We start from the raw sequence: 102,764 nt of genomic DNA, 5'->3' as shown, positions 1-102,764 counted from the left end.
TCAAACTTTACACTCAAATTGAGATGCGAATAGGAATGAGACGATACGATAATTTTCATCTACAAGTTGTCGAGGAGCACTTTATTTAAAGTTATAACTTTGTAATGTTGTCGAAATTGAAATCGGTGTTTAAATCGAAATCGGAGCTTGCTGCATTCAGGGAACGCGACGCGAGCCAACTGCTTGTCTCAGATTTTGGCCAGCTGCTTTTATAGGGCTCCAGTTGAAGAGGAATTTTATTGCGTCTGCGCGGATAAATATCAGCTTGGACGAGGAACAATCATAAAGGATGCAAAATGCAATGCATAATGCCGGTTGCTCTTTTTATCCTTTCTTTGTAGTCTCTGACTCGTTTGTTTACATGAGAACAGCTGAGGCTGAGGCTTAAGACTGCGTCTTGAGACTTGGCATTTCATTTCAATTTTGTTTGCGTGTGTGTGTGTGCGTGTGTGTATGTATATGCGGGTATTACATTGAAGTTTTAATTGAATTGCGGCTGCAAGTTTTTAACTGCATTTTCGCACTGAGAACGCGCCATGCCACAAAAGGTGTAAGAAAACTTTTGCCGCAAACTTTACAGCTTTAAAGTTTTTCACTTTTGATGTGTAGAAGCGATTGCTGTCTTGAGTATTTGTTGTTTTTGTTGCTTTTGTTTTTTTTTCTTTTCCCCAGTTATTATTGGAGTTACTCTTTTTTAACCAATTCAGTTTAACAAATGCTGGCTTAAACAACAAAAACAAACACATAACACGCATACGCAGCGTGTGGCAATAGAAGACTCACATATGTTTGTAAACGTGGTGTGTTTGTGTGAATGAGTGTGCTTTTAAATAGCGTGTCGAACACCTGTTGTTATTGTTGTTGTTGTTGCTTCTCAATTTTGCTTCTTCGTTTGCCTTTTTCTCCAGCAGAAAGTTGTGATTTCGCTTTGTTTCTGTTGCTCTTCCATTGTATTTGCTACTCTTGTCGCTCCATTGTGTTGTTGTTGCTGTTATTATTGCTGTTGTTGTTCACCTCAGGAGTTTTTAAGCACACTGCCAGGTGTTTTGATTTATTGCGGTTTGGTTAAGTGCACCAGGTACCAGCTTCATTTTAATCCCTTTTAGTTTGGCAGGCGTTTTGTGTACTCGCATCTTTTGTTCTAGCTCCCCAGTGAGAATGGCAAACTAAAAGAGCTGAAGTGATTTTAAAACGAAGATTAGGTATAATCTAAGGGAGCTTATGATAAAATTCAAAAATATAGTCCAGAGAAAAGTTCTTCTAATAGTCGTTTAAAGACACAAAATGAGAGATAGAATGGAATTGATACTATACACACAATAATAATCTAGAAACAAAGAATACAGTCAACCAAGCTCGATTTTAATAGACCCTGTAGCTATTCCTTAAATATAAATGCATACTTCAAATTAAAATATTCAAATGATAAGAAAACTAGTCGGCCGGTGCTACAGTCGAGCATACTCGACTGTCGGAGACCTCGAACTTACAATGGCAAAAACTAATAATGGGAAAAATTAAAAAATATTTAGTTAACTTAAATGTATATTCAATCAGATTGGTTACGATGTCTCATAAAACATAAAAGATTTTCATACTAAGACTTGATTTTCGACCGATTGTTCCTATGGGCGCTATATGATTTAATGGTCCGATTAAAAAAAAAACAAACTTGATCTACCTGCAATATTAATTAATCTACATACCAAATTCGGAGTCACTAGCTTTTAAATTGTTCTTATATTTTGGATATGAATTTTTTTGTGGGCAATAAAGGGGGCGTGGCCAAATTTTGAAATAAACTTGATCTGCTTGCAATATAGAGGAACCTACATACCAAGTTTGGTGTCTCTAGCTCTTATAGTCTTTGAGATCTAGGTGTTCATACAGACAGACAGACAGACAGACAGACAGACAGACAACCAGACAGACGGACATTGCTATATCGACTCGGCTATTGATGCTGATCAAGAATATATAAACTTTATAGGGTCTGCTACGCCTCCTTCTGCCCGTTACGCACATATTCGTTAAAACAAACCCAATAGACCCCTGTACTTTTTTTAAGTACGGGGTCTAACAAGTGGGAAAGGCAATAGTTGAGATCCCGACCATAGGATACCCGTTACTTATTTCAATATATATAGAAGTACTGTAAGGAAATTACTTGTATTACTTTTAATTCAATAAATCGCCATAACTACCGTTCTACTTGGCCGATCTTGTTGCGATTCTGTGGGATAAGAGATAATACTAATAGATAACGTTAATAAGCATAACATATCAACGAACACAATATACCCTTTCACTTCTTTTTTAAGTAACGGGTATAGTAAAGTATGCAAAGTGTTTTAGTGTCTGAAGCTCTTATAATCTTTGATTGCTAGGTGCTCAATCATAAAGACAGACATGAAATTATGATCATGATTATGAATATATATAAATTCTGGGGTATGCCGCCTTCTGTCTGTTGCGTAGTCTTTTCTATTGAAAATCTTAATGGAATCATTTGAACATGCTGAATACACAGTCTAAAAATGGGCAACTGTTGAAAGAGAATATTCCAAAACTAATATATAAAATGGCAATTGAATGGCTTATAACCGCTTTCATAGCTTCAGTTTATGGTAAAACACAAGGCTCAAGTCCCAAATCATTTTATATGCTCTTTATCTGCTGTGTGTTAACCCACTTAGAACAATTTGAGCACTGCGCCAATTTCACACCCACAATAACAGATACAGATACATTTGCAGCTATAGATACAGATGCGCTTAGGCTAGTCATCGAGTGGATACTTTTATGCGGTTGATTCGTTTCAACGCTAATTACAATTACGCTCCCAATTCCCAATTGCTAATGCCAGAGGGGAAAAGAAAGAGAGAGAGAGAGTGAGAAAAGGGGGGGAGGTGGTCTTTTAGTCGCCCGCAACACAAAGCAATCGCGTTTCGAAACATGCCTATGCATATTTTATTCACTGTAGTTTTTGAAAAATATCTGGCAAATTGCCTACAACATTTCAACATTTTTCATTTCTATGGTTTCTCTCTCTTTCTCTGGATTTTCGTTTATTTTTTTTGTACGCTTGCATACTTTTTGCTCTGTCTATGACTCGTTTGCCGTTCTGCAAGTGTAACTTAATTTGTTACCCCGGCGGAAAGCGAAGTTGGCCAAAAACCATTTGGAACATGCACAATTTTGACACCACCCCAGTGACTGCCAGCACGACCTTCCGCCTCCTTGCCCTCTTGCCCTGTTGTCCTCTTGCCATTCCATTGGGGCACGCCTAGTTACAAGTACATATGTCCTGGTCTGGCGTTTTCATTAGTACTCAATTAATGGACCATGATCTTAATGGGTTTTCAACAACAGGCAGCCCATATCGAAAGCCAAAACCGAATAAGCCTAACATCATGCCACGCCTCCATTGTGGGCGCGCCAACGAGGCGTGCCGTTTGCTAAGTGCGCCAAATCAGCACAACTCTAATTGGAGGCAGCATGAGGATACACACAGGATGAGGCGCATATCCTGTCGAGCATTGTGCCTGCCAAAAAGTTTATTACTGCCCCGAAAATGTGAGAAACCTATTGACCACTCCTCCTGCGATATCCCGTCTGACCCACCCACCCACTGACCTCCCGCTGTTCCAAAAAATTAGAAAAAAAAATTAGTGCCATAGGCTACATTGGAGCGAAATGGACTGCGACAGACCCTGTACTTATTGTGTACAAACCCATTTTGGTTAAAATCAAATAATGTCAGTATGTCTCTCAAGTAGAACCGGTTCGGTTCGGGTTTCTAAGCAACCTGAACCGCATCTTAAACCGAACCCTTGAAATTATTTACTTTGCGAGCCCGAACCTAAGCCGAACCACTTTCTAAAAAAAAGGTTCGGTTCGAAAAAAAAATAATTACATAGTTATTTTAATAGTTTTCTAATATTACGGAATTATTTGAGACTTCGGATTAAAATAAGTCATATTTAAATCTTTAAATAAATTAAAATTATCATCAAAATTTAATTTATTTAAAAAAAATTTATTTTGTTTGAAATGTAGAGAAAATTGTATAACAAAAAAAATTTTTTTTTATGAAATTGAACCAAGGCTCGAACCCAAACTTTGTGTTCAGGGGGTATATAAACCAATTCGCGAACCGAACCGATGTCTTGCTCAATGGTTCGAACCGAACCTTTAACAACATTTTGGAGGTTTGCAGTCGTGATGTCTATGTATGTTACACATAAATTAACACAACATTCCGTAAGCAAACAAACAAAGATGTCACAAGATTTGTATATTTTTCATTTGACCCTTTACTGCGTAGCATTGATTCTTAAATTATCTTCTGAGTTTATTATCCGATTTTTATTAAATTTTGATCACAAATGCAAGCTATATTAAGCATTAATCATATGTGCCGAAACTAGATCTCAGGTTTTGCTTTTAAAGTTCGTTTCGATTCGAAATTTAACTGCCAAAATTCTAGAATCAAACTTGATTTGCTAAGGACATAGAGATACTTACATTTTAAGCGCGGTGTCTCTCTTATGTCTCGTATGTGTCTTATGCGTAACATATTAAGTAAGTGACAAAGTTATACAACTCTCTGCAAGGGTAAACGAATCTGATGATTTGCTAGACTTTTGTTGTTGTTTTGTGTGCGGCTAACGTTTGCCCCAATTATTGTGTGGCAAACCTCCGTCCTTCTCTTCCGATTACCCATTACCCATTCCCTATTCCCCCACCCCTGCTGACTGCTTGAGTCAGCCAAGTTGAGCTGTTGATTGCTTCATGTCTTTGAAGTCTCAGTGGATGATTGATAAGGGTCCTCGTATCAGCGAAATGTGCTTAGTTGCCATATTTTTTCGCAGCTCCATTGCAATTATCAAATAAAAACCTATCTAAATAATATAGTACAAGTATTGGTTACATAGGGCTACTCCCTCCCTCTTACGCTCTATTTTTATGTATAGCTGGGAGATTCTACACTTTCACTAATTGGTTTCATCTTTAACCATCCCATAGAATTGTTGTCGCTGTCTCATCACAGTCCAGATTCGGTTGCTTTCTTTATATGAAGTGTTGACTTCTTTTCGTATCTGCTTCCTCAGTCGCAAAGTTTACCAGTAAAAAAAATTAAAATTAGTATTTTTTTTAAAATTTTCTTACATTTTTTTAATATTTAAAAAAAAAAGTAATAAAACACCAAATTTCTATAATTATTAATTATGAATGCTAATTTAATTAAGTTTTCATTACAATTATTAAGTGGCTAAACATAAATTTTTATTACTTTTAATTTTGAATTAACGTTAAATGTAGTCAATGCTAATTAAAATGTATTGATAATTCTAATAACTTTGACTGTATAATCAAAAGAATTACAACCTTGTTTGTATTTTAAATTAAAAAATGAACAAAATATTGAAATGCATCTTAAAAAAAAATCTTTCTATATTCAAATATTTTGTTCGATCAAATGAATATATCCATCTGTTTATCTACTTTACCTGTCTCTATCGTTTAACATTTCTTTTTGAATCTTCATACTAATTTGGTCATTATATGTTATTTGTTTAGATAAATTTTTTTCTCAGCAATATTGCTAAAATTCTGTATATGTTTCTATTTATTTTGAATTATCTATCTTCTTAGCTGCAAATGTATCAAAGTTAGGCAGCTTCCCCAAAAAGTCGTCACTGTCTGCGAAACCCTAATCCCTAATGCTTAAATGGCAGCTCATCGATGATGCGTTAATAAAAAAAAATTATATCGGGTATGATTTGTATATCTAATCCAAATGGTTGTTTTTTTTCTCGAAATTCCGTTTGCATACAGAAAGCAAGGAAGAAAAGGAGAGAGGAGAAAGGGATAAAAGGTGGCTCGCACAATTCGCAATTCGCTTATGGCAAATGCATGTTTGAAATTGTATTTTATCGACATCGGCTGCCAGATGCTTGGCAACAAATACGGCCCGTAAATATACACAATAACCGGAAAGCAATTGCTTCACGCCATTCGAGTCGCTGAAATATTAGCCTCGTTTGCCCCAGAGCCAGTCAGAGAATGTGGACCAGCACCAGGACGAGGACCAGTTGTTATCTCCCCTCATGAAAATGCTTTTGGCCACGTTAAGGTGGAAAGGCAGCGCACGTTGAGGGTTCTTCTTCTTTATTTTTTTTTGTGTACACTGATTGAATATGGCCAGACATCTGTTGGGAGTCAAGCACTGAGCTCCAAGAGAGCCCAAAGAGGTATTCAACATTTTGCGCACGAATTGCCAAAATAAATATTTAAATTTTCAGCAGCAGCTCCTCCAACTTTTTGTATGTTTACTTTCACAATGTAAGCTTTTGGGTTTTAAATTTACGGTGGTAATTGAGAAGGAAAATCAGATATCAATGGTGTTGGGGTCCAAATGGGGGGAGAATACTTATTCTAGTCACATACTCATATGTATTTATTAAAATTCGACAGCTAATTGAACTGAAATACAGCAACAAAAATAAACGCCAGTTATTTTAACCGAAATATATGAAGCATTCAAGTAGTTTTTAAATAAACAAGTAATTACAGTAATTCGACAGATCAGATAAGAATAAGATAAAGAAACAGATTGTTTTTTTTACAGTTTAAAAGTAAATTCCAGTGTCTTAGGCAGTAACTAATTTTGAACAGCAATTCTTAAATAAGTCCTTTTTCAAATTTACTAAGTCTTTTTGACATTTTGAACATCTTCTCTTGAGTTCTGTCAAGCACAAAAGACTGTCAGCAATTTTTGCACTCATTTTTCCCATCCTGTTGTCTGAGTCACGTTAATGAGATTTATTATAAGAGATTGCTACAATATTTTTGTCGTACTCACATTAGAAAGAAAAAAAAACAAGACAAGCAATTTAATTTTTAATTTTCCAAATGAATGCGCTCAAATTAGGCTCATTACTGTATAGATTATCCCCAAGGAGAAGCATGTGATCCGCCCGTGCAAGTCCCTGTTTCCTAATGTCTGTTTCCTGTCAGAAGCTTTTTTAAAGTTGCTTAAATAGTGTTATTTTTTATTTATTTTTACTGATACGAAAGTTCCTTTAAGCTGCTGCCCAGATGTGAGCCTAGTTGAATTTTATCGCTTTCAAGCCGTTGAGCAAAGTCTCCATTATGGACAAGGATGTGGCAGGAGGGCAGCTTTTAGAAATGGAGAACGAGAGGGGGAGTAACATATTCCTGTTCAATTTCGTAGAATTCTTTCACACTTGACCAACTTTCAATTACTCTACAAATACGTGTATTCTCTGTGGACAATCGGACATACACTTTTCAACAGTAGTTCTATGTCTTTTACTTATTTTTTGACTCAAATGATAAACAATTTTAAATATTTTTAAATTTATAAACACAAATTCGATATGGTATAATTCACGTCTTTTTTACATATTTACCTGCAAAAAAAATATCTAATTTAAAATACTGTTTCAGAAAAGCATATCTTTATATAAAATCAAATTCGGAATTTAAATAGGAGTTTATTGTATATGCTTAACATGAAATTACTTAAGTAATTAAAACTAGTTACTGAATAAGTTTAATATATTTAGGTAATAATACCATAAATGATTTAGTTGAGTTATTTTGCGTATTAGAAGTAATTACTAAATTATTATAAAATATATTTCTTTTTGATTAAAAAGAGTATTCAAATATCATAATGTTGAAGGTATTTATGACTGCTGTTTTTTAGTAAACTTAATATGGCTGGGTGTCTATTATTTGTTGGTCATTTAAAGCTGGATCCGGTGCTTGAGCAACCCAGCCTATTGGCCAGCTAGTTGCTGACGTTGCTGTGCGTAAAATGGCATAACAAATGATGTTTAATGCTTTGGCTGATGAAGCTGAAAAGGCCCCAGAAAAGACATTCCATGTGGCCAAACATGCGTGTGTAAATGGAATGCCATTCCCTTGCCCCTCGTTGCTCTCTCCTCTTCCCACCCACTGACAAAAACCTTTTGGAGAAACCTTGTGGGAAGAACCGCTGCTCATTTGGCTTGATAATTTATTTTCGCATATTAATTTTGCTCGACTTGTGCAGCAGCGAGAGAGAAAGAGAAAAGAAAGCGAGAGGCAAATGAGAAATGTGTGATAAATGAGCAGCGCTTAAATGATTCAAGGATACGAGTACAGCTCGCCGTGGGGCAGCAGTCGGAACAATTATTATCCTGCAACACATTTAGCTCTGCTGCGCTTAAAGATTCTCGTATCAGCATAAATATAAGATATACATATGTGTATTATATATTTTATATATACATATGTACTCTTACTTATATACATATACATATATATATATGTATGTCATATATGGTTTAATTGCTTTTGGAACGCTTTAGGGCATTTATGTTATGGATTCGGGACAGTGTTCGGGGGCGTCACTTGACGAAAGTGTTGAATTTATCAGGCTTACTCAGTTGAACACTTGACAACAGCCTACAAAATTAATGACAACTCAAATGTTGCTAATGGTTAGGATCCAGCTGAGGCTGGATTTCAGTTTTCGTTTGGTGTTAAGTAGTTCTAGCGGAAACCCGAAAAAATACCACTCAAGTATGTCTATAAGCTACTAGTCGGCTATTTTCGCGTTTTTATAGACAAACTAGAATAAACATGTCAATGCTGAAGGCATTAAACATTCTAGCAGGGACTGTAGTTATTATAATTTTTATGTAAAAAATTTAAATATAATAATTATTTTTGATTTTTTTTGAAAAAAATCATTTTTAAATATTAAAATAAATTTATATAATAATAATAAAAATTAATAATTATATTTTAGTTTTTACATAAAAATCAAACAATAATTCTTATTGTCAATTTTTAGTACAAAAATTTATAAATAATTATTATTTTTAAAATTAAAAATAAAAGGGTAATTTATTCAATAATAATTCAATTTTTCTAATAAAAGTTGATAAATAATTCTTATTTTTGCTGCCAGATCATGCCACCTCGGTATAGTAGATATTTTAATTAAATTTTTATCAAATTAATTTTGTCAATTCTTATCAAAGATAAGAATTACTAATCCATTTTTATAATAAAACTTGAAAATAAGAATCATTGTTTGATTTTAATATAAAAATTTAAATTTAATATCCTTATTTAATTTTTATTATATAAATTCCTTTTTAAAAATGATTTTTTTTCCAAAAAATAGAAAATAAAAGTTTATCATGTTTTCGAATTTGGCGTACAAAAATATATTGTGTGTATTTTTTCCCACTCTTTTTGGAGGCTTTTTGGGCTTCAATTTTTTCAAACTCTTAATTATAATTTGCAGTGCCTTCATTTTACAGATACTTTGGTTCGGCAGAATAAGATTTCAGTTCAGTTTACGAATAGCTCTGAGAAATCTTTGAACTAGAAGTTTTTGCTCATACAAAATAAATAAATTTATTTTCTAAATGGTTTTTATTAATTTCTCTTGATTCTTAATTTATTTGAATTTTTCTTAATAAGTTGAAATTTCTTAAATAATTTAATTTTAGAATATCGTTTATTATTTAAAGGTTTTCTTTCATTGAGAGAAAGAACAGAGATGAAGACTTATGTTAAGGGTCTGACTGCTGTCGCTGCTGATGTTTGCTGTTGCATGAGACGACATTTTGTCAATAGAAATTACAAATGTGACTTCGACCTTTTGTCCAAAGCTCTCATCAATTTTGTAGTTCACCTGCCACATGAAAGTCAATGGAGATGCCGAGTCAAACATCAGAATCATTTGTATATGTTCTTAGCCTGGTCCTTTCACAATTTGCAATTGGAAACTAGCCAATTATATTGTGCAAAGGGGCATGAATAATACTATGTATAACATTAGTAGTACATAGTATTTGCTGAGGGTGTTGGCAAGAGAAGGAACTGACAGTGGTGCTTGTGCCTTAAATGGCACTTGAACTAAGTGCGAGCAGCAGCTGCTTCATCATCGTCTTCAGCTGCATATCCTTCGTCATCATTATAGGATTTCCCGGAGCCTCTTGTCCCCGGCACATATTTCCAAGTGTTTTGTTTATGTGCCTGGCACACACATTTCCTTGTTTCTCACAAGTCTCTCAAATCTAGACTTTGTGCTGCAGCTCGTCGTTTGCATAATAATTTAACTCATTACATTTACGTGGACGGGGAAGGGGCAGGGGATGGAAGATGGTTGGCACTTGCCACATCTTGTGGCACTCAAACTAAATAAGCATAAGACTTACATGCATACAATTCGTCAGCTTCTTGCCCCAAACGGAGGATTTATGCTTGACATGCGGCAATTCCAAAGGCAAGATGAGGTCAAGCTGTGGCAACACACACCTAGTAGAAAGTTCTTAAATGTTTTGGTATTTCAATTACTGCATGTTGCACACCTGTCTGTCGATTAAATTAGACAATCAGTGGATTCTTCTGCCTCTCTTTGATTGATGAACTATATTTTAAATTTAAATTTGCCCACCAAGTACTTGCCCCACTGTATGGCAACTTTGTGGCGCTCTAACGAGCCACATAAATTGTACCACTTGCTACTTCGCCTAGCCAACTTAAAAGTGTTGCAGCCAAAAGTTTTTGGCCTTTAGTCGTTGTTGTTAAATGTTGTCTTTGTTGGTGCTCGGTTTTGGTTTGCCCACTTGGCCAACTTTAGTTGGGGAATTCGATATTCAGTGAGTTTTTACTGTTGGACATATAAATTCGTTTACTGATAAGTACTAAAAAGTGTTCAATAAACATAATTATTGGCTCACAACTTTCATTAAAAAATAGTGAATTCTATTGTCAAGTGATTTACCTGCAAAAAGTAATAATTTATATGAATTATTCCAACTCATATTCTTAGTTATTATGGAAAATATCGTTTAACTATTTTTTTTATAATTGAAGTTTTAAGTTCGACGTGTAATTTGTTTTAAAATTCAAAGTAAATTCAATAATGACTGGTTGCTCCTATGATTGCTATATGATATAGTTTTTCGATTTTTTCCAAATTTGTTTAGGGTGTATACCATCTTTTAATATTAAATACAGTGCTCTGCAAGGGTATCCAAGATAGCCGTTGTTAACCTTTCTTACTTAATTCTATATCTTGTTTTATGGGCAGCTCCTTTCAACGACCAATTCAGTAGTATTACCATTTTTTTGTTCTCCTTTTTTTTAATCTCCTTATCGCTTTCGACAACGAACTTAAAGATTATGTATTGTATTTATGTATCTCAAAGATGAATGTAGCCATCTTTTAGTTACTGCACTTCCTCTTAATACGTTTATTTAATAAATAGTCGTCTTCATCTACGGATGTTGTTTAACCTTTATGCCCTATAGCTAACTTGCCTGAGGAATGCATTTGCTGACATCGTCGTTCACTTGCCCGTCATCTATTTTTATGCGATTTACTTTATTCTTTTTGCCTCCATCCTTGCTGCCATCCTTGCTGCTCTTTAATCTCTTCCCATTCCCGACTCTTCCTGCTTCATGGCGCATTTCCTTTGGCTTTGCTGTATGCAGCAGTGCTTGATGCAACAGCAATTCACTTAACTTACTCAAGTCGTTGTCGGCATAACTTCCGCTCCGTATTCCTTTCCTAATACGCGCACAAAATAAAAGACGAAATCTAGAACGAAGATGGAAAAAGAACTTCAATCCAGACTGCTGGATAGTGGATAGATCCCACACACTGAGCTCTGTGCTTAGTGCTTAGTGTTTTAATGCCATGCCAATGCTTACACATTTTATACAATTTCTTATATGTAATCCTTCAGTTCATACATTTGTATGTTTTATTTACCCATTGGCAGAGTCAATTGTGGGTCGAGAAGCTGTTAACTGCCATAAGAGTGTTACGATTCTTAGGCGAAGACTCCCATGAATGTGCAAAAATATTTACATGCTGCATTTAAGACAAAAACAACAGCAACAACAATAAATTGAATGAAGCTGCAAATCTGTGCCAATGATGTAAAAACGTCGGGAAAATCCACTAGAGAAATGCCAAGTGGAAAGTAAACTAAACGTCTTCAAAGTGTCTCAACAATTATAGCACACAAATGCCTTTTCCTTTATTACAATGCAAAAGTAGTTTTGTTATTTTTATTAAATCAAATTTATATTTCTTGCAATTAAATTTTTTTTAAAAATGTTTTATTAATTGAAAAAATTTTAAAGAACGTTAAATACAATAAAAGTTCCTATAACTGTATAGAGTGTTTCATTGGTTGTTTTTTTTTGCAAAAAAAATATACCTATAAAGATAAATATATCATTTAATAGTACATATACATATTTCTGTACATATTCAAATTAAAAAGTCTATTTTTAATTTATGATTGACCAATGTCGTTGTCGATTATTCGACCGGCCTGAAATTAATTTAAATTTTTGATTTTTTAATAGGTTTTAATAACTATATATATATAAAAACTCCTTGATATATTATTGACTTCACGTTAAAATATATATTGGCACAAAATTAGAGCCTTACAACACAGAGACGGAAAGGAGTTTATTTCAATATGATTGACCAATGTCGTTGTCGATTATTCGACCGGCCTGAAATTAATTTAAATTTTTGATTTTTTAATAGGTTTTAATAACTATAAATATATAACAACTCCTTGATATATTATTGACTTCACGTTTAAATATATATTGGCACAAAATTAGAGCCTTACAACACAGAGACGGAAAGGAGTTTATTTCAATATTTTTTTATTTCTATATTTAAGTAGACTTGCTTCATTTATAAGAATTGGCTACACTTCCCAATATACAGAACATTGTTATTTATTCAGAGCAAAGTCTTGATATAAACCTTGAAGATATTATTAAGCCTTAAAGCTATAAAACACTTTATGGCTTAAACATTAAGAAAATAAGTTTATTTACAGTTTCGTTTTTCTAGAAAGCGTTAAATTCTTGTAAATGCCATGCTAATTCTTTAAGAATTGATCGTTTATTTTATGTGTTTTCGTTAGTGAAATTGGTTTAAATGGATCATTGTGAGTTGTAAGTAGACTGCTTGACAGAGAATACAATTTGTCAAGTGGTTGCTAATTGATCTGATTTAAATGCGACTTCCCTTTCTCTCTCTCCCTCTCTTCACACCACGGTCTCTCTCTCTCTCTCTCTTTGTCAACAAATGGAAAGTATAAGGAAAGTGACTGCAACGGTGGAAGGTGTGAGAATTCTGGGGGCTCAGTTCAATATTAGATGTTCAAGCGAAAAGAGGCTGCTGTCATGCAAATAACAATTATAGTCTTCTACTTGACAGTCGTTGCACTCATCGGAGCAATTGGCACCAACTACCAAAATGATGATCATCTAAAACGGTTCAGCAGATCACTGTTATTCCCAGCAACATCTCCGACTCGAGTGCAGTTCATTGGCGGCATTGGCATTCCCGTGGAAGATCTACCTTTTGAATCAGTCACCTCCGGCTATGTCCTTAAGACGGAGTACTTTCTGCCCACCACAGCTCAGGAAATAACTAGAGTTTATCTTAAACCACAGCCCATTACGGATAGAAAGAATGACAACGATGAGTCCAACTATGGATCTATCTATCGCTGGGTTATCTATCGAAGCATCGAAATGGTTTTACAGAACATGGATCTACCAGGACACAGCTGTCTTCTGCGTGTGATCTGTGAGCACGCGGCGCATCCTTTGACCCATGAGAGTGGTTTACTTGGAGAGTTGCTCCACATCGTTTTGACACCTTCCAGCTCATCTGATCACTATGCTCTACATACGGACCGGGAGTATCTGGCTGCTGAGCGTTTCGGCAAACGCGGTGGAAATTGTAAAGCTGCCTATGGCCGAAAGTGTCCAAGATCTCCCATTGAACTGGTTACCATGTTGTTGTGATATCATAAAAATCCATTGTAGTTTAAGCTACCATATTGTGATAAAATCTTATTAAAAAAGAGTTGCTAATATTGTTGAAAAAATGTGTGTGTAACTGGCGTTGTAAATGAGACGAAATACACTCTTAGAGAGAGTATACACGTAATAAATAATTATGTGTATAATTAAAATATCTATAATTATTTTAAATACAGAGATGGGCAACTCTTATAAAATGTGAATCATATAAAATCATATATATATAATTCATATATATATGCATATTAATGCTTTCAATTAATATGTTTGATACATTGTTATATATGTTAATATATTTGCGATTTAATTAAATTAAAAAAATTTTGATTTGAATTAAACTGAATATAAAGACATCAATTACATTTTTTTTTTAGAGATTTGGTGGATTTTTGATATTTTGATCTTCTAACATCGATAACTTGTTCTCTTTTACCTCTGAAGAGTATGTCGTAGTCGAGCATTCGTAAGATACGAATTGTAGCTGTTGCGTTCTCACACATTCTCTCACTCATTTGATTCTTTGAGCTTTAATCTCTCACTGTTGAAATGTATATTTTGTTATACGTTAGAGATATCCATTGTGTTTGTATTTTAGGTGTGTAAATTCAACTGTGCAAATAGAACTCTCTCCACAGATGTAAAGAATCTTTTACGGTTAGTTCTAGTCAAGATCTTTAATGGGGAACAGCTCTGCCTTTAAATGCATCATTCAGCATTTTTGGTCATTTTACTGGAAATAATTGCTCGGATTAATGGAACAATGATATATCCGGAGCTGGCGCCGACTCCAGTCACATTCCTTTGCGCAATTGGAATACCCGTCGAGGATCTCGCCTTTGAAACTGTCATCTCTGGTTATGCACTGAGAATGCAGTATTTTCTGCCCAATAACGCGTCGCAGTTAACCCGCATTTATCTAAAGCCGCAGCCTCTGACGGACAGAAGATACATTAATAAATCCAACTTGGGCTCCATGTATCGCTGGATCATCTATCGCGCCATTGAAATGGTGCTTCAGAACTTGGGTTTACCAGGACATAGCTGTTTACTGAGGGCAATCTGCGATCATGCAGCATTACCTTTAACTTACGAAAGTGGTTTACTTGGAGAAATCCTCCACATTATTTTGACACCTTCCAGCTCAAGGGATCAGCTAGGAGCGCCCAAAGATCGCGTCTATCAAACAGCAGAACACTTTGGAAGACGAGGAGGCAACTGCGAGTTGGCCTATGCCAATAGATGTCCCAGATCTCCAATTGACTTGATAAGCATATTACTGAAATTAAATTAAAAATGCATGTAATAATTCATTAAAACGTATAAAAAACAAAACAATAAATTAGTTTATGCAGACTGTTTCTTAAAAGCTTTTAATTCTTGATATATTTTTAATTTGACTATCCAGCTGTTTACAACGCATATGAACGTCGATTTTTATGCTAACTACTCTTTACATTTTTAGACCAATTGCATGAAGGTTAATAGAGCTCTTTCAGCTCAGATACATTCGTAAAAAAAAATCACACTGAAAATTAAAAGTTCGGCATTAGTTGCTCTAATTATCTTGAAAATAATAGTTCAAAAAATACTTTCTGCAAATTTCTGATATGATATTGTTTAAAGTAACTTACTCGAAAATTTGTAGAGGGTAATTTTTTTCCAGAGAAAAGGAAACGAAAGGAAACAGAATGGAATTTGTTTAAAATTAAAACCAAACTATAATTAGATATCTCAATATGGTCCACATTTCCTGGTTAAAACATTTGAGCAAGGGATTCAAAACTTTCGTATCCCAAAGATACAATAATACTCCTACGTGTTATGACAACACACTGAATTCTGTGCTTCAGTTTGTTTGTGCTTACGAGCTTGTTACAATTTGACAAAATTGTCAGTTGACTTTTGGCTTACATTTCGGCCAACATGTTGACAACAATGCCAAATTGCGCTAACTATCTCAGGTTGATGTAATGATTGTTGTTGTTGTAAACACCACACAGAGCTGAAGGTGTGATAATTAGAGTTGATAAACATTTTAATTAGCTTTCGCACTCTTTGGTGCCTGATTCGCATGGCAAATCAGCATCAATTGTAATTATGCATGCATTATTTTTCGGCACACGCTGCGTATGCGTTATATGCGTGACTCTGTCTATGACAGTTAATCATGTAGCTTAACGCACTTAAATTTAAATGACAAATACAATTTATATGAATTATGTGGCAGCAACATGCGAATAGTCGTCGTACTCGTAATACAAATTTATTTCCATTCCTCATTCATTAGAGCACCCTAAGCACGTTCCAATCTCTGAACCTGGTCAAAACGCCTACTCGTAATGGGCTTAAATACTTTATATGGCACGCAATCAGCTTGTACATGTCCATGCTCATGCCCAGAACTCACAGAGCCGTAAAATAATTACACACATTGAATGAAACGCGACATGAAACAGTAACAGAAACAAACGAACAAAACCCTTCCAAAGCAACAACAAGATAATGAACTGATGAGTGGGATTGTATTGTATCTTGGGTGAGCTTGAGGCAAACTCAGATGGCTTGCTTTTGGCATTTCAATGCCGTTGACCAAATGAGTTTAATATTAATTAGTTGGCTGACAAAGCAATCGTCCTAAATCCCCTAGCAAACGCATTGCGCATACGCCATGTTACTTGGGGCCAAAAACACAGTAAATTAAAGAAAAATATAGTCAAGGATTCATTCGCTCAAACATTTTATATAATTATTTTGATTGCCCCAACACATTTGCCACAAACTTTTTACAGTTCTCGCAACACAAAAATAACAATATATTAATTGAAATCAACCAGCTAGAGCAAAAGTTATAGAGTTTTCGAGTTCAAGTTCACATTCGGAGTCAGATTCGGGATTGGGTGTGGGTTTAGCTTTAGTTAGACCATCTGGGATCGTTTGTCTTTAATTTAGTCTTGTCCTGAGGCCACTCAAAACAAGTGGGTAAACATATTTACTAAATAATTTCTAACAAATTCAAATGTAATTTTGCTGTCGGCTTTGTTCTCCATATGAAAGTTGCTTTTATCGCAAGGGACAGAGAGAGTAAAAAGGGAAAGAAACATATACAACTTAACTTTCAAACTTTTGTTGCTTTAGTTTTTAATACAATTAAAAAACCACAAATAACAAAGAAGCTTGTGTGAAGTTTTCATGGTGTGTAATAAACAAAATAGGTACAGACAATTTAATTTAACTTTTCTTTAACTCTAAAATTAGTTTAAGGCTGATAGGACAGTCATTTTCCTGTCACACATTTCCTATAAATACTGTACATCCGATGTAGTTTTTTTTTATTATAATATACTTATAATAGAATAGTTTTCCAAACATTTTTATTTACATACATTTGATTTGAAAAATATCAGAGTAATAATTATAAATATAGCCTTTTGGCTAATTTTCAGCTTAAATTGGACAAAAAACATCTTAAATTATTCCACACTTTGGTTCGACAGATGCAACTTAAATCCAAGTTTGACCTCATGTCTTAAATATGTCAAATCTGAAAATGGCTGACTAAACACAAAATCCCTTAACGCAAAACAAATTTTTGGGGCAGGTCGTTGGGCGGGTAGCTGGGGGGAGTCTGTCAAAGATTTGCAATTTTGTAGTGTGAAATTTATGGGCAGACGTTAAGATAAACGTTGTGTCATTGATTAACGAGTCCTTGTCGGAAGACTGACTACCACTATGTATGTTTCGGTTTGAGTTTGAGTTTCAGGTTCAGGTTCGGTTTTTTTTGGTAGTATTTGAAAACATTTTGAGTTGAAATGATTACGCCCAGAACTTAACAGATAAAGTCCTGGCAAACGGAAGCGCACATAAATCAGTAAGAAAATGTGACTTCCTCCGGCTCACTTCAGTTTCGGGCAAGGACTTTGTCGAATACTTAACGCGCAACAGGACGACAGGACAACGCGACGTTGGGCTAGCCATGTGCCCTGACCCTAAGTGTTGAATGGACATAGATGAAGGTAAAGTCCAACTGCAGCCAGTTCAGATATTCAGCGAAGTTCTCGACTGAGCAGAACAGGAGGCCTCTTCTGCTTTATGGCTAAGTAAAGGCAGCCGTTGCAGGACGAAGGACATAGATTGGCAACATTTGATGGTAAAAGTTACGTTCGCATTTATCTTTCGTGCACTTGTGTCACTTGTGAGTTTCTTGAACCACAGCCAAGCGACTAGAGTGACAGATAAGAACAGACAGAGAAATAGAGAGATATACAGAAAATATAAAGAATGTAAGAGAGAATGAAAAGTAATTCAAACAACACGTCAACGGTTATTAAATTTTGTAGCTCAACCTTTAAAGACTGACTTTAAAGTTGGCATTGATAAATGAACTGACGCAGTCTTCTTCATTCGAACACGAAACTCTCGACCGCAAACAATAAACAAGTATTACAAGTAATGCTACGATCTTAATTGTTGTAAATTAAGCACACAGCAGCCCATACAATCCAAGTTAATTGCGGGATAAATTTGCCAATCCTTTACACAGTTGATTCATTCTTGGCTTTAATTGATTGCAGAATCAATTAACTTGTTCAGCTTCAAAAGGTGTACTAAGTGCACTTTATTCGAAATGCTTTCTTACCGTTTAATCGGCGTGATGTATTTATCGATATTTTAGTAGTGCTAGTATTAAATTGATGGTGAAATGCTTATCCTTAAGGGAAGAAAATCGAATATTTGAATTAATATTCGTCAATTATCGAGCACCATTGTTTCGATAGATTATCGATTACACCATTTTGTTTTTATTTCACATAACCTCCAATATTCAACGATTCATCGAAACTACAGTGCTCGATAACTATCAAATTTAATAAGAAAGATAGGGATAAGAGACAGTTTCTTTAAAAGTATATTATGTATCGATTATATAATAGTATATTTATCATGGAGCAAGTATTAAAAATTATCGTTTGTACGCATGTAACTCTTTCGATAGTAATATCTGCAGCTGTCAAACGTTTTCGATACACAACATGTAAACTACACTCGTAACTCTCAAGCTGCTACAACTCTGGCTGCCTTTCAATGCAATTCATTCACCGATTTCACCAGCTTCGGCTTACCTGAAAACCGCGTCATCAATTTCCGCTGCCACAATTGAAACTCGTCGTTGTCGCTGCAAAGTTTTCTTCCGTTCCCGCCAATTTGCATGCATGACAAGGTAACTTCCCCATCCCCTTTTCCGCCGTCCCTTTCCTAGGCTAGTCAATCCACCAGCCGAGATCCTGGCAGTTTGGTAATTGTGTTGCATTGATGTAATGACAAAATGTTACAACTCGAAACTCAACGTTTGCCATTTACGCGGTGCGTTGACAAATTGGCTGTCGCTGCCGCAGTTGTTATTATTGTTGTAGTTCTTGTTGTTGTGTGTCTAAAGTGGGCGTGTCTGGCGAAGTGGGCGCTATACAGTTCATGTTTATGTTGATGTCAGCGCTCCTTCTCTTCCATCTGAAAGTTGCTTTTGTGTGAGCTGTCTGATTTATGTGGCGGTAAATAATTTACAATCAAGCATTTTGACAACTCTGGCAACTCTGAAGATACATGTCTAGGCATGACAGCTTTACCTAAATTATGGATTTGCTGGTAGATTGACGCAAAGTTAACTTCCATCCACTTAGCCAGTTTATCATTTTTAAAGACATACGTTTTCTATAAAATATGTCTATAAACTCTATAAAATACATGGATGAAAGGAGTCCACATTAAAAAAACTGTTAACTGTCCCTAAATATAATTAGTAGAATCTAGTAGATTTAGGTCTTTAAAAATTTTCTTAGAAATATGAGTTGAATAATGAGTTGTATGCAATTGCTTTCTGTCCTTATTAAGTGTAATTTCATCTATTTACCTCTAATAAAATGATCCTTAAACTTGTAACATTTCAGTTATTCTCATATAGATACGCAATATTGAAGTTATCTGCACTGATTTTATGATAATGAAGTGAAAACTGATGGAATTTCTAGTTGCGACATTACGTGCAGGCAGCCATGTCGTATGAGCAATATTAATTATTCAATGAATACATGAATGAACCGAATATCGTGCGCAAAGCAGAGACAAAGCATGTAAGAACTCGCTCTCATTCTCATATCTATTCAGTTTGGCGTGTTGAATTTAAAGTTGAATACTGAAGACAAACACGCGACGCGGCAATAAACGTGCAATTTTCACAAAATTACAAAAATGTGAGCAAACATTTTATTTGCGCTTTTAACTTTGTTGCCAGTTGCGAGTTGACTTTTCCCTTTGCAGGAGAAATGGCATAAATCTTTGGCAATTCCTACAGTCAGCTTCGTCTTTTTTTTTCTTTTTTTTTTCTTTTCTTTTATTTTCATTTCATTTCATCTCGGCAGCTTCTTTTGACTTTTTTTTTTGGTTCTTGTCTTCTCTTATTTTCTTTTGGTGCGTGTTGCAGTGACAAGAATTTGAATAATTCGCCAAATGTGCCAAGTTGAAATGTTAAAATTGCCAACGACTTTTGCCTGCCCTCACAGCAGTCAGCGGTCCGGACTCTGGAGCAAAGAGTCGGGATTCGGGAGTCAGACACTGCTGTCGGATGTTGGCAAGCGTTTGGCTGTTTCCGGTTTGGCACAACTCAACTCACGACTGCCAAATGATTGCAAATGAATGGGCACAGAATGTTACCCCCGAGACAGAACTTTCCTCCTATTCGCTTAGCTTAATGCATCGTTAAATTTATAGACGCAACACAAAAATTATTTAACACAATTTTCGCTAATGTGTCGCAGCCATAAAAGACAAACATAAACAAAAGTTGGGCTCATTAGCGAAAGAAGGCAAATTAATAGGAGTGCCATTTAATTTAATGCAATTTTAGAACATGAGCAATAGCTCAACAGCTGCAACACCTGTGTGAGTTGTTGTTGTCTTCTATTTGTCTTCTTCTTTGCCTGTTGCTTTTGATGATGCCTTAAGAATTTTTCAATAAACGAACCACGCACAAATATGTCATCTTTGGTATTGTCTTCGGTTGCGCTTGTTGTTGGTGCTGTGTTATTTAAAGAATTAATAAGCAACAGCAACTCCGTCAACAACTCCAGCATCCTCAGCAATGGTGGTCTGAAGGAGGCGTGGCTGCTGTGTGACTCCTTTATAATGTCACCGCCACAGCTGCATTCCTCAGCGCATTTTAAAATGTAGAAGCATTTTATGGGTGGCATTCTTTAAGGCTCACAACTATTTAGCACATGAAAGAAAGTTCCAACGAGGAGACAGCCGTTTGGAGATTGCAGGGTAGAGGTGAAAGGATCGCATAGCTGCGGCCAAGCAATTAGTTTTAGTATTAAAAGACACGAATCAATTGCTGTCTAGGTGGAAAGTGCAAGACACAAAAGCATTCAATGAACATGGTATTCTTAGACTGGGAATTGCAAAAATCTATAGATATAGCTACAAAGCATTTGAAAAAAAGGAAGATTATTGGTAACTAACCAATGTCAATTTATTGTTAATAGTACAAAAAAATAGGTACAACATTGTGTTTTTTTAATACCATTTTGATAAAAAAAACTATAAAAATGTCAATTTGTTAATTTTTTTTTTAAATTACATTGTTTAGTTATAATTTTATTTGTGTTATTTAAAATTAAATGATTGCTTCCAGCTGGTTTTAAATAAATCAAATAAAAGAAATTTTGATCAAAGTAAGTCTATAAATGTATTATATTTATTTATTTTACTATGATTTGATAATATAATTTTCAGTTGCATTTAAAATTATTTACTTTTACTTCCTCCTCATGTCGTACATATTTTCATTGGTAATAACACAACACAAATAAAATAAATCAGTATGGAATTTAATCAATCAATTGTTAAGCCTTTTATTTGCTTACACTGCAAAAAATACAGTTTTCAAATTAAATTTAACGAGCTTTACAGTGATAAACTGGTTACCTTAAAGGCCAATGTCAGTATTTCTTTTGTGGCAACATAAACAAGGTGAAGTTACCTTAACCATTACCATATACACTTGCATGTAAAATGGAATTCAAGTTGCCCAAAACAACAGACCCTAAAAGGAAATCAATTTGCTGGCACAAATATTTGGTCCATAATAAGGACCCCAAAGTGGTCTAATTATGCGTGGTCATATGCGGGTCAGCAGCTTGGCAATTCAAATGCAAAGCCTTATGGGTCACTAACTGACCCTTTAAAAAGGGTGCACACGTGTACAAGTGTGTGTATTTAGCAAATGGCAAATGGCGAGTGTAGGTGCAAGTGTATGCGTGTGTATGTAAATGGCCAAAACAAAGCAGAAACAAGCTAATCGACAGTTGGTTTTTTGTTGTTCTTCTTCTTCTTCGTTTTGTGCTAGTCTCATGCATATGTAAATTCTGTGCCAATTTTTTAGTTGTCAGCCATTGAACCCATCACAGTCTGAGTAAAGTCATTTAAATGCCATTTTTATCACCAAAGCATTGACTTGTCTCCCTTTAATTTCAGCCAGATAGAGAGAGTAAGACAGATTAATGACTTGATCATACCTTTTATTAAATAAATATCGCATAAAACAATTTTAAAGTGGGTCAATCTTAGTAAATATACTATTGCAACCTTAGAAATAAATTTTCTAAGTGACTTGAACAGCTTGTGAACCGCTTATATTTAAGACACCAAAACAGCTTGAAAAATTATATAAACTTCGTAATCCTTACAAATATAAACGAAGGGCTTTTCACTAAATTTTTTGTATTTTTATTTTATTTATATTTTTGTTTCATTTGAATTTAACGCAAGTGTAGTTTCAAGATTAATATTAATATTAAATTGTTTTAAATTTCTAAAACAAACAAAAATTTAATGTTTAATTTATGTGTTAATGAATACTAATGTATAGACAGTTGGTATTTGAAATGGTACATCTCTTAAGTACAATTTTCAAATTCCTTTTAAGCCCGATTTCGACTAAAAACAAGCTCAAGTGAATCATATCGAAAATAAGACTCCAAAAATATGTGCGAGTTACCTCAAATAAAATAATTGAAATAACCCAAGAATGAATTGCATATTATAAAAACAAACAAGTTCACAGAATTAAGACCATTTTAAGCGCGCTTCAAAAACCATGAAAACTATAGAATACATTGCTTAAATCTTGTTCAATTTTAGAGATCCATTTTATATGAAACGAGTTGGAAATAAAGGAGAAGGACAGCTATTAAGAGCACGACACAAAAAATAAGAGAAACACTGGCAACCCGTTTGAATGTGTTTAATCCGCAAAAGGCAGACAAAGGGTGTTCACTGTAGGAAGCCGACAAACACAAATTCGCACACACAGGGACACTCATACACTCACACAGAATGGTAAACAGCTGCGTTCGTGTGGATTATTTTATTTGGCTGAAAGAGAAGTGAGAAATTGAGGGCGAGCCTCTTCCCAAAATCCCAACTGGTTGAATTGAGTGGGACGTGGCTTGGCCATGCCGTGTTTAATTGAGTTTGAAATAGGTGCCAGTTTTTTGGCCTCTCTGCTGAACAAGGGATACGACGACGCATGAAATTGGCTTAGTTTTAAGTGCTACCCATGTGTGCGTGAGTGTGTGTTTGTAATTGTGTTAGTGTTAGTGGGTTTTGCCCTTTCTGTAAACGCACCTTTTGCGAAAAGTTAATTAAGCTGTAGTACTGAGTTGTCCTTTTGCATTTCGATCTGAATTTCATTTAAATTATTATTTTACAAGAAATCTACACTTTATTTCATTCCATATACATTTGTATATTTACAATTGAATATCATAGTTTTGGGCAGCAGCCGGAAAAATTGATATTATTTTGCCTCTCCGTTGCCATATTGTAATATTCCAATTTATGTGCGCACTTCCCGAAATCCTTTCGGCAAATTCATTTATTTCAATTGTTGTCGAAGCTTTGGCAGCATCCAGCAAAGAGCCGAAAAGACAGTGAGAGCAAAAAAACGTAGTCTTCTGTACGGCGTAATAAGCAGTTTTTATGCAGCGCGCATTGTGCGACCGGCATTTTTATTGTTTCCGGCCGCATTCGAATCGTCAGACGCCATGGCCAAAACGACAGTGGTGACAAGTGGCTCCTTGGTTAGAGTCGCCGACCTGTCACAAAATGTGAACTTAATTTTGTAAAATAAATCTATACTTATCTTGTTTAAAATTCTTTCATGAAACTAAAAATGCTTTATTTGGTATATAAACTAAATAGAGTAGACTTGAGCTTTGCGGCGAATTTATTTAAGATATTTAAGACTCTTACCTTAATCGTTTGACAGATTTGTTGTGAATTTCTCATATTTCAGGAAATTTTATAGGACGTAGGAATGCTCTAGTATGTGAAAGCATGTTTTAGTAATTTGTAACATATTTGAAGCAACAAAATACAGAGATCAATGCAGATCAGCGTTTATCGATAACCACAAAGATGTCTGAAATATTGACAATGCTGAATTTTACTAACGAAAATGATGATAGAACACAACAATCATAAAAATTGTGATAGACTTCTGGTGGAAGCATTGTTGGATTCTTTAGACAAAATCAAAGTTGTCATTTCTTTTAATGTCACAGCTGTCAAAATTTGTTTAAATTAAAGAACCATTTGGCGCAAGTGTTTAGTAAAATGAAATCGAAAACAGCAACTGATTATATTTATGAAGCATTTTCTAATATTATGTACAATCACAAAATATTGACATCATAATTGTACATTGCTACCGTTCAGCAGAACAGTAATTCAAGTTGAATCGGTTGATGAGTTCTGTCGAACGCACCCAATGATTTGTATCAAAATAGATCGATTGCATATGTTCCATAAATCGATAACAAATAAATAAAGTAGTCATACCAACATAAATTACACGACGGTTATAACTTATTTTATTGTTTAGTTTTATACATCTAAGAAAGTTATACAGATAAGCGTAATGATGGATCGAATGTATCCTTTATTTTTGCCACACTGTGCGCTGTCTATCAGCCCACAACTACAAGCAAGTTCACTCTATGCGGCGTCAATGGGCGTGTCGGGTACGGTGGGAAGGGATGTGAGTACGGGTATTTGCGGACTTTCAAACAGCGCAAACTTTTGTCTACATTCATTTTTATTTTATAACCCCCAAAACCGAATAAAATGAAGCAAAACAAAGCAAAGTCAAAACGAAAGTTTTTCAACTTTTTGCATTGTGCGCCGCCTTTTGCTGTTTTTTTTTTTTTTTTTGGGTGCTCGCAATTCTGTTTAGCATTTGAATGGCATCGTTTCGAGGCCTGTCTCTTGACTTATTTTTATGAGTGTGCCTGTCGATGGGCGGTAAGTCAGTTACGCCTCCATTTTCCTTCCAAATTACTTACAAAGTACTTATTTGCCTATTTTAAAAGCTATTCCTATAAATGGCAACAACAACTTAAATCTGACAATGATGGTGAGATAAGAGGGAAATTTTAGGGACACAGGCAGGGTAGGAAGAGTTTTACAAAGAATTGTAATAAAATTAGTTCAAAAAGTGCAGCTGTCTAAACAACTACCTGATAAACATAAAGTGCGACAGTGAAAGCTGCTGCCTAAAGCAAGACAGAAGGAGAGGAAAATACGCGCAGCCCTTTTACACATAATCTCAGAAGTTTCTCCAAGCCCAGCTCTCTTCACCATTTCATATCTCAATCCCATTCCAAATTGAAACACTCAGAAAATGCGGACACAACAATTTGCATAAAATGTTGCAAGGCACATTTTCACGTGCGTCGTCTCTGCGGAACTCCATTCCACTTGGCATTTTTTATTAAATTTTATTATTATGCTTTGCATAATTTGCTTCGAAACTCATCATCCTTCTTTTCTCTCTTTTCCGGCCAATTCCTCCCATTTTGTATAGCTTTAAAAATAGAAGTCACATGCGAAAATTTTGTTCAAATTTGCTTTCAAAATCTTTAAATAAAAATATTAACAAATACTTTAAGTTTTTTTTTACGGAAACCTTAAAAGGAGTACCTTGATTTGACTATTTTTTTTATATAGGTTAAGTTTCAGAAATGTTTATTATTAGATATTATATTGATATTTTCAATTTCCCACCTTTCACCCCACTGCAGTCGTATATGTAAAATGCAAATAAATAGATAAATGTGCTATTCAGCTGAACAATTTTCTCTTCAAACTGCTCTTTTAATTTTTGTTCAACTCTCTAGAATTAATTGGCATTCAAATATGATTTATATTGAAATGAATTTATTTGTAAAGCGTTTGCAAAGGAATTTTCAATTACGTTGTATAAAAAGAAAACTTAAAAAAAATAGACTGTAAATAATTCATTGATTTTGGTTAAAGAGTGCTATCAGTAAAAGTTAGTTTGGCCTAACAATGAGCACTTGGCTTTGAGCCTAAACGTGACTTTAGCTCAACCTATGCCAAAACTCATTTGGCAAACAAACTTGAGATATTGCAAAATACTCAGCTTAATGGAAAGTCACACGAAAGGACTGGTTGGACTGCATATCTGCGGAAATGGAAACTCGACTCTAAGTTAGTTGAGACATGATAAGCCCAAATCGAATTAAACTTTGTGAAGCGAGTTTTCTTATTCTCGTCGAAAATAAGAGCAGTCATGCCATAAATAAAAAACTGAAAAGCGAATGGCGCTGTCATCGATACGAATACGGGTAACGTCACCCCTGAGATCTAAGAACTACAAATTTCAACAAAAGCCAACCGCAAAAAACTTGAATGCGACAATTAATTTCAGTGAATTATGACCACAGAGTCGGAAAATGGGGCTAATGTGATGTCCGCCATTGGCAGCAAAACGGAAAACACGAACAGCTGTCAGTCCAGACACACTCACATACACATACACACACAATGAGCGTATTCCTTTATGTGAAAATGTCCAAAATGTCCGAAATGTGGTTAGAAAGTTGCTGGCTAACATCGTTTTGGCCTAATGCAGTGTAATGCAACCGCAGCACAACGAGCTTCATTCCCCGGCGTGTCATTTGCCATTCGAATGAATGTGACAATTTTATTTCAAAGCGACTCAAGCGGCGACGTATACGTGATATTTGCATAACAGCTTTAAAAACCCGGCACAGTTATGACTCGCCATGAGCCATCATATCTAAGGCCAACTGTCGCCACGTTCGCTCTGACATTGCCCATTATTTATGGCCAAACAATTGAGGCTACCCTTGCTTCAAACTATTGTTCGATGCTTGCGAAATAAAAACAGCAAAACACAACAACAAAATATATGTGAAAATGCAAACACGACTGCACGACTATTAGATACCGTGCAATCAGCTTTAATAGCCACAGCTTCAGCAAAAAGCTTACAATATCGTTTCCAATTGAATATTTGAATATGCACTGAATAAACTAAAATTATTTTGTGTAAGTCGCGAAATGTCAGCAAAAAAATGCCTCTGATTAATTCTACATTTATCAGAAATTATTTTGAATAATTATTATATTGTCATAAAGCTGTACTTCCCTGCTTTAGCCATATTCAGTGTTTACAGGGTATTTGAGATCCGAACGCAAACACAGACACACAAAAAGCGAATGACAAAAACCTAACAAAATGGCGGCAAAACAACGCGGAAGTCGCGAGAGCTCACAGCTCGGTGAAAAATGCTCGTAAAGTACAATGAACCGCAAGAGTTGCATTCAATGTGTGTGCAGCTCTGTGAGTGTGTGTGCGAGTGTGGATGAGTGTGTGTTTTTGAAGTTGAGTGGATTTCAGTAAAAGAAATGCCAGAGAGAATTGTGCTGGCAAAAAGCAAAGGCGTATTGTTATTGTTTTGCAACATTTGGCATCATTTATTTTGTGGTCCAAACAATGCAATAAGTCGGCTGAAATACTAAAATGTGCTGCAGACAATAGATACATACGTACATAGATACATAGAGACAGAACTGTCAGTGAATGCCTCAATATGGAGGCACATCTGTTGTCAGAAGTGAAGTTATTACTAATGGGTCAAGAGATTTGTTGAGACACTCTGATTTAAAATTCTCTTGATTCAATATTTCTCAAAAAATACTCGTCCTATTTATTTACTGAACCTTTGGGGAGATCACTTGCAAAGTGGGCAAATTTTAAAAGATTACAAGTATAACAGTACACTTTGTTACTTACGTTATATTTATTATATTAAGAATTTCATTTTTATTATATTTATTTATGTAGTAGTTTTTATGTGCCACAATCGTGCGCACATCGTAGGATATTTTTAATTAATTTCTCAGTCACACGCGTCGTATACGTGATGCGATTTAAACACACAAACACACTTTGACGATTGTTCTTTTCACTTAAAAGCCTTTTTGTTGCTACTACTGGTTTGGTTCAAGCTTTCACTTAAATATTGAATGAAGACCACAATGGCTGTAAACAATGCATGTTAATTAAATTGTTATTACTTTTTGGACATGCATTTTATATTGCTTAATGCATGAGCATTATGTTGAATCTATCTGAATTTTATTGAGCGGACTTAAATATTAAATTAATTAGTTATGTAAATTTTAAATATTATGGAATACTGTTAAATGAAACATGTTAATTCTTAAACTAGCCTAGCATGTATAAATATATTAATAACAGAGCAAATGTTTAATTGATAATTAATCATTTAATACACTTTAAAAATTGGTGTATTTGGTCAAGTACTTGCAAATCTAATCAGCTAAGTTTGAATAAAAAAGTCACAACTCAAAAGGCAACCGGAAACGGCGAACAGGCTGTGAACGATAAGCAAATTACGCAATCAACTTAAACTCGACCTAAGGTTGTAGACCCACCTTCGGAGGGGGTTTCGGTCCTTATGAACCGCATAGAGTTTATAGCACCCGCAGTTGGAAACTTTTTCATTCAATTCACTTAAGTTTTCCTTGCATTTTGTTGCCGCAACATTTTCAACTTGCACTTCGAGGTGCTTTTCTTACTCGTTGCTTACCTTGTGGCCTCGATTCCTGTGCTACTTTTGTAGCAAAACTTTCGTTGCAAAGTGTAACATGAAAACATTGCCAAGTCCTTGGGTGTCCTGCTGCTCCTGGCTGATGCTGGTCGTGGATCTGCTGCTGAAGCCCTTCGTCGTTGCAGCTAATGGTGTTTATTGCATTTACTCTCCTGCTGGCACTTAAATCGGCATCAGAAGGACAGAGGCGCCATTCAACTGTGACACTGTTACTCCCTGGCCAAGACAAGGTAGAAAGTCAGAGAAGGAGGCAGGCACGCAAATAACCAACAGCCACAGACGAAGACAACTCCGAGTTCAAGTCAACAGCTGACAGAGTCGTCTGTGTGGAAGAAAGTGCTAAGTAAATTCACAACACAAAGTCTACAATGCGGCAGGTGGCTGGGTCACAGTTCCTGCGGCCTTAACAAACCCCACAAAATGCGCAGTCAGTCTCCCTTCAATCCCTTTAACTGGCGACGATTACGAACGGAATTTGGCTGCAGCAAACTTTGATTAAATCACATGACAAACTGAGCAAAATGTTGAGCCACAGACTCCAAGACTCACTTCCTCCCACTCTCTCTATCTCGCCCTCTCTCTCTCTCTCATTCTCTCTCTCCCTCCTCTCTCTCTCTCTCATTCCACCTTCTGGGGAATGGACAGACTCAAGTGGATTGCCACTGAGCCAATTGACTGACAGCTGGACTGGGCTGGGCTGGGCTGAGCAGGTGGTGACTAAACACCTGCAGTTTGGGGGTAAATAAATTCATTAAGCTATTAGGTTCGCCTTGCAGGTGATGCACAATCCCAGCTGCTTTTCTCCTTGCATGTTCTTTGTCTTATACTGAAATATTCAGTTACTCGGATTAAGTGGATTTCATGTCAGCTATTATAGACCTTGTTTTTCCTAGACTTTGGGATAATCACATTTAAATGATCCAAGACAGTGCAGTTATACACAAATATCGATTGGTATAACCTTAAATTCCTTTAAATAAATAAAAGGCTGACCTTGATTAATTTTAATTATTAAATAATAGAAAAGCCAAATGCCCTTATTAAATTTTGATAATTTCGAGAGTTATTAAATTAAATTAAATGACTCAAACTTATAATAATTGTTGTACATTTTTTATTTGTATCGTCATACTCTTAATCCCTTCTACATTTCGGCAAGCTCCTTATTGTAATTAGCCCATCTTGTGGGTTCATTAGCTATTATTTGTAATCAAAATGCATATGGCGACCCTGAACATAAACCAGTTTGAAGTCAAAGCAACTCATGCCCTTTGATCATGCACGCAATTTATCTCAATTAAACTTGGATTACAAATTATGAATATTGATTTATGAACGATGCGCCTGCTCTAATCCTGTCAGGTCCTTGCTAATTTGATTTGGGACAAAGGTATGTGAACTGTCCAACCCTATTCAGATATTAAGTTCAAATTATGACGGAGCATGCGAAGTTAGCGCTTTATTTTCCTTTGCTTGCTGTTAATTCATTAGCACAAGTTGCTCCCTTTACGAAAGACTAAATGAAAAGCATCATGAAAAGTGCACTAGAAGATCTAGGTTGATGAACGTATCCATAACTAAGCTCGCATTCACAACAAATTCCGCCTGGATGCACTTTTCTCTTTTCCAATTATAGACGAGCAACAAACTTTTGTGTCATCCTTTGTGCGAATAACAATTTTTGCCGTCTTTATTTTTGATTTTCTGATTTTTATGGAGCAGAAAGCTAAGCAAAAACTAAACGGAAAAGCTGAGTTCGAAAAAAAAAGACTGTTAGATACCCTATATTTAATATGTACTAAACTGTAGTTTGGAAGAAAATATTTGTTGTCTGTTCTTATTAAATTTCGGGAACATTTACTTGGAGAGGTATTTTTGATTTTTATTTTAAAGTAAGGAGTTACGAACTCAAATGTTAACTAACTATATCAATGTGTAGGAAACATGATAAATACATCAGAATTCCTATTTTAGTCGTAATTAACGTGATTATCAGGCAAACATTTTTATTTACGATTTATATATTCTAAATCATTTTAAGTTATTATTTTCAAGTTTCTATTAAAAAAGTGCAGAATAATTATCAAATAACTTTTAAAATCGAAGCAGGCATGAATATGTAAAAAGCATGTAGACAAACAAATAAATAAATTTCGAGTTCATTATGAGTTTAGTCACAACTTTATAGTCTCTAAAATCTGGGAGTTTAGAATGATGATGATCAAGAATACATTTATTTTATAGTGTCCTTCTGCCTTTTACGCACATACATATGTATACTATAACTTATGACAAACCTAAAAGACCCGTTATAGATGCTTTAGAAGTACGGGCTCTAAAAAAAGTTAAACTTTATTTTAAGCACAGAATGTTATAGTTGTGCAATTGTTTCCTGTGATAGCTGGACTCAGAACACTGGACAAAGGACACAATTTAACGGTTGACAATAAAAGCAAGAGCAACATCCAAAGCAACAACAACAACAACGTTGACCTAATGAGCTTCAAGCCGCAGACGCCAAAAGAAATTGACACGACGCAGCGGCATTTCATTTAATTGTGCAAACTGTGCCACACTGCGTCCAGTGTCCTGTGTCCAGTGTCCTGTGTCCAGAGTCCTGTGTCCTATGGACAAGGACAACGGCAACGGCAACGACAACGAGTCGGTTGCTCCTAATGAACGCTGGCTGTCAACGCTGCTAATGTCGATAAGGTCATTTCGGGGCGTGCCTCATAAAGAGGCGCCATAAAAGCAAACGACACTTGGCCGAGAGGGGGGAGGAGCGCTTATCAGTGTGCCCTGTAACAAGTCAAGGATATATAAGTATATACATAAATACCACAGATACTCGCGTCCTGCTCTACGAAACATATTTCATCAGCCATATTTCGTAACCAAACTTAGAAGTCCAAGAACTTTGCCCCTCTTGTCGACTTTTGCTCCTTGACTTTGCCCTCTTTTTGTGTAGAATGGGGGACGAATTAACTGTCGCCTTATTTTTTTTTGAAAGAAGGGGACCCTGTGGGGTTAATGTGGTTGCTCATTAGCAAAATAATTGCCACCTAATTGGCTCAAGAGAAACAGAGAGCCAGGCCCAGCGTTGCCCGGCAACTGGATTAGTCGCAGTCTGATTGAAACTCTCGAATTTAGAATTTAAAATTCATTCCTGATGATTATTAATAAAGTACAAGATTTAAGACTCGAGGTTATAGAATACAGTAGTGAGCTGGATTTAAAATTAAGTAAACTCTTGCTTAAATCAAAAATTCACCTATTATGAATTTTATAAGTTTTATGTTATTAATATGCAACATTTGATTGTTAAATTCGGTACTTATATTTAAGTTAGCCACAATTAAGTTGATATAAATGGCTTGTAAATATTAAATAAACTTGTAATTATTAAGTTTTCTTGCCTACAAAAATATTGATTGCATTATTAGCTGTACTATACTATGCTGAAAATGAGCTCATTGACTGCTTTTCATAGATAGATGAATCTACATTTTAAACTTTGTTTTGAGCAGCTACTTTCATTGTTCTTTTTGTTTCCACTTTTAACTGCTCCTTTGATGCTTATTACATTCGAAGATGCACCTTTGGCAGCTTTATGTCTATCCTTAAAATAAATTATTGTATACTTTGCTCTTTTATTATCGCCCTTTCATCGAGTCTCACCGGTTGAGTATCAAAAGTTGCCATAAAAAGGTAATCAAACTTTACTGATTAAAGTGAAAATGCGAAAAATTATGAATCAATTTTTCACTCAGCGAGCGAAAGTGCAAAGTCATCAGCTGGATGCATAAGTAGGAGGAGGATTGGGGAGTTGAGGAACTGCAGGTACGCAATTGCACTTTCGAAATTAACATAACTTGATTTCTTTTTACTACGAAAGAAACGTCTTCATTTTTCGAGGTGCTTTAAAGCCTCTTAAAAGGGAAAATTACTTTTCGAGCGTGTCTTTAATTTTTTATGTCCGGTCTTATGGAAGTGCTTTAAAACATTTGAGCATGAGTTGGATTTAACAAAATTCGTAGTTAAATATACAGATTTAGATAATTTTTTTGTTTAAACCATATTATAAACTTTAGCTTTTCTAAAAGCATTTAAGCTTCATAACAAGAAAACTACATACAAAAAGTGCAGCATAATTTTTTTTCTTTTTTTAACTTCTAGCTATTCAACACATGTAAGCTTTGAAGCTTTATAAAGTTTTCACTTTTAGTGCCTGTTTCGTTTTGAGTGAAAAAAAAACAAGTGCATCTTTGAAGGATAGGCTATATTCTACAATCAAGTATCTATAGAAGTAGTACTAATAATTAATATCGCTTGGGTGCGTAACATTGCATTTGACAAATCTCTAAAAAATTTGTCAAAAATTAAAAAGGAAAAATTAGAGATCCCAGTAAGCACAAAAAATTTGTTGTATTATGTCAATTTCCCAGTCGAGTTGAATACTTTTGTATAGTAGAATAATTCAGTAGTTTTTAACATATCATAGGGAACGGTTCGTGTTCATTTTGGCAGTAAAAAATAATTTTTTTTTTTTTTTTACCTGTTTTTACAAACAATGGACTCTGCGACAGTTGATTCGGTGTATGAAAATCTTTTTTCAGCTCAAAATTTCTTTGCAATGCACGAGCAACAACAAATAGATAAACAAAATTCGATGATGGCCAACAACTCGCTGATAGATCTCGATATGTTTCGTTATGAGGACGGTGGTGGTGATGCATGCGGTTCGCTGCTGCTGGGCGAGGATTATTGCAGCAGTTTCAAGGATGACGCCCTCGGAGGGGCAGCAAGCAGTGGCAGTAGCAGTAGTGGCAACACCGAAGGCAACAACACCACCAACGACAGCAACAACAGCAGCAGTACTAGCACCGGCATTGGAGCAATAGAAACAGCAGCAGCAGCAACAACAACGACAACAGGAGGAGCAGCAACAGCAGTAACAACAAAGACAACATCCTTGCTGGATTGGCAGGCGCAACCACAGCCGCTGGACAAGGATAAAAATGAAACAATGAAATCTCTGAATGCATTTCAAATGCATTCCTCAATGACAGACAATCGAGGAGCACCACATGACTGTCTCTGGTCCTCACAATTTCGACAGCTACGACCACCACCAACAATTCAGATCGGAGAAGAGAAATTCGTACTACGCACCGATACCATATTTGTATTAGGCATGCGACTAAATGTGACTAAAAACGACATAATCGTCTACTTTGGCAAGATGGGCCACATCAAAATGGACGATCTGACGTTGAAGCCAAAGATCTTTGTGTACAAGAATAAGCTGACTGGTCGCTCGAAGGGTGAAGCCACTATCACATACACAAGCCCCTATGCGGCGCAGACAGCCATATATTATTTAGATGGCGCCAAATTTTTGGGTCAAGTGCTGAGTGTTGTACCGGCTTATCTTTCCACACGGCCGGGCAAGAGCGTACGTTTCAGTTACGCCCAGGATCCGGTCATCGATCAGCAGCGTCGTCAGCGACAGAAGAAATGGAAGCCCGCCATTGATAATTGGGTCTGTGAATTGTGCAGAAACAGCAACTTTGTGTGGCGACTCAGCTGCAATCGTTGTCGTGTTAGCAAAAGTGAAGCCATCACAATTAACAATGCGTCCGCATCGTCATCCGCCGCCTCAGCCAACGGTGGACAAAACAATTGGCGTCCACGTAAGCACGATTGGACCTGTGGCTATTGCTTCAATGTGAACTTCTGGTATCGTCAGAAATGCAATCGTTGCCGTGCACCCAAAGCAGAGCTGCAAGCTAGCTCAGAATCAGATAGGGATAAGTGGGAGCTGGTTGTCAGCCAGACTTCCGTGGTTTAACTTGACCAATTAACAAATACTTCTTTATAGGCACACCTCTTTTTTTAAATTGAAAGTGAATTATGGTTCCAGTTATAGTACTGCCAATTTTTTTTAACCTTTATATATTGACAAGGAGTCTAGTCGAAAGTCTCTAACAATTTTGCATCACATTTTGTACAGTTTTGCAATAAATGAAAAGTGGCGTCTTTACATGTTTACCTAAATGCATTTGTATTATTTTTAACATTTAATTTCACAAGCAAAAACATAAAAGTGTCTGAGCAGTAACATGTTGCAATAACACTTCTGTAAACAACAACAACGAATTGTATTGAAAGTTGTCAGCGGTTTATTTGAAATTTAAAAAGTTTTAGTTAAAGTACTCACTTCTATAATTTTTTTATAAACACGTGATTATTTTCATTAAAAGTTGAGCTTAACTATCAAAAACCTAATATTAATCGAAAACACAAATTTCTTGCTTTAGCGATGTTCACAGAAAATTAAAAAGATCATTAAAATATAATAAATGTTGGAATATGTGCAATTTGTGTAAAATTGTTACAAAATTCTCATTGCATACTTTAAGGCTTAAATGAAGAATCACTTTAATTGAAATTGCAAATGGTTTGATTTATTGCTTGCGAATGGGAATGTGAATGCAATACTACTATTATTGGAATGTTGCCGTCTGCGTACAGCTGGCGGGCACTGTGTCGTTCAAACAATCTGCTATTACCAAGCAGATGGCGCATCCCCGGGAAAGGCAACAAAAGGATTTGAATTTAGCAACAGCCTCAGACAACAACTGGCAACTGGCAAGAACAAGGACACTGCGAAATGGCAACTGCCAACTGGCAAAAACATTAACCAACACTTGAAATTGTTGTTGGGGTTCATCTTGTTGTTCTTCTTATTGTAGTTTGAGACAAGATGTCAGAGGTGGGGGATTTGTGCTGCAGCTTTTGATGTTTCGCAGTCTGTGTGCTCTTCATATGTGTGTGTGTCTGTGTGTGTGAGTCACACACCAACACAGCCACAGATTGTCGAATGTACATGCAATAAAATATGTACGTGTCTAAATTTTAATATGCCTGCGTGTCTGTTTAGCATTCGCCTCAATCTTCAGTCTGTTTTCCTCTGACTCTGCCATTGCGTCTTTCTTTGCTCTCTCCCTCTCTCTTTCACTCTCTACTTAACTCTGTTTATTTGACTTGCTACTTATTTATTACCCTGCATAATGAAATTTCACGTAATCCTTATTAAAACCAAAGCAAACAACAACAAAACCCAGAACAAACAACAACCTGCTTATTGTTCTGAGGTTGAACTTTGAAGTTACATCTACATATCTTAATGAATTCTTACCAAAACTGGGACACCTAGGGATAGACTCCTTTTACTACTTGAAAGCAGTCTCGATCATCGAAATTCGGACAATTTTAATAAGTAAACACTCATTTACTTGTCATTTATCAGTATTTAGTACATTGTAATCAACATCTTATTTTTATAAATCAGTCTATTAAAAAGCATCGTTGAAAGTGATATTAATTTATCAGCTTTTGCAAAACTGAATTTAAAATTGTTACCGCTCAGACACTTTTGTGTCATTTGCGATTAGGGTTTCAAAATTTTATGTCTTTGAGTTTTAAAAATATAGCTGAATGCAAAAAGTAGTTATCATCAGCATGATTTCTGATAGACAATGCTGCTTCTTCACTCTTTTCCAAACTAAGCAATTAATCTCTTTCTTAACGTGTTTCAAAGCTGTTGAGAAACCCATTAAGGAAATATTGTTACAGCTACTTAGCTGTTGCTCTTGTCACTTTTCACTCGAAACATAATCATGAGTATTATCGAATTTTGAGAAAGCAGTCGGTAAGCTCAGTCGTCTTATGCCGTCTGCACGTACAATACAAATAACTCAGACAAAAGGTTCTAAATTGTATCGCATTGTAGCGTATTTTGACTCACCTTGTGCTATTTCATTGCAAGTCCAAGTCCTTGGCATTCTATTTCGCTTTTGCTCAACTCTCAATAGCACTTGAAGCTGCATCGAAATCTGAAACGAAACTGTTGTTGAAATAAGACATGAGAGTGTGTGTTTATCAAATGGGCGGGGGGGCGGTGACTGTCAGTTCAATTGGCTGTCACGTTGATTTCCCATCGATTCTGACTTTCACTCTACACCCTTTTGTGTTCTTTAATCCCCTTGTCAGTTACACTGCTCACTCGCTTCTTTATAAAAAGAAAAAGGGTTGCGGTCCAGCACAAGTGCTGACAGCGCATTTATTTTGCACAAATTTCAATATACTCGTACACGTTTATGCACAAGAACTAAGAAAACTTTAGAAACCACCACGAAATTGTCACATTCAGGGGATTTGTTTAAATTAAAGTAGCAAAAGCTCTTGAAGCGGGGAGTAGCTGTTTAAATTAAGTCCAGCTGCTACTTTATGTAGAAAAACTTCTTAAGTAAGTAACTTTTATAAAATAAACAGCATTCTATTTATTTTAAAATGTATGAATTTTTTTGAGAACCTTTAGATTTTTAAATTTGGATTTTTTTTATATCGTTTTATTTATGAATTTAAAGTGAATATTAATATTATTAGTTCACATTAAATTCACATTAAATAAATAAATTAATCAAGCGTATTTTAAAACTAATTTATATTTGATATAAAAAGCGTATACTTAGCTAAAAGATCATTTTTTAAACAATGCTTAAAGACCTTAACTCCAAGTATATGACAAACATAATACGCATTAAATTTTCTTTATGCAAACAAATGGCAAAATGACGTCATAAATAAAATGCATCTGTGTGGAAAATTAGGATGTTGCAAACGATGCAAAGAAATTCTGCATATTTGTACATCTGTTTGATATAGTAGTGGAGGATATATGTACAAATAGGAATCCCCAACAGGGTTCACAATGAGCATAAATCTTTCAAAGTGTCCGGATGCAGACAAAAACAAATCGTCACTTTTCTGGGAAGTAAAAGGGTATTTCCAAGACGTTTGGTTTTGCTTTTATACTTAAAAAGGTGTCATATAAGTTTATTAAAATGCAGGTTCTCCATATAATAGTTTTTTTTATTTGAATTCAATTGAACAATAACGATTTGACTATAAAGCCTTTAATCTGACTAAGAAAACTCAAAGACAAGAATATTTATCCAATTTCAAGTTATTTACTCATGAACGAACTCTTGAGTGTTTGAAAATATACAAGTTTTTTCATCAATAGACTTGGTTGTAGAACTAAGCCAACAAACCACAAACTACACTTAAATAAATTTAAATTAAACTTTTCAATGTAAACAGAAACGTTTCCCTTTTCCTTTGTTGGTTTCATTTCCATTTCATTGTTAATAAAATATTTAAGCCAATTCTATTTTCAATACTCAGTTAAACGTTTAACATGTGCCAACTTGGGACATTCAAAGTAATAAATAGCATCATGGATAAGACGCTTTGCCAATTACTTTAAAGCAAGTCAAACTACTCAAATTCCATCTTCTCTTTCAACTTAAGAGCAAAAAGACCGGCAATTCTATCCGCGTCGGCGCTCCATTTCTCCCTCTCTGTCAGTGAGCGAGTTAAAAAAAATATACACAAACATCTCTCTTTCAGGACAGTTTGTTATGTATAAACAAAAGCAAAGCATGCAACAGTTTGAAAGCAAGCACATTAGGGGTATTCAGTTGCTTGATAAAATTTTATAAAGAACTCGTATACTTACGTCAAAGTCTTTCATATAAATAAAAATCTTGTTTGTTAATTTTGAAATAATAAAATATCTCAAGATACCCTATAAAGTACATTTTTTTTAGGAAAAGGTAGGTTCATGTGCTTTAATCACTTGAGAATTATAAATTATAAATGAAATCTGGTACTCGGCTTTTTTATAAACTTATACTTGAATTTATTTCTGATTTTAATTATAATGTGCTTACGGTCTTATGTATACAAATAAAATGTTTAATTGTTATTGTTAGATGAACTCGAAATACTTTCGGATGCAGAATAACATTTAAACCTTTTATTCCCATACGCGTCTGAGAAATTGACAATTGGGGCTGACTCTTATTCATAATACAGTTACTTCAGGGCTTGGTAAAATCAACAACCAAATTGAGAAACTTATCTGGTTGAGACACGTGGACTTTGTGATCCGCATCCAAATACTCGACCCGCAAATTTGGAAAGTATTTCTTCATTGTTTTAATATTCGATGGGGTTACAAATGTTGTTTTCTTTGCAGCAATGAGGAGAGTTTTACCATCATAAGGCTTCAATCCGCTTAAAGTTTTCTCATAGTTGCACATTGATTGCTCCCAGCCATCGAGAATGGCCTGAGGATTAGATTTCCAAGCGAAAGTGCCAGACTCGGTCTTCTTTAGGTTATGAGCAATCAGAATCAAATCTAGATCACTTTTTACAAGTTTTACGAACGAGGGCAGAATGAATTTGCGTCCTTCGTGCAGGGGTAACTCATTGGGTATGGTCGGTAGCACTTCCACCATTTTCTCAAACAAATTCCATGCTTCTTGGACATCCCGTGGTAGTTTTCCCGGCGTGATGTCCACAAAGATGGCGCACTCCACTTGCTCGGGCTGAGTCAGTGCCAAAGTCATTAACGCCCTTCCGCCCATGCTGTGACCGAGTGCAACTATGCGATTCAGCTTATGACCCACAATAAAGGCAGCCGCATCCGCTGCCATATGTTTTGGCGTATGCTCCGAACTGTGACCGCTCTCGCCATGATTCCGGGCATCCACAGCGATCACAGCCCGTGGTCCCCGTTTGGCTATAAACCGACCCGTACGTCGCCAATTAGACCGACTTACATTTAGACCATGCATTATCATGATCGGAGGCAAATTTAAATGACTGTGCGGCTTTTTGTAAATAGCGTAATCCATTTTTACCGTCTGGATGGACTCGCCCCCGAAGCTAAACCTGCGTATCAGGAAGGCTATTTGCCATGGCAAAGACATTATATCGCCTTGTTGCGCACGCCGCATGACTATTGAGAATTTGGAATTTATCACTGACAACAAAAACAAAGATTAACAATTAAAAACCTATCAAAGCGAGTAAACCGAGAAAACGAGGATATCCGAGTAAAATTAAAAGTTTAATTCATCACCTCTGTCGTGTTTGCTGTGGAGTATTGGCCACTCTCTCATTTAATCATTTCTGCTCCCACTTGATCAAAGCTCACTCAGCATACTCGTATAAACGTTGGATGAAGAACATCTCCTGCTGAGGCTTTGTCAATACTCTCTCCCAAAGACCTTTTGGCAGTTTTATCCGTCTTATCTCGTTCCCCATCTCTCTCCCGTTCGCTGTGAATAATAAAAAACGATAAAATACAAAAAACTAGTGTTATTCTTATAAACATAAACAATAAATGCAACAGTTAGACAGGGATATTATCAAAGGTTTTTTCAAAACATTACGCATTTAAGTGCTAGGAAATTGGGAATTAATTATACGTTGATTACTGTATGTTTATTATTGATTGTCAAATAAATAAAAACTATAAGTTTAAATTATAACAAACTTAGAAATCTAGCCTAGTGTCAAATTAACTAGTTCTGGCAAAAATAACTAGCTCGGGCAATTTTCGAATTTCTTTTGAAAAAAAAAATGGGAAAATTGCTGTTAGCCTGAAATCTGGCCTTTAAAAAATATATTTTCAGTTATCTTAAACTGTGCAAAAGTGCCCACAAAAACCAATTTAGAAACTTATCAACCAGAAACTGCTTTTGATGCTTTTAATTAGACTTATTATTAGACTTTTGTCGTTTATTTTATATTTTTGTAATCAAATTTGTAACTTCTCTCCCCTTGGGGCGAAGAACTTCAAAATTTCATTAAAAAGTTCACGTTTATTTTATATAATTTCCAATTTTAAATTTTCATCAAATCATTAATTTATTAAATTTTTGCAATTTTCATTACCTAAAATTTAAATTCAGCTACGCAGCGCCATCTATGTCACATGTGCGACATACGAACGTAGCTGGATACAAATGTTGGCGCCATCTATGAGTCAAATACGAATATAGCGAATGCAAACCAACACAGCTTGCTCAAGACGACCGCCAAAGTCGATAAATTTAAATTTGGTTGAATGCAAATTTCAAAATTCAATAACTTTGAAATAGCTTAATAATTTGATGAAAATTAAAAATTCGAAATTAGATAAAATTACGGAAAACATTTTAATAAACTTTTGAAGGTCGTCACCACTCGGGGAGAGAAATTACAAAATTCAATTCTAAAATTAAAAAAAATATATCAAAAAATTTAGAAAATTCCAACAAAAGTTCTGCATAAATTTAAAAAATTCAAGCTTTAAAATTAAGAAAAATTCCAATTTAGTTGAATTTTCAAAGTTGCTACTGAATTTTTTTTTTTATTAAATTAGAACAAGTTGCCAGATCGGTAAATTATGCAGGGTGGCAGCCTTTGGGACCAGCATTGTGAAACCGTCGAAAATAGTTAATTTATTTATATTTGTTGGACAAAACGCTTTATCCTGAAATGATAATTCCACTCTATACGTAAGAATATTATGTTATTGGAATAATCTGTAACCTTTACTGATAGATATTTGTTAGTTGAGTTGAAATGAAACCGTTGATATTTCATTGCGCTGAACCCTCGTCCGGCATTAGCCAATCAGAGTGCCGCAAACTGCTGCCAATCCAAAATGGCCGACTGTTCAGCCTGTGGCAGATGCTGCTGCTGTTCCATGGCAGGGGGTTGGCATAAATCCAATAAGTTCAGTTCTGAGCATTCAGAGCAATCAGAATTTATTCCAATTCGAGCTTCCAAGCAGAACAGACCCAAGGTCCTTTCAGTCGTATCAGAATAGCATCATATCCGACTGCAGCCTTTGCAGCCATGCAACATCCGAACGATCAACCCACATATATGCCAGAGGTGCCATTTCAGCCACTGTGGGGCCAGGAGGCACCGCCACCCCCGCCAATTGTACCCTATCAGGAGCTAATTGCTGGATTTCCTTGTACCGATTTGTGTAAGTTTTCTATTAAATTCTGGTGGAAGTCTTCTAATCAGTTTGGTTATCACAGCGCTGTGGCAAAGATCGCAGGTGGCACCGTTAGTAAATCAACGTTCGAGTTCAAATGGACGCACCAACGGTTCCTCCTCATCGTCCTCGAAGAAAACCCGTCGGCGTGTTGCCTCCATGGCCCAAAGACGTGCTGCCAATATACGCGAACGCCGTCGCATGTTTAATCTGAATGAGGCCTTCGATAAGCTGCGTCGCAAGGTTCCAACCTTCGCCTACGAGAAGCGACTCTCCCGCATTGAGACCCTTCGTCTGGCCATCACCTACATTGGCTTTATGGCGGAACTGTTAAGTGGCACGCCCTCCAACTCCCACAAATCCCGTTCGGACATCTACGGTGGCATGAACGGACATCATCATCCATCAGCTGTAGGACCTCCAGGTCCTCCAATGCATCCACATCATCTACATCCATCAGCCTACCAACGGGACTTTGCCTCGCCCTACAATCACAGTCTGACCTAAAACACTTCTCCCAACTAAGGAGAGGGGTGTTTAATCTTGTTCTGTGTTTCTGTTGCCATGTCATGAGTTAAAGCTTAAGTTTAAAATAAATGTTAGTGTGTGTTCTGTGCAATATTAAGTGTATAGTGTTTCAGTTCGTATGGATCAATTAATGTGATTTGAGTAAAGACCAACTTGAGGATTGCAAACTACTAAACAAAGACAAAGAATTCTAAACAAAGAGTCGTAACCGGAGATTCTCCATCTGCTCAGTCACAACAAAGAATTTAGCGATAAATAAGGAGCTGAATCCGAAGAACTATGTACATTAGTGTGCATCGATTTGTATGAACCAAAATTTAATTTAAAAATGATAACCCAAATTCGTAATCTACTGTCAATTCCAAGAGGCTTTCACCAAGAAACTATAGTTCTAAAATCAATTCCAAGTCCCCGATTTTTGAGTTGAAAAACGTATTTTTTTGAACTTTTTAACCATGCATTATTAGCATATCTTTAGTGTTTTTAGTCCGATCCTGACAAGATTGGTATCAAAACTCTTGTTAGGACCAGGACCAAGACCAATTGTCTTTATAACAGAATTTTTGTCCTTGCAAGGACTAAAAACACTAAACTTGTAAACTCAAAAAGCGGGGACTGGGAATTGATTTTAGGGTTACGTTAACTTGGTGAAAACATCTTAGATTTAACCGTAGATTTCGAATTTAGGTTACCATTTTTATTGAAAAAAATCGATGCACTCTAGTATACATAGTAGAAATACTCTCTTCGGGTTCTCTTATTTTTTCCTAATCGAAAATCGAAAGCAAGACAGAGATATCACTATCTGGCATCAATAATAGTGTGGACAAGGTCGTAGGCAGCTTTGAGCGAAGGGGGATGAGAAAAGAATTCATTATTATAGCAACTATTGAAAAAATGTCGAGTTCTTTAAATGTCAGAGACTTTAAGTTTTCGAGCATTTCTTCGAAATCACTAAATTCTACTAATGACTCCTCCCTGCCTACGCCCTTGATATGATTTCCAAGCAAACTCCTTATCAGTTCAAATACCTCAGCCGTTATCAATAGCCTAATAATACTCGGTAGTCGGTTTTTAGGTTGTTGGGTTTATCTAACAAGTGCATAAATCTGCTCAGTATTGAATTGAAAGGCCAGCGAAAATGTCGAAGCCGGTATTACGTGTATTATCGCAAATCTCTGGTGATGCCAGTGGACCACCCACCTGGCTGGATCAACAGGAGCTGCAGCGTTTGATAACTGAGAATAGTCCGAAGTTCCAAAGTATTGTTGGCATAAGCACAAGATCGGAGCAATTCCCTAAAAGTGCGCTGCGTATGCAAATTCAAGTGAAGTTGGCGGGTGAGCAAAACGATTATGATTGCGATAGCGATAATAACGTGATAACGATTAATCAAATAAATAGAAAACACCATTCAAACGATGAACTTTTTGGTAAAGTCAAAGGAACAAACCAATTATGATACACTAAAGTTTCCACGGCCCCACAGCTTTGAACTGGAGATGCACATGTACAATGAAGTGTTGCCAGCTCTTGAGGAACTCTACAAGAATGTGGGGAAGAGCATAAATTTCAGTCCGCACAGTCATAAGCCTAAGCTAGTACATCCAGCAAAGGACTCCAAATGTCTGTACCTTGACTATCTGCAGGACAAGGGATATAAGTTGGCTAATCAGCCCAAAGGACTAAGCAAATCAGCCATGGAGGCAATCCTCTCCAAGCTGGCCGCTTATCATGCCGCCACAGCCCGGTATCTTCAACTGAATCCAAACCAATTAAGGGAACTATCAAATCGCAGTTCAAGGAAAGAATCTGATCATAAAATAGCTGAACTTAAGAACTTTCTTCAGCGTAAATTTAGCGAGAGTTTGCGATCAAATGGTCTACAGGATTATGAGGATAAGGTGGTCAGTAGATGAACTTTATCTTTAGAATTTTAAATATTCCCAGAAAGATTTTCCGTTTAATTCACAGAAATGCTACCTAAAAAATTTAGCTGATTGCGAGAAGACGGATATAAAGAGATCTTTTAATGTCATCTCAATTGGTGCTTGTTGGCCCAACAATTTACTTGGACATTTCGATGCCTTTGGCAATGTGAAGGATGCGATTTTTATTGATTTTGGTAGCGTCAGCCATGGACCTGCTATCTATGATCTATTCCAACTGCTTCTAACAGCACCTGCTGAAAAAACTGAGCATTTTGATGCTCACTTGAGATATTATCAAGATGAACTTAATGCCAACTTAAACTTGCTCAATTTCAAGGGAAGTTTACCTACATTGACAGACCTTCAAGTGGAGCTATTAGATTTTGGACATTGGGGTAAGTCTAAGTACTTTCTGTAGTTATGAAAACTTTATGAGTTTTATATCCATATAGGCGTAGAAGTGGTTATGGAAATATTACCATTGGTCCTAGCTGATTTTGAATCTTCCGATGTGGATGATATATTCAAGACTCGAAAGTACTCGGAGGAAATCAAGAAGCTTCTGCCCTGGCTGGAGAATCGTGCCTATTTTGAGGTTGAACCAGAACCCATTAATTACTATTAAAACCGATTGAATCCATGTTTATAATCTGATTTTATAAACAATTCTTGAAGTCAAAATAATTCGACCAACATCCACCTGATAATCTTGCAACCACAACTTGTTTCTGTATCTAACAACATTATTATAGCTTGATTTGTGTGCGAATTCTTGCAGCTGCCGCAGCAACAACACATGTTGATGCAACATTGAAGTCACAGCCCAAACAGAAACTATTATACGAAATTTGACAACGCAAACAAAGCGTAAAATTATTATTAATAAATTAATTTTACAATGGAATGGGCAACAATACATTGACAATTGTAGTAACAACCCTCGAAGGGATATTCAAAACAAGTGTAACACTTAAAGGGGCGTGATTGCAATGACACCCTGTGTAGGGTATAGTTGGGTAAAGATATACATGGCCAAAAAATTAGGTTTAAGCCTTGAGCCTTACACATAAATATTATTTTAATTTCTCCATGTGTTTTTCATTTATTGATTATATTTTAGGTCATAAAAATAAATTAACAACAATCTAACTTAGGTTAATGATTAAATAAAATTTGCCACACCTTTAAGTAATTATTTCCTTCAAAACGAACATTTTAGATATAAATATAGATAATTTATAATTCAAGAGTATTATCGATTATAGAGGGTATCTTCCAGTCGAGTACTCGCAGCTGATTGACTTTCTCCGGACTGCCTAAATACCGAGGAATTTTTGCGTTCAACGCCCATTTTCAACAGATTAGCTTCCCCTTTTTTTGCCACATCAAATTAATTTTGAGCCCATAAATAGGAAGGGGGAGGGGGCAAATAGAGCTACCTGAGGGTATTCCGGGGGTTGTCCTCGTCGAGACATCAAACTGTAACATGCTGCGACCCTTTGCCATGTGGTTGCAGTTGATGTTGCCTTTGCTCTTGTTTTGGTCCTTTGGTCGTTTGGTATTTTTTTGGTGTTGCAATATGTTTTGATGAATTTGTGACACTTCATGCCGCATTATGTTGCACATTTACTTACTTACCATCCCCCTTCCATAGGGGTTGGCTTATCGCTTGACATTTGCTTATGAAGTGCGATCACGTGTCTGTGATTAGCTTAGACTTATATCAACAGTCAAGTAAGTGTCTATTTGTAGACTCGACTTGACCACCTGCTGTGTGAGAATTTTCGTCAAAGGCTTGATTCTTAACTTATTATTTAGATTAATATCGAATTGGATCGCTATATTTTCATATGAAATTTTGTCATGCCACGTGCTGCTCATTAAATGATTCCCATATTAAATTCGATTCCAAAAAGAATCCCTAACTGAGATTCACTAAAGCAGTACAGCAGCGCATCCCCTAAACATTCTCTCCTTCTGACAATCTATTGTGCCCATGTCAAATCGCGATGACAAATTAATTGAATTTTGTTACAATTTTCAGCACATTTTGCGCAAAATTATCGACACTTTCCTTAGCCTATTAGACTGAAATCTAATATATATCGCAAGGCATGATAGATGATTAACTCAAACTGAACAGATGTTTCTAAAATAAACGTTGCATGATATTTTGGAATGATATACGAAAATACTTAGTTCAACACAAGCAATAAGCTTTGAAAGCTCTTAAAAGCTCATCATTAATCGAAATGCGTAACGTGATAAGAGGGTATACTGTTAAAGCTCAATTAGAAAATGATATACCTCTTATTTAATTAATTTGATGTGGTGTTTGGAGCAAAAAAAATGTGAATTATATATGTTTTTTTTGTCTAAATAAAATTACTTAAATAAATACAAAAAAAATTCAAGTTAGGGCAATTACATATGTATATATCTAGACTGTTTGGTTAATATCTGAAAACTAATTAAAGCCCTGTGCTATTTATTATTGATTGTAAAGCATCATTAATTAGCATCATCTAAAACATATTAAAGGGTACCAAGGATCCGACTTCTCTTTAGCGTTATACTACATTTTAACAAGTGGCGTAATATCAACAAAGCTTTTGACATAAAAGCTCTGTATGTAAAAAATTTATAAATAAATTGCCGACAAAAGTCGCTCACAGTGTGAACCGAACTTCTCATAGTATCATAATAATGGACCAATCCAATAATGAACCAGAGTTGCCAGACTGGTTAGACCCGAATATGTTTGTAGAATTTCTGCAACGCGACTTTAAAGACTTTAAGACCATAAGACAATTTGAGGTAGAACAAACCTGTGGCAAAGGCGAGAACTTTACAACTTTGGTATTACGTGTGAAGATTCTTGTGGAACTAAAAGGTAGGAGATTCCTGAAATTAAAAAATTGACTTAACTAAAATTAACCAATTTAAATTTGAAGATGATAGCCAAAAGGCGACTTCATACATTGTGAAGTTGCTGCCAACGACTTTGAGTACCCGCGATATGATTTCCAGCTGGAAGGTTTTTGATAAGGAGAAGCTTTCTTATAGCAGCTATGTGCCAGATTTCGAGCAAATGTATGAAAAGGTCAATAAAAAGATCTCTTTCGGAGCCAAGTATTATGAACCGAGCAGCCCAATAGCTGACGAGCTGATCGTCCTGGAAGATCTGGGCAATCGAGGCTTTAAGAATGCCAATCGTCAAAAGGGTCTAGATATGAATCATACCAAACGAGTGTTGGAGAAATTAGCTCAATTTCATGCTGCATCGGCAGTACGTTATGAACTAAAGGGTCCTTATCCGGACCTCTACGATCGAAGTCTTTGCAGTGATGAAGACAAATTTCAAGAGTTCCGCGAAACTCAAGCCAAGTCCCTCATCAAGGCGTTGCCTCACTATAAGGCTGCACATTTAGAGAGCGCATTGGTAAGAAATTTTTATTAAATATACCAGATAATATCCATTTAACTTACGTCTCCTCCTTTAGAAAAACTATACCTCATTGGCGCCCGATATGTACCAGGCATTTGCTCTCAAATTTGAGAATGAGTTCCGTTGCCTCAACCACGGTGATTTTTATTGTAATAATATAATGTTTCAATATGATGCGAATGGAGAGATTGCAGAAACATATTTTATAGATCTGCAAATGAGTCGTTACTGCTCGCCAGCTCAAGATCTGATTTATTTTCTACTTTCCTCCGTTTCCTACGATCTGAAATTATCCAAGTTTGATTATTTCATTCATTATTATCATAGCAAACTAATTGATAATTTAACGCTATTGCAATATCCAAAGCAACTTCCTAAGTTAAGGGATCTACACTCATCGATATTTAATCATGGAGACTGGGGTAATACTTCAGAACTATAAACCTTTAAATAGACTGACTAACATAACTCTTTTTTTGTAGCTTATCCAGTAATTTCGCTTTTACTGCCGCTTGTCCTGATCGATCCCAACGACAAATCCAACATGGACACGCTAATGGATCAACAAGATGAAGGCGATCAGTTTCGGAACACAATGTTCGAAAATCCACGCGTTATTCAACATTATACGCATATTCTGCCTTGGGCTTACAATCGCGGATTGTTTGAATATAAAAAACATATGAAATAAAAGAAATCGATTCTTTAACCGGTATTAACCGAATGAAATTGGTAATCGTCACTGAAACCTTAACTGTTTAATTACTTAAACAACAATAAAAATTTTTTATATTAATTTTAATGAATTTATTTTAATTTAATTATTAATTTTTTAATATGGTTATTTATTTTAAAAAGAGTACAACTTTGTTGACAACATTTAATATCGATTCCTAAGTGATCACAAGCGAATTTAAAATAAAGCCTAGTTATAATTATCACAAGCAAACCCTTTCACTTCTCTTTGGGCATGTTTGCTAATATGACAATTTCTCTGACAACATAGATTTTTTTCCAAGGATTTTAATTTTAAATATCTTTCAATTAAAATGAATTGCGATAAACAAAAAATTTAACTTACATTTTATAGTCAACAAATCAAAAATTACCCACAAATAAATATAATTTCCTTATTTATATAAAAGAAAAATTTAAAACAAACTTGACCTGTGTGGGGTCTATAGAAATCTGCGTGCCAAATTTGGTTGTTCTATCTCTTATAGTCTCTGGAATCTAGGCGCTCACACGGACAGACAGACACACATGGCTTTTTCGACTCGGCTGTTAAAGCTGATCAAGAGTATATATACTTTATAGGGTCAGAGATGCCTCCTTCTACCTGTTACATATATTCCACAATATTCCCTTTAACTCTTTTTTTAAGTAACCGGTATTAAAAGTCAGTTTGATATATCTAAAAGGTATGTACAGAAGAGTGGGTCAATTTGTATGTTGTCAAAATCGTAATCTACGACGAATTCTTAGGTTTATCCAAGAAACCATGAGTCTTAAATCAATATCGAGCTTTAAATAAAAGATAAAAGTCTTTTGTGTATTCGTGATTTTCTGGTAGCGACCTCTAAAAAATAAAAATAGACCTCAAATATAGAGCGATTTATATTGAATGTATACTTACAAATTTATAATGCACGTACTTAAATCACGATGATTTAATACTTACACTGTTAACTTTTACACTCAGAAAAACATGTCATCCTAAAATTAGGTTCGACCGTACTTGAATTTATACCGTTTCGTTCTTAAAATTTTAAGATTGTTGTGTACTAAAAATCTTGAATTAAGTATGAATCGATCTTAAATTTAGAATTCGGACTTCACATTCCTATGGCAGCTATCCGAAATAGAATTCCGATTTTATCCAAACTTAGTCAGAATATATAAGACAATGAAAAATATATAATCCGTGAGTCTCGTAAAGTAACCTCCAGAAACAACTGAGTTATTTGTACTTAGCTAGTTTAATATTTTTTTGTACTTAAAATAGTTTTTTTCAAGATTGAAAGGAAGTTAAAAATATGATCGTTTCGTATTTAAAACAAGTACGTTTTGGGATATTTCTTTTTCATTGTCGCACCTTAGAATTTTCAAGTGGTTCTAGCGACGCAAATATGACGTTAAGCTTGGATCGCTAGTAAAATCAGCACCTAATTTCGAACACATACTATAGTATGTTTTTAAAGTTAATTAATTATGACAATGTTTTGTACTAAAAACAAGTACATTTTGGGTTCAGCTTAAGATTTTTTTGTACTTAAAGTAGTATGTTTTCAATTTTAAATTAAACCCAAAGCGTACTTAAAATATCCCCAAAAAATCTAATTTTAAGATTTCCGTACTTGCGAATACCGAACTTGAAATAAGATTTTTGTTCTCAACTTTAGAAATTCCGAATTGAGACAGCTTTTGAGATCGTTTGTACTTGAAAATGGCCTGTTTAAGTACGGAAATCTTGATATTTTTCTGAGAGTACGATTTAAACAAATTTTTTAAAATTTTATGCAACGAAGAGTGCGGGAGGCAACTACAGTTTCAGAATAATAATTTCTGGGTGTGCAGTTAGGCGTAGACTCCCAGAAATTGGCTAGATAAAAAAACAAGTTCATAACTGATAACAGATTGATAGCTAGTTTATAATACAATTTCAAAATATTGCAATTCCTTGGCGTGTGCCTACAATCACATTAAATGTTGTATTTTAAAGCTTTTTTGATAAGATTGTTGACATCTTCATCAATCCATTATTTCATCAGCTGTGAAAGCTGTTTGATTAACTGATTTCATTAAATTCTTCCAATTCATTGCATACGTCTAGAAGGTTACCATGTGGTTTATTTGCTTTATTCAAAAGCTTAGGCATGCTGATAAAAATGAGCTTTTTATTATTCAATAATATTGAGACCTATGACAACAAATTTGGTATAAATATGAAACCGAAATTACAAGTTACTCAACAGTTTAAAGGCATTTGTTTAGTCATTCAGTTAAACAGGTCTGTTCTGCGTACAGTTCAAAGTTTGCGATGGATCAAAGAAGAGCAACAACAAAAAAGAATGCTGAAAGGAGGCAGGATAAGACCTCCTTGATGATCGCCAAGGAAGATAAGGATCTAAGGCTTGCAATGACCCCTAAGAAGTCAGCGTTGGAAAAAATTCCTTTTACTCAAATTGAGGAAATACTTATTATTTATAAATAGATATTAATTAACATAATCAGTAGGCTACAAAATGGAATAATAAATTACAAAGATTTAAAAAAAAATTATAAAAATTTCAGTTATAGATAGATTAGCCAACTCATCGGCCAGAAAACCATGGCAGATACGTAAGTGTGAAGTGGTATTTAAGCATATTGAGATGAGTGGGAACAGGATGCCATAATCGGAGATATTTTGTCGATTAGCTTAGGGTGTAAGTATGAAAAGACGAATTACAATTTCAATATTGATGTGAATTTAAATTATTCCAATAATTACGTTCGCTTCTCTAAACATCTGGCAATATACATTTAAATATTATTCTTAAAGGTCGCATGAGCAATGATATTTTTATATATTTTATATCTGCATTGTTTACGTGTATTTAATTTTAATTTAAAATCTTCTTTGATCCAATTTATCAATTAAAGTACTCTTATTCGTCTTAAACATATATCTCAAACTTTAGTCAGTGAAATAACAAGATAATTTATCTATTTCTGTATCACCGATTTTAATTCATACAGTTTCCTTGTGATATGAATTGAGCAGCTTGCAATGATAAAATTTCATGGCGAAAATGGCGAACTGAAAACAAGAAAATCCTTTGAAGACTTTTGTTGGGTATAAATATAAGCTTTAAATTTCTTTACGAGTAAAGTCAAATAATCAGCTAACGTTTTGCTAAATCTATATCAAGAAACGCAGTTCGATGTCGGTGATGGGTCAAAAAAGCTCTAAGCCTAGACATTGTTCTAATATGGAACCAAAGGTGGATCGGAATCACACTGACTTGAACACCACTCGGGACAATGATAAGGACATTAAGTTAATCCCTAAGCAATGCAATACAAATGTTGATTGCCCATTGGTTCCGGAGTGGATTCATAAATCACAATTTATCGAAATACTCAAAGAAAATGTGCCAGAGTTTTCGAGAATTGAAAATTTTTTTGTGAAGCCCGCATTAAGTGCTAAGGAAAACTATTCCTCGCTAATTTTGAGAGTAACTATTGATGTAGAGTTAATAGGTCAGTAAAAATCGATATGTGAGATCTATAAAACTAAATCTTTAACTAAACCATGTAGATAAAACCATTAAGCCCTTATCGTTTATGATGAAAGTGCCCCATGAATCTGCAAAAATGCAACAAATGCTTAAGACTGTCAACTTCTTTACTGTGGAAAATGCTACCTACACAGAATTGATATCGAAATTCGAGAATCTCTACAAAACGAAAGGGATGAGTATTAGCTTTGCTCCTCGCACTTACAAGTTCAAGGAGAGTCTGAAAAAGGAACCCAAATTGGCCAATTCAGTGCTCATGTATGATCTGGGCCAGGATGGCTACAAAAATGTAAATCGCTTAGAATGTCTCAATATGGATGAAACCAAGTTTGTACTCCGTAAGCTAGCTCAATATCATGCAGCCGGAGCACATTGCAGGATCGTACATGGACCCTATTCGGATGTATTCACTCAACCCACATTTGGTTCAAATAAGGAGAGGGCTCTTTCTATACTGAACGGCATTATGGGACCCTTTAAAAAAATGTTTTTAGATAATCTAAATGACTTTAAGAATGGCGAGAAATACTATGATAAATTCGTAAGTTAAATAGAAATTCTAATTCAATTTAACTTTTATTCCATTTGTATTTAATTTAAATAAAATTTATTTTTTATTCATATAAACTTTTTTTAATTTCTATTTATTTGTATACCCCCTTTTAGGAACGCCTGTTCTCCACAATGAGTCAACAGTTCCTCAAGCTAAGCACCTACGATCCCAATGAATTTAATGTAATCAATCATGGTGATTGTTGGATCAAGAATCTGCTCTTTAAATTTGGACCAAAAGGGGAATTGGTCGATTTGATGTTCGTTGACTTTCAATTGCCGAAATATGGACATCCCTCGACAGATTTGCTTAACTTTATCATTACATCTGTCCACATTGATTACAAACTAAAGGATTTTGATTTTTTTATCAAATATTATCACGATCATCTGATTGAGCATCTAAAGTTATTGGGCTATAAAGAGCGTATGCCTACCCTGAGGGAACTTCACTCCCAGCTCTATAAGTATGGTATATGGGCAATTACTGCGTCTGTGATGGTGCTGCCTATCGTCCTGTTGGACCCGAATGAGGAGACACTTGAGAGTCCTAAATTTAAGAACATGCTGTATACCAACTCCCGCTATAAGGCTCATATTAACAAAATACTGCCGTGGCTAGATAATCGAGGTCTTTTAGATACCGATTAAAAACTATAGTAACAACTCATTATTTTCATTGGCCTCCTACAAAACATGGAAGAACGATTTGCAAATTGCAAAATTTATTGCAATTTCAATCGATTTCATCGAGATATTTACGAAATTAATAAAAATGTTATATACTGAAAACTGTGTGTTTACAAGAAGTAAGTAATGTGTTTCTACCTTTTGTTAGTTAGTTCTTTATTGATAATAGGGACTTGAAAGTACTTTATCGATAGTAGACTCGTATAATTATATTATCAATAGTCCATATATTCGATATATTCAACTAAACAAGGCGCTATACTTCGAAGAATATTTTGTTACTCTATCAAATCGTAATATTGTCATTATTTGAGCAAGTACTGTGTATAAGCGTATCTTTCTGTAAATTCTGACTTAATTATATATAGAGATATATTGTATAATAACCATCGAAATTGTATATATATTATAAGGTTTCAATAATTAATTTCGTTAATTGTTCGGTCGGGGACCTTTTATAATTGCACTATAGCGTGATTAATTGTAATCTTCAAATTATTCACGTAATATTGAATTAATGCATGTTCATACAATCGATATAGGAACTGATTGTGGTCAGATTTGATAAGTTGTGGCGAACAAACAATATAAGAGTCATTGTGAATATACGAAAGATAAACTCATTTTTATACTGGATTTTCATTAATAAAAAGTATTTTTGGGCCAGACGACTTGACTAGAAAATACCGTGTTAGCAAGCACCTGCAAATTTTTTTCTTTAATAAAATGGAAATTATTTCTAACAAGAATATATATATTCTAAAAATAGCAAAATTAACATAAAGAAAAAAAGTACATAAAAAAACACAAACATATGAAGTATGGAAACTGTTAATAACAATTATGGAACCAAAATAGTAAATAATATTATTGAGAAATTTAAATTAGTAATAAAAAATTCAAAAGCCAACTTTCAATTAAATATTTTTGACTTTAGTATTTTTTAATACTGTTTAATTTGTATTTGGGTCAACTATCTTGAAAAGGATCCAGCAAAATAACATAACCTTTTAACGTAATTTCAAATCAATTGCTATATTTACAATTTAGAATTGCCTACATCTAAGTATTGACTCTTTTTATCTTATAATTTTGTTAAATTTCCTTATTTATTTATGTTTTCTTTTTCATTCCAATTATGGATTCCATAAATGTTTTATCTTAGTTTAATTTTTTGGGTTTTTATAATTCTTATGAAATTATTCGGAATTAGTGTGTAATATCTAGCAAATACCCTGTGAATTTTTTATAAGTATTGTAATATACTCGTACCTTTGAATGTAATACATTTGTAATAGCGTAATTGCTACTTTAATTTTTATTCCTACTGTAAATTTAAATAGTTTTTGTTATAATAAATAAATGAGAGTCCAACGATATATATAAAAGTTAAAGAGTTTTTGATAGAAACATTATTGCATTAACATACCCTACTCTTATACATACAGGGTAAAAAATGTTTGCGTACGTTGTGCGAGAATTTCACAGTTTTGCTTTGAAATTGAATAATAGTCGTATTTGCTTTTAACTGATCGCCAATTATAGAATTTATGAATGTGTATACGAAGTTAAAGTGGGTAAAGTGTATAGTATATTTGTACATACATATATACTAATTCATATCATTCGAGCAGTCGTCAGTTTTATTCAGTTCGCATTCCGAGTACACCTGTCGAGTATGTCGAGCGCTTGTCGGCACACTGATAAAAAATAGTTTAGTTATCAGCTTGAATTGTTATCAGTAACGATTTTCGTGTATAAATATTCACGTCGATTACAAGGCACACGATCAGTTGAATTTTATTCGTGCATTTGAAAAGACGTATTAAGATCAGTTAGAGCATCTACAATGGGTACTCATAGTTCCAAGCCAAAAAAAAATAGCTATAAAGTGTCAACTTCCGAGGAACAGTCGCAGCAAAGCAGCACCAGTAATAGCGCCAAAGCTCGGATGAATGACACGAAACCAGAGAACAAGGTCGTTCCGTCCGACTCCGCACCAGCCCCTGCCTCTGTTTCTGCACCCGCCTCCGCTCCCGCCCCTGCTGTGCCAGAAATTGATAGTAAACTAGTGCCCACATGGATTAAAGAGACACATTTTGTGGAAATACTCAGAGAGACTGTTCCACAGTTCTCAAAAATTCAAAGCTTTCGCATAAAGCCCGCTCTCAGCCCCGGAGAGAACTATGCAACGCTTATGCTGAGAGTAAGCATCGAGGCAGAACTAACAGGTGAGTGCAATTACTCAAATGACGTCACAAAACTTTAGTTTATTTAAAAAATGAAATTCTTTAGCTATATTCGTTTTAATTATCGTTGTGAGAATTTTGCTGGTAATCGTGACTATTTGGGGGTGTACGACTATATTTAGCACACGCCTTTAAGTTAAGATAACAAACCTATATTTACCACTGCGCTTATCTAACGTCCATTTATGGCCAAATTAAGCAATCCAATTCAAAACGTAAATCAATCGTAAAAATATTTTGGTGTAATAGGAGAACTTTATCATTTTAAAATGTGTCAACCTTAATAGTATATTGGTTCCATAGAATGATATGAATAGATACGAGTATTTCAAAAAGATAGATTACTCTTGTACTCCAAATAAGAGATAATGGAAGCAAGAACAAGATGCCGCAACTGTTATAATCTTTTTAATTTTAATTGTAAGCTACGCAATAATAATAAAATAAATGTTAATTCGTAACTGTTATTTTGAAATCAAAAAATAAGAATTAAATAATTTAATTTATGTTTAAAAGAAATATATTTAAGCTTTGGTGTTAACCACATTTTTTTCCTTTGTCTTTCTGTTATTAGACAAATCCGTCAAATCCGTTTCGTATATGATGAAAGTAGCACACGATAATCCGGGAATGGAACAAATGCTCGCCGTTGCCAATTTCTTTCCAATTGAAAATGAGGCCTACATCGATCTATTGCCGAAACTGGAGGAACTATATAGAGAAAAGGGTGTAGACATAACCTTTGCTCCGCGAGCCTACAGGTTCAAAGAGGCTCTCAAGGAAGAACCTAAGCTCGCGAATTCGGTGTTGATGTATGATCTTGGTCAGGATGGTTACAAGAATGTCAATCGCCGGGAATGTCTCAATTTAGAGCAGACTAAAGTGGTGCTAAAGAAGATGGCGCAATATCATGCCGCGGGGGCGCACTATAAAAACGTTCATGGGCTCTCGGATGGAATGATGTATGGAATGATGGGCAAAACTCTTGAGAATAGCTTGGCTATGCTAGATGCTATAATGAAACCAACCCAGAAACTGTTCTTAGATAATCTAAAGAACTTTAATGACTGCCAGAAGTATCATGATAAATTGGTAAGTACATGATAATTCTCGAAACTAATCCGTTTAAATAAAACTGTTGTGTATTTTTAGGTGAAATATTTCGCCGATGTCCGCGAAGTATTTCTGGATATAGGCAGTCACGATCCAAACGAATTTAATGTGGTCAATCATGGCGATTCTTGGGTTAACAATCTGCTATTTCAGATTGCACCCAATGGGGATCTCACTGATATGATCTATGTTGATTTCCAGAATCCCCGTTATGGCCATCCATTTTCCGATTTTCTTTACTTTATCATGACATCTGTTCACATTGATTACAAGCTCAAGGATTTCGACTTCTTTGTTAAGTATTATCACGATCAACTGATAGAACATCTGGAATTACTGGAGTATACGGAGCGTAAGCCAAGGTTGTCGGAGTTCCACATCCAACTCTACAAATATGGAAGCTGGGCAATCACAGGCGTCTTTATGGTGTTGCCCTTGGTGCTCCTAGATCCGACCGAGTCGGCAACCTTTGAGAATTTTATGGGCGACAGTGAAGCGGGAGCTGATTTCAAGAATCTGATGTACTCAGGAAAACGCTATAAGCATTATATCGAGCAGATACTGCCCTGGCTGGACAATCGTGGACTCCTAGAAGCATAGTAAGTGTAATTAAAATATGACAATTGAATAAGATTCCTTATTCTTATCTTGATTCAATTTTAGTGCGCCACTACCAAAACAGATTGCAGTTGCCAAATCCCAAGTGGAAATCGAGGTGGATCCCGTCACGCCTGATTGGGTCAATATCGAACAATTCAAAGCTCTGCTTAAAGCTGAGAAGACCGACTATAAGGATATAGAAAGATTCCGAGTAAAAAAAGCTACAGAGTCTGGTGACAATTACTTCTCGATCATGCTCTCAGTGGACATTGATTACCTAACCGTTTCCGGTGACAAGTCAAGCATTTCCTTTATGCTGAAGGTGCCGCCAAGTGGTGATGCCACCAAAGAATTACTGGACGTAATGCTCACTTTTAAGAAGGAGATTGAAATGTATTATGATGTCATACCAGAGCTGGAACAGCTCTATAAACAGGCTGGACAACCCATCATATTTGGACCAAAAAGCTACAAATTACCAAACGCTCCAGATGCAGAGCACATTCTCCTTGAGAATCTGCGCCCAGCGGGATATAAGAATGCGGATCGCCTACAAGGATTGAATATAAGCGAAACAGAAAATGTATTAGCCAAGCTGGCCAAGCTGCATGCAGCCTCTGCGTATTTATATGTTACCAAGGGTCCTTTCTCCGATTGTCTGGACAAACCACTGTATAATGAGAAGTCCCGTCCAATTTTTGATAATCCTCAGAATAAGAGCTTCATGGATTTAGCTACTGAGGCAATTAAGGGCTTTAAGGGCAGCGAAGAATATGTCGATAAAGTGGTAAGTTCTGGACCAGAATGCTCTTACTTCAATTGAACTGATCAATATATAATTTAATACAATTTTTAGATCAAGATAATGGATAATCTCTTTGAACTTACGTGCAAAGCGGAAGAGTATGACAAGGACGAGTTTAATGTCATGAATCATGGCGATTGTTGGACCAACAATGTTATGTTTGCCTATAATTCCCAGGGGGAAATTACAGACACACTGCTTATAGACTTCCAGCGATCGAACTTTAATACTCCTGCCCAGGATTTGTATTACTTGCTGTTATCCTCGCCTAACTTTGACATCAAACTTGACAAGTTCGATTACTTTATACGCTTCTATTATTCGGAACTCCGACGCAATCTAGAGTTGCTCAAGTATCCACGCCATATACCTACCTTGAGGGAACTTCACACCATGCTCCTGCAAAATCCTCTTTGGGCCATAACAACAACTTCCACAGTGATGTCCGCCGTTCTGTTAGATCCCACGGACAATGCGAACATTGAAACCATGATGGGTAACAATAAGGAAGGGGACGAGCTCAAAAGGAAACTCTTCAGTGGTGACAGGTATCTCAAACATGCCGAGGCTATCTATCCCTTCCTCAACCATAGAGGACTTTTGGACCTTGAATAAGTTCACCGACACCTCTACTGTAAATAAAAGTTAATTCTGTTATATATTGATTACTTTCTAAACAAATAAATATAAATGTTGTAAGTTAATAATGTACTTTTCTCTTAAAATGAAGAAATAATGTTGAAATTTATTTAAAGCAGGACTTTTTAAGATTGTCTCTCTAAACTAAACTTGGTCAACTTGCGAGCCAATGGAAATTGTGCGAGATTAACTTGTAATTTATTGCCTTTGGTTAAGCGGTTCTCAAACAAGCGTATAAATATAAATATTTTGAATCTAACAATTAAATATATATGTATAATAATTGGAGTAGACTAAGGATTAACTGGAATTGTAACAATTTGATTATTTGACAGCCAATTTGAATGCCACATATATTCCGGTTATAAAGACAACAACAATAGCCAGCTTTCTCAGATTGGCACGATTCACACCCTTGACTGTGCGCACAAGCTCCAAGTTCATGCGGAATAGGTTGCGACTCTCCTCGATGTACTCGGCACGCTTCTCATCGTCCAATTTGCCGTAGACCTCATTGAATATACGCCGTAGCTTGTTTTTGAGTATGGGAATTCCTACTGGAAAGTATGTAGCTTCACAGCCAACCTGGCATATGGTAACCTGTTCCGGCATTGGCCTGGCAACCAAATCATTGTCCTCGTCCGCATTGAGAGCTGCAGCAGCTTCGGTTGCAGCCGCAGCCTCCGCTTCGGCCTGCTTCTGTTTCTGCTCGGAGCTGCCTTTAGGAAAGTTCCATAGCTTACGGGCAATCATGCGTTTCTTTTGCAACAATTGGCCACCAGACATCAATGCCATATACATTTGAAAGGCATACGCGAAGAGGAGCACCTCATCTTTGGCCGCCACCTTCTCCAACGCCGCCAAATACGTTTTGACAGCGGGACGCGGTTCATACGACTTCTGCCAGTCGGCGCCATAGAAATATGCAAAGTCACGTTCAAAGGCAGCTACACGATGAAGCTCCTTAGGAAGCAGACGCTCGGGCAAGTTTGCCTCGAAGAATTTATATAACTCGTAAAAGACCAAAAGTCCATCGTACCAAACTTCATCATCCGAAAGTGCTACAAACAATTACACATTAATATTTATTATTCAAAATCGCATAAATCTAATTACCGAAAGCGAATTTAGCATTAATCAGGACGTCCGTCAAATTATGAACATCTTTAGTTGCTTTGCGAACTTCCTTTGTAAACGACATATCCACACATCCGTCATCATTACTTTTAATTTCAGTACTTTTAGCTGCCTTTGCGTCTGTTGTTGCCTCGTCCGTTGACATTTTGATTTTGTCCAACAAATATAAATAAATTTATTATTATTTTACGTTTTTGCGTTTCGACGGTTTCTTTGTGCTGGTCCAAGGGCTGCCACCCTGCAGAATTTACCGATCTGGCAGCTTCAGTTGCAACTTTGAAAATTCAACTAAATTGGAATTTTTCTTAATTTTAAAGCTGGAATTTTTTAAATTTATGCAGAATTTTTGTTGGAGTTTTCTAAATTTTTTTATATATATTTTTTTTTTTTAGAATTGAATTTTGTAATTTCTTTCCCCGAGAGGTGACGACCTTCAAACCTTTATTAAAATGTTTTCCGTAATTTTATCTAATTTCGAATTTTTAATTTTCATCAAATTATTAAGCTATTTCAAAGTTATTGAATTTTGAAATTTGCATTCAATTAAATTTAAATTTATCGCCTTGGCGGTCGTAATACGATTACTTTTGTAATCGCTCTATCGATAATGTGGTCACCATATCGATATTTGGTTGCTTTGCAACACTTGTCGGCATTTGCCGATGTCTGAACGTTTTACAACACAGAATCCAAGTGAGCTTGTTGTTTTGTTATTTCTAACAAATTTTCATTTTAAATTTGTACAGCACGCTTAAAACAATAATATTTAATTGTCACTGTAAGTGTTATTCAAGCCGCCTTCTAGCTGCAAGCGTTGTCAAATAAATAAAATGTATCTTAAGATGCAAATAACTGGTGCGGGCGAAAGTTGTAGTTGCATGATAAAACTGAATGCAAAATATTTACCATTAAATTACATACATTATGTTTATTAATAATTTTATTTCTTTGCTATACTTTTATTCATCATGCTCACACACACACACTGCACGCACGACACACAACTTTCCTGCAACGCTTTGGTTTCATCTATCCCAAGAATTTCTGAATCTAAAATTCCTTAACTCTGATCTTGCACTTGCTTTTATAGAAAAAACATATATATATTGTAAAAGCAATCCTTATCGAAAAGCAATGTCGGATCTATTTACAACTTTTGATAGCAACAGCGGGCATCACGATACACCAATGGCATCGCCCTCACAGCACAGTCCAATGACAAACAACAGCAACTCATCCACACAGAATGGTGGCACAACAACATCAACAACGGGCCATGCTGTTGGTGGCTCCGTTGGGGTTAGTGGCAAAACAACAAATCATAGTCCTGCAACTGGAGCTGAGAACACACCTGTAAGCACGATAGCAATCATTTTCAAGTTCCACCTAATTTTCTGAACATCTCTTTCAGATGCTAACAAAACCACGTCTAACGGAACTGGTGCGCGAGGTGGATACCACAACACAATTGGATGAAGATGTCGAGGAATTATTGCTGCAGATCATTGATGACTTTGTCGAGGACACTGTCAAATCGACGAGCGCCTTTGCCAAGCATCGCAAATCGAACAAGATCGAGGTGCGCGATGTGCAGCTACATTTTGAGCGAAAGTACAACATGTGGATACCTGGATTCGGAACAGATGAACTGCGTCCCTATAAACGTGCAGCCGTTACCGAAGCGCATAAACAGCGTTTGGCTCTGATTAGAAAAACCATTAAGAAGTACTAGAAGATTTTATGCTGGGATTTCTTTGGCTTTGTCAGTTTAACAAACGCTCCACTTTAAGTTAGGCCCATACAATTTATAGAATAAGCAGCAAAGTTAAATACTAATATCATTTACTATAAAAATATACAAAATGAAGACAAGTGATTTCCAATATTAAATAAAATTGATCACTCAATTATAACTTAACTCACATTGTAATCGTTACAAATTGTATTTTATAAATGTGGACATGGGTTTTATCTCACAAAAAAATATAATTTACGAAGGTAAAATTTGTTTATTCAAGACTCAAAATTACCACAACATTTGTGTGGCCGCTCTGCATTATAAACACGAATGTAATTATCTGGATTACACTTATTATTAAAGCTTTTCGGGCAGATTGGACACTTTTGTGTTCCCGTAGATCTTCATGATTCCGAACATGAGCTTTAAAAGAAAGAGTAGCTTCATATAAAGGTATTAAAGCAGTGTGGACATTCATAAGGGAGCTCACTAGTTGACGCAAGACGTGAACCTTTAAGTCACTTCTTACTCGTCCTAAATTTAGCCCAACACTATAAATTTAACTTCGAAATTAAAAAAATAATATAAGGTTGTCAAAAAAGTCTTGCTGTATTTTTTATTGAATTTTCAATTGTTCATAAAATTGGTTATAATAATGCGATTTAAGTCAAATATGCGCCGTTTTGTTCGATGACGAGCTCCCAACGAGATGCCAACTTCATAATGCCCCCGTATAGAAGCTCGCTTCCCTGTTGTCAAAAAACTCGGAGAGCCAATTTTCACAGGACTCTCTTGTGGCCAACTTCCGACTACCAAGCTCGTTCGCCATGGACAGAAATAGGTGGTAATCACTTGGTGCGAGATCCGGACTATACGGTGGATGCAAAAGAACCTCCCATCCGAGCTCCCGGAGCTTCTGGCGCGTCACCAAAGATGTGTGTGGCCTGGCGTTGTCCTGATGGAAGACAATTCGGCCTCTGTTGATCAAATATGGCCTCTTCTGCATGAGTGCTGCATTCAAGCGGTCCAGTTGTTGGCAGTACAGGTCCGAATTGAGCGTTTGGCCATAGGGGAGCAGCTCATAGTGGATGATTCCCTGCCAATCCCACCAAACACACAGAAGAACCTTCCTGGCCGTCAATCCAAGCTGGGCAGCTTCACCGCTTTTCGTCCACGACCGTTTGCGCTTCACGTTGTCGTAAGTGACCCACTTTTCATCGCCAGTCACCCATCCGCTTCAAAAACGGGTCGATTTTGTTGCGATTCAGAAGCGATTCGCATGCATCCATACGGGCAAAAATGTTTTTTTGCGTCAAGTGGTGTGGCACCCATACATCGAGCTTCTTTTTAAATCCAAGCTTTTTCAAATGGTTTATAACGGTTTGATGACTCATGCCCAGCTCTTGGCCGATGCAACGGCTGCTACTATGCCGGTCTCTTTCGATCAATTCAGCGATTTTATCGCAATTTTCGACGACAGGCGCATCTTCGATCACCTCTGCACCAGATCGAAAACGTTGAAACCATCGTTGTGCAGTGGAAATGGAAACTGTATCGGGTCCATAAGCTGCACAAATTTTATTGGCAGCATGAGATGCATTTTTGCCTTTATCGTAGTAGTACTGTAAAATATGCCGTATTTTCTCTTTATTTTGCTCCATGTTTGCGACGCTCTAACTCACGAACGACTATATAAATTTTAATGAAGGTTTGAAGTCTGTCACCCCTCGGGGGGAGAAATTACAACATTTAATTCTACAAAAAAATATCAACAAATAGAGAAAACTCCAACAAAAATCTGCAAAAAATTCTAGCTTAAAAATTACGAAATTTGCCAAAACTGGGTGGAAAAATGGTTTCCAAAATGGTTCAAATTTCCAGATCGGTAAATTCTGCAGGGTGGCAGCCTTTGGACCGGGTGGCAGTCTTACTCACCAGTGCTGGCAAGTTTTGGGGGGGAACAATAGCTGTTTCTGTCTAGAAACCATCTAAATTTGTTATTTTGGGCACTTTTGCACAGTTTTACCAAAAATTTAAATAGCAAAACTTAGCTGAATATATACTGAAAATTGCCAAATTTTCAGCCAATAGCAATTTTTTAATTTTTGTAGCAAACTAATTATGAAAATAGCCAGATCTAGCTATAAAATAGCTAAGCTGCCAACAGTGGTACACTAGTAAAATAAGCAAAACGGATATGGGAATTTGTAGATTTTGTGCATTTGATAAATGTTAAATGTTTTATAAGTTTTAAGAGGTGGCACATTAAATAAGGAATACACAAAATGAAGCTGCCCGTCATGTGCCGCACTTGCGATGCAAGAGACACGGATAAACTGTACAAGTTGGCGACGGCCACCAAAAGGTTTCCGGATAAACTGCTCTCCGACATTTTAGCTGAATTGACGCACATCGATGTAAATATAAGCAAATTCTTTTATTGTTAAGTAGTAATTGCAACGTGTTTTTCTTGCAGGTAAACGACGCTTTGGCTCAGCGGCTTCCCCAGTGTCTGTGCGGCACCTGCGCAAGGAAACTCATCGGTGCTTATTACTACATAAAACAGGCGCTGGCTGCCAATGAGCTGTTGATGAACCATGTCAACAACGGTGACAAGGCCGTGACCAATGACTGCTTACAGGAGGTGCCCATGGAGCTATGTGCCGAGCAGCATGTTGAGGTCTGTTTTGTCTTCCACTATAATTTGAGTTAATTTGCAATCGAATCTTGTGCAGGTTAAATTGGAAACAGAGGAAGAAGAAGTTGATAACGATATAACCTGCACAGAACTGCCCGAGTTCACCACAGTACAAAATGCCAATGATAATGTGGACAGCACAGTGGAAAGTGATCATGATAACAAGAAATCTACAGATCCACTGACAATGCTTGATTTAGTTAAACAGGAAGAGGATGGCATTTCCACAAAGGCTGCAATTGTCCAGGAGCATAAATATAAGGCTGATCATAATGAAGACGAGTAAGAGTACATATTGTATTGATAGCATTATACTAAATTCTCTTTTGCATTTCAGTTCTCTCGATGATTTGCCTTTACAACAGCGTGTACAAAAGTGGAAGCAGACGGACAAACTGCGAGGGATTAAAAGACAGATATTTGCATGCAAGGAATGCCCAAAGAGCTTCAAACGTCCTAGGTATCTAAAGCAGCATTCCTCGCGCGTTCACAAATCAAAGTCTGATTGGTACTCCTGCTCCTTCTGCATACGTAAATTTAGTCACAGTGCAGCTCTACAGGCGCATTTAAAGGTACACGGAGACTCGAAGCGATCGGCCAATTTGGGCGAGAGTAAAAAGGCCAAGGATATTGATGTAAATGTGTGCAAGCCACATGGCTACAAACTCATCGAGTGCATGATCTGTCAGAGCCAATACGATAAGATTGCCCACCTAAGACGGCATTTGGAACAGCATCCGGAAATTGTTAACTTTGGTGCACGCTCCAATATGGAACCAAATGAGCTGGCCGAACTCTTTTATCCCGATGCCAAGGATGTGAGCGAGAGTCAATTGAAGCAACTCATTCGTAAAGACTTGGCGGCTGGCATTTATCAGCGTTTCTATTCGATAACGAACCAATCGGGCTATGAAATGGATCTGGACAGCTCCGAAACAGAGAGCGAGGCCGAACTGGATGGCGATGAGCAGTCGCGGCAGCAGCGTAGCATTCCCAAAGCCAAATACGGTTGCGAGCTGTGCCAGGAGCGTTATCAGCGCAAGTATCAGCTGTATGAGCATCAGCGTCAGACGCATGCCTGGCTGGATGCACCTCATGTCTGTGGTCGCTGTGATGCTCGCTTTGTCAGCCTCCAGCTGCTGAGGCATCACAATGAGTCGCAGTGCAAGAACTCCCAGAAACGTTTCCTGTGCCACAAATGCCCGTTGCGTTTTCGTTGGCGGCATAATCTCAAGGTTCACATAAGGGAGCACAGAATCACAGTAAGTATTTAAAATATATATATCTTAACCTGTCTCCCAACTCTCAACTGTTTCCAGAATCAAACATTCGAGTGTGCGGACTGTAAGCGCGTCTTTGACAAGAAGAAATCTCTGACGGTTCATTTACTAAGTGTGCATGCCGAGCAATCGAAACTGATACCATGTCAGTGGTGTACTCGCAAGTTCTATCGTCGGGACTATCTGGTTAAGCATCTGAAGCGACACGGCATCCGGGAGCAGGATATTCCGCTGGCCGAGACGCTCATTGCGGCCACATCGAAGCCAAATGGAGCCAAACGAATCACTTGCAAGATCTGTAACATGCACTTTGAGCGCATCATCGATCTGCGTGCTCATATTCAGCTGGAACTGAAGCTGGCGCTGTCACTGCATCAGAACTACGATTCACCGCAAAACTACTCCATAACGAATGAATCCGGGTATGAGCTGCAGCTAGGCGATTCCGAGACCGAGGATGAAATGCAGATGCAGTCAACACCGGCCAACCAGTCAACTTCACGTCTTGTCTACATCTGTGAGCTGTGCAAGGTGCAATGCCGGCGGAAGTACGAGATGATACAACACCAGCGTACCATGCATCGGTTTGACAAGATGCCACACGAGTGCGAAATCTGCATCTTTAAGTGTGTCTGCAAGGTGATGATGACTTAAGATTAATTCTAGCGAGAGCTGCAGTTATTCAATGATTTATTACAGAGCATCATGGATCAGCACAGGCAATCGCAGTGTCACAGCGCCGAGAAGAAATATGCGTGCAGCAGATGCAGCTACAAGTTTATGTGGCCCGAGAATCTGCAGCAACATATGCAACTGCAGCACGGCGGCATGGAACGAGCCCCAAGTGCCGATCGTATACCCGATGATCCAGGCGATCCGGGGGTGGATCCGACCCTACAGCTACTGCAATGCCCGCACTGCGATCGCACCTATCAAATGAAATCACGACTGAACAACCACATCAGGGATGTGCACATCAATGGCGATCGCAAGCGCAAGGAGGCCATCAAGAAGTTCCTATGCTCGCTGTGTGGCCGCGAGACGCAATCGGCTGCCTCCTTAGTCACTCACATGCGTCGTCACACCGGCGAGAAGCCCTTCAAGTGCGATCTCTGCGAAATGGCATTTCCCCGGCACTCGGAAATGATATCGCATCGTCGCATGCACACAGGAGAGAAGCCATTCCACTGTACCGTATGCGGCAAGGACTTTGCCCGCTCCGACAAACTGAAACGGCACATGCTGACCCACAGCGGACTGAAGCCGCACAAGTGCACCTACTGCGATAAGAGCTATCGCCAGGCCAAGGATCTGAAGCTGCATTTGCAGCAGCACACCGGCGAATGTCCCTTCATCTGCGGCACATGTGGTGAGCGGTTCATTCAGGGCACAGCGCTGGAGAAGCACCGCATGATGCGGCGTCACTTTGACGAAGTGGACGAACGCGTCTCCACACAAGCGTTAAACTGATCAGCCGATCAGCAGCCAAACAATCACTTTGTTTATCTAGTTTAAATATAATTTGATGTTTTTATTAATTGACTGGCTTCGATGCCTATAGAAATATCTAAATTGAAATATGTATATATTTATTTGGTTTTCATTCCTTGTGACTTTCTCCTTATAGCTCTTCTGATCCGCGTGGCTCGATTTTCATCATTTCCACGTCAAATACGAGCACCGAGTTTGGTGGTATTTTGCCACCACCCGCACCGCTGGCACCATAGCCCAACTCCGGCGGAATGGTGAGTGTACGGCGCTCACCCTCGCACATGCCCAACAGACCCTGATCCCATCCCTTGATGACCTGGCGGGCACCTAGGCTGAACGAGAAGGGTTTGCCGCGTCCGTAGCTGCTGTCGAACTCAGTGCCATCCTGCAGAGCACCCTGTAAATTGAATTGGTAGTAACTGAGTTTCTCATCCATCTGACGTGGTTTTTGTTACCTTGTAGTGAACATGGATCAAATCACCGCTCTTTGCTTTTCTCGTGCAGTTCTCCACACGCTTCTTGACCCCAATTTTCACTTTGGGCGAATCATTGGCTAAAACAGCCCCAAAAACCGCACAAACTAATAATAAACTCTGCAATTTCATCTTGAGTGCAAAATCTTGTTTTTTTCTAAATTAATTATTTTACCGTTTGTCGTTTGGTCCAAAAGGCTGCCACCCTGCAGAATTTACCGATCTGGCAACTTGTTCTAATTTAATAAAAAAAAAATTCAGTTGCAACTTTGAAAATTCAACTAAATTGGAATTTTTCTTAATATTAAAGCTTGAATTTTTTAAATTTATGCAGAGGTTTTGTTGGAGTTTTCTAAACTTTTTGATTTTTTTTTTAAATTGAATTTTGTAAATTCTCTCCCCGAGAGGTGACGACTTTCAAATCTTTTTTAAAATGTTTTCCGTAATTTTATCTAATTTCGAATTTTTAATTTCCATAAAATTATTAAGTTATTTCAAAGCTATTGAATTTTGAAATTTGCATTCAATTAAATTTAAATTTATCGACTGGCGGTTTTTTTTCTAAATGCAAGCAAATGCGATTTCGACTATCGATAAGTTTTTGGGATATCGGACATTACATTTGCCTCTCACAGCGATTATTGAGCCAAAAATGAAACTACTTCATGTGACTGCCGATTGATTTAGAAATCTGTTGCACATCTCTAATAGTTGACGGTTTAATTTGAACTTCAAAACTATTATATCATTTATAAAATTAAAGATAAAAAGTCAAACGAAATGTATTCATATATATGCTATTTATTAAACAAGTTACATACATTAAAGCTCATTTTAAAATACAGAATTATTTTGTTAACTGTTTATAATTAAAATATATATTGAAATTTTTACAACATTTTAACGGTAATTACTCGCAAAAAACAAAGACTTATTATAAATATGCAACAGATTATTTAAGAGATTTACAAATGTACGAATATATCACAATAATAAAGGAATACATACATCTTAAATGAAATTTCAAGCACAACACAAAAAAAATTATTCTCCTGGTGCGCAAATTCAATTGAAAATTGCATGTTTTATCGATCGATTAATACCTAATAAACTTTTATCTAATATATTAATTTATATAATCTGTATATGTGTGTATATAAAGATAAATACATATATGGACTATGACTATTATATGGATACAGCGCGTATATAAGGACTTGATTATACATTCTAAAACTGAACTCAGCAGTGTCAGTTATCATTTGACAGATTTGTGATTTTGGTCGCATACATATTGGCCACCTTATAGATAAATTCGTATTGCTCCTTGGTCTGCACGGCGCTGGCGCGTCCACGTCGCACATAGTAAACCAGCTGTGGTATGTCCACGGAACGCTTTGGCGTCTCCAGGCTGCGTATGGCCATGTCACAGGCGATGATGGTGCCAGTACGTCCCGTGCCTGGGGAGCAGTGAATGGTTAGCGGTCTAAGGGGAAGGGGAACACAGAAATGAAAACAAAACAGTTAACAAAACGCATGCAATATTCACTATTCACATCAGTGTTGCCAGCAAAACATTTTTCCGGTCATATCTGACTTTTTATTAAGTAAAACTTTCAGTATAAATGGAAAAAGCGCGCAGCAAAAATGCTGTCTTTATTTTAAATCAAGGATTAAAACCGAAATCGAAACGTTAACCTTTCACCCCTTGAAATTGGTAACCGAAACTGAAAACCTACCCAAAACAAAATGTATTTATTATACCGAAACTGAAAAAAACAAAATTGTTTAAGTTCAATAAAGCTATACATTCAATTCTGTTGTCATGGTGTAATCATCGTCTTTGAAATTAATTTTGGTTTTACATTTAAATGTCGATCTATTTTGTTATCAAAAAATTTTGGTCATTAAAATATTGAATTAATATCATTCCGGTAAGCCTGAGCTTACAAATTCAGTGATAGTTACGAATCCGAAAAAATTTAAATTTTAAGTGTGATACTCAGTTTTAAATGTTCTGTGCTTTTTTTTTTGGAGTCCAAATTTAAATACATCATGATGAGCATGATTATGTTATAATAGTTATTATTATAAATTTATTTAGAAAATTAATTAACCTAAAAGCATTTTCTTTTTCCGATATTATTGTTGGAAAATGTGGGTCTTTTTTTTTGTTAATTTCAGCTTTTTTGACACATAAAATTTGGCAACACTGATTGACACACAGGTGCAGCAGGTGGTTCATTTACTTACCCCTGTTGACTGCGTGTCTGTTGCTTGTTGGCCACATTGCCGTTAATCTCATTGCTTGCACCGCTCGAGGTGCTTCCCGCCTCTTCCGGTTTCTTTGTCTCTTCAGTGTTGTCCAGCGCTGTCTCCAGGGATTTCAGCGGCAATGTCGACGACTTCTCCTTCAGCTCATTGGCCTGCTCAAGGGCGTACGACTTGAGGGATGATCTTGCCTCCAGAAGCATGGCTATAATGGGTGCCTCCTCTAGGGGCACACCCGCCTCTGGCCACTTGTACCAATAGTGCGTCAGCTCACGGCATTCATCGCCATCCACACGCTTCAGCATCAGCGTCGATATCGCATATTTATCCTTGACCTCGCGGTGCTTCAGCGTTACCTGATAATCCCCATAGCTGCTGTGATTATCCAGCGTCACCGAGGGCGGCAAATACTCCGCACAACGCTCAATGCCATTCTCATTCAGATCTGTTGCCTGTACAATCACCCGAGACTGCTGCTCCCAAATCATGCGCCAAAAGTCTCCAGTCGTACTCTCCAACGGCGCCTGGCAAGCAATATAATAATTTGGCGCATCTCGAGGCCCCTGCGAAGAGGTAACATAGGAAAACAGTTAACAGATGTAGCCAACAGTTAGTCAAATGATTTTTTTGCCAAAAATATGAATGTTCACATTTTTAGAAAAAGAGTTGAAATAACTAATTTTGTAATACATTAATCACCTCATCGGCATTGAAAAAAATGATTATAAAAATCAAATCAATTCTAATGCTATGCAATTTCAGTAGAATTCAAAATAGAAGGGCTAATGATGTGTCATTTCACTACCATTGAAAAACAAAATATAATCAGGTGTGTTCCAGAAATCTCTAGAGATTTTGAAGAGAAATGCTTTTTAAAACAACGGTTCGAAATGTTCCTAAAATTTTAGAGATTTCATATTTTTGAACATTTTTATTGCATTTTTATTCAATTTAAAGATATTTTAATTTACTATAATAAATATTTGATTTTGTCAATTTTGAAAGCAATGGTTTCTTATTTTCAGGAACACCAACAATTGGTTTTGGGTTGCTTTAGCGCTGTTAGAGATTTGCAAAACACACCTTAATAAAATAAAACTCTAATGTCATTGGCAGTAGATTTTTCAATGCTAGTAAAATCTGATTTCATTATATTTTAATTTTGTATAGGTACTTTGTATATTTGTCAAAAGAATCAGTTTGCATACTGTATCTACAAGTTGAAATACAAAATTTATGAATTTTTGATTTCGTCAAAACACTTTCCTAACTAACTGTATTTGCATGTAGGTGGGTAGTGACATAACAGTTAATTAAAAGCTTCAAAGCGCATGCAAACTTTACAACTAAGCAAGACTCTCACTCTCAACTTTTCTCGCACACTTGCTCTCACTCTCTGGGCATGAATTGTATATGTGTGAGTGTGAGTGCGTCATTTGATGGCTGCCGCTGAGCTGCGCGCGTTTTTGATTAATTACTATAAAATTGCTTATATGTGTAGGCATGTGTGTATGTATGTACATATGTATGTATGTACACACTCATAAGTAAAGAACGTAAATCACTGCGTGTTCAGATTATCACCAGCTGCACACGTACAACAACTGCGCGCTTGAACAGCCGAGAGATGAGAGCCAAAATGTCTGCGTAACGCTCTTTCTCTCTCGTTCTTTTTTGCACTCTTTGTTTAATGGGAGATTCGCATCAATGCATTTTGGACATCGTCTGCAATCGCAAATAAGCTTTAATGCAGCCGACGCGTCGGCGTCACGCGTCAATGCTGACGCGCAATTGTTTGCTTTATTTAATTGTTTCGGGAATACCCTTAACATAACAAACGGCTTAAGTCTTTCTGCTATTTATTTGTCCTCTAATTACAATCCCCGAATCGAATTAACAATCAATCAATACATGTGATTCATATCATTTATCTTATTGTGATTGAATAATAGTGTAAATAAGATTGATAAAAACAAAAGTTGCATAGGCTAATTAATTTTGGTTTTCATTTAAAAGATTCATTTATTAAAACGGTCAATATTAATGGCATTCCCTGAATCGAAGTGCTTAATTGATTTAATTAGGACATTCACACTTTGTTTTAATCTCGCATAACTTTCCCCTATATTATTATTATTATTATAACACACACACTTGTTGTTGCTTTCATTATTTTTCGCAAAACAAAACTCATTTGCTTACAACAGGCAATGTAACTAAGAGGTTGAAATAATTTTCTTGGCACTTTGCCAATCTCATGGGCCATATAATTATTACCCCACCCCTTTCCAAGCTCACGTCATGCAAGGCTAGACGAAGTGGCAACACTAACTTGTACCGTTGTAAGATAAACACACACACACACACATAGAGCTTACGCCCACACACACACACACACTCATGTGGGAAAGCTACTTTGGAGGGCAGCGTTTATTTTGATTGTTATTTTCTGTTTCTGTTTCGGATGAGAGTCATGATGCGAGCAATCGTCCGTCTCACTTACCCGCACATAATTGGCATTAATGTATTCCGTTTTGTCATCATCTCCCTGTCGCTGCAGCACCACACGCGTCTCAGGAAGCGGAATTACGTTAGCGTAGCTGCGATTTCAAGTTTGAGGTTACGTTGAGTTACGATCCGAGATCACAGACATTTATTTCATTCATTGAAGTCGACGGCGTTAATCAGGAAGCGAGCCATGCAAAAAAAAAAACAAAGAGTTGAATCATGTTATTTCAAAATGCGTAATCTCTTTGAATAAAATGTATTCCACCTGTGCTCTAACTTTATTTCAAGGTTCATCAAAATGTGCTTACTTTCTCTTAAGATAAATTAACTGAAGAAATGCTGGGGACCGTGACGAGTATAAAATACAAATGATTTGTAGATTTTTTAAAAAAATAAATTTAAAAAAAGGTCTTCTTTTTTAATTTATTTAAGAAAAACAAATAGAAGCAAAAATAAATTTAAATTTGTTTGTATAAATTTAAAACTAAGAATAAATTATTTCATAAATAATAAAGCAACGATAATATACCATTATTTTGGGAATTCTTTTTGTTTAAAGATTTTTTATATTATATGTATATGTATAGATGTATTTAAATTTTCTATTATTGTAGATGGAGAAAATGAGCTATTTTAAAATACAATTTTTAATTGATACAATATTTCTTGTCTTTAATTTAGATCAAATTAGATTTAGTTATTATTTAATGATTCTTAAAATACATTTTATATTCCAATAATATTTTTTAGGCTTGATTTTATTCAATTTTATAGCTCTTGAAATTTCTTGATAAGTTGCGATAGGTATTTAACTTATCATCATTTGAATACTAAATGACAACTAATTTACTTGCTCATACAAGAATAAATTCTAGAGTATGATAAGAAGTGACTATTTTTAAGCACGTATTTGCAGCTAATCACACTTTTTACTTATTTTTTCATTATCTGGCATCTCTGTGATGATAGCTAACGAGTGTCATAACCCCAATTAATTTTTATTAATCCCAATGTCAGCAACCTTGAAAATTCTCAGGCTATGATGTCACATCTTATCTAAAGATCTAACTGAATATTCTCTCAATTCCCAAATTCTCTTGGTACTCACCGATTCTTATCCTCACATCCCGCGGGCACTTCATCGGCTCTTGCAATTATCTGCGGCACATCCCTGAACTCCTCAAAGATGCTCGATCGTCGCTCCAGAAACTTGCCCAACTCTGTGGCACTGACGAGATTGTGACGCAACGAGGGATCATCGAAGGCGGCATTGCCATAGGTGCGTTTGGAGGCGCGCAGATCGCGTCCTTTGCGTCGTACACTGCCCAAAACGGAGACATTGTCCAGGGAATAGGCATCCAGGCTGACGGGGCGACAACGCTGTCCATATGACATCTGCTTCTGTCGCTTGCGCATTAAATAGAGGAATGCCACCAGCAGGATGAGGGCTACGACTCCAATAACACTCACTGTTATCGCAATGATGACGTTAACATCGGTGCCCGTGTTGCCATGTGGTTGTTGCATGTGATCCATATGATCGGTGGGATGTGGGGGCATTAACATTGTGGTGGGTAAACCTAATGTCGCACCACTTGCTTCAGTGTTGCTTTCTATGGGCAGCATGTTGTTACTGTTAATGATGATGTGGTTGTTGTTGTTGTTGTTGTCGGTGGTGGTGGTGGAGCTGTAAATGGGCTCAGCTGTTGTTGTTGTTGTCGTTGTTGGTCTGGGTGTGGTTGTTGTTGTAGTAGTAGTAGTTGCTGTTGTTGTAGTGGTAGAGCTAGTGGTTGTGGTGGTGCTATCATCCAGCAAACTGATAAGCGGCTCCTCAGTGGTTGTTGTTCTTGGCGCACCTGTTGTTGTTGTGGATGTTGTTGTGGTGGTTGTTGTTGTTGTGTTCGCCATATTGGTTTTGGCTAGCAACGCTTCCTCTGTATCTGCATCTCGATCGTGATCAATTTGTTGTTGCTCATCTTCATCCTCATAAAACTCAGACTCACCCTTTGCAGCTGTTGATGTTATTGTGGTTGTTGTTGCTGCTGCTGCTGTTGTTGTTGTTAGCTTGCTTTCTTTCAGTGCAGCTGTTGTTTCTGTTGTTGGCACTATTTCAACTGCAATTGTTGTTGTTCTTATTGGCGCTGTTCCAGCTGTTTCACTTATATTATTCGTTTCCAGCGAAGTTTCATGCTCATTCAGTTTACTGTTAGCTTTCTCATCTGTTAACAGCGACGTTATTGTTGTTGTTGTTAGAATATTTGCAGTACTGTTATTATTGATTTCCAGCGTCGACTCACTGTTAGCAGCACTGTAATTGGGTTTCTCAGTGCTGCTTGTTGTTGTTGTTATCAATAAATTGTTGTTGACACTTGTAAACTCATTGTTATTGTTATTGTCTTTTGTCACATTTTTAACTGTAATTGTTTCTAAATTCACTTCATTGCTAATTTGGTTGATTTCCGTTGGCGTTGGCGTTGCCAAAGTTGTTGTACTCGCTGCTAATTGTTCATCAACCTTTGCGTGCAATATTTTCGGCGTCGACGTTGGCGTTGACGTCGTCGTCGTCGTAGTCGGTGTTGTGCTCACTTCGCCAGCTGTTCGCGTACTAACTGTTATTGGCTGACTCTCAGTTGCCGCCAGCGTCGTTTCGGTCGTTGAGACTGAGACTGAGACGTTGATGACGTCGGCTCTCTCGCTGCCGCTGTCGACGTCGTTGGCTTTATCGCCGTTTTCATTATTTTCATGTGCCGTCGCCTTCATTGCCATTTCATTCGTATTGGAATTGGGATTGGGGGTGGCGTTCAACGCACTTGGCATGCCCGTTGTTGTTGTTGTGGCTGTTGTTGTTATTGCTGGAATTACTGGCTCAGCTGTTGTCAGACTAGCAGGCGTTGTTGTTGTTGTTGTTGCAATAGTAGCAGCCTCTGTTGTAGTTACAGAATTTACTACTGTTACAGCGCCTTCAACTGCTTGTAAGCTGAGCTTTGAGAGCTCTGTTAATTCTGATTTAGCAGTTGCATTCACTGTTTCTATTGATTCCACCTTCTCTTCTGTTTCTGTTAACTCTGGCTTTGCTTTTGTTAAATCTGTTAATGCATCTGTTGAGGCTTCTGTTGTTGGTGTGGGTGCCTGCTCATCATCCTGTAGCTTAACAGCTGCGCTCACCATATTTAACATATTGCTCTCTTCGCTCTTATTTACAGTGCTGTCAGTTACAGCATTGCTGGCAGATGTTTCCATTGCATCCAATTTCAATGTTGTCGCTTGTGTAGCAGCCTCAGTGGCATCTAGTGTGGTGCTCATCATTGCCTCTGTGCGATTTTCCTGACTCGTTTGCATCATCATAATCTGTTGCCAATCCAATAGATTTTTTTCCTTATGCTGCATCGTTTGGTTTTTATCCTGATGCGTCTCAATATCGTTGTTTAGCTCTGTGCCTTTGACAGTCTGTGGCAATGTGGTTGTTGTTGTTGTTGTTGTGGATGGCACCATTTTCATGGCCGCCAGACTCCACACCTCTGCTGCATTGGGCAGCGTCAGCTGTTGTGCATTTGTCGAATTATCGCTGATGAATTTCGCACGCTTCTCAGGTTGCGGATGCAGCTGCTCCTCTTCGATGGCATTCTCATGCGACTCTCTCGGCGTGACCGTTACGCCGGCATGCAACAGTGCTGCCAGCAGCTGTGGTGTATGTGTTGTTGTTGTATGTGTCGTAGTTGTTGTTGTCATTGGAAGTGGTCGAAGCTTCATGGGCGTTACAGGCGAAACGAACGTAAAGCTTTCAGTGCTGCTGGCAAATTGCATGGAACGTGCATGATCCTCAGAGCGTTGAGTGGATGCTAAGCTCGCTTTCGTTGTTGTTGCTGCTGCTGTTGTTGTTGTTGTTGTATCTTTTATTGCTTCTGTGGTGCTGCTAGTGGTTGTTGTTGATGCTGTTGTCAGCTCCAATTCCATTTGTTGTTGTTGCTCCTGAGCATCTGCAGTTATTGTTAAATTAGTTATTACAAGCTTTGAATCCTCCGAAAACTTTAACGGTTCCACAGTTTCCAGCTTAAGCTGTGCTGTTGTTGTATGCTCATGCTCTTGCTTCTCTTCTGCATGCGATTGAATAGCATCCACAAGCTTAATGGCATCCACATTTGCTGGCACTGTGGAAATTACAGTGGAGTTCATTGCAAGCTTAGCCGTCTCTGTTGTTGTGGATGTTGTGGAAGTCAATTCTTCTTGCTCTGCTCTCTTTAGGTTGTCATTGTAGATAGTTGTTGTTGTTGTATCCGATCCGTTGACACTTTCGCTGTTGAGCTTAACAATGTCAGGGTCAGTTGCAGAGGCAACAACGACTGCCACGCCCATATCCCCATTGGGCGTTTCTCTTTTTGCAATAACACGTGCCTGCGTCGATGTCGTTGCCCAAAACAACAGCAGACAGAGGCCCAATGCCCAGTGGAAAGACAGATAGCAATTGGCGAGGCGCATAATGCCGACTATCATCCTCTCGCTCGCTCTCGAACAGATTCTTCGATTCGCTGCGCTTCAAAATTGTTGCTGCAATTTGCGTGCTTTGTTTTTTTTTTTGCTACTACAGTTGTTGTTATTTTTCTTCTTCTTCTTCTCTTATTGCTTCTGCTGGGCTTAAAGCTTTAGTTACACTTGTTGTTGCTGCTATTTGTTATGTGCCCATTTTAAGCCTTAGATTGTTGTTGCTTTTTCAATATTTTTCAAATTTTTTGTTTTCGCTTCACGTTTCCTCACGTTGCCATTTTGGTTTTAAAAGCGAGACCTGCAAAAGGCATAGAGAGACAAATAATTGAATTAACAACTTGTTTTAAAAAAATAGAAAAATATAAATATATAACAATTAATAAAATTACTGTAAATTACAGTTGGTATTTCAATGTATTTAAGGTCCGAAATATGCAGGCCAGGAACGTTCAACTATTCCAAAGAAAGTGAACAAAAAGAAACAAAAAAAAACAACAAAACAAATAATTTCCCACAACGCAGCGATAACAATTTCCAAATAATTGTTGAAACACGTTCAAAAGGTGCCTGAAATACATTTTAATTAACGTTGAGTTCAAGGTTAAAAAAGTTCTTAATAATATCAGAGAGTTGGGGAAGAATCGAAAAGGAAAGTGGAAATAATGAGACCATAAAACTTATTAAGTTTTCTTGAGAATTGTGTCAAGTACAGAGGACTATTTTTAGACATTTGTTAATGGAGCAAGTGAATATTAGGTTTACTATATATGTATTTAATTTCATTGAGTTTGCAGTTAAAGACAGCTTAGTTTATTGACAATTTGTCAAGCTTTAAGAATTCAAGTGTTCCAAGAGTTTATATCATTTTTAAAAGTTGCTTACTTTTAGCCATTTCCTTATACTGAGCTATTGTTGATTTAACCATCATTAATATTAGCATTTATTATAGTTGAAACACTTTCCTTGACAAGATCGCAAACGCCAAACAAAATTGAAAAAACTAAAGTTCAATGAACTCTGGGTTAGGCTAAAAGAAAACCTTCACATTGCAACAAAAATATATTCAAACTCGAGCAATTGATGAATTGAAATGAAGTGTTAGGGTTCATTCAACTGCAGCTCACGCCATTTGCAATTCGAAATGGGCCAGAACCCCAGCAAAGTTCATCAAAGTTTCATGTGGAGCAATCATAACTACTCCAACATAGTATGTTTATGTGTTTGTGTATATGAGGTATATGAGGCATCAGCTTTGGGGCTGTTTTCATTCAATATTCAACATTCAACATTCACCATGGTTATTGTAACTTTGTTATCTACCGATTCAACCCGATGTCATGTCAATGTTGCATGCAACGGCTGTCAAAGGGAGGGTTAACCAAATGGCCTAAACGTATGGCAATTAAAGTTAAAAGCACCTGCCGAACAGTGGTGCAATGCTGATGAAAATGTCACACTAATAAGACTACATATTTGAAAAGTATTAAAGTAGGCTTTTAAAATTTACAAACATAATATCAATTCACTCGACTCCTTGTTTATATTTTAAATATATAATATTTACATTTAATCGCATTTAATGAATGTTTTTATTTATCATTAATTCAATTTTCATAGGTGTGGGAATCAGTGTGCCCTAATGCAACAGCCAGGTGTGGTTTGAGCTGAGGTGTGACTAAGGGTAATATTTAAGGGAGTTTCGGGCCACACTTGGGACATCCAAGAACGAACATTTCAATACAGTAAGGCGTTGTTAAATCTACAAAAATAATTGAAAATTCCACAGCACAGTAGCTCATATAAAAACTATTCGCATAAATACTGAAAATGTGTTTGCTGACTAATTCGCTAAGAAATCACAACAAAAAACCAGCTACACTTTGATAAGATTTGTTTGGTTAAAAAAAAAACAACAACACCAATCTCAGCAAAGTATTTTGTAACATTTTGTGTGGTTGTATTCATTCTGAATGTCAACGTTGCCGCTGATAAGAAATAAACGCTAAGGTAACCTGCACTGTACCCGTGCACCCCCTTCACCCAGTCAACAGGTTTACCTGTCCAGTAGCCGGACAAGGTGAGAGATTGTGACTGCGATTGCTTGAGAGCCAAGAATTTCCATATCAAAAGGGCAAACTTGTGACAAACTGTGAAAAGTCAAGTCATATGTGTATATAATTTAATGGAAGAATATAATTGAAATTTTATGAAAATAAATAAAAATACGTCTACACCTACAAACCCCATTATTTAATAAATTACAAAGAATTTTTTTTCGTTAATTTTATCAAGAAAAAATTAGAAAACAATTATTTACATTTTAAAATATATTTAATAAACAAAGACAATCTGGATTCAAATTATTATACAAAAACAAAAAATTCTTTTGCCGAACATTTTTTAAATTTCATATAAAGATAAAATAACATATTGTTCAATTCAAGAAAAAATTATATAACAGCCATTAATATTTTAATAAATTTAGAAAATATGAATGTTTTTTCTCTATGATCAATTTTTAAATCTCTTAATATGAGCGTAATTAAAGTTTACAAATTAGTGACCGCAGTCACCACAATATTGTTTATTGGGTTATGCGTTGTTATGACGATGATTCGGAGGCCCAGTTAAACATCGCCATGAAAACGTTGCATACTTTTAGGCTGATTAATAAAATGTTAACAAGTCAAAAGTACATGGTAAATATATAGACTATAACTATCATATTAATATATCAATCTACTGCAATTGTAATCAAAGTACTTAGAATAATAGTGGATGATTTAAGCCATCTTGCAACATTACAACAACTGAATCATTACGTAGATACAATTACGACATAATACCCAAAACATGGTAAACTGTAACAAACAAAAGAGGGGTGGGAAACGAGAAGAGTCTGTTTGCAATTTGAACCCTACACTTAACCCAAATGAAAACAAGTACCGGGTCTGGTGCAGAAACGTGACTCTTTAAAACAACGGCAAGTGCAGACATCTCCACACACAAAACAAGGTAGAAGAAACGATCATGGCAAACACTGAAGAAATCAAAGAAAGCAAACTTTAGAGAAGATTCATTTCCGCTTGAGCGGCAAGGCGCTGAAGATGAACGAATGACTTAGAATCTGCAAAATTCTTCAGCTACTTCAGATTCAGATTCGTATTGCGAGACTTCAGTTAATAATAACAATGATGACGACAACTACAACAACGCGGATGATCGTTACGCGGAATGATAAACCAGTTTTTGCAGCCCAGTAATGCTGCTGGATAAAGGAGATCGATCTTTTAGTCTATCAGTTGAAATTGATTTACAATTAAAATGATTTCACCTCCATTGTGATACGATGGAATATGTATGGGGAAATTTGTTGTTTTAAGCTCTAATGAGCGACTAATGATCTTTAGAGATTGCAATCAATGTGCAAGCCTGCATTTTTGATTGATGAACAGAATTATCATTGATCTACGCATTGTCAACTACTTGATCTGTAAGATCTGCAACTTAAAAATTACTTTTAACTCGATAAATTTTTGTTAGATGAACAGAATACCAATAATAGCGATGATCAGATTTCAACAAATTCTTTATCAGCTGACCTGTAAGATCTTCTACAATTAGTTAAGTTGAAAGATCATGTCATCTCAATATAATTTTTAAACACACCAATGATGTACAGAATGTCAATATTTTGAATTTAAAGATAAAAGGTAACTTTAAACTCGACAATCATTGATCTACAAATTGTTATTTGGCTGAAGTGAAGGATCTTCTTTATCTTCAATTGAAAGATCATTTTAATTCTCTTATATCTGTCTAGATTTTTATTTTTTGTAATTTATGTCTTAAGATTGTCAACAAGTTGAGCTGTAAGATCATCTTCAATTTCGAAGCATGCAATTAGTTGTTATCTTTAGCCTTAATTGAAGTATTTCTCTTTCGACTAATCACCACAATTGACGAACCAAATCTTAAGTTAACCTAAATTTCTATGCACGCAATTCATTAGCCTTTTCTTGGCAGTTTTCTAAAGAATGTAGAGAATAGAACAGTTAGGCTAGTTAATCATAGATCTAAGAGTCACTTTTGTATAATTGTTGAGTACGCGTATTTTATTCAGTTCTACAGATACTCGTACTTAAATGTTAATAAATACCAAGACTTAAATATTTCTCTCATTTTTTTTGTTTAACACTGAAATCAACCAAGTGTAATGAGGAGCATGATGCGTTATAGCGGATACCGGGCGTTAATTATTGTATAAGGCTGGGCCATCGTGTTGTTTGGGATTGTAATTCACAGTACGCTGGCTAAAAGTATGTATCTTTAACTGTTTGTCGTAATTATCTATGTCGAAATGTGGAATTAATTGCTTGCAAAATGTTGACAGTTGCACGACTTCGTGACAAGTCGCGATGTAGGTGGATATCCGAAAGGTCTTCGAGATGCAAATAAAATTTAGCCAGTTCAGAAGTCGAAGTGCTTTAATGGGAAATCCCTACAAAATTCGCTCAGATTTTAAAGACTCAAGACTTGAGATCATGTATTGAAACTTCTGAGCACGGAATTCTTTTCTAAATTATAAACATTCCATTACAATTAATTACTGGTGAAGCTTGCCTAAATAAAAATAAAATCTAAATCAGCTTTAAGCTCTTTGCTCTCGACTTTACCTTATTTTTTCTTAAACTTATTCACAACTTGCATGTCTTCAGCTCTTTCTGACCTCAAATCGCTATTCATTCATTTGCGAATGACTCATTTACATGACATTTGCTTATATCACTAATTTTGAGAGGGAAATCAATGCCTGAAACGCAGACCCAATAATATCATAACATGTCTGTCACCCCTTGGGTGCAACTTTCAACGTAATTAAAATAGAAATCAAAATAAAAATCAAAACCAAGTTTGCTCTGCGAAAAAAACTATAACCAAATATACATCAATGTTGACCTTGTTGCCCTGCCAAAGCGTTTATTGAACCAGGCAGCGCGACGCCTCCAAAATAAATGGTCAGTTTTTTCTCCTTTTATTGTTTAGCTATTATTATTATTTTTATCGGCTGTTGTTGTTGTTTTGTGGATATCGAGAGCGCTAATGAACATACATACAACAACTATGGTTTTGGATACATTTATAAATATTTAGAGTTCGTTTTAATAATGACGTCGTCATGCACTTGAAACGTTTTATGTTAAAAGACAGACAATAATGATCATAATAATGAAAATAGCAATTAAAATTTCATGCCTTTCATGTGCTTTCCAGATATTTGGCCAAAATTTGCAAACGGAAGCATAAATAATGACAAATTCTTAGAAATTGCAATTATTTCTATTCAGATTTGTATTAGAATTTTCACTATCCACAATTTTCAATTAAGTCAATCCAGAGATTTGGATACACTTTGCACTGTCATAATACCACTCAATTAGAATTAGTTTAAGCATTAGCATTAGAATTAGCATTAACATTAGATTATAGAAATAATTAGCATTAGAATTTACATTGACATTAATCTCTGTATTTGCATAATTATAAGCAATAGCTTCACAATTGGCGTAAGTATTATCATTCGCATTAGCATTAACATTAGTATTAGTATAAATATTACAATAATAGTTACCACACTTTATAAGCTACTCAGACAACACAAAAAGATCTTGCCCAATTACAGTGCCTCGATATTAATTATAATAAATTGAATTTGTAACATGATGATTTATTGACATCAACCATAAACCACTCTAGTTCCAATTACTTACAAAGCTCATGATGAAATCAAGCCATACAAAGCGAATTCATAAGAGGCTTAGCTTGGCCTCAACTATCCAATGATTACAAATGGTTCCACAACAAAAGCCAAGCCAATTTGTCCATTCCATGTGCTATATGTACCTATATATACATATTTATTTATAAATTGTTTATGCGACTTGTGTCCACTTAATGTGCTTGGGTACTTATAAAAAAAATTGACAAATGTGTCGCGTTTCAGCCCCCAATAAACTGAGGTGAGACTGTACCACAAAAATATGAACGAGTTCGTTGTGAATGGTAACTGAAGAAAAATATAATGAAATATATAGAGAATGTTTTGTTTATTAAGAAAGAGGGGAACAGTGAGACCGTACAAATGATTTAAACGAGTTCGTTGTGAATGTCAATTAACCCAAATATGAAACGCAATTACCACAGACATAGACAAAGAGATATATAGAGAGAGAGATAGAGATAACCAGAATATATTCCACACTACATGGTAATCATAAATTGCAATATTTGACTAATTGTCCAACTGCATTAGAGGCAATTATGCAGCTGACGAGCACATTAAGCGCCTAAATGAATTAATGTCGTGCGGTTTATCTCTTGCATAAATCTACAACCGATTGTCATTATAATAATTGCATAGACACACACAAGCATATATAGAATAAACCAAGATACGAATTTGAATGCATTTGGGGCAAAACTAAAGTTGATTTACTGCCAAATTGGGCACGCGACTTGTCAAATGGAAATATTCAGTTGTAGTTTATATATGGGCAGGGGACAGGCCTAAATTATAGATAGCCTGACCAAGATTTATATCTATGTTGGGCTAATAAAATGTCTATAGTCTTACTGGACGTATTAAAAGCTGATTCTAGGGGTAGTTTTATGCAACATGGATATTGCTCCACAAAACAAGGGAAAGTAATATTCAATGCGCTTTTAACTTTTTATCAAGATTCTGAAAAAATTTTCTAAACCAAAGATTAACTGTAGAGTTTATTTTAATTTGTATTTTACAAAATTTTAAATAAGAGTTATTTCTTAAATTTTTTAATCCAAAATAAAAGCTAAACTTTTTTTATATTTTCAAATGCTTAGGATCTTGTGAATTTCTTTTTTTTTTAATCAAAATGTACATTTTTTTCAAATAACTTTGAATTATTTATAGATACTACACTTTACAGTTACTTACTTTATATAATTAGATAATAATTTGTTGCTCCAAATATGCGATTATTGTTTATTATAAAAAACAGCCTTGTCAGCGACTTGACATATTCAATCAAACTGAAGGACAAGACTTCAATCAACAATCACTTGCACTTACACACACCTACACACAAAGCTATGATTGTTGTTGTTGTTGTTGCAACAATTACCACTTGTTGCATACAGATTGAAGGGGCGACTAATAGGAAAATCTCTACCCTTTTTACGTGGCCAATTTGAATGTCACGAAATTGAAAAGCGTTAACAAAAATTGGGGCTACCGTCGTGTCTGGCTAAAATAAAACAACAACAGAAATAACAAGATAAATTTCCATTGGATTGTTATTGTTGCTGGACACAATTGCACGTGCATTGCTGTTGTTGTTTTTAGCTCTTTTTTTTTTGTTTGGGGTTTTTCGCTTTTAGTTACGAGCATAAAAAAGAGTTACAGCCATGACGCTGCCGCTCGTCGCAATCCGCAGTGTGAACCAAATTGAGGTTATTCCACAACCACAAAAAAGCCAACAACCAGATGAGTTAACAATTCCAAGTGTGTCTGTGTCTGTTTGTGTGTGAGACTGTAGTGTTTGTGTGTGTGTGTGTGTGCATTAGAGTAGAGTATGCTGTGACTCATGTGAGTTCATTCATTGTCGCCGTGTCAGCTTAAAAGCCTCGCGGGCACTCGCATAGTTCACAGCAAATTACGAGTTAAGTAATGCACTCTGGTTATGCGGGATTTATTGCTAACACGGCAGCAAATAAGTTCACTATATAGTTGATTGAACTGCTCAAAATATTCTACTGAAATTATTATCTGTCCATGATAATACACATGTTTTTACCTTTCTTTCCCTCGTCTTTGTAAACATTTTTGAAAGGAATGTTAGTCATTTATTTTATTTTCATTAAATGTTTAAATTAAGAATGAGGTTTTTCTCTCAAAATTATTCACATATTTTATTTTAATTAAATGTTTAAAGAAAGGATATAAAAGGAAGTACATAATCATTTATTTATGTTATTTAAATTATGAATAACGTTTCACTTTGCCTCTTTCTTTGAAACTAACTTTAAAGTCATATTACTTGTCACATTATTATTCGAATCTCGTTTCAAAATGATTTACGCTCAGTAAGGTAAATAATTTATGAGTCAACGATCTGCGCATTTTATATTTCAGTTTTACTTTTTTCATGTTTTTTCTTTAAACAACCAAATTGACAGATTTTGAACAAGGTAAATTCTACCATATTCCAAGTATTAATCGGCTAGTATTAGGGCTACAATACTGGAACTAAACCAGCTATAGATTGGATAGAGCTATTTGTTATAAGTTATAACATATAATAAGTTGAACCTACAACTTCTGGAAAATGATAAAAAAATTTGTATTGTCTAGTTCACGATAAACACGTAATATAATTGCATACAGAAGTATCTTTTAGATACTTGCAAGTAACACTTGCAAACAACTAGAAAAAGCAGCTATTATTAGGTATACAAATTGTTCTTAAGATATAAAAATACGATACGAAATATGATAAAAATACCCTGTTATTATAGAAAATGCTATAAGTAGTGTTACCTTTTATCATAACTATATAAAAGAATATCAAGTAATTAACGAAAATTCTATAAGTCATTTCACAACTTTTCAATTGGGATATCAACTAAAAAAATCTGTAATGTTATTGAATATATTTTTTTCCGTAATAATTGTTGTGGTTGCTGTTAAATGAAAGAAAAAGTTGGCACCTAGAGCAGCACTTTTACTTTTCACCTGAGCGTGGCAATCTGATAGAAACATTTTCATGGGTAATTTTCACAGCAAGAGTAACAGCCACATCATCTACAGCTGTAGATGTGGCAGCCACATGCGGCAGCTGTAACAGTTGACAGACAAGTTTTCCCTGAGTTAGCTACCATTTAAATGTGTTAATGATCGACTACCGACTGAAGGGGCAGGTGAAGAGAGCAGTGTATCAACTTGCTGCAGATTATGTGGGCGGTAGCTTTGGACAGTTGAATGTGCATTATATAATTAAATACTCTGTAAGACTTTCCATTTGCGTGATCCGCTCGATTGGGAGATTTCTCCCACGTCAACAGAAAAAATACAAAAAAAAAGGTCAATAATTTTTTTATATCATCTTCTTTATTTTTTTTTTTTGGCACCTCTTCTGTCGATTAATGTATTATTATTCAAATATTTTTTTTTGTCGCTTACAAATTTTCCCAGTTTCAATTTTTTCACATGAAACAGAAATTTGTAGATTACAATATAGAAAATATACAAAAAAGAATATCCTATCTATTAACGACGACTAGTTTATACCCTTACAAATTTGGTAAATTATTCTTTTCTCAATTTACAAATGATACATATTTCAAATTTCTAAAGGTTGATAGTAAAGCATTTTGATCTGTCTGAATTTAATCTAAGAATATATGATTATAATATTTACAAAATTATTTTCTGACAGAACTGTAATTCCCTTTTATAGTGTATTGAAATAGACAATGACTTATCGAATGTATCGTTATTCATCTTTTTCTCTTTCTTAATTTTTCGTCTTTTTTTAGGTCAACTTTATTTCAGTTCTCTTTTTTCTTTGTGGCTTCACACGCAAATTTGTCATTGCCATCGACATTGTTAATTAAAGATACCCAGATATCATTATATCTACTCCTATATAATCTTCTCTTCTCTTTATCTGATAGTTATACCGAGTTCAAGGTTTTTGCAGTTAATTGATTAGCAAAACAGTGATAATTTTAAGCTTAAATAAGTTTCAGAGGTATGTCCTATAAAAAATTACTGATTTTTTTCTTTTGCAAAATTTGTTGAAGGTCGTAACGAAGATAAAGATTCCTAAAAATATGCACTATAATCTATTACAAGTGACGTAAAGGCTCTCAAGCGAACTTAATTTATAATCTACTCAATTTGTGCAGTATTCACTTATTTTTCCCATATCATTATCTGAAATCGCATTATACCTGAGGTTCTTCACAGTCACAACACGTGCATCCATTTTGCATAGATAATTATATTCAACATCAGCTGTAGCTAATTGAATTTATTATAAACTATGTAAATGTACTTGAAATCTGAGTCTAGAGATATTCTTTCAATGTTTTTTTTAATGATTTGTTTATTGTTTATGGGTTTTTGTTTGCCCTTTTGGCTGCAAAATTCCCCGAATTTAACATTCAAAATTCCCTAGAAATTCTCACTGTAGTCACGAGGAAAAAACTAGTTTTGTTTGCTAGAAAAACGGGCTAGGCTGCAAAACCAGGCTCGCCGTGGGGCAAAACCCACTCAGACACTCAGAATTTATTATGCATATACGATTATTAAAAATATTTATATGTACATATATATATTATATTATATATGCCAAACTTATCACATTTATACAACTTTTTTACGTTTCCCGAGAGTATTTGCAATTGCGACTCGAGTCTGATAGGATCTTGTATATTATTCATACAAATAATGTAACTAAGCCCGAAAATGCAAATTAGATTGTTAATTAATTATTGTTTGCGACGTAGAAAGAGGAAGAGACTACAAAGTTGACTATATAAATTTTAGATTAATATGAACTATTAGAGTGAGTTGTGATGGGAAAAGTGAACGAAAAATATATATGCAAATGGGCTCACGGAAATTTTAACATTAAATACGGCTTGTCAGCAAAGATAAACTTAAATGATAGATTAAATAGAGCATAAAGAACGATATTTTTAGATGTTAAGGGATCCACAAGTTCATTTTAAGAGCAAGACGAGAGTAAAGAGAAATGAAGGAGTAAAGAGAATCTCCCTGTCTTGACTTCAGAGAGAAAGTGTGTAAATATAGTTATTTACTATCAGTATTATATTTAAAGATTGTACTTAGGGATCAACGAATTAAAAAGCCAAATAAAAACATTTAAAAACACAAGCAAGCGAACTAAGTTGAACCTGAATAATTGCTAATTTAAATAAATACTTAAGTTGGTCTAAGAAATTGCCAATGGAATAAGATAGTTTGCGTATCTCGCAGATAAGTGGAGAGAAACAGAATGTGGTATCTTTGAAGCCAGTTGAGTTCAAGTGGAATAAACAAACAAAGAGCAAATGCAGAATTTGTAAGTATGGTTGCCCTCAATGGCCCCCGATGTGAAAGGTAAACAAAAAGAGTTTTTATAAATGCATTTCATGCCCACATTTGTGGCTAAATACGCAGAAAGCGACATGTGTGCCTTATGGAGAAGGTAAACATTCGAGTGAGCTCGAGGTGGCTTTTAGGCCATTTGGGCCAACTACCAACTAAATAAACTAGTTCACATTTGGCCGTAGGCAAACGACTTCCTTTCGACTAGGCCAGGGGGCCAGGGACATGGGCCACAATGAAACGGTTCATAGTTCAGGGCCGAAACAACTCAAGTTGTAACTCACGAAACGCGTCGTAATTCAATTAAGTTCAATCAGTGCTCAAAGTGTTTGTCGAATTAGTGTAAATGCATCCAACAAATGCTGGAATTGAATTTAATTCAAGCATTGTTTACAATAAAACACCCTGTAACGAGGGCTGTTCAACGAGTTCTTATTTTTGCTGAAGAGCCCTCTTAAATAAGAATGAGAAGATTGACAAAATCTATTTATCGAAAAAATAATTTAAAGAATTAAATAGATCGATTTTTTAGGCCTGAAATGTATTTTCTTTGTTGAAAATTCAAGCACTTTATTCGAAATGCTCTTAAGGCATATAAATAATACGAAAGAATTATAAGAAACGTAACAGAAGCTGTGAAAATAAATTGACCACAGTTTCTTGTCTCCCTTTTAATAAATATAGTCATAAGTCGCTTCCTAGTCCAAGTTAAAGTTAAACGTTCGTTGACATTATTAAGCTACGTTTGTCAACAAAATAATTCAATTAAGTATTGAAGATGTGTGGGAAGAGAGCAGCTCAAAAGGGGCAAGATACAAACTCAAAGACTTAATTCAATAAGTTCACTTTGACTTCAATTTAAATTAGTCAGCCCCATAAGTAATGCCAAGTTAGATCCATTTTACGGTTCAATTTAAGTTGCCGTAAAAGTTCAAGTACTTTTATTGTTGTTGTAAGCTTGATAAAAAAAACAATGTTCAAGTTGCATTTTCCATTCGAAGATTGCAAAATGCAAACCGCAAAATGTTTTGTAAGAAAAAACCGAATGAAAGACAGTAAAAAACAAAGAAGATGAAACAACATAAAGAACCAGAAATGACAACGAAAACAGCATAGGTCAGGTCTCTGGGTCTGCAGGGCAACCTTAATTCATGTGTCTCTCTGTGGGGCAATCACCGAAGCTGTGCAACGTCCAAACGCCCACAGATTTGCATATAGTCTTAATGACGTCGAATCGGAGGTTGAGTTTGAGTCATCAACTCGTTTCTTCACAGTCTCGTTTAAGACGGGAACTCAAGAATACGAAACTTTAATGGAAACTTATTGCTGACTTCCATATATGCCTGAATCCAATATAATTAAACATAATTATAGATGCATTTTTCAATATTTATTATAATAATATTTTTAAGAAAAACTTTAAGACAGAAATTAAATTAAAATTAAATCTTAATTCAATTTGTTTTTTTTGCCTGAATCCAATATAATTAAACATAATTATAGATTCATTTTTAAATATTTATTTTAATAATATTTTGGGAATATAAAAAGAAAAACTAAATCTTAAATATATAAAATCGGAGAACACAGTACAAAAACTTTGTAGCTCAAAAAAGGTTATTAGAAGAATGCATTTTTTCGAAGAAAAATTTCAATATATCTTAAATTATTTTTCTCTTTTCAAGATTCAGTAAAATAATAAGGTATTCCAAGTTATAAACGTCATCAAAAGATAAACATTGTAGTTTTTAAATCTTCATAATATTCTTTGTACTATCATCCAGAAACAAGACTTGGCAAACCTTTTAATAATAATATCCACAAACCAAAAAAAAAAAAAAAACAATGGCAAACGGCAAACTGAAACTATGCGCATAAGCAATGAGTATTTGGATTCGTAACCAGGGTCTACCGTACTATTCGTATTTATATTCGTATTCTATAACAGTCATACGAGTGTGTGTCGTATCATTATCTCATAATTAACAATGCGAATGTTGCCGTTGTGTTTCATTGTTTATGTTTAGTTGTTACTGAACGTCTATGGAAATATTACTCAATCTCTTTAGATGGGTCACGTAGAGATTGAGACTGTCAAAAGCGAGTCCCAAAAGTGCTGAACGTGACTCACAGATGATGCGGGTCTGGCTTTATCTTCAGCCAAGACTCTGACCCCAAACTGACCATGCAAACATTGAAATAATCAAATCATCAACCAATAGCTACCATCTAATGTTTGTGGCGCCCAATGTAAGTATGTATAACCGGTTTTAAAACGCGTTCTCGACTTGGAATAACATTCCATGGAAGGCAACATTGGTTTTGGGTTTGGGTTGGGCTTAGGTTTTCCAGCTTACTTCTCTTGTATTTCATCATCATCGACGTTGGCGGTTGGCTCATTTGGCATTCAAAATGTATTCCCCATTATCAGCGATTTTTGCAGATGCATTATGCATTTCTACTTTGCTCTTTGTTGTTTTTCTACCTCTAATTAAAAAAATGAAGAAAAAAATAATGGTTGAATGCATCATGATGTGTGGCAGGGTCTAAGTTTCAGTCACAGTCACAGTCTCAGTTTCAGACCCAGAGTCAGTCTCAGACCTTCGCTTGGCTTTTCGATTTTGCATAGATTCGCGCCGGAGTTATAGACGTCGACGCCGTCTCAGCCAAGTTTTAAATGCAGCTCTTAACACAAGTTAAGGCTTTTGTTTTACGACCTTCCCGCTCGTTAACATAGTCAGCCAGTCAGTCTGCCAGACAGACTGTCAGGCAGACAGTCGGTGACTGTAGAAACTCGAATTAGCTACAGTTTGAGCTGCTTCAGAATGCACAGTGTGTCGGGTATATGAAAGAACTGCAACAAAGCAGTTTTAAAACAGAGCTCTGTTAAACATTTATAAAATTTAACAAATGAAGAGACTTATATTTAAATTTAATGTGAATCAATATACTGAATATATACTGTAAAAAACTCTGATAAATTAAATTCTTTACTGTTTAATATTTTACGAAAAATTTATATTTTCATTACATTAGATTTTAGATTTTGGAGACTATCAATTCTGCCATTATTTAAATAGCCATTTATTTTAATTAAAAGAATCCAATATCTTGACTCAATATTATTTGTGCGTTTTTTGTGGCATGAAAGCGAATATAATTATAAACTGTTTGTAGAATATTATACATAATTGTAACTGTAAAGATTGATGATGAATGATTGATGAATGATTAATAATAAATAAATATAGCTCAACATTAATTTAAAGTATATAAATTAAAGAACAATCATATTCTTTCACATTCATTTTACAATAACAATAAAATAATTAGGAATACAGACAGAAATAATGTCATGACATTGAAATAAATAAAACAAATATTGAAAAAATTATTTCAATCAAATACTTAAATTAACGGTTATTGCAATTACCTAACCTAAACATTTGTTACCCCAAGCATGTCAAAAATAGCAGAAAATAAATGACAAATAAATAACGAACAGCATTTTCCACGTATTGCCATATTGCAAAAACAAAACCACAATAACAATTATGGCTTTAAGTATATAAATAAATAATTGCTTTGTGCGATATTCTCAACATGGAAAACAATTCGAAGACAGCGGTGATTTCGACATGTGCGAAAATATGGTGAAAAAAGTGCTAAAAACAGCAACAAATAAAAGCAACGCATAAAACCTAAATCTAAATTATAACAAAAGCACTGAGAAAATATAGAAGGTGTAATTAAATAAACACCACAACAAAAGTTGAAAAAAAAGACAACAACAAAAACAACAACGAGCAAAATGACAACAACTAACGAATGATGTTGAAAGTCGTTTTGCAAGTTTGAGCTTAGCTTGAAACTGGACAGCGAACAAAAGATCAAGAGAGAGAAAGAGAGAGGCGGTCGCGGCAGCAGCCAAAGCTCTACTTGACGTCGACTGCGCTGCTTTTAGAACACCCTGGGGAGACTTACCAAAATAAGTTTTGCTGTTATTGTTATTATTATTGTTGTTGTTGTTGTTGTTGTCGCAGTAGTCAACTCCACTTTTGTTAATGATATTTTTTGTTAATTGTATGCGAGCACTTAAGCAACAACATTATTATTTGTGAATCTATTTATTTTTCACTCAGCTGCGACTGCGCTGCTTCCGCCTTCAGCTGCTGCTCTGCCGTCTGGGCAGCAACAACAAAATGTTAAAAATGAATATAATTTTTATATATTTCACACTTTCTTTATAATTAGCACAATTAATTGAATGATTTCTTTTAAAAGCAATCAATAATAAGAAAATTCCATTAATTAGCAATTAACTGGAATTTCAAATAACACACAAACACATATACATAGATTCCACATGTATATTCATACATACATATGTAATTATTTCATCTGCATTTTTGCACTTTGTTTTTGGTTTCGTTTTCGTTTTCCACACACGTTTCCTGTCGCACTTGTTGCTTTGGCAAAATATTTCTTGCTGTTTTATTTATAAAACGGCTTTTATGCTTGCAGCTTCTATATACAAATATACTCCCGATTTCATATTTGTTTATTAACACAATTTTTATTTATATTTTTTTATTTGGCGGGCGAAGAACGAAACGAACTGAGAAACGCGATGCCAAAGCAAACTATAGCGCAGCAACAGCGTACACACGACCGCTCCGTTCAATGGCGCTCACTGGAATGCGATTCGAAAACGAAACCAAGAGAGCAGAGAGGCAATCGGCTCAGATGGAGTTGCGACTGCGACTGCGGCAGCGTCAGCAGCAGCGGTAGCAATAGTAGCAGCAGAATACGTTAGCTGCGCATGTCCAGCGTACGTTAGGGTGTTTCATGAAACAGAGTGATATAATTGATTTTCTATTTAATAACAATGCGTACTATTTAAATTTTAAAGAATAACATACGTTTAGCTTCTTTTATTCACTTTGCTTTAAGTTTATTAAATTTCATCACATTTTGACACACTGTGCAATGTGTTTACAAGCTGCCTAGCAACAAAATGCGCCTACAACACAAATCACAGAGCTGCCAAACATGAAACCTGTTCCAGACAGCGTCGATGTTGTTGTTTGTCAAACAAAACGCTTCACTGCAACTGCAAACGGCGCTGTCAACGCCAACGCATACGCCAGCAGCAGCTGCTGGCAGCGACAGGAAATCATCCGAAATACTTCGAAGGGCGTTGCAGGCTAGCGATAAGTAAAAAGTAAACGCCTCTCAAATGATAGTCGGTACCAATTACCGTTACAAATGTACACCCACTTTTCACAGTTAAGCAACAACAACAAAATTAACGATAACACGCAACTGTTTATCTCGTGCCAATAATTTTAATTTAATAAAAAAAACTTCAATTAGTATTTTTAATGCAACATTTATTTTAGCTAAAAATCCAAGTGAAAGTAAATGAGAGGCGGACACGACATTAGCCATGCGTCGCTTGTAATATTTGAATTGGACCAAAACATTTGCATGAAAAGTGAAAATCCAAATCCATTGCACGCAAATTGTTTGCAAGCTGCATTTATCTGCAGCAGCCCATGCGCGATATACGATAACGATCACAACAACTGAAGTATGCTAAGCCGCCAATCGATAATATTTAAGTGCGGCTTTAAAAGCTGCAGTTAAGCTTTAAGGACAGTATCGGCGATAACCATTACTGCAGTACGCTGTGCTGCCAATCAATAATATTCAACTGCGGCTTAAAGCGTTTCAGCGGGCCTGCAAGGAGAAGAATTAAATAATTGATTACAAATGGAAATGATTGAATAATAATAGAAAAAAAAAAAATATATATATATATATATATATGCCTTGCATAGCCATACAGGCAGTGCATATATAGGTCGAAAACGACCAGATCGTCTTCCTACATCATTTAGCTGACATAGGAATGATCAATCGAAAATAAACATTTAGTATACAAAATATTGTTCCTTGAGATATCTGAACCAATCTCACCGATTATGTATTTGGTATTGTTATTTCAAATAAGTTATGTTAAAATCTGATTTACATTATATGAGCGTTAAATTAAATTTAACGCGAGATGAAGATAAAAATTGTTTTTAATTAGTTAAAATCAGGGTATCAAACCCAATCGAATAAAGGGGTAAGTTCGGGTTTCGGTTATGTCTGTGTTTTGGTTTTTGCAAAGCCTTTATGTATCGTTTTCGTAAAGGTAACCGGTTTCGGATTCGAAAATAAAAATAAAATAAATTTAAAAATGTGAAAAAGTAAATATACAAACAAATATTTTTTGATATCAAAAAAGATTTTTCTAATAAGATCGGTATTTTAATTTAAAATCAAAATAAATTGGAAAAACGATAAATTGAAATTTTTAATTGAATTTAATAAAACTAACCGAAATACATTAATCGGCTTTTTTGGTTAATAAAAAAGTTTTGTTTCGATTAGGATTTCAGTTACGGTTACCAAATTACAATCGGTTAATACCGCTTAAAGATACTGTTCCGATTACGGTTTTAATCCCTGATTCAAATTAGATAGCTTGCGTTTATTTTGCGATATCTCAACAACACTCACAGATTGTGCTTTTGGTATTATCTTACATATTCTAACTATACTTTTAAAACATAACTAATTTGAACTCACTTATTAGGGCATATCGCTGCTCCTTCTGCAGGGCCAAGTAGTCGATATTGGGTCCGGTCAAGTGCTGTGCCGTACCGCCCATTAGCTCTGGTATCCAAATGGCGTCCAGTGATGCCTGCACCACAGACAAGACACTCTCATATAATTGCTGCAATCCCGCTGCCCGTTCGTCCTCCATGTGGAGCTGAAGCAACGCTTTGCATGTGTCACGCACAAGCTGCTGTTGTTGTTGGTGTGCAATCTTTGTGACTTGGTTGTGCAGCGCATCGATGAGCGCGATGTCTTCAAACGGGTTGCCCGGCTTCAGACTCAACAGTTTGCGTTCGTGTTTGCGTCGATTTTTGCTGGAGCGAAAGGTTTTGCTGTTTGGTCGGCAAGTGAAAAGTGAAAATTAGATGAAAATTAGCAATTTATTCGAATTATCAAAGGCAGGTTGACAAATACCCTGTGCCGCGCGAACTGCTGCTGTGGCGAGATGAATGCATGCTACTCGTATCCGACAACAGATCCACCTCATCAATGTCCACATCGTGTTCCCCAGCACCATCAGCATCATTGGCTGTCGCCTGACGTTGTCGTATGTCCAGCAGCCGTTGCTTGTACTCCAAAAACAACTCCCGATCCGCGCTCAGTGATTTCTTTAACTGATCTACAAAGGCGATCAACGCTGGTCGTATTCGATTAGCTGTAATGCATAACGGTTAAGAAATTAGGAACTTTTCATGTGTCGGTCTCGTTTCTAATCAGACTTTATACCCAAATCCAAGTCAATAATTTTAAATAAGTTTAACTTTGAATATAATATTTAAACTTAAGCAAAATAATTTCATTTTATTTTAATTATGTTCGCCACTAGTGCTTGCATTTTTAATTAGATTTCATTAGCGTAACACGTATCTTTGTTATTTATTTATTTGTTTAAATTTAGAAAATATAAATACATATTTTTTAGTAAAATGTACAATTAAATTATATTATAAACATTTTTAATTTTTGACTTAAACGATTAATAAACTTAAACTAAATTTATTGGAAGAATTTAGGAAAAAAATAAAAATTTCAATATTAATAGAAATAAGTATAGTTACGTTGTATTAATAGCTGCGGGTAGTTGAGAATTAAAATTTCGATAAAAGGATAGAGGCACATTACCTAATTCAGCTATTTTTCCCAACCCTTTTTGCAACTTTTTTAACCGACTTTTTCTATGATAACCTTAATAAAATAGATTTACAAACATTTATTACAATTTATTTTATATTTGCAACAGTTTGAAAATACATTAATAAAAATGATTTCTCGAGATTCTCTTCAAGTTAAGCTTTTGTAGAGTACCATCGGCTTTCGGTTTTGTGCTAGTTACAACGTCGGCAAAAGGAGTTTTAGTAAAATAACTACTGCTACACGCCGGATTTGTCACCATTTGTATCAGTGGGAGCAGAAGAAGGAGTAGTAGTTGGAGAAGAAGTAGTAGTAGTAGATGTGGTAGTAGTAGTATTAGTATCTTCATCATCATCATCATTATCATCATCATCATCATCATCATCATCATCATCATAATCATAATCATAATCATAATCATAATCATCATCATCATCATCATCATCATCATCATCGTCATCATCATCATCGTCATCATTATTATCATCATCAGCATCATCATTATCATCATCAGCATCATCATAATCGTCTTCTATTTCTTCCTCATCATCGTTCATCCATTCATCGTCTTCCAAATCTTCATCCACACCATCACTGTCATAAATATCCCAATCGTATCTCATTCGCCTCCAACTTTCGTCACCTTTTTCAAGTAGATCCTGAACATCTCCTGTTGCTACGAGTGCTCTATGAAATAAACTCCTGAATGGACTCCCTGCGCGATCTCTTAGATTACGTTGTGTTCCATTGGCCTCTGGCAGGACAACAACCACCAGCAATATAGCGAAGATAGCAAATGTAACAGCTCCCATAATTGTATTTGCGTTCGGACTTCCGACGTGAATAACCCCAGTTCTTATATAGCCCAGATATAGACTCAACTTCAACTTTTCTTATCAAAATTTATGGACTCTTTGACTACTTTAATTTTTGTTTATGCAGGCAAGTTTAGGTAAGCCTCACTAATTAACTCTTATCTCAAAAATTCTCGTAGCCAACAAATGCAATTCTTCCTATTGATTTGTCAGCCCCTCTTTAAAGAAGGGGCGTGGCCTTTCATTATTAGTTGCATTTTTAACTTGGTTTGCTTACATTTGATTTAAGATAAATTTAATAATAATCAAGTACAAACCGATAATAAAGTAATAAGAATATCATTACATTTTCCAAAAACAAAATGGTTCTTAAGTCATTTGGCTCTGACTTGAAAATTTGATTCATAGCACTAGGTATTCAAATGGGATTTTTTCAATACATGTACGGCTAAAATTAATAAAAAAAAAAAAAAAAAACCCATTACTAGCTCTAAGAACTGCTCACAGAACTGAACATTCGGACAATCTTTAGAATATCTCACGAAAATACAAAATTTATTTCTTTAAAATAATATGTATGCTGGTATTTCAAGAACTGTTGATTTTTATTTATTTTAATATTTTATACTTTTAAAACAGGGGCCTCCACCCTCTGATCCATTTGTTTGCGGTGAACAACAACAATTTTTATTCTAATTATAAATTATCGACCAATCCTTCAAATGGCAGCTATATTATATAGATGACAGATTTATACTAAATTTGGTTAGGATAAAGCCGATAAAGCACAAGATATAATAAAAATACCGGGGTTTTTTTTTAAAATAATTTTAAATAAAGTTGTACCAGTAGTAATTTCTTAAGTGTAACTTACCCAATAGATCAACTGCAAGATCTTCATCCAGCAAACGAGCTTCGTAGATGGCACGTCCATAGAGATGTCCGTCGATCAAAACCTGAAGCGGTGGCACGCCAGTCCACTTGGTGAACTGCTTGAGCAACTCATAGGCTTCGAGATGTCGATCCTGCTGCTGGAGTGGCGTCACCAATGAGCTGGCGACCTGTTCAAGGGATTCGCCTGCGCGCTTGGCCAGATTAAGGACACGCTGCCAATCCAATGTATGCTTGGCACTAAGAAGCGCTTGCTGGAGTTGCCCGCCACGTTCGTACATGATGCTGGCGGTCTCCAGTTGGGCATTGGCACGCAGATGATCCGCATAAGCGACACAGATGCGCTGATGAATGTCTGTCTTAGCCTGGTAGATGACCAATGCCTTTTTATAGAGATTGTGCTGTTTGATGACATCCAAAGCCAGATCATAGTGCTCTGCTCCACAGGCAGCCAGATGAGTTAAAGCAAGATCGTAACGTTTTAAATGTTCATCGATCTTGAACTTGCGATAGTCGAGCGGAAGGGATTTCAGCTCATTGAGGTAAGGCAGAAATTCTTTTGGATCCTTTTGTGATTTCTGTGCAACGAAGAGAACCAGTCCAAAGTCATAGGTGCCAAGGGCGACATTATACAGCTCATTGACATCCACCAGATACAGTAAATACTTGAGCAATTGATCGGCCAGCTGTGCATCCGTTTGCTTATGCTTCCAAATAAGGAGAAGCGCCTGCTCCAGTTTGCCTAGCTTCACGTAGCTCGTTATGATCGGCAAGCGAAAACGTGCTACATCTTTCGGACTTGTGGTCTGTTCCATGAGACCGCACAATAATCCGCATATGTAATCAACCTTACGATCAACGTGATAATCCGCCGGATATTGTTGCTCTGATGCGTTATAGTTACTGGCGTACATATTGAGCGCGTAATCCTCGTTCTGCAGCTCGCTGAGGAACAGACAAAGCCATTGACTGTCGTGCATTTGAGCGAGGAACCTGTTCAGCTGGGAACAGAACATTTTCACATTATGGTCACAAATGATGTTCAGATTAATCCTGTGCTTTCGAACCATCAGCATGGCATCTGTAAACCAACCATCATCTAATAAGCTGCCGATCAGTCGCAGTAAGAGCACACGGGGATAAATAACCTCTAGATTGCCACGGGGCAACTGCAGCACGAGGCGTGCATCATGACCATGCATCACCAGCTTTGCACCACGTTCGATGTTGCGGGTCGAGACCTTGCGACGATCCCATAAACTCACAAAATGCAATGCGTTCAACTGTGTGTAGATCACGTAATCCTCGGCCACGATAAACGATGTCACATCCTCATCAATTCTTTGTCCATCAATGTGCAGCAATTGCTGCGATCGCAGCGTTATGACTCCAGAAGCTGAAATATGAGAAATAGAGTTTGTCTAAGAACGAATTTGGTAAAAATTATAAAAGACAAAATATGAATAAAATTTAAAGGAAAAACCGGGTCTAAAAAAGTACAAGCTCCAGAGTACAAAAAAAAAAAAAAACAAAACAAATTTTTTTAAATCTGGCGATTTTTCTAATTTTTTTTTATTAAATTTTTAGTTACTAATAAGTCGATGGCCTAGTAGCTTTAATCTTAGTTATTTTATGTAAGGAACTTTTATATGTAATAAGTAAAATAAATAATAATAGCTATTATTATTTTCTATTTAATCATTTTTTTTCTTATTCTTTTATCGAGCTTTTAGTACTTCTTAGTAATTTTTGTCAAAATTCTAATTGCGAATTGTTTTTTTCAAAAATGTTAATTTTCCTAATTTTATCTATTGTTTGTCTATTACAATTTCCCCAGTTTGGGATAACTAATTTTTATTTACCCAATTTTGGTATCCTTAGTTAATTTGGTTTAAATTGTAATTTATTGTTTATTTATCTTAATTTTCCTAATTATGATTTGATAATTTTTAGTTCCATATGAAAATTTATCTAGTTTGGAGTTCCAAATTGTTTTTCTCCCAATTTAAGTATTTTTGTTAAAATTCTCATGGAAAATTACCTGATTGACCACCAGTCTTCCAGTGATTATAGTACCCAAAGTCGATGTAATCCGCAGCCTGTGTCAATTGGTAGATTAAGCGACCCGCCTCCAATTTAAAGTTTTTAAATAATATCTCGTAGATTTGTGCATTGTTAATGATGTGGATATAAAAGTTATTATTATTGCCTTCGGCTATGGCGTTTACAGTGCCGTCAATAATTAACGTGCTCTCCACGCAATATGATCGATTCGCCGATCTTAGCAGGAGAATGTGCGTCTTGTTGCCCACGCTGTGTGTGGCCAGCAACTCATGCTTTTCATTGAGCTGCGTCAGATTCGCCAATTGTCCAATTTGTGCGATATTCTCATTTGGCGTGGACACGAATTTCTTTATAACCGGCGGACTAGGCAACTCTGAGGTACCATAAAAGTGAATCAGACCTTCGCTGTCGTACAGGCACAATTGGTTAAAGTTGGAGGTAATCACATTTATGTAGCTGTCCAGTTCCAAGGTATACTGGCACATGGGCGGCGGCACCACAGCCTTCAAAAGATCTGTCAATAGCACACGTTTACCATCAATAACGCAGACCATGTTCCGGAAGCGATCGACAGCCAAATTCCAGCGATAGATATAGCGCTTGCCGCTCTCCAAGAGCACATGCAGAGTGTGCTCGCGACCACTGGACCAATTGAAGATGACCAACGGATCATTCTGTTTATAGACCAGCACCTGCTTAAGATACCAATGATAGTTGCCAATCGTATAGAGATAAATTCTCTGTTCATCCGCCGTTGCTGTTTGCAATGCCAATATGTCCGAATCGCTGCTCCATTGCAGCTTCACAATGGACTCTGTTTGCAAATCAAATGGAAGCTCAAACTCCCGATGACGCAGTCCATTCTTCTCGAACAGCGACACTGTCGATTTATTGGAAAAGATCTGTGGCACAGCTATCCAATTGCCACTTGGACGCCAGGTAAGAGCCGACTGCATTCCATTCCACTTTTCGGCCATATGTTGCAATTTGCCCTCGTTGTCGTAGACGTTAAAGGTGCGTCCCACATTGCTGGCCACATAGGAAACGGCAAAGAAGGCGCCATCGCCTCGCCAAGCAATACATACATCCTATCAAAAAAGAACAAAAGACGCAGTTGATAACATTCTTGGTATTTACAAATTTAGTTGGTCATGTAATTGTTTTGACAAAATACAAGAACTTATCTTTATTATTTTAAAGTGTTTATTTCAATGGATTTCGGTAAATCCTTTTTAAAATTTGTTTTGAAAACTGTGGGAAACTTTAATAAAATTTAAGTAATAATACAAAAAAATCTAACTTGTGCACATAGATGATTTAATATTGTATTGCAGAGTTGATCCCCATTAACTAATTTTTTAATGGATTCGTATTGCTAATGCAACTATCAAAAAAAAGTATTGCTAAAGGCAAATTTAATTTCCATAGGATTGTAAAAAGTAGTGTTAGTAAAAATTTGTTAACCAGCATTCAAAATTAAAATCAATTTAAAATTTTTGGTGGCATTAAGTTATAGTGAAATACTATTTTAATTACCGTTATTAATTTATTTTCGAAAAATTATTAAAAAGGTAGAGAGCTAGAAACAAATTATAGTAAATTGTGAAAAATTGGGGAAAGTTGTTTTTCCAATAGTTTTCCCGATATTTATTGTTTTTATATTATTTTTAAAGCTAATATACACTATCTGTAAGAAACATTTTGCAATATATTTAAGAACAAAACATTTTCAATACGAAATGTTGACTTTTGTCATCTGGCTGATTGAATCATGCCTACCAGTGTTGTGCCTTTAAGCATTACCATTACTTTTTAATTACCATTGAAAAAAGTAGTGATATTCATTATAACATTTCACTAGCATTGAAAAAGTAGTGCTAGTGAAAAAAATGTTAATTAGAAATGCCTAAAAAATTAATTAATTATTTATGTTTTTGGCATTGAATATTGCTAATGAAATCGAATGTTAATTAGCCTGGCATTGGATTTTTTTAAATAAAAAAATTTGGTACTTTAAGAAAGTGTTAATAAATGTTAAAAAAAAATGTAAAAAATTAATGAAAGTGTTAATAAAAAAAATTTTATTTTTAACATTTTATTTAATTTTTAAAAAATTTTTTAATATTTTTTTAACTACTTCTACTTTTTTACAACTTTTTCAATTTTAGTGAAATGCAATTTCATTAGCACTACTTTTTTTCAATGCCAATGAAATGACAATTTCACTAAATAAATAGTTAATTAGGCCCGTCTCTGATGCCTACTTTTTTGTCTTTGTGAATACAATTACTTGACCAAGTGTAACATACCTGTGGCAGTGTATGTACATCTTGAGGCGGTTGGAACTCTGGCGACTGTTTGGCCGCCTGTTTCCCAGCGGTGCCATGGAATTGAGTCTCCTTTTTGCCCCAGCCGACGTTGACAAATTGCTGATCGGTGGCAAGTTCCGCATCAAGTGGCTGCTCGAGGAGCACCTCATAATTACAAGTCATAACAACCACATTCTTGGCTTTAGTGATAAAGACGACCACCTCCTGATTGGGCGACCAGGCCATGCACTCAATGCCCACGTCACAGTAGGTGCCATCATTAATTTCCAATGATATCGCATTGATGAGCAGCACCTCGCCATCGCCCGTAGCTACACATATTTCATCATTCAGTGGCAAATACTCAGCACCGACTATGTTCGGCACTTCGGCAATTATTTTGGGCTCTTCCACGCCATCGCCGGCTTCACCAACGGCGTAGATTTTGTCCTCGGTCACAACAAACGTGAGCTCCTTGTCCTTGTGCTCGAAATCCGGCTGCAGCAACAGTTGCTTTGCATTCCGAATGCCAGTTGTGTCCTCCTTGCAATATTGTAGCTTCAGATTGCGCATTTTGTTTCTTAATTTTTGTCATCAAAAACAAAAACAACCAAAAACAACGTGCTGGTTTGGAACAATGTTGCCAGCTTAGGTGTGGAAGATTGCCACCCGGTGCAAAGGCTGCCACCCTGCAAAGTTTCGCTATCTGGTTTGATTTTTTGTACTTAAGAATTGAGTACATTTCCGAAAATGGGTATTCTAAATTTTTGTACCCATTTTCAGATTTATGATTTTTTTTGCTGGAATTTTTTAAATTTTTGCATTCTTTTTTTTTGAATTTTCTCGATTTTTTTAAATAATTTTTTTTTTTTAGAATTTAATTTTGTAATTTCTTTCCCCGAGGGCTGACGAACTTCAAACCTATATTAAAATGATTTCCTCAATTTGATTTAATTTTCATGAAATAACTAAGTTATTT

General features: G+C 35.9%; 15 protein-coding genes across 18 annotated transcripts; 10 read left to right on the top strand and 5 right to left on the bottom strand.

The window, feature by feature from the left end:
* The first annotated feature begins 13,236 nt into the window (after positions 1–13,236).
* Positions 13,237–13,948, top strand: LOC117791197. Its single transcript, XM_034630883.1, has one exon. The coding sequence runs from the start codon at positions 13,261–13,263 to the stop codon at positions 13,888–13,890; it is 630 nt and encodes a 209-aa protein (XP_034486774.1). The 5' UTR covers positions 13,237–13,260; the 3' UTR covers positions 13,891–13,948.
* Positions 13,949–14,389: 441 nt separating this feature from the next.
* On the top strand, positions 14,390–15,200 carry LOC117791198. The gene has a single exon (XM_034630885.1). The coding sequence runs from the start codon at positions 14,609–14,611 to the stop codon at positions 15,197–15,199; it is 591 nt and encodes a 196-aa protein (XP_034486776.1). The 5' UTR covers positions 14,390–14,608; the 3' UTR covers position 15,200.
* Positions 15,201–33,414: 18,214 nt separating this feature from the next.
* LOC117791196 lies at positions 33,415–34,982 on the top strand. Its single transcript, XM_034630882.1, has one exon. The coding sequence runs from the start codon at positions 33,496–33,498 to the stop codon at positions 34,774–34,776; it is 1,281 nt and encodes a 426-aa protein (XP_034486773.1). The 5' UTR covers positions 33,415–33,495; the 3' UTR covers positions 34,777–34,982.
* A 3,724-nt stretch (positions 34,983–38,706) lies between these two features.
* On the bottom strand, positions 38,707–39,800 carry LOC117791176 (protein ABHD11). Its single transcript, XM_034630854.1, has one exon. It carries the CDS (start codon positions 39,794–39,796, stop codon positions 38,876–38,878), a length of 921 nt encoding a protein of 306 aa, XP_034486745.1. The 5' UTR covers positions 39,797–39,800; the 3' UTR covers positions 38,707–38,875.
* A 1,611-nt stretch (positions 39,801–41,411) lies between these two features.
* On the top strand, positions 41,412–42,457 carry LOC117791503 (protein Fer3). The gene is made up of 2 exons (XM_034631281.1): positions 41,412–41,823; positions 41,879–42,457. The coding sequence occupies exons 1-2, from the start codon at positions 41,688–41,690 to the stop codon at positions 42,340–42,342; spliced, it is 600 nt and encodes a 199-aa protein (XP_034487172.1). The 5' UTR covers positions 41,412–41,687; the 3' UTR covers positions 42,343–42,457.
* A 1,033-nt stretch (positions 42,458–43,490) lies between these two features.
* Positions 43,491–45,124, top strand: LOC117791023. The gene is made up of 4 exons (XM_034630652.1): positions 43,491–43,703; positions 43,768–44,270; positions 44,338–44,689; positions 44,747–45,124. Exons 1-4 carry the CDS (start codon positions 43,505–43,507, stop codon positions 44,917–44,919), a joined length of 1,227 nt encoding a protein of 408 aa, XP_034486543.1. The 5' UTR covers positions 43,491–43,504; the 3' UTR covers positions 44,920–45,124.
* A 1,851-nt stretch (positions 45,125–46,975) lies between these two features.
* LOC117790691 lies at positions 46,976–48,434 on the top strand. Its single transcript, XM_034630217.1, has 4 exons — positions 46,976–47,187; positions 47,249–47,736; positions 47,798–48,164; positions 48,225–48,434. The coding sequence occupies exons 1-4, from the start codon at positions 47,001–47,003 to the stop codon at positions 48,431–48,433; spliced, it is 1,251 nt and encodes a 416-aa protein (XP_034486108.1). The 5' UTR covers positions 46,976–47,000; the 3' UTR covers position 48,434.
* Positions 48,435–51,068: 2,634 nt separating this feature from the next.
* LOC117790967 lies at positions 51,069–53,390 on the top strand. The gene is made up of 5 exons (XM_034630588.1): positions 51,069–51,170; positions 51,484–51,580; positions 51,657–51,987; positions 52,046–52,566; positions 52,692–53,390. The coding sequence occupies exons 2-5, from the start codon at positions 51,515–51,517 to the stop codon at positions 53,226–53,228; spliced, it is 1,455 nt and encodes a 484-aa protein (XP_034486479.1). The 5' UTR covers positions 51,069–51,170; positions 51,484–51,514; the 3' UTR covers positions 53,229–53,390.
* Positions 53,391–54,912: 1,522 nt separating this feature from the next.
* Positions 54,913–58,754, top strand: LOC117789918. Its single transcript, XM_034629106.1, has 5 exons — positions 54,913–55,498; positions 56,091–56,608; positions 56,669–57,228; positions 57,293–58,016; positions 58,086–58,754. Exons 1-5 carry the CDS (start codon positions 55,117–55,119, stop codon positions 58,647–58,649), a joined length of 2,748 nt encoding a protein of 915 aa, XP_034484997.1. The 5' UTR covers positions 54,913–55,116; the 3' UTR covers positions 58,650–58,754.
* A 23-nt stretch (positions 58,755–58,777) lies between these two features.
* LOC117789919 (heme oxygenase 2) lies at positions 58,778–60,033 on the bottom strand. The gene is made up of 2 exons (XM_034629107.1): positions 59,790–60,033; positions 58,778–59,734 (listed from the first exon to the last, which is right to left on the bottom strand). Exons 1-2 carry the CDS (start codon positions 59,953–59,955, stop codon positions 58,998–59,000), a joined length of 903 nt encoding a protein of 300 aa, XP_034484998.1. The 5' UTR covers positions 59,956–60,033; the 3' UTR covers positions 58,778–58,997.
* An 834-nt stretch (positions 60,034–60,867) lies between these two features.
* On the top strand, positions 60,868–61,728 carry LOC117790389 (transcription initiation factor TFIID subunit 12). Its single transcript, XM_034629825.1, has 2 exons — positions 60,868–61,163; positions 61,222–61,728. Exons 1-2 carry the CDS (start codon positions 60,945–60,947, stop codon positions 61,540–61,542), a joined length of 540 nt encoding a protein of 179 aa, XP_034485716.1. The 5' UTR covers positions 60,868–60,944; the 3' UTR covers positions 61,543–61,728.
* A 2,003-nt stretch (positions 61,729–63,731) lies between these two features.
* On the top strand, positions 63,732–67,110 carry LOC117792928 (zinc finger protein 84). Its single transcript, XM_034633262.1, has 6 exons — positions 63,732–63,965; positions 64,025–64,228; positions 64,284–64,528; positions 64,584–65,508; positions 65,566–66,165; positions 66,226–67,110. Exons 1-6 carry the CDS (start codon positions 63,834–63,836, stop codon positions 66,994–66,996), a joined length of 2,877 nt encoding a protein of 958 aa, XP_034489153.1. The 5' UTR covers positions 63,732–63,833; the 3' UTR covers positions 66,997–67,110.
* LOC117792929 (peptidyl-prolyl cis-trans isomerase FKBP2) lies at positions 67,036–85,523 on the bottom strand. 3 transcript variants are annotated; one of them, XM_034633264.1, is made up of 5 exons: positions 85,512–85,523; positions 81,352–81,360; positions 78,783–78,785; positions 67,473–67,622; positions 67,036–67,414 (listed from the first exon to the last, which is right to left on the bottom strand). In XM_034633264.1, the coding sequence occupies exons 4-5, from the start codon at positions 67,620–67,622 to the stop codon at positions 67,148–67,150; spliced, it is 417 nt and encodes a 138-aa protein (XP_034489155.1). In that variant the 5' UTR covers positions 78,783–78,785; positions 81,352–81,360; positions 85,512–85,523; the 3' UTR covers positions 67,036–67,147. The 3 variants fall into 3 exon arrangements, with proteins under 3 accessions (XP_034489155.1, XP_034489156.1, XP_034489154.1); XM_034633265.1 differs by lacking the exons at positions 78,783–78,785; positions 81,352–81,360; positions 85,512–85,523 and adding an exon at positions 78,994–79,000; XM_034633263.1 differs by lacking the exons at positions 78,783–78,785; positions 81,352–81,360; positions 85,512–85,523 and adding an exon at positions 73,256–73,260.
* LOC117792927 (mucin-5AC) lies at positions 68,403–92,263 on the bottom strand. 2 transcript variants are annotated; one of them, XM_034633260.1, is made up of 5 exons: positions 91,891–92,263; positions 73,378–77,049; positions 72,265–72,361; positions 69,744–70,324; positions 68,403–68,976 (listed from the first exon to the last, which is right to left on the bottom strand). In XM_034633260.1, the coding sequence occupies exons 2-5, from the start codon at positions 76,758–76,760 to the stop codon at positions 68,742–68,744; spliced, it is 4,296 nt and encodes a 1,431-aa protein (XP_034489151.1). In that variant the 5' UTR covers positions 76,761–77,049; positions 91,891–92,263; the 3' UTR covers positions 68,403–68,741. The 2 variants fall into 2 exon arrangements, with proteins under 2 accessions (XP_034489151.1, XP_034489152.1); XM_034633261.1 differs by having other exon boundaries at positions 68,779–68,950.
* Positions 92,264–93,278: 1,015 nt separating this feature from the next.
* LOC117790913 (putative elongator complex protein 1) lies at positions 93,279–102,433 on the bottom strand. Its single transcript, XM_034630525.1, has 6 exons — positions 101,786–102,433; positions 99,454–100,564; positions 97,396–98,808; positions 94,990–95,230; positions 94,546–94,907; positions 93,279–93,648 (listed from the first exon to the last, which is right to left on the bottom strand). The coding sequence occupies exons 1-6, from the start codon at positions 102,356–102,358 to the stop codon at positions 93,584–93,586; spliced, it is 3,765 nt and encodes a 1,254-aa protein (XP_034486416.1). The 5' UTR covers positions 102,359–102,433; the 3' UTR covers positions 93,279–93,583.
* Positions 102,434–102,764: the final 331 nt, after the last annotated feature.

The sequence above is a fragment of the Drosophila innubila genome, assembly GCF_004354385.1.
Source record: "Drosophila innubila isolate TH190305 chromosome 3R unlocalized genomic scaffold, UK_Dinn_1.0 2_E_3R, whole genome shotgun sequence".
Classification (NCBI taxonomy): domain Eukaryota; kingdom Metazoa; phylum Arthropoda; class Insecta; order Diptera; family Drosophilidae; genus Drosophila; species Drosophila innubila.
The sequence above is the reverse complement of the archived record's forward strand: the minus strand, read 5'-3'. Positions and strand labels throughout refer to the sequence as shown.

What these genes read in the sequence shown, in the direction of transcription:
- LOC117791198 (XM_034630885.1), top strand. Translation starts at nt 14,609, where the DNA reads ATGCATCATTCAGCATTTTTGGTCATTTTACTGGAAATAATTGCTCGG.
- LOC117792928 (XM_034633262.1), top strand. Translation starts at nt 63,834, where the DNA reads ATGAAGCTGCCCGTCATGTGCCGCACTTGCGATGCAAGAGACACGGAT. An exon ending in GTGCCGAGCAGCATGTTGAG is followed by an intron (nt 64,229 to 64,283) that starts GTCTGTTTTGTC and finishes AATCTTGTGCAG; the next exon opens with GTTAAATTGGAAACAGAGGA. An exon ending in TCTTTAAGTGTGTCTGCAAG is followed by an intron (nt 66,166 to 66,225) that starts GTGATGATGACT and finishes GATTTATTACAG; the next exon opens with AGCATCATGGATCAGCACAG.
- LOC117790389 (XM_034629825.1), top strand. Translation starts at nt 60,945, where the DNA reads ATGTCGGATCTATTTACAACTTTTGATAGCAACAGCGGGCATCACGAT. An exon ending in CTGGAGCTGAGAACACACCT is followed by an intron (nt 61,164 to 61,221) that starts GTAAGCACGATA and finishes CATCTCTTTCAG; the next exon opens with ATGCTAACAAAACCACGTCT.
- LOC117790913 (XM_034630525.1), bottom strand. Translation starts at nt 102,358, where the DNA reads ATGCGCAATCTGAAGCTACAATATTGCAAGGAGGACACAACTGGCATT. An exon ending in ATGTACATACACTGCCACAG is followed by an intron (nt 100,565 to 101,785) that starts GTATGTTACACT and finishes CTTTTTTGATAG; the next exon opens with GATGTATGTATTGCTTGGCG. An exon ending in TCTTGCAGTTGATCTATTGG is followed by an intron (nt 95,231 to 97,395) that starts GTAAGTTACACT and finishes TATGCATTACAG; the next exon opens with CTAATCGAATACGACCAGCG.
- LOC117791503 (XM_034631281.1), top strand. Translation starts at nt 41,688, where the DNA reads ATGCAACATCCGAACGATCAACCCACATATATGCCAGAGGTGCCATTT. An exon ending in ATTTCCTTGTACCGATTTGT is followed by an intron (nt 41,824 to 41,878) that starts GTAAGTTTTCTA and finishes TGGTTATCACAG; the next exon opens with CGCTGTGGCAAAGATCGCAG.
- LOC117789919 (XM_034629107.1), bottom strand. Translation starts at nt 59,955, where the DNA reads ATGTCAACGGACGAGGCAACAACAGACGCAAAGGCAGCTAAAAGTACT. An exon ending in TAATGCTAAATTCGCTTTCG is followed by an intron (nt 59,735 to 59,789) that starts GTAATTAGATTT and finishes AATTGTTTGTAG; the next exon opens with CACTTTCGGATGATGAAGTT.
- LOC117792927 (XM_034633260.1), bottom strand. Translation starts at nt 76,760, where the DNA reads ATGATAGTCGGCATTATGCGCCTCGCCAATTGCTATCTGTCTTTCCAC. An exon ending in GGATGTGAGGATAAGAATCG is followed by an intron (nt 72,362 to 73,377) that starts GTGAGTACCAAG and finishes TTGAAATCGCAG; the next exon opens with CTACGCTAACGTAATTCCGC. An exon ending in CAGACACGCAGTCAACAGGG is followed by an intron (nt 68,977 to 69,743) that starts GTAAGTAAATGA and finishes CCTTCCCCTTAG; the next exon opens with ACCGCTAACCATTCACTGCT.
- LOC117789918 (XM_034629106.1), top strand. Translation starts at nt 55,117, where the DNA reads ATGGGTACTCATAGTTCCAAGCCAAAAAAAAATAGCTATAAAGTGTCA. An exon ending in AGAAGTATCATGATAAATTG is followed by an intron (nt 56,609 to 56,668) that starts GTAAGTACATGA and finishes GTGTATTTTTAG; the next exon opens with GTGAAATATTTCGCCGATGT. An exon ending in AAGAATATGTCGATAAAGTG is followed by an intron (nt 58,017 to 58,085) that starts GTAAGTTCTGGA and finishes TACAATTTTTAG; the next exon opens with ATCAAGATAATGGATAATCT.
- LOC117791176 (XM_034630854.1), bottom strand. Translation starts at nt 39,796, where the DNA reads ATGCGGCGTGCGCAACAAGGCGATATAATGTCTTTGCCATGGCAAATA.
- LOC117791196 (XM_034630882.1), top strand. Translation starts at nt 33,496, where the DNA reads ATGGACTCTGCGACAGTTGATTCGGTGTATGAAAATCTTTTTTCAGCT.
- LOC117792929 (XM_034633264.1), bottom strand. Translation starts at nt 67,622, where the DNA reads ATGAAATTGCAGAGTTTATTATTAGTTTGTGCGGTTTTTGGGGCTGTT. An exon ending in TGATCCATGTTCACTACAAG is followed by an intron (nt 67,415 to 67,472) that starts GTAACAAAAACC and finishes TTCAATTTACAG; the next exon opens with GGTGCTCTGCAGGATGGCAC.
- LOC117791197 (XM_034630883.1), top strand. Translation starts at nt 13,261, where the DNA reads ATGCAAATAACAATTATAGTCTTCTACTTGACAGTCGTTGCACTCATC.
- LOC117790691 (XM_034630217.1), top strand. Translation starts at nt 47,001, where the DNA reads ATGGACCAATCCAATAATGAACCAGAGTTGCCAGACTGGTTAGACCCG. An exon ending in CACATTTAGAGAGCGCATTG is followed by an intron (nt 47,737 to 47,797) that starts GTAAGAAATTTT and finishes CTCCTCCTTTAG; the next exon opens with AAAAACTATACCTCATTGGC. An exon ending in ATTTAATCATGGAGACTGGG is followed by an intron (nt 48,165 to 48,224) that starts GTAATACTTCAG and finishes CTTTTTTTGTAG; the next exon opens with CTTATCCAGTAATTTCGCTT.
- LOC117791023 (XM_034630652.1), top strand. Translation starts at nt 43,505, where the DNA reads ATGTCGAAGCCGGTATTACGTGTATTATCGCAAATCTCTGGTGATGCC. An exon ending in AATTCAAGTGAAGTTGGCGG is followed by an intron (nt 43,704 to 43,767) that starts GTGAGCAAAACG and finishes TCAAATAAATAG; the next exon opens with AAAACACCATTCAAACGATG. An exon ending in AGGATTATGAGGATAAGGTG is followed by an intron (nt 44,271 to 44,337) that starts GTCAGTAGATGA and finishes TTTAATTCACAG; the next exon opens with AAATGCTACCTAAAAAATTT.
- LOC117790967 (XM_034630588.1), top strand. Translation starts at nt 51,515, where the DNA reads ATGATAAAATTTCATGGCGAAAATGGCGAACTGAAAACAAGAAAATCC. An exon ending in CCTTTGAAGACTTTTGTTGG is followed by an intron (nt 51,581 to 51,656) that starts GTATAAATATAA and finishes ATCTATATCAAG; the next exon opens with AAACGCAGTTCGATGTCGGT. An exon ending in TATTGATGTAGAGTTAATAG is followed by an intron (nt 51,988 to 52,045) that starts GTCAGTAAAAAT and finishes TAAACCATGTAG; the next exon opens with ATAAAACCATTAAGCCCTTA.